Source organism: Zeus faber (assembly GCF_960531495.2).
Source record: "Zeus faber genome assembly, chromosome: 9".
Taxonomy (NCBI): Eukaryota; Metazoa; Chordata; class Actinopteri; order Zeiformes; family Zeidae; genus Zeus; species Zeus faber.
The window spans coordinates 6,824,131-6,965,248 of record NC_137197.1 but is presented as its reverse complement, the minus strand read 5'-3'; the positions used below and the strand labels follow the sequence as shown (position 1 = coordinate 6,965,248).

Sequence of the window (141,118 nt, the reverse complement as noted above, 5' to 3'; positions counted from 1 at the left end):
GCACGGGGAGAACATGCAAATGCCACACAGAAAGGACCCGAATTGGGAGAAAACCCACCAGAGCACGGGGCTAACAGCGCCCCAGGCGGGAATCGAACCCAGGACCTTCTTGCTGTGAGACAGCGGTGCAATGCACTGTGCCCTTGTACCAAAGCAGGAATAACAGCTGGGCTGAAAGGCCATTTCATAGAGTATAAAGAACGTAGCTTACAGCTCATGAGATGTGTTCAGATGCTTGCACTAAGTCTGTTGCTCTGCTTTGGTATATTTTAAGGAATAGGACTACACACAAAAATAAGGAGTCCTTGTAGGAGAAGGATTCTTCAACATGTAATGGACGGTGTCTTTAATGCCATCCATCAAGAAAAGTTGCTTAAATAAACATAGAAAATGAAATATAAAATAGCGGGAAAATAATAAATATACACAACCTACTAACTAACAATTCACTAATATGGACAAAATAACCTTTCCCTAAGGAAGAAACAGCAATAAGTTGTTCCCTTTATGCATAAATCAACACACAAATCCTACAGATCTTTCATGGTCACTGATCAGGATGGTGCTCGGCTATTTGATTTTACGAAGATGTCTGCCACTGTCTGTTTTAATGACCAAATGTTATGGCATTTTTGGAACTTTGCTTTTAAAAAAGTACTGTATAAACAAAGAGTTTCATTGTTGTGAGGCTTGTTGAGGTGCTCAAACAGACGGTGAACTTCTCAGCAGCAGGGTCTGGGTCATGGTCAAGTGAACGACTGCCCGGCTTTGCTTTACTTTACAGGATGTGAGGCAACAACCACATGGGCCTCAATGAAACCTGACTTTTTTTTTTTGTTTGTTTTAAATGGGACTGTGTGAGGGCGGCAACGGACGTACCGTCCACACTTTCCTGGCCCAGCATCGGTGGCTGAGAGTCTTCCGGTCGGAGGCCGGAGGAGTGGGGCGGACTGACGTGCTGCGAGCTGGAGGTGCTGCTGCTGTTGTCCGTTTTGGGCTGGTAAACATCTGACAGGAAGCTCTGGTTGCTGGTCTCATCTGAAGTGCACACAGGTCAGAAAGAAAAAGGGTGAAAAATAATCAAACTTGTTCAGAACTTGTGATCGGGACAGGGCATCTAGTTTGGCCCACACAACATACAAAGTCTGGTATGATATGGACGATATATGATATATGACATGATATATTTGGTTTTAATATGATATGGCATGATATATATGATATGGTATGTTATTATATATATGATTTGGTATGATATAGATGATATGGTTTGACATCATATATATGATATGGTATGATATGCCATAATATGTCTGGTATCATGGTATGTATGGTATCATATTATGATATGCTATGGTATGATAGGATATATGATATGGTATGATATGACACATGATATATGGTATGATATGATATATATGATACATATGCTATAGTATGGTATGATAAGATAAATGATATGACATTTGATATATGGTATGATATATGATGATGTATGATATGGTATATGATATATATGATGATATGGTATGGTGTGACATGTGATATATGATATGATTATATGGTATGGTTTGACGTGATACAGTACATAATATATGGTATGATATGGTATATGATGATATGGTATGATTTGACGTGATATATAATATGATATGATGATATGGTATGAGCTGACATATGATATAAGATGATATGGTATGATATATGGATATGGAATTATATGATATGTGATATGGTATCATATGGTATATGATATGGTATTATATATTGATATGGTATGATATGACAAGGTATGATATATGATATGATATGATATGATATATGATATGCATGAACACACCTATGAAATCAAGCAAGGAGCTGGTGTTTTCCAGGACATCCTTCAGACCTCGAGACTCTCCACCTGTAGATTTGGTTCGATATATCTGGCGACAAAAGGAAACCGAAGTACGTTTGGATTAAAGTGGTGATCAATCAACACGTGGATAAGCACAAGTCATATGGAATGCGTCAGAGCCATACCTGCTTTGTTTCCGTGACGGGCACCCACTTAAATATGCGTAAGGACGTGTCTCCAACTGTAACCCACTTCTTCTCCCTTTTGATAGCAATCGGTTTGAGGAATTTGCAGAACAGAAATTCCGTTTCAAGAGAATCCCGTTTGTGTTTCCAATGACCAACGGGTTAAGTTGCGGCGGAGGCGAAAACACAATAAGCAGTAATACGAATAGAGGCGTGAGGAATTATGCAATAAACCAAACAATTGACAATCAACCTCCGTATGCACAATACAAATCGACACAGCATACGACGCCAAACTGAAGAATCAGGTCAAAGGGCTTTGGGGTTAGCTATTAAAAAAATAAATAAAAAAGGCTGTATTACGTATTAAATAAATAACGGCATGGAAGCCATGTTGATACATGGTGGTGCAGCTACCGTTAGCCCCGCCCACCACTCCTATCGGAGCAGCCGATTGGCGAATATGTCTGTCAATCGCCGCAACTTTACTCCTGAAGTTTGTCAGGCATTGCCCCCCAGATGCTAAAGCGCCGTGGAATAAATGTGCCCATCCCGACACGCTCCCGTTCCGCACGTCGACGTACCATTTGCGCACTTTCTCAATGGCCGCCAGAACCTTTTTAATGTCATCTTTCGCGCGACTCCGCGTCTCGGCGCGGCCCGACCTCGCAGACATCTTCACCGCCGCCCACGACTCATCAACAGCTGCGTCTCAAAACTTCAAACTCGCCCTTCGCCCGCCCGGTCTCGCGAGACCGGGCGGGCCCCTGTGAGCTCGTCCGATTGTGTCGTCCTCGCCGGCACGTCTCGCGCGATTTGGCCGCCGCCCTTGCGCTCAGTTTTGTGGATTCTGGATTTACGTTCGTGTTTCCATTTATTTCTCGTCAATGATTGTGACACCGCCTCCGCTTTCGGCTTTTGTAAATTGTAACCAGCACGAGCACCCTGTGGCGTATTATAGTCTGTATCAGGACACTGCATATGACAAGTACTTTTAGTTGTAATACTTTTAAACAATCCAGGAGCAAATACTTGCACTGGCCTGTACTCGAACTTAAGTAGAAACGACGAGGTGGTACCTACACTTTAAAAAGAGTATTTTTAATTATTTTTTTTGTACAAGAACAATATATAATATTTGTACTCATAATGTACATTGAAACATGTAGTGCACCCACATTGTCCTCGGTGGACATCTACCGCCGCCGCTTACTACATCTGGTTGCATCGCATCGCATCGTATAAAGAAAGACATGTGACATGTTCTACTGACGTCAGTGCCACGCTTGGGCGCTGGGGGGCGTCATCCAGCCGCACAGTGACCACAGCGCTCCCGGTTTTAGTGAGACGACTAGTTTGTCAATCTCCTACTTTTTTTTCTTTTCTGGATTCAATGCGTCCGCACGGGGAGGCGCGCCCGTTTTGGCCGACTATGGCGCGCATCCAAGTCATCGTTTGCAATGGATTCCGTTTTGAACGGCGTGTTGTCCACCGTTGTCTCCATCTACCAGCGGCGACAGAGGTGCAGCCGGTTGCTCATGCCACCGGGAGGAGTCCTGACAGTTGCTGTGGCTTTCTGGCCAAATCTCAGCTCGGTCGTGTTTTGTGTGTGTGTGTGTGTGGGCGTAAAACGCATCTTTTACGCACTCTGTGAGGCGCAGCACCAATAACTACAGCTCATGGGTCAAAGTGACAGAGAGAAAGAAGAAAAAAAAAAAAGACGGATGGAGAAACCTCACATCTGGAATGACACAACATTACCGGAAGTGTCACGGACGGACGTGTGGCCTTCAAATGAAGAGCCCCAAGCTCTGCCGTCAAACCCAAGCGGCGCTTCAAGGGCGACATAACGTGGCCGCACGGTGCATATTATTTATGGATATTGACGTTAACTTGCACAAAATGTCTACTTTTGTCAGAATGGTTGACGTAGAGATGTACTCTCTTTTTTGAAAGTTTAGGGTTCATTGTGTACTGCCATTTTCCCCCTCTTTATTATATATATATATATATATTTTTTTTTTTAGGTTTATCGCATGTTTCCAAAATGCTCTGTTGGGTTTGAAATTACATTTCACTGCATATATGTATGAAAGTACGTGTGTGTACGTGACAAATAAAAAATCTTGAATCTTGAATCTCGAAATGGGAGTGAACGGCGAAGAAAACCGAGTCGCCATGGAAACGCGCGTGTCAACGTTCTCCGCGAAATTTCCCCCGGGAGTTCTCTCGTGTCAAAATAAGACGCTCGCGGTTGGTTCCGAACGTCAATTGACGACGGGGCTCGGGCGTCTCGAGTTTGATGAGCGAACGGAGCTCGCCGACGTCAACAATCACAGTCAGGAGCTTTGTTAGAAATAAGGAAATAAAGCATCACAGTAATACACGTAAACAAATGTGAAATAATATCACAGCGTCCCCTTGGTGAGTGTACTTTAAATTTGAAAACCGGGAAAGCAAGCGGAAGTGTGAAAGCTAGCTGCGTTCGTAGCTTGACGGCAGATGGTGGCTTCACACACTGGGGCGTTGGACCGTCACTAGACCCAGGGAGCGGGTCCAACAGCCCGCGATACGAGCCATGGGCCATTGGCCGCGGTAAGGGAATGCAGGATTTATTATTTTTTATTTTTTTATCAGTATATCTATAGAGACATTTCCCTATTAATCAGCTGAACCAGGCAGCGATGGACCGTGTGAAAAGCTCCATGCAGCAGGTACCGAGCGCTCTGCCCAAAGTGATCCGACGGAGCGGAGGGGCCAACAGCCTGGAGCTGGAGAAGGAGACGTTCGAGAGGGGCCAGGTATGGACCAATATATGTGTGTATGTACATGTTCTAAAGGGCGTGACATGCCCAAGGTGCCTTATTATTTTACAGTGTGTTGGGATTATAAGGGTTTTCAGTGTAAGAAGCAGGGTGCGTGCTGTCATGTCCCACACTGCAGATATGTAGAGGCTGCATAGACAGACACAGATAGATATAAACTTTATTCATACCCAGAGGAAAATTGTAGTTACAGCTGCTCAAATCAACTATGAGAGCTAAAAATATATATAGAAAAATGGCAATATGCAATAAACCTAAATATTAGGTAAACATTGGCAGTTAACAATAACCAATAAACCTCTGTATCAACGATTCACACTCTCGAAAATGGCAAATTGGGCAAGTTTGCATGCAGACAACAATGGCGTGTGTAAACACAAATCTCTGCACAGCATGTACATAGCTTCAAAATCTTTCTGCAGACAGCATTTATTTTTAAAAGCACATTTTCCAGATCCTGGATCGGCGGGGTCCACACGCTTGTTGTTGCAACTGATCAGCCCAGATAGCAGTCAGCCCCCCTGTGCAACAAAAGAGTTGTTGAAATGTAGGTCAATGGCCTTTTGAATTGAGATAACTGGGCTCTTTCGCCTATTAACTGTATGGAGCAGAACACAGCGGGCTCTATGGTCTATGGAGGACCACCATGTTTGAGCTGCTGCCAAAAGCCTTCTAGTTCGGCTGTAGATCTGCAATGCATTGTGATCAGTGGTTTCAGTGATGGCGTGATGGGATTTAGACAAACTGCTGGCAGGTTTATACTTGCATTAGTTTAAAAGGTATTGGGAGAATGGAGGAAGGTATCTCCTGTTTGTCCTGGCCTCTTTAATGTTGGCGATGAATAATAAATGGCAGACGGCTTTAATGGGTGCTTCTGACTTTTTGTGAAGTTATGAAAACTATGTCAGTGAGCATATATAGCACGCTGTTGTTCTGTGGACTCGTCTGCTTCCTGCCCGCCTGTCTGGTGGTCTCCCCTCCCCTCTCCCAGGACCAGGGAATGGGAAGCTGCAAAAGTAGGTCAAATGAATCAAGCCGGGCTAAGTTGCAGGCCATAGTTTGTTTTTTCGCTCTGTGTCCCTTATTTACAGTCGCTGCTAAATGAGTTGCTGCGCACCTCATAGTCAGCGAAAGGTAGACGTGACGTCAGGCTGTTGAGGTGCACACAGGGTTCCCTTCTCCCCCGATCAGGACATTAGCGACATGGATTAAAGGAGATGCACACGTGGCTTTAGGTGTACAGCGACAAGCCTAGTCACTAGGTCACTGTCAGTCTCGACTAAGAACTAATTCTGCTTCTTTGGAAGCATGCCAAGGCAACAACAGTAGAAACACAGCAATGTATGTATGCAGATCCTGAACATGTGTCTCAGTGTGCACATGTTCATCACTGTGTAGGTTGTGTAGGTATTTAAAAAATAAATCAGTTTGACTGGAGGATTATTAGCTGTATTCTGATAACTCAAGATTCAAGATTCAAGATTTTTATTTGTCACATACATATACATACTTCCATACATATATGCAGTGAAATGTAATGCAACGCACCCGGTGATAGCACACAATAAGTCCTAGGAAAAAGTACTAAAATAAAATAAAAAGTAGAAAATTCCTTTCTAATAGACCGACTAACTGACTCCTAAAACGTAATACAGTAAGTGGAATACTTATAGAATAAGATAAAAAATATATAGAATAAAATACAATAAAAAATAAATTGAAATAAATAAATTGAAATAAAATGAATGGTGAATGGTGATCACTATCAAACTGATGTTTCATAAATCAATGTGATCAGTTTGCCTGCTGCCGCCAACATGACAGGAAGAAGTATTCAGACCAAACCAGTGTCGATACAGATATCAGCATTTGGACCCTGACAGTCAGCGATCCTTCTCTGCTTCTACGTCTGTGGTGATACTGAATTCAATCCACCAAGGCTGGATTAGTATATCACCTTGGTATTGTATTAGGAAGAGGATTTGCAGTGTGGTTTTCCTTGCTATTGTTTTTTTGTTGTTGTTGTTGTTGTTTTTAATATATATTTAGTATTGTGCTTGATTTTTGACTGCAGTCATAAAGCTGTCGCAGGCCATTCAGGAATCAATGAAACCGCTCTGTGCTTTAGAGAGATCAGCCTGAGATAATCTCTTCTGATCTGTTGTGCTCCAAAGCTGCCTAAATCTGCTTGGTCGCTGGCTTTCACCTCCACCATAGAAAACCCACTGTCTGTCTGGGTCTGCGTGTGCGTTCACTCCCCCAATCAGACCCAGTTCTGTGTGTCCATCTAACACGTTCTCTCATTTCAATAATTATTTTCCAAATGCAGCTTTTACTAATACATCCAATCATGTAGCCTCATGTTTTATTAATATGATACAGTAGAGGATCTAGGTATGGAAAATATAATACCTTTATGAATCAATTGCATAATGCATAATTTCCTTTTCCTTCTAAATTAAGCACCTAAGACAGATCAACTCTGTCCACTAGTACAGAAGATATTTGTTTTTGTAGCTTACATTGCCGTGGAAACATTGTGTGAACTCACTGGTAATAATACTTATCTTTTTGTGATATATATTTTAATTTGTTTTGGTTTCAGTTTTAAGCAATCAGTGTAATTCAGATTTGTTACGATACAATTAATTTCAATTGTGTCTTAAAAAATGTTATGGTTGGGTTGGGCTCGGACAGGATAGAGCATATCATATACAGGACTGTTACAGGACATCAATAGTCATAAATATGACTGTTGATTCCAAAGTTGAGTTGGGTAAACACCAGGGCGTGTTCGAATCCTCCCTGTCATATTGTACCCACCGAGTTATAAAAAGAACGGAGCAGGCTAGCCAGATAGAACACATCGCTTGGCTGTTAATGACATGTTATGCTCTCATAATAGCAACTGCCTCTTTAATTTAGAGTTTAGGGGGATTTAATCTTTGGCATGCTTTCCTTGTGGGCAGGAAATGTTTTAATTGTGTATGTTCTGTTCTATTTCCAATAGCAGAGCATTCAGCAACAAGTTTTCAATAACAAACACAACATCTAAAATAAACACATTGAGTTGCTGTGAGGCTCCAAAATGTCAAAGATGTCTACTCTTTACTAGATTGCAGAGCAGTGCACGGACCATGTTGTTGTTATTTATTTTTAAATAAAGCCGTAAAGGTAGTAATCTCTTAACCGATTCAATCCATAATAAGTAGCTGTGGCTGAGTTCTGAGGCACTTGTCAATCAGCGGGGACGTGTTGCATACTGAGTGACACCACATCTTGCATAATTAGGGCTTTAAGTGTGTTTCCACCAGCTGCCTCCTTTTCCTCTGCTCTACAACAACACAGTGACTTGCAGGGATGTGCCAAAGTAGTCGACTGGGCGTTTGTCAACATAAGTTTGAATTATTTGTTTTGCATTCTCTATCAATGATCCAGGCGTATCCTAGCATGAAAGCCCTTTCAGCCTTACTGTTTTTAAAGTATATTCATTAGACAGTGATTTTTTTTTTCTTTTTTTATCTGTGCCAAAATGTGTATTTTACAAATGTTTTGTTAAGTGATTCATCCGTTAGTGGCTTTTTTGTATACACAGACTTGTCAACTTGTTGTTCAGAACTTCCACCAGCTTGTCGACTATTTAAAAAAAAGAAAAGAAAATACACTTTGCACTCGTGTGTGTGTGTGTGTGTGTGTGTGTGTGTGTGTGTGTGTGTGTGTGTGTGTGTGTGTGTGTGTGTGTGTGTGTGTGTGTGTGTGTGTGTGTGTGTGTGTGTGTGTGTGTGTGTGTGTGTGTGTGGACTTTTACTCCCCATGCCACCGTGTCTCCTCATGCTGCATGGTGCCCCAGCAGCTGAGGAATGCAGGGGAGGAGCATAGCTGTGGCCCTTGGGCCCAAGCAGGACACAGCAGGGGTAGAGTGAGAGAAGCACTTTAATCTCTTCCTCCCTCTCCCGCCATAGGTCTCTCTGGGTCTGCCTTTTCTCTTTTTATCTCTCTCTTTTTTGTTACTGGTCATGACGTTATATCGGCTATCGTTCCCCTTATCAACCAATGCCTCAAGTTCTTTCTTCTTGTATTTTTGGGCATTTTAAGAAACATTCCCATGGAGTGCATGCACCCAGATAGAAGTGTCCAGTGAAAGCACTGAGGCAGCAGAAACAGCAGGCAGTGATTTGTGGCCCCATTGGACAAACTGTCCCTTGTATAATAGTGCTGGACGTGTGTGACCAGTCAGTGAAGTGGAAGTCCTAATGACATGATGGTTTATATAGGATTATTTTGGCCATAACTCTTATAATGGACAGAAACAAACACCATTCGAGCCAGTTGAAATAAATCTATGTTGCATTTTGAATCACATTAGTGACCACCACTTACTAAAGCAAAACAAAGCCATTACATATTTGCACTACTACAGTGCGATAAAATATTTCTCATGAGGGATTAATGTGGCAATTTATGTTAATGACATATACCGCATTTTACCGCTCACTCAGATTGTTTGGATTACAGTGAGTTATAAAGAAAGTGAAAGTATATCATGGATTGAGTTGACACTCCGCTCCGAGCAGTAATCGAACTGGAAGGCGCTCACCAGACTGGGAGCACGCTAATCCTGCAGACAACCTGAGAGCGGTGCGGAGAATACAGATGCTCTTGGGTGGATTTGTCTCCCCCAAAGATAAAGTAGCATCATCATGACAAGTCTCTCCGGTCGAACACCTCCCACGGCGCCTGTGAGCACAATCCTAATGGAGGTACCTTGATGCTGCTTTATGTGGCACATCTGCCGTGTTTGATTGGTGTGGCCTTGGCCTGCCTACGACCAGGAGAAGCCCCCCTTGTCCGTCAGATGTCACAGTTTGAGTGCAGGATCGGCCGCGGGAGAGGCCAAAGCATGAGAGCAAAATCTCTGTGAACAAGTGAAAAAGCAATCGCTACTTGTCTTGAACTCTGATTTGTAATGTCTCGAGAGTGTGACGAATATCCTAAGCGTGCCCGGAGAAATACTAAACTGTGAGTAAAAGACTATTTTGAAACGGAGAAACTGTCGCTCTGTTGATTTGCCATTCGCCGTACCAGGAAGGGAGTTGACTCTGTGGGAAAAGGGCAAGCATTGTCCTTAAACAGAATGTTTTTTTTGTTTAGCCCCCAACAGTTTAATGAGTAGCAAATTAATGAATGCCACTGGGCCGGCCTTAGTCCACTGGTGTTACTTTCCAGACATTCAGTAAACGTGTTTGAGGGTTTTTTGTTTTTTTTTTGCTTACTTATTACTCCCTGTATAACGGATGGCGTGGAACAAGAATGCGTGGCGATGTCTGGGTTTTCATATGTGTATAGATTCCTCCGTGAAAATGAAAGGTATACAAATTCTGCCCCGTTCGTTTTTTCAGAGCCTGGGACGCTTCTCTCAGACAATGACATCGATCCGCGCTCGTTCTACCATTTCAATAGAAAACATCTGATCGACTCTGCATCTTCTCATTGTAAATTGTGTTCACAACTGCACAGGCAAGGCGTGCGTGACATGCCCCCCCCCCCCTCCTGATTCAAGGAGATGAGGTTGACAATCTCAGAGAAGCCAGACGGGGGCATCAGCCACCCAGTAGTAATAGTGATGATAATAATATCCCTCCCACGGTGCACATCGAGCGTTTTCTCCTTTTTTAGCCATTTTCCACGACAATTCTTCACTGTAGTTGGATGGTAGAAAAGAAAACGGGAAAACAATCCATATTTAAAATGGAACCGATGGCTATCTGGTGCAAACTATCTGCAGCCACATTGAATAAACGCGTTATTACATGTTAGAACAGACTATAATGTCGGCCGCTGCCAAAGCTTTTTATTTTTAAAGATCAAAAAAACAAAACTTCCACAGGTTGAAGTTGTATTACATTAAATCCCACTTGCAGGACGGTGTGTTTATCTACTTGGTGGTTGGGGGTTCCGGCCCCAATGCCATTGTGCGGCAGACAGCGGGGCTGATTTGCAAAATAAAGGCGCCCCACTGGCCCTGGATGCAGCCGCCGAGGAAGGGAAGGAGGCTCCGGGGGGCTGCGTTGACGTGTCCCGGCATCATCACCGGGGGTCGCTCTCGCGTGTCCCCCCCCCCCCCCCCCCCCCCGGCGGTCGGCTCCGGCGCTCGGAACCTCCCTCCGCCGCCCCGTCCAACCCAACCCAACCCAACCCAACCCAACCCATCCCATCCCAAGCCAACTCGACCCGCAGCAGCAGCAGCAGCACCGGGAGGGAAGGGGGACGCGGAAGGACGCGCACGCCGAGTATCCGACACTGAAAACGGGACACACGTTGAGCGGACGCACCGCGCCACCTCTCCGCTCCCAGCGCGCGCGCGTGTGTGTGTATGTGTGTGTGTGTGTGCGTGTGTGTGTGTGTGTGTGTGTGTGTGCGTGTGTGTGTGTGTGTTTTTCTTTCTTCTTCTTTTTTTTTTTTTTTTCCTGCACGGATCGCTTTCCCGTTACCAATCGGAGAAAACCAACGCACCGCACTCCTCGGTCCGTCTCGGGGCCGTCGTTATATTTTGTGAAGTGATCATGGACCTCGGTAAAATGGTAAGTTTTGGCGCAACTACTTGTTTAAAACTGAGCTTTTCGGGGGAACGGACCTCTGCGTGTTTTTCTTTTTGGGGAAGGAAGGGGTGGGTGGGTGGGTGGGGGGGGGGGGGTTGAACTGGAAACTAACTAGCTACCAAGACCCCAATTGTGTCAGTGTGTGTACACTGAATGCACCTTGTGTTTATCGCTGTCGTGTCGGCGGCTTGAAGGCTCATTCAATTTATTTGATCGTATTTATTTCAGTAAATATGCTGGAAACCACGGGATCCACTTTCAAGTAGTCGCACGCAGAGACCACCGCTTGCGCCGAGCGCGGACCACTAGAATGTGACAGGAATGTAAATAAAACATTCCCCTCTCCACGGTAGACGAATATCATATTGAGATAATGTGCCATCTGCTCGAAGGTCGCGTTTGTCTGTAATACAATAGCGACCAACGTGATCGTACCCTTTGTTTTGCAGCCAGATGGGCTGTATCGATCTGAAGCATTGACACCGCGCTCATTCAGTTTACAAGTGGAGTGTTTGTTCCCCACTGAGTGAGAAAGTTTTCTGTTACGGTTGTTTTTGTTTTGACTGTGAAGAATCGTGTATATAGGCCAACAGGCATTACAAGGACTGTTAAGTGAACCTGTAACCCAGCAGGTGCATATAGAGCAGAAGCAACTAGACATTTTACTGCCAACATGGTGTGTGTGTGGGGGGGGGGGGGTTTCCATATGAACATCCCCAGCCCTTCCAATACTCCTTGGCCAAGGAAAGCGATGAGGGGCTGTCTTGAGGCAGACACTAAAAGGGGGGAGGGGGGGGGGGGGGTCCTAATGTAACTGCAAACTGTGACTGGACAGGAAGTAATTGATGGCGGTAAATCTATACCCTTTTAAACCAACGCTTCAGTCGACCCGATGAGTATGTTTGGTCGTTCCTACCTGCGCAGTAGTCAGTCGCAGAGGGCACATTCCACGCGTAGTAATTTGGTCTGAAGGAGAAATTGAGCTTATCTTTATTACGTTGACCATTTCTCTCCGTCAGAGCAAAGCCCCTATTGGAGAAGTTTCTCACTTCAGTGGATTCTACCAAACTACCCAAGGCTCAGTCGATCTTCCAGCGAGAGTCTAGCTCCTTGGCTTGCGTTCTCAGGCCCCATGCTCTGGTTATTTGGCATGCATGGGGGACACGATGGTATGAAAACACAAGCCAGACAGATGCAAGACTCCGGGGCCAGTTGGATTCGGAAGAAGCGAAGCCTCCAAAGCGAGATTCCAAATCAAATATTTCTCGATGGAGTCAGGGGCGAGTTTCCCCCGCTTTTCAAATTTCTAGAACCAGGGAACTCTGAGAGAATGGTGCACTACGCCCTTTGCTGTTCCCATTTTTCACGTTGATTTATTAAAAATCTTGTAGGATTATCTAATTGTTCTTGGACCTTCTCATGGTCCACCCAACTTAAAAAGAAAAAAGAAAAAACTGTGCTGTGACGTTAACCTTATGTTTAAATTTGTGATTAATGAGCTCCCGGGTCAAACACTCTCATTCAGCTGCACAGATGTTCCTTTTATAGTGTGTTGTTATGACCTCACCACTTCTTCAGGAAGCCCGACTGGTTACACAAAGCACAGTGAGCTTCAGAGGTTGAGGCTTCCTCACAGGGGGTTGCAAAAAGGCTGTCTTGTTAGGAGAGGCTAATAAAGCCATGAGGGCTTAAGCCTAAATGTTTAACTGCACAAGAGCGGTCCCTTAGCCTGACCCTCAGGGCACACACACACACACACACACACAAATGTGCGCGCACACAGTGGTATTACACACACGTACAATACTGTATGTGTGTCTCTGGCACCTGCTGGCCTCCACCCCTTCCCCCAGGAACAAAAGCTACCGACTATGAGGTCACAGACTCATAGCTCGCAGCCCCATGTTTTCCTGCTCTTAATGGTCTCTGCGGAGATGACATGATCCCGCAGGACATGTGTCTTCCAAATGCAGTGTTATTGGTGGGTACTGCAAAGCATTATGTGGGAAAATGATCTTTTAGTAACAGCCTGATGTAAACATGATTGATGAGCAATTGGAAGTGATCATTTTTTTTAAATCTCTTCCTGCTCTCCAACGTGGTTAAATTAGACTTTATTTCATTCTTACTGTCCTTATTTCCCACTACTGTTCCCTTATTTCCCACTATATTTACAACGCGGCACGTGTGAGGTAACAGGTAATTAAAATCAATTATTTCTATGGTGCAAGGTAACCCTTGTTTCTTTAAGATGAGTGGTGTCACTGTTCCGGGCCTGTTCCCATGTCTTCAATCACACAGGAAAACGGACGGGTCAAAAACAGTTGGCCTTCATTCTCCCCTTTGATTCTCGGTGCCAGCCAGGCTTTTTAAAGAGGTGCAGAGTGACTGTTCCATGTAGCCCGGATGTTCCTGTCACATGTGCTAATGGTCTTGATGCAATCGGCACAACCTTTTCACAAAAGTGACCAATTGAATGGGGTGGAGAAAACATTACGCATGCCTCAAACCTCCGTCCAGATGCTTTTACGGTTTTCATAGAACCTTTTAAGCTGTAGTGTTGTGTGTAAAATACACTTCAAAACAAAAGCAAGCCTTGAAAGAATGGATCTCTTTGGCCTTTTGTGGGGATTTCTAATTATAACAGGAATTTCACATGTGGACACGTACACCTACGGTAGAAGGAGAAACAAATCTAGTGGGTGTCTTTTTTTTTTTTTTTTTTTTTCCTGTTTGTTTGACCTTTAAGTACAGCTGGAGCAGGCATCCAGAGTGACCGTGAGAGAGGTAGATGCTGGAACTGTGGTCTCCAACTCAAATGACCCGGGGGCCACTGGCCAGGTTGTCTTCTTCTCGGGGGTTCATGATGAACTTCAAAGGAAAAAAGACATGTTTGTTCGTTTTTTTCTTCCCCACATTAGTGAATTGCCTCGTAATCCTGTTAGAAATAGCTCTTGTGATCTATTGAATTATTTTTTTGCGGGCCAGATTTATCAATATATTATCACCATGTGAGCGGGCCACATTAAATCGTCCCGCGGGCCGGATGTGGCCCCCGGGCCCGTCATTTAAGACCCCTGTGATCGTGACCGACTGGCTCTTGTTACAAAATGAAGAGGAGGAGGCCGAAGCCGGGCATTTCTCCGCAGGCAGGAAATGGGCAGAACAGGGTGTGCCAGTACAGGAAGCCTGAGTGAGCGCCTGCCTCCCCCTATCCCCTACTCCTCCTCCACCTCCCTTACCTCCAGCCCCAGGGCCTCAGCCACAATGACCATGCCCCCCTCCACCTCAGCATACGGTGCAGGCCCGTTTACAGCCGACCACAAATGTTTCCTGTTTTCATTCCTCCCTATGTTTACCCGTCACCATAGGTGGGCTAATCTTGATGTGACACAGACATTGACCTCTGATGCATGTGTATTGACACGGACCGGTCTAGTCTCTCCCTCAACCCTCAACACATTTCGCAGAACCAAAAAAAAAATAGATGACACAATGTGAGGCCTTGCGCTTAGTCATAAATGAGCAATCAAACACTGGAAAGACAAAGGCTACAGTGCTTGCCCATTTTGTAATTCATTTTTGGCCTCAAGACTCAAAGCGGGATTGTCAGTTGAATTAGTTTTCCGATTGCATCCGACAGTGATTTCGAGGTGGGATTGTGGGACAAAACCAGAACGGGCGCACGGTTCGCCGGTGCTTAGCAGTACCTGTCGCATGTTCACATCTCATAGATGTTGGAAAGCTTGACCTTTTTGTGAAGTGGGTGGGGTGTACAATTTTGCAGTGGAGCACTACATTTTTTTTTTCTTTCTTTTTTTTTTTTTGCTCAGACGCATGATTCATGCATTTTATCGAAGGCATCTTTCCCAAAGTTCCTTGGGGATCTCCTCCCCCGGTCCTGCTCCCAAAGTGCTTTTATGGAGTTTGGGGAAACAAGACGTGGGGGATGGATTTGAGTGTAGGTCGCACAGTGAATGCTCCATCTGCCAATGCTGGAAGGAAAACCTGGTTTATGGCGTACGGGGCTGAGTACCAGAGACCAAAACAACGGGACCTATTCCAAATATTCAAGGTCAATTACATCTGTCATGTTTTCAGAAGAGGGGTACTAGATGAATCAGGCAAGCGACACTGGTACACGGGAAGCAACCTGCATTTTAAGCCAGGCAGACTTGTACCATAGCCGGGATTGCATTATTCTGAGATTGTTCGGCAACTAAAACCTCTAACTGCCTTCTGTACTGGGGAAGAATTTCCGGGTTGACCGTGGCCACATCCACCTTTTTTGTTTATTTATTTTTTTCATTCATATTTATCATGGTTTAAGAGCGGGAACAATACGTCGTACATCACCTAGTGCCAATAGAATCCTGTGTGCCAAAGCATGCACAAGGCACAATGACACGCATCACGTGGGTCAGCTCTGTCTTCCTTGCAAATCAGATGGAAATCAAATTCCCGAGGAATGCTTTGGTCACAGCAAATAAGTCAGAAAGGCTGGAGGGCGGATTGCGGGGAAATTGGTCAGCAATCAGGTGGGTGGGGGGTGATTTATTTAGCAGGCAGGAGATGTTGCTCTGCCTTGGGTGTGTGGTGGACACAGCCAGGCTACGGTCAGCATATCAATGTCCTGTTTTCTACTGAAGGACCAGATTTAGCCTGCGAGGAGTCTGCTAACTCCACATGTTCTAACCGTAGTCAAGCCAAGGGATTTTTCCGGTAGGCTAGTCTGTCAAGTATTTGTCAAAAATTGTCGTCGCTATTTATTTTTTGTGGTCGGGCAGACTGCTTCCTGGAGCCATAATAACTCAGTGTGAGCTAAACTGTTGTTCTGTCCATCCTCGTAATTGCCAGCGCTCCCCTCTGATTTAATTTCTGTAAGCCGTCATCATTTCGCTTGATAAGGTGGGTTGTGTAGAAGCTGTCCTTCAAGAAGCTAATAGGCCATTGATGCATGTGAGCGACTCCTTCCCAGTGCCAAGAGTCCTGGGGCAGCTGGCAAGGGGTTTCGGAACTGCTTGCACTTGGACTCTTATCAGTTGTCCTTTTTTTTTTTTTGGGTGTCTGTGTATCAGTTTTTCCATGAGGTGGAGCTTTTCTATGTTCAAAATGGCTTTTTGCTTAATGAAATGCAAATATAACACCTAGTGTGGCAGCAAAAGGACATTACATCATACTGGACAACTTGTAACTCAGCAAGAGGGAAGTTCCAGCACTGCTGACTTTTTATAAAGGAAGCTGGACGGTGTCATGCAGTGACTTTGGGAATACTAAATGTACTCAAACCATGAGGAAATTTGCTTTATTTGCAGAAATTAGATAGCATTTCCTAAATCCCTGTGTTGATGTAAAGGGCAATCTGGCATAACTTTGCTTTAGGGAGGAAACTAATAGTTTTATGGAGGCACAGGGTAGCGCACAGTGACTTTTTTTTGTCTTTTATTTGCTTAACATTCTAAAATTGACAGGTTTTCCTGTATCGTTTTTCATCTTCCGTGGGAAAGTTTAATGTTGCCATCGCACACACCAGTGCCAAATTTCGCAGCACACTTTGTCATTAGTGCTCCAAATTTTAGGGTCTGTTTTTAAGATGGTCAATAATTTATGATATGCCTGCTTATTGGGGTGAAAATAACAGTGATTGACCCGTGTGTTCCATTGCGATCAACCTCCTGATCACTGAATAGTTTCACAGCATGATCAAAATATTCCCTCTTGTCAATAAATTGGAGGATCAACAGGTAATGAAAAGGCAGATATGACTGACAATGTCAATACTCAACAATGTGAGAAGTATTTTGATGTTCTAATGAAAAGCAAAATTGAGATTTCAGTAGATATCAGCATCAAACATACACTGCTGTGCTGAATATTTATATTATGCATTAATATTATGCCTGCTAAGTTATTTATTTCTGCTGTGGGTGCGTACACCACGCACCAGCACCCTAACCTGATAGTGAACCACTTCTCTATGAAAGGAATCCAAGCTGGGGCCTCTGCGTTTCTGCAACATTTATATTATTGTTACGACACACAATGCAACAAACATACCAGATTCTGATCTTTGGAATGGAATTGGTTGCAGGAACATGTCTCACTTGTGTAAGATACCTGATGTGACCTACTCACATGGCGACAAACCGTGGCGGGACAAAAACTTCTCTGAAACTCAAGTTTTCTTTTTTTCCCCCAATATAGGGGAGGGGTCACATGAAAATGTTAAGAACACAGGGAGGGCTTGGCTTTTCAAGTTCCTGCCATATTCAGTCTCAACCCCCACAATGATATTCTTACCGTCGCTTATTATTGTAAAAGTTGGAAATGTCATGTCAACTTGTCTATTGACTGGTAAAAGAGACAGACACGCAGCCGGTACGACTGGATATTGAGATGATATTCCTTAACGCTATTGGCTGAATTGTATCGATACTTTCAAGTACTATTTGATACCAATTTCGGATACTTTTTCCTCTTCAGTGTCCGTGAGCCAGAACTTAAAGTTTATGCATTACAACTAAATGTGTTACATTGCTTTTTTAAAGACTATACCATGCAGCGGTATATGACCTTAAACTCTGTATTTCTGGTATTCAGTGATAGGAAATCTGTCTTGAATAAGTTTTGTTTAGGAGCCGGTATCCGTACCAGTCAAGGCATCTGTACCATTATTGAAAAATTGTAATTGATACACGGCCCCCAGAGCAGGACTAGTGTTGTTTGAGTTTGCCGTCTGCTGATGTATTTATAACGGTGTCCTGCCTGTCGCCTCATATATGTTTCATGGCAGCGGTCATCATTTAAACATGCTCTGCTGGTGCCTTGTCATCAGGAGAATCACAATGCAAGTGCAGCGTCATGGATGGTGTGAAATTATAATCCACTGACCAGTATGCGGGTGATACCTTTCCTTCCTTCCTTCCTTCCTTCCTTCCTTCCCTTATCCTGTTGCTTTACCAGTGGCTGCCACTTGTGAAATTTCATTTCGTTAAATCCATTTTAGACTCGGATTGTTGTAAATAATGATACATCAAACAGTTCCGTCCCTCATCATGGGGCTTTTTATATGAAAGGGAAAAAATGAAAAAAGTATCAGTGTGGGGGTTTTCTTTCTTCCCACTGGCATGTTGAGACAGTAAATCTGTGTAATATGCGTGGGTGCGGAGATACTCCCCTAGAGATACAACCAAGCACCTGACCAGGATGCTGCGGCCTCTCGTATCAGTTTGTCATTCCTTACCGTCTTCTTCTCTCACTCTGTTTCCCACCGATGTCCCCTTGCTCGTCACTCCGGTCCAACCCTCCCCATGATTTCACTTGGTGGACACCCAGGCCTGCAGGGAAAGGACATCTGGCCCACTCAGGACATCTGGGGGAAGTGAGACTATGCAAAGCACTTCCTCTGCTCTCCTGACTCCGGGTGCTACAATCATTAATTACAACCGTACACTATGGTCACAATCCGTGACCATAGTGACCACTCAAACAAAGTATTGAGGTGGAAGGTTTTTTTTCTACATGGATGGTGGATTGTCTTTCTCTTCTCATTGCCGCCTGAATTTAAAAATGATTTTGTCCTGAAGTTGGTGTGTGTGTGTGTGTGTGTGTGTGTGTGTGTGTGTGTGTGTGTGTGTGTGTGTGTGTGTGTGTGTGTGTGTGTGTGTGTGTGTGTGTGTGTGTGTGTGTGTGTGTGTGTGTGTGTGTGTGTGTGTGTGTCCTTTTCTGAACCTGCTGTTTGCTCTGTCACACTGGTGCTGTAGCTCCACAACTGAACAGGACACGAGCTCGGGCCTCTGGGTCTGCCTTAAATACTAAGTCTCCAGGCCGCTGCTGAAAGTGGGTCATTCATCCCTCGCTCGAGCTCATTTATTATTATTTTTTTGCTCTTAGAAGTAGGAACGGCAGTTACCTGAGAAGTAACATGGCTTCGAATTTTAAAACAAAGCATTCGGAGCTTTAAACTCAAACTTTTTTTCCTTCCTCTTCTTCACAGGCTGTCAGCATCAATAAAGCCATCAACACACAAGAGGTCGCCGTCAAAGAGAAGCATGCCAGGAATATCCTTTGTGTGTGTGTGTGTGTGTGTGTGTGTGTGTGTGTGTGTGTGTGTGTGTGTGTGTGTGTGTGTGTGTGTGTGTGTGTGTGTGTGTGTGTGTGTGTGTGTGTGTGTGTGTGTGTGTGTGTGTGTGTGTGTCGATGCATGCCCGGGCAAGAAGAGGAGCAGTGTTTGTTTCTCCAAAATTCCCATGTGCTCGTGTAGGCTGTTAAGTGTTTCTCCATGACTGGTTGTGTCTGTGCACAAAGAAAATAATAAACGTTGTGTGACCCCGTTGGCAGAGCGCGGCCATGCTGTGATAAAGAAGACAAGACAGAAAAACATGTGATAGATAAATGATGACTACATAAGAGGTTGAGAGGCTACATAATGCACCAGTCTGACAAATGCCAAAAGTGGCTGATGCTCCTTAACGGAGCTTGTTACCGTGCATTTTGGGAACGCACCATGAGAAAGGCGCCCACACCTTCTGGGCAGCGGTCAACCGCCTGCCCTTATCCAGCAACGCCGTGCTCTGCTGGAAGTTCTGCCACGTCTTCCACAAGCTGCTGCGGGACGGCCATCCCAACGTAAGTACCCGACCGGACAGCTTGGCGGCAGCTTCATCGTAACCAGCGCTGGCAGTTGAAAGAAGTGGGACTTCTTGGGATCCTTTCACCAAAACGCCATCCCTACTTTTTTGGTTGTAGTCCGACCTCAGGTTGCACTCCAACCTGATCTCGCTTTTTTTTATTTTCAATCTGTTCTCTCCACAGGTGATCAAGGATTCCATGAGGAACAAGGCCGATTTGACTGATATGAGCAGGATGTGGGTAAGGATCTAGTCATAAGCCTACGTTCAACTTACTGACACCTTATGAAATGCTGAATACAGGTTCCGGGAAAAGCTCATGTTTTTTTGCACACAGTTTAATTTTAGGGGTGTGTGTGTGTGTGTGTGTGTGTGTGTGTGTGTGTGTGTGTGTGTGTGTGTGTGTGTGTGTGTGTGTGTGTGTGTGTGTGTGTGTGTGTGTGTGTGTGTGTGTGTGTGTGTGTGTGTGTGTCGTGGCCGCAGGGGTTTCTAAGTTTAAAATTGGTTGACGAGGATAGCTGACACTTCCTCCCATAGGGTTGTGGTGGAGGGCATAGCACGAGCTGTCCTCACAGATGTTTTTTAGTTGTTCTACAAGCCTCTATTGTGACAGCTGACTGTGCACTACTCCCAGATCCGAGCATGACTCCGTTGAGCATTTTGGGATCCGTCTGCAGTTCTTGCCAACTTAATCAAAGCTCTACACAAACAGAAGTTTCTACATTTAAAGCTTCTGTGTGTCTTATCCAACGAGCCACTCCTGAGTCACGTATTGAGCAACTGTTGCTTGGGTGGAGGACTCCTGGATTCACCCTCCTCAAGGTTTTTTTTTTGTTTGTTTTTTGTTTTTCTTTCTTTTGTTTTTGCTGGTTTCGCTAGAAAGCGACCTACAGGAAATATGGTGCCTGTGACCAGGGTTGCAACCTTTTCCTTTCTGTTGGGACATCACCACTTTCACATAGTCCGGGAAAGAGGAACCGAGAAGCAATCGTACGCATAGCTTGGGGATTCAACCGTCACCGTCCGCGGTGTTAAACCGCCCCTGTTCTCAGGTCAGCAGAGAAAGGGAAATGTTTCCCACGGGCCCATAGCGTGAGAGTTACCTTGTTTGAGAGTGGTGTAATGTGAAGGTGTGAGGCGTGGGAATCCAAGGCATCACCATAAATCCCCGGCAAATTCCTAATGACTTGCTTCCTCGACGTTCCATAATCCGCCCGGCAAACCTCTCAAGAGAAACCACCATCTTTTTTGATCGTATTTCTGGCCTTTTCTTTGATGTCTCCTGCCCTCTCTCGCTCTCTCCTCCGCCATCTTCTCTGGCTCCGTACCTCCCCCCAGGGTCACCTAAATGAAGGCTACGGGAAGCTGTGCAGCATCTACCTCAAACTGCTCATCACCAAAATGGAGTTCCACATCAAAGTGAGTGAAAGGCAGCCCGAGCCTATCAAAACCCAGCCCCGCTCTCCCTTATCTCTCATTATCTCAGCCTCTTAACGCTCATATTAGTGCCATCACATCTCTCCGGGAGGGGGCCTTCAGAGAAAATGCCCTTTTTTTTTTTTCTTTTACACTAATGGCCTCTCAAGATCGTGTAATGTCGATTTATTTTAAAGGACGGCTGCGCCGGCTGTCACTGTAAGGCCAGACAGCCCCGTTGATGTACTTTACAGGATGTTGTGGTCATTTGTTGATTTACTGATAATCCAAAGTCAATACTCACTCTGTCTTGTCTTTGTCTGTCTGAGCCCACTCGTTCTCCAGTCAACCCCAAAGGATTACTGACAATTTCAGCAACAAAGCCTTCTAATGCATATACCTGTATTTATTCAACACGTGGTGCCGCGGGCTACGTACAGGTTAAATGTTGCAAGGCGGCACGTCAATTACTGTTTTCGTACATTCGAACCAGCGCAAATCTACCCACCGCGCAAATGTAGCTTGCTTTCAAGATTTTTCTGCCTCTAGTGTATGTTCTTTTGGAGACATCCTTTCACCTGACACTGTTTTTCACCCCCAAAAAATTTTTTTTTTTTAAATACCACCTTATTTTTCTTCCAGAACCCCCGTTTTCCAGGCAATCTACAGATGTCAAACAGACAGCTAGACGAGGCGGGAGAGAACGATGTCAACAACTTGTGAGTTGCTGCTGCAGGCATTGTTGTTGAATATCATGTTGCCCACGCCCGTGGCTTGTAATAATGCATTAAATACATGGCGTACATTTGGATGCGGAGCGGTCTTAAAATCAGAGGCGCCGAGATGGGAAAGCAGTTTTGAGACCCAGCACAGTTTGCGGTGGTCGGGTAACTGGCCCCATAAAGGATCCGGAATCAGCGGTTCTATTGTTATGAGCTTGATGAACACAGATGCTGCATATTTCATTGTAAATGACTTGGATTCTCTGTGTATCAAAAAAAACAAAAAAAAAAAAAAAACCTCAGGGAATCCTTAATCACCTCCCTAACCAGGATCTATCTTTAGTCCTTACGATGTCTTGGCAACTCTTCTGTGTTCCACATAATTGCTCTCTCGTCTAATCCCCCCTCCTCTCTGAGACTCATCCCTTTCTCTTTCTCTGCCCTAGCTTCCAGCTGACCGTGGAGATGTTTGACTACCTGGAGTGTGAGCTCAACCTCTTCCTAGGTGGTAAGTTATTCTGGTCTGTGTGCCGCACGCCACTCAACGGGCCAATCTGCATCATGGCGGGATGGAACACAAAAGATCAATACAGTACTCGCATGAAGAGGCGCACTCGGGCCACACTTCCAAAAGCAGACAGAGATGCACTCAAATTAACATTCAGAGCAAGAGACAAACACCGGTAGGAGAAGACTAAGGTGTAAACTTCACCATAAGATGGGGTTCTACATTCCACCAGTATACTCAACACAGCACTGCAGAGCACATTTGTCCTTCAGAATACTGTTGGTTGCATATGGCAGCCCTGTGATGTTTTACATTTATATTTGACTTCCCCCCCAAATCATTTATTTCCCATTGGAATGAAACTAAAGTTGTAACACTACAAAACTTTAACCAAGGGAAATAAACATAGATTATAAATATACCCTGTAGACTTCCAGGAGTAATAAGTGACATAGTTGGTTGGCTATGCCTGACCCAAAGCCACACCCCATCCCTGCCTACAAATGAACTGGTGTATTTTGAAAGAATCACGTCATTGCAGAACTGAGAGGTCTGGCCTGAGGGAGGTGTGTGTGTGTGTGTGTGTGTGTGTGTGTGTGTGTGTGTGTGTGTGTGTGTGTGTGTGTGTGTGTGTGTGTGTGTGTGTGTGTGTGTGTGTGTGTGTGTGTGTGTGTGTGTGTGTGTGTGTGTGTGTGTTTTTGGGGGAAACCACACCTCTGTGTTGTGAACAGTCTCTCAGAGCCTGCACTGTGAATGGAGAGAACAAGTCAAGGGAAAATGAAAGGTGTAATGTTTGGGGTTCAGGGGGTGGTGTTTGGCATGCGTGTCTGGCACTTTTTTTTTTTTTTTTTAATACAATATTGGGCAGTGTGCCCATGTCTATTTTTGTGACTAAGGTTATGACTAAAAGGTAATAAAGAGACAAAGGTGTGTGTGTGTGTGTGTGTGTGTGTGTGTGTGTGTGTGTGTGTGTGTGTGTGTGTGTGTGCGTGTGTGCGTGTGCGTGTGCGCGTGCGTGCGTGCGTGTCACACCTGTTTGTGAGGATCCTTGGTGTCCATGAGCTTTATGTGAATTGGCGTGTGTGTGTATATTGATTGATATACATATGAATATTACAACAGTCCCCGAAATGTTTCTGTGCCCCCCTCACACACAGTGTTCAGCTCTCTGGACATGTCTCGCTCGGTGTCGGTGACGGCAGCGGGCCAGTGTCGCCTGGCCCCGCTCATTCAAGTCATCCTGGACTGTAGCCACCTCTACGACTACACAGTGAAGCTGCTGTTCAAGCTTCACTCCTGTGAGTAGCACAACCCCCTGCTGGTCGACCCCTGGAACTGCAGGTGGAGCCAGCATTCGCAAAAACGCAAACAGCGTCTTGGTTCATCCAACCGGACCACTCGCAAAGTCACACACTTATTACGAAGTTACAGTTTTTGACATTCTCTGATCAGATGCATGAACACTTTTCTTACTGTGTGTGTTTCCAGGCCTTCCAGCAGACACGCTCCAAGGGCACAGAGACCGCTTCCAGGAGCAGTTTAAGAAGTGAGTTCCCCCAGGGGTTGTGCCTGGCACAGAGGATCGTGGATTTTTCTTTCTAACCCTCCTGATGTGATCTCATACTCTCTCTGACTCCCTGTTTCTCTCTGCCTCTTAAGTGCATGACTATAGTGCTGGCACAATTATTTCACAATCGCCCGATGGCAATCACGCTGACTGCAATCGTTTTTGTGAAATCGTTGGGATTCTGAATCATGCATTTCCATCCAAATGTGTGGGGAATAATAAGCCAAAATGAGATATGGTGCAGCAATTAAAATCCTATTCAAGTGCTTTTCTATCAGTCGCTTTGAGGAAAATAAACTATCTACCCAAAGTTTTATGTTTCAGTGGTCAATGTCAATAAATGTCTTATTGAAGTAGGTGCCTTATTAACCTTCTACTATTATAGACTTATGACTGTAGTACTGTGGTAGTGCCATTAAAAACAGTGTTAAACACAATTATTTCCATGACAATTAATCGTCAATTAAAATGTTGTGATCATGACGTCCATATGTAATGATTCTCTCCATACTTTTCTCTTTCATTACAGATTAAAGAGCCTGTTCTATCGCTCCAGCAACTTGCAGTACTTCAAGAGGCTGATTCAGATCCCACAGTTACCAGAGGTGTGAGCTCCTTTCTCTCATTCTGATATTTTCGCCCATCTGTCCATCTCCAGATGCTACCGCCCCAGTCAACCCTCAGAGCTTGTTCAGGAAATTGATTTGAACTTTTAAACGCATGCAGTGATGCTCCAATGGATCAGCCACTGGCCTAAAAGAGCTGAACTTCATACTTATCTAGGATCTCAGTGGTCTTGAAAAGGGTTGATCCATGATGTAAAAAAAATGTCAGCGAAATTTCCCTCACACATTGTCTGGGGGGGGGGGGTAAATAACAATAATACCACAATATTTCATATTTAAAGCGCTGTTTGTCTTTTGTGCCGCCAGAACCCTCCTAACTTCCTGCGGGCGTCGGCACTGTCGGAGCACATCAGCCCGGTGGTGGTTATCCCCGCAGAGTCCTCGTCCCCGGAGTCGGAACACGTGGTGGAGACGGAGGACCTGGTGGACACGGACATCCCCGCGCTGCCGGTAAACGGAGGAGGCTTTTATCACACTAACTGAAAGTCTGCCTCATATCATCTTAATTGTTTAGTTGCCATGGTAACGCTCTGTCTCTGTCCTCTTTGCAATTTGAGGCGGTTTTTGATCCAACAAAAAGTTGAATCAGACTTGTAAAGGGTACGTCAATAAGGAAATTGAGTAATATAAAAAAAAAAATAAAAAACGTCTAAAATAAAAACACAATATTTTTATTTGCTTTATTGAGTAGAACAGGACACACTACGCCCCCACCCTCCCACCCTACGCATGGAGAGGGAACGATCAGGGCGAAAATTGAGAGCACGGAGGACCCGACACCTACTTGCGTTTTTGAGCAATGTTATCATGTAATTTTCGAGGGCTTTAATGCATGATTGGAATGGCAGATTAATAGATTCGGGGCTACTTGTTTTATTAGGGATCCATCCCATAGGAATAAACAAAAAGTTGAATAAATAATAATAAGAGTTTTATCTTAAAAAAGAAAAAATTGAAGATGTCAACTTTAATTCACCTCTCCTCATGCTGTAATCATCCATCCAATGAGTAAGTCCCGCTCCCATGCGCGCGTGAGTAACGTAAAACACCGTGTTGTAAAAATATCGGCTCGAGCAGTTCTGCTGCTGCTGCTGCTGTAAACAAGGATGGCGGAACACGACTCCTCAGGTGAGGGTGAATTGAAGTTTACATCTTCAGTTCTGCAACATAAATGTATTCGGTGGGCACGGCATTACAGGGAAAGGCCTACGGTTCAGAACCGTGGTTGCTTGGTACGGCGTTATACCTTAAAATGGTATACCGTTACATCCCTAGTCCGTGGCGTAGACTCATCGTCGTTACAAGCTGCGTGAGCTGCATTCATTTGAAATTCTTAAAATGTAACTCTGTTTAGACGTCCTGCTGATGTTAAGATGAGCGACAGCACAAACTTATTTTACGTTCCATGAGAACTCTAAAATGTGTAGTTGCAGGCCATAATGGACCCCCAGCCATATTTTTTATTATTTTTGTAAAAGAAAATATATATATATATTATAATTTAAAAACTTGATCAGAGCTATTCATAAAACATCGGGGGTGGGGGGGATCCGATTTTTCCCCTTTTTAAATAGATAAATAATATGTGGCAGTCAATGTTGATATTGTGGCGGACCACCACAAATACATCTTTATATGGGAGACACTGCTTGTTAGTATTATTTTCTTTTCTTTTTTTTTTTTTAATTTTGTTCTTGAATAATAAAATGATTTTCTAATAAATGATCCTCATTCTTTTTTTCATTATTTTATTATAAAGTAATGGTATTATTCATTTAAAATAAATCCGTTTGTGGTTTATGTACAGGCTGCTGTGGAAACCAAGTTTGATGACCTGTTTGGCACCTCAGCTGCTACGGACCCCTTCAACTTCAACAATCAGAACGGCATGCGCAAGGATGACAAGTAGGTCTCTACATAAATCTATGACAGTTAGGTTTTTTTAAATTATGATGGCAACTGAAGTGAAAATGATGCAAAATGCAGATTGCATCATTGCATCAATGCAGGTTTAACATGTAATTTTTCTACTATTTGACTCCATTGTGTCTAATAACTAAAACCAATTGGATGTTTTTAATCAGTGATGATTTGGATGCAAGGGCTTTTTAGTTAAATGTAATATGATTGTGGCGTGCCATCAACAAGAGGAAATGGGTGAAATAATTGTGTGAAAATGTATATCGCACTGATAGAAGCTGGGTAATGCTGGCCCACCCTTGAACGATGAAATGATCCCTTGAATAATCCTGAATTTTGTGTGTAATTCATTATTTTTGTCTGTGTCAGAGACCGTCTGATTGAGCAGCTGACCAGGGAGATCCAGGCCCTCAAGGAAGAGCTAGAGTCTTTTCGACTGGAGGTAAAAACGGAAGGGGAGTCGTGCTGAATTTGGACTGCAGGTTTTCGATGCCCGATTTTTGTTGTGTGTGTATCGGCAAACTATGTGATGTTGACATGGCAACGCAGGCAACAGACGCATGCCGAAGATGAAGCCGAGTGGGATGAAAACGCTTCTCCAGCAATACCCCCGCGCTTCAAAGGCGGACTCAAATCAGACAGTTTGTGATGGAGAGCGGCAGGAAAGGGGTTTCAGATTCTGGGTTTAGTGATTTGTTGCGGCATTTTCCGCCAGCATCTTATTCCCGTCTCTCAGACTACACTAGACTCGCATGCCTTTTTAACGTTGCCGGCACCGTGCAGCTGAATTACAACTATTTCCACCTCCAGGAAAAAAAAGAGCCATGTCTCACCTTTCTCCATTTCCTCGCTCATACTCAATTTTTTTTGCACCCCTGTCGTTTCCGTCGCCGCCGCCAGAGCGGTCGGCTGTGCCAGGCCCTGCGGGGGCGCGTCAACGAGCTGGAGGCGGAGCTCGCCGAGCAGAGCCACCTGAGGATGCAGGCGGTGGGGGAGAGTGAGTTCCTGAAGGCGGAGCTGGACGACCTGCGCAGGGTCAAGGAGGACACGGAGAAGGAGCAGCGGAGCCTCACGGAGATAGAGAGTAAGACAGGACAGTGCCTTCAGGTCCCCTCCAGTACGACGGGTGGCCGTGGCGAGGGCCATCCTCTCTTTAGGGAAGTTATTTTGACCAACCAAGGTCTCTGTTGGAGCAGTGCGCATCTGACTTGCGCAGAATTATGGTTTCTCTGTGCTGTTGATGCAATTATAACTTCTTTCCTCAACACGTGTTTCGTGTGCATAACTATTTTTTTTTTATTTTATTTTTTTTTTGGCTTTGCTTTCGTTCTCTCCTCCTCTCCAGAAAAGGCTCAGGCTAATGAGCAGCGATACACCAAACTCAAGGAGAAATACACAGAGCTGGTCCAGAGTCATGCAGACCTGCTGAGGAAGGTGTGCAAGGGGGGATCTTTTAAAATAGCAACCTTTTGACTTTGCAATGTCATTCCCTACTTTTTGTACCCTTTAGAATGCAGTAGAACCTTTAAACTATTAACGGTCTCAAGTATCTTCTTGACTGTTTTTCTATTTAACTTTTTTTAATCATGACACTGACCTAATTGTGTGTGTGTGTGTGTGTGTGTGTGTGTGTGTGTGTGTGTGTGTGTGTGTGTGTGTGTGTGTGTGTGTGTGTGTGTGTGTGTGTGTGTGTGTGTGTGTGTGTGTGTGTGCGCTTGTGTGTGTGTGTGTGTGTGTGTGTGTGCGCTTGTGTGTGTGTGTGTGCGTGTGTGTGTGTGTGTGTGTGTGTGTGTGTGCGCTTGTGTGTGTGTGTGTGCTGGTGTGCAGAATGCAGAGGTGACCAGGCAAATGACGGTGGCGCGAGCGGCACAGGACGAGGTGGAAGCAGTGCGGAAGGAGATGCAGGAGAGGGTGAGGGCCGCCCAGGACACTTCGGACCGACAGGTGAGCATGCAGGGACCCTCTCTGCCCTAAAACAGGATTACCCGGCGCTCATTTATAGTCAGTTTAAGTTGTTGTTGACATGGCATGCCTTACAGTACATCGGATGCAAAATGATCATTGATTTTTGAAAAAATATAAAAGTCACGAAAAAGTCAAAATTGTCTGTCTGTCTGGTCACATATCTAGGGCCAGGTGATAAATCTGTATTGGCTAAAGCATTTTCCTGTGGTATGGGATCAGTATGAAATTATGATATTATTGTGTCTTAATATGTCATACTGTGATGACTTGGAATTTGTCATATATTTTTTTTATGATACTAAACAAAATCGTCATATAATTCAATGTAATAAATGAGAGTTGGATTCTTTAACTTGGGATTTTGAATTCATGAGTGGTATCACATATACCGATCAGCCACATCATTAAAACCACCACTAATAATGTGTAGCTCCCCCTTGCGCCGCAAAAACAGCTCTGACCCGTGGAGGCATGGACTCCACAAGACCTCTGAAGGTGTCCTGTGGTATCTGGCACCAAGACGTAAGCAGCAGATCCTTTAAGTCCTGTAAGTTACGAGGTGGGGCCCCCGTGGATCGGGTTTGTTGTTCCAGCACATCCCACAGATGCTCCATTGGATCGGACCCTAACCCCAACATGATGGGGTCCACATGATGTAGAAGAAAACGTGATTCATCAGACCAGGCCACCTTCTTCCATTGCTCCATGGTCCAGTTATGACGCTCACATGCTCATTGTAGGTGCTTTCAGCAGTGAACAGGGGTCAGCATGGACACTCCAGTGTCAGTCTGCGGCTACACAGCCCCACACACAGCAAGCTGTGATGCACTTTGTGTTCTGACAGCTTTCTGTCATAGCAGCATTAACTTTTTCCGCAACTTGTGCTACAGTAGCTCTTCTGTGGGATCGGACATGACGAGCTACTCTTCACTCCCCACGCACATCAATAAGCCTTGGGCGCCCATGACCTTGTCACTGGTTTGCTGGTTGTCCTTCCTTGGACCACTTTTGGTAGGTATTAACCACTGCATTCTAGGAACACCCCACAAGACCTGCCGTTTTGGAGATGCTCTGACCCAGTCGTCTAGCCATCACTATTTGGATCTTGTCAAAGTCGCGCAGATCCTTACACTTTCCCATTTTTCCTGTTTCCAACACATCAACTTCAAGAACTAACTATGGACTTTTCTTGTTGCATAATATATCCCACCCCTTGACGTGTGCCATTGGAACGAAATGAGCAATGTTATTCACTTCACCCGTCAGTGGTTTTAATGTTGTGGCTGATGTACATCGACATTGTGCAGAATGCCATGTTATGAGTGTGATAGCAGAGTCTTCCGTATCTGAAGGGACGTGTTTCCCTTCCTTCCCCAGGAGAAGGAGCAGCTGCAGCAGCTCCAGGAGCTCCAGAGGGAGCTGGTCTCGAGCAGGACGGAGCTGGACTCCCTCAAAGTCAACGTGGCGTCTTCGCAACAGGTCCCTTCTGCTCGCCACCTTACTTTACCTTCAGTTATCAGCCAACTCCGGCCGTGTGCTGAAACCACTCCTAAAAGTTCCCAATAATTCATTCTTAGGGCACATTAAAGTTTAATCTTCCTTCAGGTTCTGTCTTACTGGACGGCAACTGTTTTAACATTTCAGATTTGTATTTCACACGTTGAACATGAGACACAGCAGTAAAAGCATTTTGAACGGCCCTCTAGATTTACTAGAACTGTACTTCTTTGTCAATGGTCATTTCCCTTTAAATCATTTATTATTCATTGTTCCTGTAGGTTTTTTTTCCATTATCTTCCCACTATTACCTGACAAATGGCAGCTGCGTAGGTGTATTTGTAAGTGTAGCTCAACAGACCTCAAACCCTCAATGGTTCAGTCAGGCATTGACGGGCAAATTAAAAATTCCACTCCCCTATCACCCTATTTCTGTCGCCTCCATTTGTCAAGCCGGTCTTTTCTTTTTGCACCCCTGCTCCATCGCTCATTTCCATAGCCTTTCATTTTTTTTCCCCCTCCTCTAACGGTGTCTCATGAGCCTCCTGCCTCCAGCTTTCAAAGCGCATGTCGCTCCGGCTGCTTTCGTAGCCTTTACAAGTCTGATTCTTATGCATCTGCTGACATTCTTTTCATCCTCCGACAGACCTGCTGGCTCGCAGTCTGTAACTTTCTTGCTTCTCTGTTCCTTCGCACTAAGCACCTTTGGAGCGGCCTTTTTCTTCTCCGACTCCTACTCAAAACAAGAATATTTTACCCGGGACTTTTGATGTTTAGCGAAGTGGTCTGGCAGCTTGAAGTTTCCAACGCCAAGTTCACAGCGTCTGAGTTAGCCGTCCGCTTGTGCCACGCTTCCTTTTTTTTTTTATACCTCGTTACCAAGCTGCAAAGCCTGGATTTAATAAAATAATCTGGGGGGAACTTTTAAGTAAACTTTTTTTTTTTGCGAGATCAAATGTGTTTTATATGTTGCATATCATTTTACAAGATAAGACCCAAGGCATGACGGTGCATCGGCATCACCGGATACGCACCTCATGATAAAAATGTCAAATGAAAACCTTTTTTTTTTTTTTTTTTTTTTTCCTTTCTCTCTTTCTACAATGTTGACTTGTTTCCATCTTCCTCTCCGTTGTTCTCCTCCAAATCACCGCTTCCCTCCAGTCGAGTGAACTCCTCAGCACGCAGCTGTCGACCCTGGAGGCGGAAAAGGCGGGGCTGGCGGAGTCCTTGACCAGCAAGGAGGCGGAGCTTGCTTGTCTGGGGGAGGAGCTACAGCGAGTCCAGAGCTCACTGGCCGGCGAGAGAGAAAGCGGGGTGAAGGCGGCGGAATCTCTCCAGAACCAACTCAATGAGAAGGTAGAGGAGAAGGACAATTTGGATACGGTTGAGCACACCAGCTTTTGTAATATCTAACATTGAAGCTAGTGCTATTTAGGCCATTACTCCTTAGAACGAGTGACATTTTAATTTCAGATGGATATTATATTCCAAAAATGTCCATGTAGAACTGGCCGTGATATTATATTAACGCAAGATTGCCCAAGATGTCTGAGACCTTTTTTCAACCTGTGCTGTCAGCATGCTGGGCATACAACACAGAGTATTTGTATGCTATTGCATTCAGGACAGAGTTAGTCTGCAAGTGGAGTGAACAACTAATCATCATTACTTCTCCAAGAGAGGAATCACCACAGGTGAGACAAATAAGAATAGAAACAACTACATGAACATGGAACAAGATGAACATAGAAACATCAGACGACAACATGTATCAATCAAACATGATCAATTCCAGGAACATTGGAACGGCAATTTGGCACATGGCTTCTTCCTGTCATAGTTATGGCAGTAAATGAGGGAGAAAAGGAGAGGGATGTAACCGGGGGAGGGGGGTGTGTGTGCGTGCGTGCGTGCGTCCACCAGTGAGTGCACGGAACTAGGCCCGATTAGTTCTGATGTATGAGGTCGAATTATATTTGAGCACCTCCAAGCAGTGGAAAAGGTCCCGCAGCCACCCCTGAGTCCAACAGCCGTATAGAAGACCACAGAAGACCCCCCAACCCCCAGAGAAGCCGGGAACCCGAGGAGTTTAAACCAGTTCCAGAAAGCACGAGGCGACCCTGCACCCCTGAAGCGCACACATACAACCCACCCCCACGTGCAGACATAAGACGCACCCGCAAGTGCAGAACCTGGGCCGCGGAAGCCAGGCACGGACCACAGGCACCACAGGCCAAATTCATTAAATTTGCCCCATGGCTTCCAATCTCGAAAAACCTGTAAGTAAAGGGAGCGAGTCCTCCAAGCATGTCGAACCCAAATCAGTCACGCGCCTCCTGCCCCACAGACCCTGGTCTGGTGGTGTGTTGTTTGGAGTAAGAGTGTGTGTGTGTGTGTGTGTGTGTGTGTGTGTGTGTGTGTGTGTGTGTGTGTGTGTGCGTGTGCGTGCGCGTGTGCGTGCGCGTGTGCGTGCGTTAGTGCGTTCTAAGCTAATATAATCATTACTGCGCATTTCTCTAGTTTCTCAAGTTTATATGTGTATATTGTTCATGGAATTTAAGCAAAATACAGTTGTATCACTAGGCATTCCAATTTCCAACGATATTGTGGTGTAATATTTGATTTAGCCAGTATTGCCCCAGTCTCATTTGTGTGTATTTCTGTGTACTCAGGAGAGCAGGGAGCAGGGGCTGGAGAGCGAGCTGGCAGCCGCTCGCTGGGCCAGCGTGCACAGTGCCGTGGAGGAGGCGGAGAGGATCATCCAGGACGCCCTGGTACAGATAGACGACCCAGCACACATCAGCTGTACCAGCTCCGCCGGTTCGAAATGCCTAAATCCCACTCGTTCAATAAAGCAGAGCTGTTCACGTGTATTTTTGGAATGATGGAGGACCGTTGGTGTGGTGATGGTAAACTATCATTTTTATTGTAAATCAATTTAATGTGTTCTCTCAGTGTATTTCCTTGTCTTTCTCCCCCTGCAGACTACCTGGCGTCTCGTTGTCAGTGCTCCTTAGACTGTATGGACAGACTTCACTCTGCCACAGGAGCCTTCCTGGCCGACAACACAGGTAAGAGCCCACGGCACCCCTAATACCCTAAAGGACTGGGTAAAAACCATGTCAGACACTCCTCCACAAACCTTTATTCTAAATCCGAAGGATAATTAGTACCAGCATCCCACATGTTTCCCTTCTAAACCCTCGTCTTTTCACAGTTGTGTTCCTTCAAACCGCCTCCATTCAAATTCTCTGGACTAAGCAGGAATTTATAGTGTTTTATTTTCTTTCCCCAATCGGCATAATTTCTCATGTATACATGTACATAGTCCAGTCATTTTTGTATTGGTCCAAAGCCTTTGTTGCTGAAAGCAGTCATTAATGTCATCATCATCATCATCATCATCATCATCATCATCATCATCATCATCGCATCGTCTTATGGTGATATATGTGATTCACCAGGAATGTCGGAGTTGGTGCGAGCAGTGACACGGTGCGGCCACCTGCTGGGGGACACCATCGTCCAGGGCAGCGCCACCTCCCACATGGTGCCAGTGGAGCAGGCAGATGGTAATTTGGATGTGTGGGAGGGTGTGTGTTTCTGACTACATGTGTAAGCCTCTTAGAACACCACATCTCTTCTTGGATATGTACCGTAATTTCCGGACTATAAGCCGCTACTTTTTTTCCACGCTTTAAACCTTGCGGCTTAAACAATGACGCAGCTAATTTATGGATTCTTCCCGCTTTCACAAGCTTCATGCCGCCAAAAAACGGAGCAAAAAACGGAGCAAAAAACACATTATGTGACGGTGCTCAGTTTTTTGGCGGCATGAAGCTTTCATTAGACCAATGAGATTGCTGAACGGGTTAAGGTGAAACAATGTAACTGTTTAGTTTACTGTTTAGATTAAATCGAGCGCGCTCAAACTTCCCATCATTTACGGTATTCATTTTGTCACCCTCATCATGGCAAACACACAAAGAAATGCATATGATGCAGCTTTCAAGTTGAAGGCGATCGATCTGGCTGTTGAAATAGAGCTGCTGCACGGGAGCTTGGCCTTAATAAGTCGATGATACGACATTGGAAACAGCAGCGTGAGGAACTGACTCAGTGCAAAAAGACAACAAAAGCTTTCAGAAGGAAGAAAAGCAGATGGCCCGAACTAGAAGATGAGCTCGAAGACTGGGTCAACACACAGAGAGCAGACGGCCGAGGTGTTTCAACTGTGCAGATCTGACTGAAAGCCAAAACAATCGCCACCGCAATGAAATTTGAGGATTTTAGAGGTGGACCATCGTTGGTGTCTGCCTCTGGGTCCCGACAGCGTGGAGCATTGTCAAAAAATCCACTATCATCAAGGGGTTTGGAAAGGCTGAACTGCTGCGTGTTGAAGAGAGCAGCATGAGCTCAGCGGGGAATTTGCCTCCGGATGAAAGTGACGAGAGCGACAATGAAAACGATCCTACATCGGATGAAGCAATTCTGAGGCCATTCAACTGACACCGAAGGAGATGACTTCAGTGGTTTCAGTGCGCAGAAGGAGGAAGATAGTGACCAATGACTTTCTTTGTAGGCTACTGTTTACCGTTAATGTTTTATTTTTGTTACAAACCGTGTTTCGTTAAAGCCTGTGTAAAGTTCATTTGTTTCAATGTACCGGTAGGCACCTGCGACTTATAGACATGTGCAGCTTATTTACAGTATGTTCAAAATAATAATTTTAACTATTAAGGTGCGCTTAATAGTCCGGAAATTACGGTATATTAAAGGTACACATGATGGGATGAATCACATTGTTATTGATGTAATAGTTATTGTGATAACGATATAGCTTTTTTATCTTTAAAAGAAGTTCAGTTTTTATACCTTGTAACCAAGCTGCAAATCCCAAGATTTTATCTAAAGAGTCATGGAGACCTAAAAAAAGACCATTGTGACTAACCCTAAGAAAAACTGTGATCATTGATAATAAAAGATGTGTTTTCTGTACATCAAATGCATTTGTATTATATGTGATTTTTAAAGATTTAATTTTCCTTTAGTTGATGCTAAAAGAAACCACCTGATTATGGAATTCTACTGAATTCCCCACCTTTATTGCCAGGGATGGGGATAGGGATGCACCGGTGGAGGAATTCTGGGCTGAAATTCTGGGCTGATACCGATGTTTCCGAGTTCCCCTGAACATAGCATCACTTACAGTTTTCCAAGTTCCCATGAACGCAGCGTCACTTCCTGCTTGGAGCGCTGCAGAGAGCCGTGTCCTCTCAAATCAATTCCGTCGTTCTCTCGGACGCATAGAACAATAAAACACTAAAATGGGTCGCCAAATATACTTTGGCGGGCGTTAATTTACCTGGGCGGCCTGCCCGAATAAAGTCTTATGTGTGGGGAACGCTGGATAAACATCAGCCACTGCCATCGGTGAACGTCATCTTATTTGCCGATAGGCCGATGGCAGTCAGCAAGGTGAATATCGGACCATACCAATGTACGGTCAATAAATCGGTGCATCCATTAATTCTAAATATCTTGTGGCCCTAATTATATAATATGTTAATCAGCAATTCCAGCACACCATTACCTTGAAAGCTATGTATCAACACCCCTACGCTGGAAGGGGTTTGGTCAAAGGAGCAGAGCTGCTTGGTATCATTCTACACCCACTTCCCGCCCCTCCTGCCCTTCTGAACCCGTGTCTTTCCCCCACAGCTCTGTCGGAGAGCATCAAGGCGTGCGGGGCCGAGGCCTTGGCTCTGCTGGGCTCCATGAAGGACCAGGGGAGCCTCGCCGCCGCCGACAGCTCCAAGCTTCGAGCAGCGCTGGAGGGGATCCTGGCCAGCGCCGAGGTTGTTTTTAAATCCACCGCTCTGTCTGTTCTTAACCTCCAGTCCCGTCAACAGGAAGTCTGCAGTGAGGAATAGGCTCCGGTTTATCGTTGCGTTTTCCTCATGAGAACAGACAGAATGAAGCATTCCAGGTTTTACACTGAACATCCTGCGGGTGACTAAATTTAGAAAATGGAAATGAACATTTTATGGGCGGAGCGGATGCCATCAGACCGTTTCCTCTCAGGAATCACTGCTTGAGTGGTTGGTTTTTTTATTTTATTTATATTTTTTTTTTTTGATCAACTGAATCAACTAGTTTTTTTAAATGAAATAATCCAATAGTCTGAGCATGTTTGTTGTTGTTTTTTGTCTCTTGACCCTTCACGACCCTTCCCCTCGAACCCCATCTTTCTCCCCTTCTTCCTTTCTCTTTATCCCTCTTTCCATTTCTTAGAAATTGCGTCCTCGAGGTTTGGAGCTGCAACAGGGAGAGCTTGGGGATCTAGTGGAGCAGGAAATGGCTGCAACCTCTGCTGCTGTTGAATCAGCTGCTGCCAGGATAGAGGTGTGTGTGTGTGTGTGTGTGTGTGTGTGTGTGTGTGTGTGTGTGTGTGTGTGTGTGTGTGTGTGCCTGTGTGTGTGTGTGTGTGTGTGTGTGTGTGTGTGTGTGTGTGTGTGTGAAAAACACCCTCGTCTCGCTCGGCATGACTTTCAGAAGGTCTGATTTCGCATCTGCGGTTCTGTGCATCTCCACAGGAAATGCTCAACAAGTCGCGTGCTGTCGACACAGGAGTCAAGATGGAGGTCAACGAGAGGTGAGATGCCCTGACGTGGGGCGCTAAGCTTTGATTCAGTGGCTGTGGGTGAACCAGCACAATGACGAACCATTCAAATCAGGCAGCGAGTGGTTGACTGGCTGGTTAACCCTCTAAACCAAGGCAACTAAAGTGCTGACTTAAAATAGGGGATATGAACGAGCTGCATGAATGAACAAAGTGTTTCGTCAAATTTCGTCAAAATGTACGGCCAAACCTGACACATTTAGAACGCTGTGATTGGGCGCGATCAGGTCAGAAGGGTGGCAGAGGACAATGATCTAAATACGTAGATTTGTTTTGATTTTTCCCCTATTTTTGGTCTTTCTTTTTGTGAATTACATCTGCAGCCTGTAAAAATATACTAAGTAGTGTTGATGTTTGTATTTTTTTCCACTCATTATTTTCTGTCCTCCTGTATCACATCTAGCACAGCCAACTCACTGATCACATGTATTTCTGTAATGAATGTGATTCCCCCCCCCCCCCCCCCCCCCCGTGGTGACAAAACAGCCCCAAACTACTGAAAGTATAAATATTTATAGAATCTAGGTCATCGGTCCTCTGCACAACCACAAATAAGAAGCGCAAACAAAACACCTCTGGTAAAAGCTTCTGAGGTCGATATTCTGCCAGGAATGACCAGGTCCATTGTCTTCAGTTTTTGAGCCTTACCTCTGTCAATCCCTCCCGCATGGTTGGACATTTTCCCAGAGCCTGCCTTTATGTCTCAGTATTGTTTTGCGGGGGAGGGGGTAGAATCATACTGGGCACCCTAACAAACTCCTTTTTAGACAAGGCAAGACTTTAATCACGGAAACAAAATATCAAGCACCTTCTCGCTCGTCGGAGCGGTGAGGTGGCTCCCACTTGAAAGGCTCTGTCGCCCCCTGCAGAATCCTGGCCTCCTGCACAGAACTGATGCAGGCGATCAAGGAGCTGGTGCTGTCTTCCAAAGATCTGCAAAGGGACATCGTGGAAAGCGGCAGAGTGAGTGTGTATTCAACTTTTCTCTACTTTAAATGTCTCTGGGATCGTTATTGCGTACGTGTTACATACAGCAGAACCTCTCGAATTCTAACGCCCGACCTCCAAACTTAGAACTTACTTAAGTGCGTACAAGACATCCATTATTAAAGAACTACTGTTCAAAATTAAGGTTATAATATAAACTAGTAAGGCATGTCACAAAATGTACCTTGTATCTTGTATGCATACTTGCAATGGTTTGTCCACTAGGGGGCAGCGTCCATGAAGGAGTTCTACGCTAAGAACTCTCGCTGGACCGAGGGCCTCATCTCCGCCTCCAAAGCAGTGGGCTGGGGAGCCACGGTCATGGTGTAAGTACCCGTCCCCAAATGAATTTTATTTTTCATGGTAACACACTTGTATGATGGTAGATGTAGCAGCTGTAAAGAAAGAGGGTGTTGATATTCATTTTTTAATTGTTCAGGATCCTCAGATGTTCTGTTGTGATGTTCTGCGACACTTGTGTTATATTTGAATAGAAGGAAGGACTTCCATTTGGGCTCAGTGTCAATCCGTCAAGAGTTTTTTATTTTATTTTTTTTTTTTTTATTTAATTTTTTATAAATGCCGTGCCTTGACAGGGACGCGGCAGATCTGGTGGTGCAGGGCAAAGGGAAGTTTGAGGAGCTGATGGTGTGTTCACACGAAATAGCCGCCAGCACCGCACAGCTAGTGGCCGCATCCAAGGTGAGCCCTCTTGTCCTGCAGGCGCTACCCCGTCAAACCGTTGTACAGCGTTCTAGCAGTGCATTGACCGTGAATGGAGATGATTTGAGCGATTTCTCTTGAGACGGGAAAACCGGTTTCCCACCCCGGCTGAATGTCTCGATCGCCCATTTTTCCGTCCGCTCCCCAGGTGAAGGCGGACAAGGACAGCGGCAACCTGCGGCGCCTGCAGCACGCCTCGCGGGGTGTCACCCAGGCCACCGCCGCCGTCGTGGCCTCCACAAAGTCCGGGAAGTCGCAGATCGAGGAGAAAGGTGGGCGGACGGGCAAACCCCTCACGTTTGCAAGAGAGGAGAAAGCGATGGCGGTTGGGCCGCGTGGTGCTTTGGAAAACGGTCACTGCGCCACAAAGTGATGGAGTTTGTTTTCTCCTGTGCGTCTCCCCAGATACAATGGACTTCTCCAGTATGACGCTCACCCAGATCAAACGACAAGAGATGGACTCGCAGGTGAGCAGAATATTTACAGTGCGCTGCAACAGCATTGTACGGTTAAAGTACCTCTCCAACGACTGGAATTACCTCCCAATCGGAGTTGAAAAGTAAAGCTGCACCTAACGCCGAGAATACCTCAGACTAGTCATTGCAGAAGGGAAGGAAAGCAATCACATATCCCGTTGCCCCCTCAATAGAGCCGTGCAGGATCTCAACACGGTGTGAGGAATATGCGGTGGATTCTGTTAATGGAGGCGCGGTAAAATAGCTTTAATGCAAAACAAGAGTCACCCTAATGGAGTCAAATGACTGGATATTAAACAGAGCCTTTCATGGTGTACTAAAGAGGGGTTAAAAGGAGGTGTGCTGCGTATTGAGCGGTTTGCTTCCCCCCACAGGTCCTAGTGCTGGAGCTGGAGACCCGGCTCCAGAAGGAGCGGGAGCGTCTGGGCGAGCTGAGGAAGAAGCATTACGAGTTGGCGGGCGTGGCAGAGGGCTGGGGCCAGGGGGACGAAGGTGAGGTGGTAAATCAATACGGGCCTGGGGCGTAGCGGCTGGTTTGGAAGGAGACTAACTAACTATCTCCCTCTCTCTCGCTCTCTCTCTCTCTCTCTCTCTCATACCCTTCCGCAGGCACAGGTTGAGATTTGAGAGCTAATAGCCGCCCCCTCCCCCTCGCCCCAAAACAGAGGAATGGCCTTTGGTCCGCCCATTTTCCATTTATACACACTCGCTCTTGCGCCTCTTTCTCCGTTTTTTGTTTTTCATTTTCCTTCCTTATTTTTAAATCCAAACCAAATGAGGTGCTTCTTCTCTGTCTCTTGCCCCCCATTTTGCGGAGGGGTGGATGGAGGGACGGAAGGATGGAGGTCTCTCCCGTTCCTCCGCACCGGAAAGTTATCAGCGAGTGTTTGCTTGCCTTTCATCTCGCCGGTTCAAACGTGTTTTACAACAGCGGAGCACTGCGAAGGGAGTCCGAGGGGAGGAGACTCCACGAGCACAAGTTTGTACTCAAGACATCCCAGGATGTGTTGCATAAGGGCCATTTGAGGGCCATACCCTCCACTACCGCTATTACTACAAACCCCTGACGGCATGTGTGGTCTCTCACTTAAAGATGTGTTTTTATTCAACGTAGTAGAGTTGTGAAGTTGTGCGTGGTGCCACAGTGCCGGTCAAGCCTCGTGGTCCCAGTTCCAGCCTCACTCGCCGACCTAACTAACCACTTCCTGTCCCGACCCTCCCGCTCTCTGCTCACTGTGACTTCTTACCCCCGAAACCGCACCTCATCAGAACTTTAACCGCCAGCGGGTTTACTGGACTTTCTGCCTTTTCCACTTCCTTCTCCGTGACTGTTATTTAGAGCTGACTGGTTTTTTTTTGGAAGAAGGATTGGGGTAGCGGGTTCAGAGCGGCCAGCGTAGGACGCGAAGTCAGTTCTTCCCGTGAGCCTTCAGACAGCTGACCATCTTGTGCTGCCGCGGTCGGAGCGCAGAAGTTGTGGTGCATCAGGGGAACCAAAACCCATTGTTCTGAGATGACGATATGGTGTTGTTGCTTGTTTTTTTTTTTGTTTTTTGTTTTTTTTCTTACCCCGTCCCCCAGAAAAACAAACAAACCGCGCGGCCGGACTTAGGCCACCTTTCTTCCGGCTCAAATTCCGGTTTGACCGCCGAGCTAACCGTCTCAACGGGACCGCCAACAAAGAGCGTTGAGACGACCGAACGGACCCTCAGCGGTTGTTTGGCGACGAGCCACGATGAAATTGTCTTCCAACAAACCCCCGCGCTCATCCGGCCATAAATCCACCCTGGTAATAACGACAATCCCTTCGGTGCGTCGAGACAAAGCTCTCCCTATTCCACGTCAACAGGTGTCGTAATTGACCAAAACTCTGTTTGTTTGTTTGTTTGTTTTTATCATTACATTTGAATGTTTGCAAAGGGTATGCGTTAGGTCAACCCTCCTGCACACATAGATGGCCTTTTGTTTACAAAAAAAAACAACAAACCCCGAAGATATTTGATGAAATGACCTGAGGCGTGGCCTCGCTTATTACAATCTTGTTTTTGCGATCTCATATTGGATGTCGCTGATGCAATTATAAATCCTTGACTGATTGTCTGCATTAGTAGGACCATGATGGGGGGGGGGACATATACATATATATATAAATACTGCAGTGTTTCCCATCGCTCCCACACGACCAACTTGCTGTGTAAACACGTCACAATTGTTCACTCCGGTTGTGATCCTCAGCTTTCTGTCAATCTCGACGCCCGCGCCGGCAACATTTAAGCATTGCTTCAAATACATTTCACGCCGAGTTTAATCGGGAGACAAATATTGGCCCCCCCTTTATTGACATTCAGGGCTGCGGGCGCCGTGGTGAGGGATCCCGACCGCCAGAGGGCAGCGTTCCACGGAGTGGGCGCTCGGAGCGGCGGGGCTGAAGTCCGTTCGGCCGCCTGGGTTTCAGGAAAGGCTGACGTTAGACTCCATGCCGAGGCTTTCTGTGAACTGTCAGAGGAGTGAGGTTCTCTTGAGCTCAGGCCGCCACAACCTGTCGCGCGCCGTCCGTGTCACGACCCTGATCAACGCCGTGATAACAACTCGAGTTCGTCCTCTTGTCTTAACATCCTTAACTGCTTTTGATACTCTGCTTCTGTCATTTTCTCTTTTCTGAAAAGTTGTTGACACTGGGTATTTAACAGTTCTTTAAACGTTTTGTTTTTTTTTAATCCAGTAATTGTTTTTAAACTGATCAACATCATTTAGAGTGTCAAATGAGTCGATCGCGGGGAGGGAAAAAAGAAAAGAAAAAAAAAAAAAGACTGAAAGAAAATTCCTGGAGTTGTATTAATTGTTGTCATTATATGATGAGAGTTGGTATCGCGCCTGGCAAACCTCCGCTTCTCCCGGTGCACCCGGGAAGCCGGGGGCCGGGCATTGCGTGAGGAGCACTGCGGCCCGGGCCTGGGCCGCGTGACTCCGCCCGGTCGCAGCTGGGGAGAGATGTTCAAAAGCAAATCCACAAGCAGTTTGAGAAATGCCAAGGGGGTGTGTGCCCGGCTCTGCTGCATGGTCTGCGTCACAAGTAAAGCACACGCCGAGTTCGAATAAGACGTTTGGAATGATGGTCAGCCTTCTGCCCGAGTCTGAGTTGTTTCTTTACTAACTGTATTACTCTCCGTCTACCCCGCTCTCTATCTCTCTCTCTCTCTCTCTCTCTCTCTCTCTCTCTCTCTCTCTCTCTCTCTCTCTCTCCCTGCCCCTTCTCCCCCCTCTCCCTCTGCCTTTCTCCCTCCACCATCTCGCGCCAACCCCCCCTCTCCCCAACCCTCTCTCTTCTCCCCCTACCCCCCCTTCTCACTCTCCCCCAACTCTCTCTCTCTCTCTCTCTCTCTCTCTCTCTCTCTCTCTCTCTCTCCCCCCCCCCCTCACCCCCCTCTCTCTCCCACCTCCCTCGCTCCCCCCATCTCTCTCTCGCTCTCTCTCTCTCTCTCTCTCTTGGATCTGTGTCTCGTCGTACCAGCTCAGCCAGCCTTTAAACTGCCTCACACTGTAGTCAATGAGAAACAAACGCTCAAATAATAACATTGAAATATGTCTTTGTATGATATACTAAAACTATGTTGGTGGTTTTATTTTTTATTTTTCAGGGTTTCAAATAAATATTTCAACTCATTAATACTGAACCACGTGTGTGTTGTTTTATTTGTTTATTTTTATATTCGGTATATTTGAAAGGCTTAATGTTGGAGATAACGGATTAGAATGGGATGTTTTCAGATTAACCTCTGACCCCACTCTAACCTGTTGGGGGTCGGGGTCACATCAAGAAAACCAAACAGCATGATGTAATCATGCTGTTTGGTTCAGCTGCTTATCAGCACACAGAGCCAGAAGAATTGAGCAGATGTTTATTGATTATATAAATATAACACCATGTTTCAGGATCTGATCATCTAAGTTAATATGTAACAGCTCTAGTGTTTGTTACATATTAGTTGATGTATATTAAGTTGTGTGGGAGGTATTGATCTGGTATCGGTCGCTCTACGAGTCTGCTTAGACGAGAGCGAAACGTCCGCGCTTGCCTCAGAGTTCAGCTAAAATACTAATGCATTCGATAGATTTTTTTTTGGGGGGGGGTGGGGGTGGATGTTTTGTTTTTTGTTTTTTTCCCAGCATCAACTCAAGCGGACTACATGTGCTGCAGGTGCCCAAATCTCTGTGGGAGACTTGGCAGATTTTTCTTTTTTAATTCGCCTGTAAGTGCTTGGCTGCTTGGGAGTAGAAAGATTAAAACGTGATAAGAACTCTCACTCAACCCTTGCACAGGTGCAGTGTGTAGAATTTATTGCCGTCTAGCGGTGAGATTGCAGATCGCAAACCAACTCAAATAATTTGCTCCATGGCGGTGCAACATGGTGGCCTCTGTGAAGCGTACCTGCTCCCTATGGAGATAGAAACAGAACTTCTTTCTGGTAAAGCCAGCACGATTCTTATTTTCCTGGGATTATACATTCATTTAAACATACTTATAAACATCATATTCCATTTCTGCCAAGTCCATTCTGTAAATTCTAGACACTGCACCTTCAAATGAACTCTGTGCCTCCCTCTCGCTCCGTCATCCACTAAAGGGAATTAGACACAAACCCACTGACAGGTGAAGTGAATAACATTGCTCATTTCGTTCCAATGGCACCTGTCAAGGGGTGGGATATATTATGCAACCAGTGAACAGTCAGTTCTTGTCGTTGATGTGTTGGAAGCAGGGAAAATGGGCAAGCGTAAGGATCTGAGTGAGTTTGACAAGAGCCAAATTGTGATAACTAGACGACTGGGTCAGAGCATCTCCAAAACGACAGGTCTTGTGGGGTGTTCCTAGTATGTAGTGGTTAGTACCTACCAAAAGTGGTCCAAGGAAGGACAAATGGTGAACCAGCAACAGGGTCATGGGGAGAGTGAAGTCTAGCTGGTCTGGTCCGATCCCACAGATGAGCTACTGTCGCACAAATTCCTGAAAAAGTTAATGCCGCTGTGATAGAAAGGTGTCAGAACACACAGTGCATCACAGCTTGCTGCGTATGGGGCTGTGTAGCTGCAGACTGGTCAGAGTGCCCATGCTGACCCCTGTTCACTGCTGAAAGCACCTACAATGGTCACGTGAGCGTCAAAACTGGACCATGGAGCAATGGAAGAAGGTGGCCTGGTCTGAGGAATCACATTTTCTTCTACATCATGTGGATGGTCGGGGTTAGGGTCCGATCCCATCAAACATCTGTGGGATGTGCTGGAACAACAAGCCCGATCCACGGGGGTCCCACCTCGTAGCTTAAGGGACTTAAAGGATCTGCTGCTAACATTTGGTGCCAGATACCACAGGACACCTTCAGAGGTCTTGTGGAGTCCATGCCTCCACGGGTCAGAGCTGTTTTGGCGGCACGAGGGGGAACGACACAATATTAGGCAGGTGGTTTTAATGTTGTGGCCGATCTGTGTTTTTATATATACGTATATATCAATATATATATATATATATATATCGATATATATCAATATATATATATTGATATATGTGTATATATGTATATATATATATATGTATATATATATATATATATATATATATATATATATATATATATATATATATATATATATGTGTATGTATGTATGTATATATATATATATAAAAGTTATAACTAATGCAGGACTCGTGATCTTAATACCTTGTGCGCAGATTACAGCTATCTTTAACGCTCCGGGATCAACCGCCGCTTTGGATAAGACTCTTATTTTCTCATTTCAAACTCCTCGGCGACACAAGGGGATCCAGTTGACTCACATCAAAATGGCTGCTTCAATTCAGAATGCATTAGAATGCATTCAAGCAGTGCTGTCCACCGTAATATAATTTTGGGAAGCAGAAACATGGGAGGAAAGACACCGCCTTCACCAAACAGCCCAAGGGTAAAACAAGCTTGAGTTAAAGTAGTTGACGAGTGTATGACAGATGCTTGTACCTTTTTGGCCTCCGTGTTTCCAGCTTCTAAGCATCTCTGGAGGATCAATCGGAGAAAGCGCTTACTCTGATCGAATCTGTGTGGCACGGCGGCACAGTTGTGACGCAACGTGGCGGCTTGTTACGCTAAGTGCTGCTGTTTGGTCACATAGGGGGGGAGTGGGTGGCTCCATGGAAAAAAAAAGGGGAGAGGGAGACCGACTCGAGAGAGAGCCTGAGCTATTTATAGTCGCTGCTGTTGTGAGGCCGAGCTGGCTTACAGTGGGTATCATGGCAGCCACAGCCTGTGTGTGTGTGTGTGTGTGTGTGTGTGTGTGTGTGTGTGTGTGTGTGTGTGTGTGTGTGTGTGTGTGTGTGTGTGTGCGTGCGTGCGTGCGTGCGTGCGTGCGTGCGTGCGTGCGTGCGTGCGTGCGTGCGTGCGTGCGTGCGTGCGTGCGTGCGTGCGTGCGTGCGTGCGTGCGTGCGTGCGTGCGTGCGTGCGTGCGTGCGTGTGTGTGTGTGTGTGTGTCCGTGCGCCTCCTCCCTACCCCACGTCCCCCAGTGTGTTCAGTCCAGGGAGAGCAAGGGCTTCCTGGGAGAAAAGGCCGGCAGGGTTCAAGGACCAAAGCAGTGGAACTTCATCTCGCCAGACAGGGTCACATGTCGACTCCCCTCCAGGTCTTTTCCAAACGTGACGCATGTGACAGCGTGGTGTACAGTGTGCAGGCAAAAATAAAATGATTTTTTAACTTTTTTTTTCTATGCTGCAGTAATAGGAAATAGCCTAAGAACCTATTTTTGTCTTGTTATGCTTGGCAGGGCCAGCGTTACAAAGTGGTGTTTTCTGTGGTCACATCTTCCCTCACCCCATCCCTGCAAAAGAATACATTAAGTGACAAGGACATGCTCACCCAAAATGCCATAGCTTCAAAATGCCAGGATTTTTACCACTAATATGCTTTTTGAGAAGGCCATGTGGGACTAATGGAAGGGAGAGAGCCATTACGCTTTGGAGACGGTATAAAACACCTCCGCCCACTAGGTCTCTGGGAGCCTGCATGTCCCTTGTTATTTTACATTTTTATGTTTGGTTTGATCATCCTCCCACGTATTGCAGATATCCAAGAACAGCTTCGATCCCAACAAACCCAAAATCTGTTTAAAAATCTGTTCTTCAATGGTGCTCGGGATATATACACCGATCAGCCACAACATTAAAACCACCACTAATAACCACTAATATTGTGTAGCTCCCCCCCATGTCGCCAAAACAGCTCTGACCTGTGGAGGCATGGATTCCATAAGACCTCTGAAGGTGTCCTGTGGTATCTGGCACCAAAGGCGTAAGCAGCAGAACTTTTAAGTCCTGTATGTTGCAAAGTGGGCCCCTCCTGGATCGGGACTGTTGTTCCAGCACATCCCACAGATGCTCCATCGGACCCTAACCCCGACCATCCACATGATGTAGAAGAAAACGTGATTCATCAGACCAGGCCACCTTCTTCCATTGCTCCATGGTCCAGTTCTGATGCTCACATGACCATTGTCGGTGCTTTCAGCAGTGGACAGGGGTCAGCATGGACACTCTGACCGGTCTGCAGCTACGCAGCCCCACACGCAGCAAGCTGTGATGCACTGTGTGTTCTGACTCCTTTCTATCATAGCGGCATGAACTTTTTCAGCAATTTGTGCGAGAGTAGCTCTTCTGTGGGATCGGACCAAACAGGCTAGACTTCACTCCCCACGTGCATCAATGAGCCCATGGGCGCCCGTGACCCTGTTGCTGGGTCATCAGTTGTCCTTCCTTGGACCACTTTTGGTAGGTACTAACCACTACATACCCGGAACACCCCACAAGACCTGCCGTTGTGGAGATACTCGAACCCAGTCTAGTCATCACAATTTGGCCTCTGTCAAAGTCGCTCAGATCCTTGCCCTTGCTCATTTTTCCTGCTTCCAACATATGAACTTCAAGAACTAACCGTTCACTTGCTGCCTAATATATCCCACCCCTTGATAGGTGCCATTGGAAATAGATTAGCAATGTTATTGACTTCACTATCTCAGTGGTTTTAATGTTGTGGCTTATCAGTGAGGTCTCCTGTAATTGCAGTGAGTGCAAGTAGCTACAGTAATACTGAACAGTGATTTCCACTGAGTATTGCGCCTTGGAACTTCTGCAACATTGCCATGGTTCAGTGGCAGACATCGGTGGTGTGTGCAGGAGATATCATGTGTCCTGTTGCATTCTACCCGGATCACCATGATCATAATCACACACCCAACACAATATAACAAGGTGATCACTTGGGGCACCCCCAGGGAGGAGCGGGAGACGGTTTCTGCCTTTGAAGCTACACCTACATAAGTCTCTGCTCGACCTGCAGCCACTCTGACCCTGAATGGGACTGCAGCAATAAAATGGATGGATGGATGTTTATTGTGCCATGTCATGTGCTCATCTAAATACTAATTTGTCTCCTCATAAAAAAATAAAACAAAAATCTCTCAACCTCTGGATGGGTGGTGGGCCAGTCACGTTTGGAACCAGTGATGAACCGGCATGTGATGGCCAATCCACGTTATGGACTAAAATCTTAAATCTCTGGGGTCAAAGAGTCTAAATGGGGGTCTTTGAAGGAGGGATGCCAGCCATATGAATGGCGTGGAGTCATCCCTCGGGGCCTTTGATTCTATTGTTTTGTGCTCCGTCGCGGTGTCCGTCTCCCGAGTGCCTGACACAGATATGAGGTCACGCGATGAGAAAGGAGCCTCTCTCTGAGTCTCTGCTCTAGGGGCTGTGGGCAGCTCTTCCCAAGTAAACAAACAGCCAGTACTGAGTTTTCCTCAGAGGAAACTGTTTCTTTCTTGACTGGGAGGCAACAGACCTCAAGACCTCAAGATTAAGTGTTTGTGTCGGTTACTGCAGCAGCACAGCTGTAGAAGAAGATTAAAACTTTAACTCATGGGTAAATGTTAACGTGTGTGTGTGTGTGTGTGTGTGTGTGTGTGTGTGTGTGTGTGTGTGTGTGTGTGTGTGTGTGTGTGTGTGAGAGATATCTCAGGATGCCAGTATTTACCGGCCCATCTCTGCTGAGTGGGGTCTGTGCCGGGGCAGTGACCGGCTGTAAAACCAATACCATCCCGATGATGTAGCCCGGTGCTTAAATAGACTGTTTTTGTTTTTTTTCGTAAACCCCTCGTTTCTCCAACATGCCAAGACTACTGGTATGTTTTCATTCGACAAAATAAGGGAGAAAGAGGAAATAATATGAGTTGCGCTATTTACCGAGACATACTGCTTCTGACTGCATGAAGGGAAAACGTTATTGTTTTTAAACCCCGACGGGACCCATATGTGATCTTTCACTGTAGACATAGACATGGGAAGCAGTAGAATCTAGGTCAAACATGGTCAGAATGTGAGAATGGGACGTATTTAATGTGTGTGTGTGTGTGTGTGTGTGTGTGTGTGTGTTGGGGGGGGGGTTAGATGTGATCACATAGTGTTTTAATAAGGCCACACCGCCTGGCCCACTTCTTGCATCAGTGCAGCAAACACAGAGACGTGGACGCAGGGAGACGGGACGAGCGGGAGGAGGCCGCTCAGACCCAGACGGAGCATGACGCCGACTCCTTCGCAGCCGCTCCACTTCGGGAAAGAGAGAGCTGGGGTTGCTAGGAGACCGGGCTCCCAATGCAAACACCGTACCATCTGCTGCTGTGATATTTTGAGTGAGGTGGGGGGTGGAGGGGACATCAAATCATCCAGGGGGACTCCACAGCACAGAGGGACCGCAGGTTGGGGTGGGAGGATTGAAGGGATTTAGTGACGGCACGACTCTGATGTGTGACTTCATTACCACCTACTCATCACTCCTCCGCGCGGAATCTGTTCCACTCCCACAAGGAAACACGGTGCAGCCAGAGCAACACCCACCTGCATTGTTGTTTTTTTTTGGGGGGGGGGGGGTCAGCAGAATAAGTAACAAGCTGCTGGAGTGGGACCAAAGCCACCGCTGCCACCCCCCCAACCCCCACCTGCAGCGTCTGATAACGGGATGATGATGCACCCGTCGCCATGGGGACAATAAAAACAGACCTATAAAAGTCCTGATCTGAGGTCCATGGGTTTGTTGTTAACATAGCAATGTAAACATCAAGCATGTAATCAGTGGTGTTCTCTCTGCGACGTATGCTTCACCAAGTAACACTCCCTGGGTTTACTACAAAGCCTATAGATCTTGGCGTCTCTTTACCCCTAAACCGTATGCAAACAGGGGTAAAATACATCACTCGGCATCCATCTAGCGTACATACTGTAATACCGCTCGTAAGCGGCTGCAAACTGGAAGTGTGAAGGACACGAAACACGAGTTCAGATATCATGATGTGTTTTAATTGATGAAGATCCAATGATATATAGTCAGCATCAGCATCCTCCTTTACAAAAGACATTAGAACGGGTACATTGTCGGTAAAAAAGTATTAAGTATTGTACAGCCAATATGGGGTAACCAAGAGAGAAAGCATGACATGACTTGGAATCATATTCATTCATCATACGGATCATAGATAAAACACAAACCATCGAATCTATTTACAATGAACACAGGTCTATTTCGCATTGTGAATACAGTAAATAGAATATATTCATATATTAATATCTGTCATTTACAAATGCATTGTATGTCATAGAGAAAGGCTATTTACATCCTTTGCTTTCAGCTGAATGCCAGGCCCATGTTTTGTAACACTTTGCCAAAACCAAAGAAACAAAACTTTTAGTTTTTGGTCAATTTATTTGTGATGGGTCAGATTCTTTGGTTTTGCTGGGTTGTGTTCACAGCTTCTAATTGACGGTCGGAGAGTCAGGTGCCGCTACTAAGAAAACCATCTTTCAGCGAGGGTTGAGTCTTGGCATGTTTACGAAAAGCCTGTTTCTTTTTTTTTTTTTTTTTTAAGGGAACAGGAATCTCAACAGGTAACAAAGTGACATGTGACAAAAAAAAAAAAAACTAACATAACAAATCAGAAAATAATGTAGTGGGCTCGATGCCCAGTGCAAATATGTCATTACTGTCCTAAATTACCCAACCATGCTACGGTCTCTCTTGGAGTCTAACAGCGCTGGGTAATCGATAGAATTTGAGTAATATGTAAATGAAAGATTTTTTTTTTTACCGGGGGAAATATGAGGAAAATAATAGATAAAGGAAATTTGGTTTTCATTTATCTACGTTGCCGTAATGTGTTTTCTGTGCATTATTTGGTTTTAACCCGATATGAAGTCGTTTTGTTAGGGTCTGTAGATCCAGGACAGGTCCTCCAATCCGAGAGCCACATTCTGCTCCCACTCACACCCGTAGACCTGATGAGTCACTGTAGTTTCATTGAACTGGGGAGGAGGGGCTGGGTCATAAAGAGCGAATAACAAATCACCTCCATTTTTCAAGTTTTCACCTGGTAGCAGGGGCCAATCCAGAGCACTGGCCGTGCATGGCCGTCCAACCCAGAAAGATTTATCTTTGTCCACTGACCTCCATTGGTGGGGGGGACTCCTATGGTCCTTGCATTACCTTTGGGAAAACCAGCCGAGTATTTAACCTGAGACACGCTTATATAGTGAAATTCTACCAGGCAAAGTTACAAAGGTAGATGCAGAGATGCATCCGAAACAGCAGAAATACACAGAGAATCAGCAGGTCACATTACATGAGTCAGTGTATCGAAGGATGAATAAAATCCAAAGGACCTGCTTCGCTGCTGCGAGGGGTCAAATTCCTCCGAGGTTTTAGTACAAGCTGATGGTTGTTTGTACCCCATTCACTCTCGTCCTGCCCCGGCTCCACTAAGCCCTGTGGCTGGTAAGACCTGGAGTGGACGCCCGCCAGCCGCCTCCCTGCGGTGCGGCGGCACAGCTGGATCGGGATCCTGCCTCCTCCCCCGCCCTCCCTGCATGCCGGGCAGTCTGGCAGGCTCCCTCTCTCCCTCCCTCCCTCCCTCCCTTCCTTGCCACGCCTCATGTGTTTGGGCCTCAGTGCCAAGCCTCCGTGCTAGGCCTCATCACCGGCCCAGCTGGCATGGCCCAGATCAACTGGATTTGTTATAATCATCTTAGATCATCTCATTCACACTGCGGGCAGAGTGAACGTCCACCATCGAACCCTGCCGGCCCGGCCAATCGGCCACTCCGGCTAAACCGCTTTAACGCTCGACCAAACATTCACCACTTTTCCGCCGCCAGCTTTAAAGTCAAGGCTAAATCAGCTGAATGACTCAATATGCCGAAGGATGCTTCCAACAATTTTGTCGTCAAGTTATTTAATCCTGTTACATAGAAAACTGTTTTTTGAGTGGAAAATGAAACGTCTTGTTTCTTCCTCTTTCATTTCTCGCCGTTCACCTGGTCCTGTTAGTTTAATTCAACTTTGAAGTTTAAACCCGTTAAGCTTTCAATTCTATTAACTATTGATCAAACAGGTACTTTTCAGGCTAGAATGTCTGGAATATCTCCCATCACGTGGATGTGTTTGTGTAAGGGTTCACTGTGTGGTTTCCAACATCATTGACAGCCTCCTGGAGACACACTGGCTCCCGGGTTGTTTACTTGGGCGTCTGGACGACCAGATACGGCCGCAACCAGAAGAGTGTGTGGGAGCGTGTTATCTATAAAAAACGGGCTCGAGAAGAAAATAAGATGGGATTTCAGGGGGGTCGGAGTTACAGAGGGTAAAGGTAAAGTCAGCCAAATCGAAGTCACACTCAGCAACCGCACGCACCCCTTTTCCGTCCTCCCTCCAAGCCCCACCCACCCCCACCCCCACCCACCCCCCGCCATCTATTTATCTATCCATCCATCCGGCCACACTGACACTGTGTCCCAGCCGCTCGGGCCGTCAGTCCCAGCCATTGTCCTTGATCATGTGGGCCAGCTCAATGATGAACTTGCCCTCTTTATACTTCTGACTGCTCTCGAAGGCATGCTCCTAGGGGGGTGGGTTGGGGGGGGGAATGGGGGGGGGGCAGAGTGGTAGGAAAAAAGAGAGCGAGAGAGAGAGAGAGAGAGAGAGAGAGAGAGAGAGAGAAAACAGGAAAATAAAGAACTCTCAGTTTGCATTTTTGAATTGATTTGCAGGCACGTGTGTCTCCGCAAGCGCCTGTTATGAGAACAGTGATATCGCTGGACGTTCAGGGAGGTCGGCGGGAACAAAAACATGAGCCGAACCGAAGCATTTTCCTCGCTTTATCTCGATGACCGCAGGGGTCACCGGTCTGATCGTGCGCAATATATCCCGAATCTTTGAATTAGACGCCCATCCGGTATCCAACGCCCTGAAATCTGCGTGAAGCGTCTGCGTAGACTTCTGCCGCGTCTGCCGTGAGTCTCCCATGCCTTGTTTTGTCTTTGGCTATTTTGGTCCATCGCTGCAGCAGCAGAGGTGGATTATCAGATTTCTCCGTGTAGAGGTGCAGTAGGTCAAACCCAAATTTAAAGACTGCAGAATAGCCCTGCCTGCACTTCGTATTCATAGCCGGCCTTCTATTAGTCATATATAGTGCTTGTGCCTGTACGTAACCTATTTTTCCCCGTCCCTTTTCCTGGTTCCATACGTCCCAGTAAGAGCACCGCGCTTCAGTTGGGCCGGATAATTATCAACGTTGAATTTCGACTGTACAGCTGTTACGAGAGAAGTGCAAGTCAATAATACTACCCTGCGTATAATAGGAGGAGTGCGTGTCGGGACGTGTTGGTGCTTCTGAGCTCCACGTGCGCCACACGCTCTCACATCCGTGATGATGTGGGATCCGGCGGTGACAGCTGCACGCGCTCAGCTCGGCTGATATATGGGGCGTTTGGCATGTGAGGACCTTGGTGAAACCACGACAACACCGGCGCTCGGAATACCGACGTGCACATGGAGGTCAACGAGGGATTTAAAAATCCACAGTTGTGATCGCAGCGTATAGGGCTTGCCGTAGAATGTCAGTCAAACGGGTCATTTAAAATAAACTAAGTTAATAGGAGTATAAATATGATCAAACTTGGAACATATAAGAGGAATCAACCCAACACCGTTAGGTCCAAAAACAGATTTCCACTTTAGTACTTGCTTTAACCTCGGGCCAATTCCTGGAAGTCTGTCTACTGACACATCCATCCCACTGTGGTGACATTACATCCACGGTGAACGTGAAGGGCAGATCCAAATAGAATTAGAGTCGAAAATAAAATTAGGATGCGCTATAATAAGTAGCTCGCCACCGTATCTTTGTCTAAACATGCACACGGTCCTGTGCTATGCGCGCGTTATTGGCCACGCCTGGCGCGGCCCGGCAGACTCACATATTTCCAGCCGAGTGTAGTCTTGCAGTTCTCGCAGTAGATATCTGCCACGGCATGCAGGCCTGTGAGCAGAACCCTCTCTTCCGCGGGGCCGCAGCCCACATTCACCCTGAGAGGAGGAGATGGGTTTTGTGGCAGGGTGGAGGGGGCGGGGAGGGGGGACGGGTGCAGAGGAACAGAGAGATGTGACAGTGAGAAAGCGAGACGCGAGAGCGGCTCAGATAAATTGGTTGGATTTGCGTCGATGGTCTCTCCGGAATGAGTCACCCACTCCCACAGTCAATGCTTATGAGCCGAGCCACGGGGACCGGGGCCAAGCGGCAACCATTCCAAATGCCATTTTCACCCTGCGTTCGCCTGATAATGAAACCGCTGCAGGGCACCAACTAGCTCAGGCGTCGCTGGGACTTATCAGCCACGCGGAAAAAAACTCCTCTTAAATACCTTGAAAGGGTAAACTGCTTTACTTAAAGAAGTGGGGTGGGAGGAAACGCCAAAGATAGTTTGGTACTTACACTGAGTTAAACAGGTAAGCTCGGCCCTGGCTCCCCTGGAACGACTGGAGAGAGGGGAGGGGGGGAAAGAGCAGAGAAGGGAACAGGGAGTTGGCATTGAGGCCGTCAACAAACACAAAAAGCCCAATGAAAACCGACTCGGCAGAATTGCCCGTAATAAAGTTACATTTTATTATATTACCCTACGCCTTTCCAACTATAGTTCACGTCGACTTTATTTGAGGCGAATGTTTTCTGGAGACACGTTGTTCTCGTGGAGAGAAGCTTCCAGAATGTCAGAGACGACGATCCTACAACCGAACACTCCCGACAGACCCGACTCTCCGATGCTTGAATATTAAAACAGCAACTTGGAGAGCATGGGGCATGGATTTCTTAATGGAACGGCACATTACGCTCTGCGGTGATCTATCGCTCGCATCACTCAGACCGAAACATTGACCTTGCGTCTTCATTATAACACCGGGATTCGCATGCAATGCAAATGACTTATTTACGATCTTGTAAAATTCTCTGTCCACACGCAAATGACGTGGGCAGACATAATGGAGAAGCACAGCTGTGTCATATTTGCGATGGCCGATGCCTCCTCAAGTCTTTGTTATCATCCCACTCGCTCGCTCACAAACGGCAACATTGCGGGCAGGTCGAAATTACAGGCGACCCCACGGACCTCGCGGGCCGACTGGAAAGCGCACGGCGTCGGCTGGGAGGGTACAACTGCGAGGGAGCTGCATTATCTCCGTGTTTGCACCTTGGGTGGACTCGAGTAGATTCCGTGCGCCTTTAAAGTCGGACGCCCTTCTATTTCCCCGTTGTGTAACGCCCTTCTATTTCCCCGTTGTGTAACAATTAGGTGCCTGAACACGAGCTTTGTTCTGACGGTTTCCAGGGGCAACCGCTTTTTTGTGAGATGAGTCACAGCCTCGCGGGGATGAGAGCGAGCAGGGTTACCTTGGAGATGAGCTCGTCGTGGTTGGCCAGGTGAGCTCGGCAGTGAATGCAGCTGTAGGTTCGGTGGCAGCTGGGCAGGTAGGCCTGGAAGGTCTTGGAGCGCGTCATTCTGACCATGGGCGGAGTTGGCGGGCGGTGCAAGAAGGGACTGCCGGCCCAGGTCGGCTCGCAGGGGAAGCACCGCAGCACACAGGTGAGGGCCGTGGTGGGCGGTGGGGAGGGAGGCACACACCTGGAGGGGGAGGACGGGGAGGAGGAGGAGAAGCGGGAGGAAGATAATGAGGTGTATTGGCCATGTTGTTGCATCACATTTTTTATTTTTCAAGACGGATTTGGAAATAGATACGGGTCCAAGACTTCAGAGTAAACATTCAATTTGCCAATTAGCTGCACTGGCTCCTCCCACACTGGAACCAACCATCTATGGCAAACCCCTCCCGACCAAGAAAGTGGTTGACTGTGAGTGGGCTACTCCGTCAACATTGTAAGGAAATGTATAAATACAATGCCAACTAACTCCACCATATCCAACAACATTCTATATTCAGTAGATTCTATACCTATCACCTCTATAACCATTTTGCACAAACTGTTTAAAAAGTTCAAGTTCAAGTTCAAGTTCAAGATCAAGTTCAAGTTCAAGTTCAAGTTCAAGTAGGCCTTTCCATGGCCATTGGCAGCCAAGCCGGCTCATGATCTGTGTTTAAGTCTATCTGGCCATGGAGGTAATCTGCCAAGCCGAGCACATACACGGGGGTGGTGCCAGGCTCACTGCAGCTAACTAATCCAACTAATAAAGGAAGGAACCTCTGTACATATGTATGTATGTACAGTACTGTATGCATGTATGTACAGTACTGTATGTACAGTATGCATGTACAGTGTGTACATATGTATGCAGGCATGCACAGCCCTGTATGTATGTATGTACGTACAGTATGTACAGTATGTACATATGTATGTATGTATGTATGCAGGCAGGCATGCAGTTCTGCATGTATGTCTCAACAACTGTTCATCCAATCAATTTCACATTTGGCTTGGGTATTGCTGGGGACCCAAGGAAGTGCAGTGTCAAATTTGGACACAGGACACGTGTAATATTAATAAACTTAACAAACAGCGAGCCGCTCCGCTCTGTGCAGCAGCAGCGGGGCGGAGCTTCCGGGCTTTCCGACTGAGTCACTTACGTCCGCAGTGCAGCCGGTTCCGAACAGTGCAGTAGGGGTGGCCAATACCGCCAAATTTCGCTTCGATCCGATGCCAAGTAATACCAGGACCGGAATCGCCCTAAAACATACTGTTGTTATTGGTTTTGTTTGGAGTGACCGGGGACGCGCAGCGGACGGCTTTCACTGATCTCCCGTTCACCGCACGGTGCCGGGCACCGAGCAAGCACAAGTGAGGAAATACATTGAGAGAAATGGATCCCTTCTTGGGTATCGATCTTATCGGCGGTAGAATCGGTCTTCAAAACGAGACGTAGTATCGGTGGTCTCGATACGATTTCAATCTCAGAGGATTTCCAACCTTTAATTTAAAACCATGTAATTAACTTTTTACATTTTTATAATGAACTATGGGGAATTTGGTGAACAGAAAATCTATGTGACAAAAATAAGATAGCTTATCACACTTGTATGCATTAGAACTTAATATTAGAACTAGACAATGAAGTTGTTAAGTCCGCTGGATGTGTGTGGGTGTGTGGGTGTGCGTGTGCGTGTGTGTGTGTGTTTGTGCCTTCTTATTTGTTAGTGTAAATTGACAGCAGCAGCCTGTTCTTCTCTGGTGTGTCAACAGCAGCTCGCATTGTGATGTAGCGTTCTTACTCTTTTGTTGCTAAATTCTATATCCTGTGTGTGTCTGTGTGCGTGCGTGTCTTGCTGGCTGACCGACGGCAGCAGGAGCTGCAGGAGCAGCAGCTAGAGACGCTCATCGTTCAGTTTTATAGGGGGAGAGTGGTACCATCAGGGGCAATGTGGGAAATTCCCCTAATATGTTTACATGTGTTTCCATGACGACTGGATATTTGCCTATTGTGCAATAGGAAACCTCTCGGGCCAAAGCCAATGGGGGCTACTGGTGGCCAACGGGGGCTAGTGGTGGCCAACGGGGGCTACTGGTGGCACACAGGGGCTACTGGTGGCACACAGGGGCTACAGGGAGCTATAACTGTGTATCTGATTTGAAAACTGTTTGGGGGTAGCATGGCGAAATGTGGCTATTAATGATAACAAAAATAATAATAATAAGAAAAAGAATAATGTGCTGTACTTACTATTACTGTACACATAATGACCGTTATAAATATCTTAATATCCCCTTGATGGTAATATTTGTTGAATTGCTTTTAATTCATTTTCTTGCAAACTTTAACTTCTTTGTTCAATTGTTTCATAGAAGAAATGACAGTTCAGCGACCGCAGGACACACAACAAGCAGTGAACTTTTGCTGTGCTGAATACAACTGTTTGCAGAGTCAGATAAAGGCTCCAGTCCCGATGGGAAGAAGCGTGGGATATAAATTAGGCCGTGGGACGTGCCCTTGTTTTCTCTCTGCTGTGCCAGGACTGTGGGATCGACTTGCTCGGAGAAGTTATCAGTGTAGACGCTGCGCACACACAGACGAACGTACTCACATAATAATAACTTAGATTAGTTGTTGGACAGTCAGTTGTCAACGTTTGTTTCGGTCAATGCTTTTAAAAATAGCAGGACATAGAATTCCAACCCCAGTCTTTTATGTGGGGCCGCCAGTCCCATTGGAGGTTGATCACAACATACCTGTAGTTTTTTTTTTATTATTTTGTTAATTCTATTATTGTATTGATCGTGTTTCTCACACGGGAAAATAGATGAACATTCAACGACGAGAATGAGATTATGTGACTTCTTGAATAGATTTTGAGTGATAACGTGATTTTATAAATCCTCAAAATGTGTATGTGTATCCATCATTTTTAATGAGTTCATGAGAGCGGCAGGTCTTTCCAAAAGTGGCCTTTGCATTCAGTGGCTTGAGTTGGGAACATCCCATCTTGAAGATATACACAAATCGAAGTTCCAAAATACACGGTTCCGAGTGCGTGCAGAATCATAGAACCGTTTCCTGCAGGGCAGAATTGTTGTTGCAAACAAAATGACGACATGGTATGAAATGTTTGCGTGAAGAGACCATTTGAGCTGCTTTTAGCTGCGGAACGTCCTTAGACAAGCCTCACAGATCAAATAACCGATCCGACAGGAGGCACAGCTATCAACCGGACTGCAGCAAGCTTTCCATTCTTCAAACAAATGATCCTCTCGCACGTAATCTACATGGTCGTACTGTTTGATTTCCATTCTTTTTCGGTTCATCTCCCCGTCCTCCCTTCATTCAGCTGCCTGCCTCCATTTCGCACGTTATTCCCTCATGTTCTTTGCCTGTTTCCCTTCTTCTCTGCATGCCCTGTCTGTCTGTCCGTCCGCCTCTGCTTCTCTTATCCTGTCTTCCTATTGTCCTTTCAGACCGTGCGTCCCCCTGTCTGTCTGCGGGGCGCGGGGCTGTCCGCCGTGCTGTGAGACGGCACAATGCGCTACGTGCCAAAACGCTCACCGGCCAAAGGGCCCATGTATCCCCGCAACCTTTGTTACATAACGTGGTGGTGGTGATGATGATGCGGATGCTGCTGTTTCGGCTGCGGCTGACAATGACCGAGTGCGGGAGCGAGGAGGAGGAAGATGAAAACGAAGAAGGGAATAAGTGTGAGAGAGATAAAAAGGAACAGGGGAATCAGAGAGAGAGAGAGAGAGAGAGAGAGAGAGAGAGAGAGAGAGAGAGAGAGAGAGAGAGAGCGCTGATGGGGTGATGTCAGGTGAGCAGACCACAGAGTCGGGCGAAAGCGGCGAGAGAGATGGGACGACAGGGAAGAGCGAGAGAGTGAAGGAGTGCGTGAACACTTTTGTGTACTTCCACCCTTCTCCCCCCGAGTGTTCCCATCAGGTCCCTCTGCACAGTGTGGAGCGGTATGACTGACTGGAGGAGAGGAAGACACTCCCTCCTCCACCGTCTCTCCTCCTCACAGATTGTGCTGATGACGTGATGGACCGGCCTGGCGGTGTCGTCCTTCAACACAATCACTTTTCTTCCCTATTTGTATTATTTGATCTGATACCGGTAATAATATCCCATTGATTCTCTGCTCACGTTCCTGTTACTATTTTGGATTTGATTTTGCACAGCAAAGCAGTTTTTCACCAAATGTTGGTTGACTGAGGAATATTGCTCAGTATACTGTCGGAATATAAACACAGGAGAGCATCTTCTCGACCGGCCCTGTGTTGCATGTACTAAAGTCACTGACACTTTCAACTGATTGTGTCTTTTCAATATTTTTATGATAATTGAGATTGGTATATGATCACTTCACGCGCTTATTTACAGTTGAATGATGAATGGACCAGATTAGTGCCTACTGCCGTGCAAGTCCAAACAATGCACCTCACTGAATCACCAGGACAAAGTGGCAGATTCTGTTGATGTCAGTGCTGTGGTATGGACCTGAGGGAGGATCATCTTTCAAGCACCACAACACTCTGACCCCAATTAGATCTCTCATTATTGACCCCACACATTATCAATAACTCACTGGAGTTAATGTCAAAAGAATGGAGTGAGACGGTTCTTCTAAATAAATATCACCATTACCATTATGCTTTGGAAGGTTAATGCATCCACAACTGTCTTTGGGGCAGATTGGCCTCTAGATTATACACACATATATACAAAAAGAAAAAGTAAAAAAGTATCAATAAAATCATGTGTTCTAAACTACTTACTGACCAACCAACATACAAAAAAATAGAAAATACATACAAATGTAATAAAAGTAAAATGTGCACAACGTGAAAAAGGTGTCGTTCCAGTGGTGGGTTCGAATCAGGTCAGAGGCATTAGCTCACTTTATCTGGGGCATAACTTCAGCCACCACAACACGGATGACTCGGACCTGCCTCCTCTCTGCCCATGTTCTGCACGGGCCTGCACGGGGCTGACTTGGACAAAAAGAAAAAAAAAATGGCCATGAATCGACGATGAGTTTGAAAAGTCCACCCAAACCCCGTGGCGCGGTGGCATTGTTTACGTGATCATATGACAGGTCTGCATTGACTTTCTGCTGACGTGCGCGCACCGCGCCACGCACGCACTGCGCCCGCAGAGCTGATGGCGCATCCAGGACGGCTTCAACGCCAGACAGCCCCACTGCACAACTCCCCGTGCAACCAGAACAACAACCACCATGCGCCATCCTAGGAAGTCCACTGATGTCATTTAAGAACCTCACTCAGACGCACCAGGCGGCTCAAATGCAGGGCTCTCCATGCAACTACAACAACAACAACAACAACAACAACAACCAGCAGCACCACCACCACCACCACGCAGCGTCCTATGACACATCCTCATTCCATGAACATCTTTGCTCAGAAGTTGACATGTATAAAAAAAACAAAAAAAAACACGATCCCCCGTCTTATACACTGCAGATGACACTAATTCCATCACGACGAAGGAAAGACAACGGGGGGACAACATTACCTTTGGAAGGAAGAAATAAACGTTCGCTACGTGGGAAAAGTGGCGGCTCCGGAGGCTCCTCTCGCTGCAGACGCAATGTTTTGAGGCGCCGCGGCGCAGCGGTACCCGGGAGCCAGCGCCGGCGCAGAATCACGCCGGAGCCAGACGCGGCGGGATGACTGACAGACGCGACCCGCCAACCGGCGGAGCGGAAAGGCCTAGCAACACGGCGCGCATTGGCCGCGCGGAGACCCGCCCCACCAACGGGGGCTGGAGTTTGGCTTCGAGTCGGGACTTAAATTCGCTGCGCGTCCGTCACTTCTCGTTTGAGGGAAACGCATGAGGCCATCCTCGCCAAGTTATATGGCCCATTCCGCGGCGGTTTTTGTGGTGCCTCCGCAAAAAATGAAACCCTGACATCCGCGTCAATCACTTCTATCAAGTAGAAACACGTCTGGGAAAATGTGTGGAACCGCTGTATTAGCGCCATCTCCTGTCACTACGGATACTCGGAACCCCTGCCCATTGACGAAAACTGCCGGAAAGAAGCGTCATCATCTCTTTCTGCGTCTATCCAGGTGTGGCATCTATACATTTTGCAAATCATTATGTCCAACGCATATATAATTTATATTTAAAAAAAAAAAAAAAAAAAAAGTCCAATCATAACTGATGTCGTAAAGTAATAAATTGTCGTTATATTATGGTCTTTCAGCAAATCAACATACACATACTATACAAAGTCGATCTCATATCTCAAATGGGATCCCACAGATGTGTTCCAAAAATCTAAATCACAACTTTACATCAAATTACAAACAAAATACCTTGACAACTGTGAAAAAGTCAAGCACAATGAGGGGGGAAAAAAATAAATCATAATAATAATTCTGAGTAAACAATCTCTCAGATAATATCGATGATTGCAACAGATTGATATGCTTCCACAGAAGCTGCATGAAAGACAGCAAAAATGACAACAATATTTTGAAATACCCAACCATTGTACAGTACATTTAATTAATACATTATCCCGTCCATCAAGTTTATCAAGCTGTATTTGGCAGCATTTGTTTTACAGTGATTTTAGTGCTTTAAATATTCAGTGATCCACATCCAGACAAAGGCATTTTCAATACTATAATCTATGAGGGCATTTCGTTCAATATTTCTTTCATTAAATATCACATTTTATATTAAAAAAATATTATACATCCATTACTATTTCTATTACACACTCACAAACATTCATGATCCACAACCCAAAGTGCATAAAAACAAATCCGATCTATTTGATTAATTACAATTATATACAATTTACCAGCAGCACATAACTTAAGTGTCATTACATAAATCAAACAAAAGAAAATAAGAATCCAATAAACCAGTAAGACAGAGAAATTAAAGACATTATTTTAAAAACAAAGTGGTTGTCCAACAAATCTTGGTCAATGGCACATTAATCCATAAACAGCAGACTGAACTGTTCCAATACTCAATGTCCAGGGGGGTATCAATACAAGTGCATCACCGCATTCAACTTCAACTTGTGGTAAACCTTTCTAAATGCTATCCAAGTGCTTGATACACAAAAAAATAAGGCCTTCACATCAACTTTTAAAATAAGAGTGATTCAACACAGATTCTAAATACAACAGTTAAACCTTTTTCTTGGCTGCAGATCTATCAATTATTGCTGCCCCTCTTGGTATTTTATTATTACATGTGGACATTGAGAGAGATCTTCCAATGAATAATATCGCTCTGCCAATTTGGGCCCCTTAATGTGCAGTACCGTGCTGCATCCATGTTATGCACGCAGCACGGTATCATCACCCCATAAACACCTCAGAGGGCACATTTTAATAAGCCACTAAGGACACAGGAACGACAACTGGAAAATAATAACAAAATACAAAAAAACAAAGTAGTAGTTCTTCACAGGTGATTCACGGGACTCAAAATGTCAAAATGTCTTGTTGGCACTGCAAAGAAGCGCTCTGTGTTTATGGTTTCCACGAGGATCTACCGCTGCAGAGTTTGGAGCTTGAGCAATTGCAAAAGTCTGAAAATACCCCTGCTGGAATGCCCGTGGTACAGTGAACACGTGGTGGTGCTTTGGCAGGTCAGTCAGATCGAAGGATAAGCAGAGAGGGAACGTTTGGCAGGTCACTGGGGCTTAGTAATGCCATTCTTATCTATGAAGTCTTTAAGCTTGGTGGGAAAATCTGTCATAACCCCCGTGGCTCCCAGATCAAATGCCCTCTGGAAGTCCTCCTCATCATTTAGCACCCAAACGTACACCTGGAAGCATATGCAGAGCAGACACGGTGAGCCCAAACATCTCCACACCAAATTATACACAGGGTCCTACACAACACGTTCTTTTTGCGGTAGAGTTGAGACGACTGTCACATAAGATAACAGTCATCTCAAAATGTGGGAAAACAAACTGCTCACCTGCTCGTGTCTTCTTGGGCCTACATTGTGTACAATGCTGGAATTTTCGGAATAATATTAGCTGCATGTTGAGCAAAAAGGCATTTAGGCCCTCTACTGACATACGTAAAGTGCAGTTTCAGTATCCAAACAGCACCAATAATCATGCAGGTCAATCTGCACCAATGTCATGTCCAAGTCTTAAAGGAATGCAAAGTAAAGTTTGTCATGGTGATTGATGGATGTTCAACTTGCTTATTGGTGAGAATTGTTATCAACATTTCAGATGAAATAATTAAAATCCAGACTTTGGCCTTGATTAACTTTGAAAAATTCCCACCCCAATAAACCATAAAATTTGGTTTTGACACGGGCTGAATACCCAACAATTATTATGTAATATTTATTAACAATTATTTTTCTTTATTTATTAATGGGTCAAAGTAGAAACAGTGTTTTTGCAAAGTTGTAGGTTTGAGCACAAATTCCAACCTCCTATCACTGTATACATTTTGTCTCACTCTAGTGTATGCTCACTCCAATTAAGCAGCAATGCCATCAGCATTTAAATTACCCTTTTAGACATTATTCAGCACTTTTTAGCTGTATGAAGACATCATTTTATTTTGTAGGTTTCAAGCAACCACAAACCATTCAAACACTCTTGATTCAACACTAGAATATTAATCTGTCTATTAATCAAAGAAACGTCTCATTACCAAAATGAAGAACACGCTGGCATCAAGTGTCTTCAAATATTATTGTTAGTTACACTAGTTATACTATACCATACTATGTGCCGTGAGCTGGCATAGAAAAAAATCATCTTGCCTGTATTCCCCTCGCAGTCAGGTGGTCAAACAGAGCTTTCCTCATCAGCAACCTGCGAAGCGGAACAAAACAACGCAAAATAAACAACCCAAAAGAAATAACCCCAGATTCAAATTCTGATACGCAAAAACCACAAACACACCTTTACATATGAAATGTTATTTCAAGGACCTTGTGCTGGAGTGAGTACGACTTGTTATGGCACGTTCAGTTCGACAGGTCCAGTACACAGAGTTTGAATTGCAGTTGTAGAATTTATACACACACACACACACATATACATATATATATATATGCACGCACCGCGTGCGCACACACACACACACACACACACACACACACACACACACACACACACACACACACACACACACACACACACACACACACACATATATGATATTCATGAATTTCCCCCCGTGGATTAATAAAGTGCGATACTATCTTACTTTATAAAGTCATCCGGTCGTCTATGTTCTATGCGATCCAAGCAGCTTATTGTAAGAGAATGTTGAGATGAAGAAGGAACTATCATGCTGTTATCTTGGACTGTTTGTGTACTTACCTATCTGCCAGCCAGGTGATGAGACGCTGGGATCTGCTTATCCTGCTAGGATCCCTCAGTCTATTAAAAAAATAAAAAAAAATAAAGAGAATTGTGTACTCGCTTGTTTGGAAATTGCACACTTGTTATTTGTGGAGAGATTACAAGGTCACGACAAATTACAAAGCATCATTTGTCAAAGCATCATTGGGTTTCCTTCATTGTAATGGATCCTGGTCAACATTGTACATGGGCTGTCCTGGCCAGTTCTACTTTTGCACTGCCAGGGTTAATTCTGGCATTACAACATGAAATTCAAGGACTTTTCTGAGGACTGTTTTTTTCAACTTCAAGGACGCAAAAACATAATCGTAGTGTCAGTGTATTAATTATATTAGTATATCAGTTATAGATTTTTCTATATATCTATTATTAATCCCATTGTCATCGACTATTCTAAGTCTCTATTTCCAACCATACTGGATTAAAAGTAAAATATGTAACTTTTCCGCATTCAAATGTCTAAAATTGACGAGACCTATGTTATATATTTGTTGAATTGTGTACTTACTTTATCGCAAATGTTTTCAACAATTTTCAAACCCAGAGAAATCTGTAATTTTATTATAGGCAACGGTCCGTTTGAGTAGGTCGCCTGTCAATGGCGTCATATCCCCTTTACCCTCCTCCACTTGGTACTGTATCAGTTATGGGGAAACACGGGGAACACCGGGTGATACCTCAGAAAGTGAGGAGGGGAATCGACCAAGTAGCTTACGTTATCTAGCCACTGTATTGTACTATTGTTTATATTGCTCTACTAACAATTGTTTGATGGAGCATGGTTATTTATTGCGGTTTGCTGTCTGCTGCCGAAGCTGTCTGCATAAAGCTCAAATGCACGGGTGAAGACAACAACTCCCATGATCCCATGCTACTACATGAAAGAAGAAACTACATATTGTACCTTACAATATGTAACCTATCACAGGTTTTCAATGATCACGCTTTTTTTTTTTTTACAAGGACTTTTTAAGCACTTCAGCACAAAAGGGGCAATACGCGCAGACGAAATACACGCATTTCAAGCATCTCAAGGACCTGGTAAGGATCGTGTACTATTGTTCTCTGGAAAGATAAGAACCAATGGACCTTTAATGACAGACTTTTCCCACTTGACTTTAAATATCAGCTCGGTTACCGTTACAATTTTCCCTCCGCTTGCCATTACGTTTCAAATAAAAATAAATGCTCCAGATCATACAACCAATAACGTCGAGCTTGAAAGCCACACAGAAGGCTACGTGCAATTTATTATAATTTATTATAATTTATATTTTATATTATTTTATTTGGAATTAATTGAGGTAGGTATTAGCTGGTAGATTATTGGTTCTGAGCAGCTATTTCCAACAACACAAACACTAAGAGAGCTGTAACAGAAGTGAATGGGTTAATCCTTAATGAACGTGTGTAACAAGCTTTGAGACCTTGATCTACCAGCTAAAAACTCTCCAGAGGACCTGCAAGCCTGTTTCCTTCAATGACTTAATGACACACTGGAAAAAAAAGGGAAGAAATTGTAGGTAGAAGCCAGGGTTGGGATGGATCTTTACATCCTAGAGAAACAATCGCAGCGAAGGATCTATTTTTGTTGAGGTCATTATTTTGTTTGCAATTCACTCTCTTTACACTGGTGGCACTAGAGAGCACAAAAAGGTTTACAGAGAGACAGGTGACGATCAGCTAGGAGGGAACACGGTTTTTACCAAAGCAGAACAGGACAAAACACAGAATAAAGACAAGCAGCTCCTCCAGTTCATAGTAAGCGGAAAGTAGTTTTGCATGTGGGCATAGTCTTTCTGGTATTAACATAGTGCAGTGATTCAACCGTCAAGCCCACCAGTGTGGATGCCCTGCGTAGGGACCGATACCAACAGGCGCAGCAGTGGCTGTTTGATTTATTCTAATCTGACCAACTTTTATCTTGACAAATAGCCACGACATGCAGTATTGGAAAGATTTCCGAGGCCAAAGGAGCACTAATCAGATAATTTAGTTTTGAGTGTGACTGGTCTTCGCAGAGTACTTGTAAGTCCCTGACCTTTGACCCACTGCTATCAAACGTTATTTACTCGTATCTTAATCTCCTGATTAGCTTGGGGGGAGTGTTGTTTTACCACTGTATCTCACGGCCATACTACGTCAGCTGTAGAGGGCTTGTATGTTTACTATGCTTGTTCCTACCTCACTTTAAAAAGCATTATGAAGGATGAACGCATACATTTAAATAATGAGTTTTGATTAATTCTAACAAATAAAGTGAGATTAAATAATGCTGTCCTTCAAAACATTTTGAGATCTTTGCCACGTTTAAGCACTCAATTTTCAGTCCAAAAATGGAAGAAATTGAGGGAGGAGGTAACATTTATATTGTTTTTTCTCCAAAGTCACAGCTGCCAGAAAAAAAACAACTTTGTGGATTAATAAATTATACATTAGTAGTTGATGTGTCACACAAAAGACGAGACAACTGACAACAGTTGTTTAGTTGTGTATAAATGTCCACATATGTGTCTGTGTTTGAGGATACCGTAGTTTTGTGTGTGTGCACGTGTTCCTACTTTGTGATAATGGACGGCATGGGGATCTCCAGAAACTGCTCCTTGAGGGGGATGAAGGGCAGGAGGCCAGTGTAGAAGAGACCCAACAGCTGCAAAACCCGAGGCAAGCTGAACAACACAGGGATGCGAGGGTTCTAACACACACACACACACACACACACACACACACACACACACACACACACACACACACACACACACACACACACACACACACACACACACACACACACACACACACACACACACACAATAAGGGTCTGCAGTCAGTTTCCTTTCCTTTTTTCCCCCCTCAATCAAAAAATAATGCCATGTTGATGACCCCTGTACCACATAAAAAAAATAGAATAAAATACTCCATTACCCCTTTTGATGTAAAAAGGCAAAACTCATAAAATCTCTCAGTTAATATTACCAAAATATGAATATTAACCTTGCAATAATTTACCTCTTTGTAGCACTTCTTGACAATCTGGTTGCTGGCGTTGCCCCACACAGTCAGATGCTCTCTGTTGTACTTGACGACCAGCTCAGAGACCTGGAAACATACACAATGTAGTCATCACGGCAGAAACGTCCGGAAAGCGGTAGAGACAGAGGACAGTGATACAACTGTCTCAAACAATAATATCTGCATTCTGCAATATCAACTTCATAATTTTTTTCAATGGGCTATTTCATAATTATTGTGGCAACAGGACTCTAAATCTAACGCATAGTAAGAAATAATAAATATGTCCTTGCTTTTGATAACTGTAATATGTACTGTAACTGTAACTGTAATAATGCTTTCCAAGTATAACCTGAATGAATGCTGATACTTTAATCATAGTAGAACATAATAAAAACGTTGCCTAGTCAGGACGCTGTGTTGGACCAAAGCAAGAAACCCTTAAATCAGCCTAATACCATCCCTACACCTTTCAAAAGTTATATTTTTACACAATTAAGTGAAAACAGCCAGAACAGAGAGGGAGAGGGAGTGTGGACAGAAAGGGGGAAAAAAAAAACAAAAAAAAAACACAGTACAAACAGAGTTAATAAACACGCACCTTCTTGATGAGTGTGTCGTTGTTAACCTTGATGTCGATATTGATGGGGGTGTTGGGGAAGGCCTCAAAGACATCCTTGAGAAGAGGGATATATTGATCCTCCCCCGCTTCACAAAAACACTCTGTACAAACAAGAGGAAGATAAGGACAAATGTATTACCGTCACACAGAATGTACAGGGGTTCTTTTTGGGTTTGGTCCCCTTAATAATAAAGCAAAATAATTACAGGCATATATGTTTTAAAAGTTATTTTTGTCACATAGTTTTCCTCATTCTGGAATATATGAATAATAATAACAACAACAACAACCTTTATTTATATAGAACCTATACAACATGCAACTCAAGGTGCTTTACAGTAAAACAAGGCCATCAAATAGCAACAATAAAAGCAAAGAACACAAGCAAAATGCATTTACAAAGTTGAATAATAAAATAATCAAAGCAATTAAATAAATTGCATAAAACGAAAAATAAATCATACAAGCAAGCAAAATGCATTTCATAAAGAAGGTAAATATTATACTCATCAATTTAGACCATGAGGCGAATATCTATCTGTTGGAAATAAGATCAGGACAGACACACTGCTCCTGAACCACGGTGGGTTCATTTCCAAGGATTTTACGACAGGGTGATTTTGGTTTTATTGCCTTGAATATAAAAAAATAAAATCAACTTCTTCCTCTTCACGAGGCAGTTGTCAGACATGTTTTAGTGCCGTGCTGCACTTTTTTACTGACAGCACTAAAAAGCTTGTTTATCAAGGAGATAACACTTGCACTACTCGCATGCCATGATCTCATTTGTGGTAATCCACTGTAACATTTGCGGATTTTGGTTCTAATTACGATTAATTTGTCATTTCTCACAACTCGAAAAAAAATGTGTCTTCTGCATTTCACCAATCCCACACAACCTCGGAGCAGTGGGCAGCCACAGTGCGGCGCCCAAGGAACAACTCCAGCTGTTTCAGCCAAATCCTTTAGAGCTGATCTCAGAGAACAGCCTTGGATGCCGAATTCTATAAGTTGATTTGACTACTATCACGCTAATCCCCATGTGCGCCTGCCAGCTGCCACCCATGATCCCTTGCTTCAGCTCCTAAATATCTAAACCTCTCCTCAACCTGAGAGGTTAACTCTATTAAATACACAATTCTCTCTGAATGCAGCACGGTGTCGTGTCTCACACGGTCACTGAACCTGCACATAACTGACCCGACTTGCACCTTCCCATTGATAGAGGCTTTGCAAATCATAGGTTACTCCAAGGAGAGACCTTATACGACTGGTCTCCATGCTCCACAAATCTCCCAAGCTAATCTTTCTGCTCACCACACTTTCCCAATTGATCCACTGACCTTGTTTCGCTGGTGAAACTGCCTTTGCACTCCTATCAGCGTACTCCTTTTTTATAGGCTTCCATCATGGCACAGGACGCTAAAGAAGACATTCCTGTCTACATTAGGAAGACAGATCAGTCTAAATTGTCTGATCCTGACTGCATCTTTCTGCTTTGGTATGAAAACTCTCCCGCTCTCCATCAAGCCCTTGGAAAAACTCAGATTTTCCATTCTACTGCCATTAAGGTCCATATATACTTCAGCACATCATGTAAACACTTGTAAAGTCGATACATCCCATGCATTGCGTGCCTTTCTCCACCTAAGCAGACTGACATCGACCTGACATTCTATTTCTCCAATGGGTGGGATATCTGCCGGCATTCAATTTACTTTGTTATGCATGTGTATAAACGATCGTTGGTTTGTATTGAAAACACAGAATGTATAATATGCTCACCCCTCTGGAACGTAACACCCAGCTTACAAAGGTAGGGGGGGAGCTCCTGCAGAGGGAACACAGCAAATAAGGCCTACAGGTTTATGAGATGAATTCTTTCAATTAGCTAAAACGTCTGCATTTGCGATTTAGTGCCCATAATATGAAGAGCAACTGGTTTCCAAGTGTGAAATTGAGAACATGTGAAACGTTAATTGTTTCATTGTCTCCTCATGTCAATCACTATTCAAATATTCTACTCATAACAGAGTATGAAAAAGGCCAAGATAAAATGTTTGGAGCTGTGTCTTTCCTATTTAAGACACAGCTATGATAAGGGGACAGTTGGGAGCAGGGACTCACAGCGTAGACCACGTCAGAGACGTAGGTGTTGATCCCAGTGGACCTCCGTAGGTGAGCATCATGTGACACCACCACTTGTTCATCTTTCGTCATGTGACAGTCCAACTCCAGCATGTCTGTGCCAAGATCCACAGCACTGTATGAACACACACACACACACACACACACACACACACACACACACACACACACACACACACACACACACACACACACACACACACACACTTTAATTGTCTAGTTCTAATATAAAAAAAAAAACAAAACCTACATTTTCTGTTCACCAAATTCCACATGGTAAATGTATTTAAAAGTGTAAAAGTTAGATACATTAAATTTGTTTTAAATTGAAGGTTGGATACACATACATTATTCCTAATTTATTACATTTATCAATTGTTCACCCCTGACTGAGAAAATGAAAATCCTCTGAGACACACACAGACGCAAAGTTTTCTCAATCCAAGACAACCTTCCTTGTCATTTTAAAACAAGAGTACAAATGTGATTGACTTACTGCTTGAACGCTGCCATGGTGTTTTCCAGATTTTCACCTGCCCCTGCAATAATAAGACTGTCAATATTTGATCTCAAATTGGAGTAAATAGCTATGAACTCATAAGCCATGGGGATAGGAGTAGAACAGCATGCACTTTCTTGTGCATTCCCGCCGGGAAACAATTAAGGAGATACAGTGAATGTTTCTTCTAGCCATCACATATTAATCCGTACCAGAATTATTGTCAATTTTATTTGTAAAGCTGAAGAGAATCACCTCCACGATGGGAAATGTGTCTGCTGCGGAACGTCTCCCGCTTCTTCCGATGCAGAAGCGATGGACACTTCATCAGTAGAGCAGAAGACAGCACATAGCCTGTCACCGTGGACAGGACATACACCGCAGCACACATCTCTTACTCCTTGGCGCACTGAAAAAAAAAAAAACAATCACACAGATAAATAAATGAATGAATGAATGAATGAATGAATGAATGAAGAGCAGATCCAAATAACTGTTTAACAGAATCCAGGATGGAAGGGAAACTTCTCACAGAACCAGGATCATTCCTCCAATATATTCCCATGAAGTGTAACAAACTCAGAAGTGATTATTTTAGGATTCTAACATGATAAACCAAGCCACTTATAATTTAAGTAGTATATGTTTTTGTGCAGGGCAGGGGTTCTGTAAGCATGAGGTACAACTGGGGGAGGGGTGGTTAGGGGAGGTTAGGAACTACAATGACCCTATGAACTGTGACTATAAAAGTTTCCTTTAGGTCAGATGGCAATGCCCGAATTTAAGACTTTTTAAAGGGCCTACAGTGCAGACACCCTGATAACACACAATTATCCAGTAACGGTAACAAGAATTATATTTAATGCTTGGGATTTTACGACAGTTTAAGATACTTTACGCGACACAATACGGAGAAGGCGAGATTAGATTTCTGTCCTGACTAGCGAGCTAACTATGGTAGTGAGTGAGGTTAGCTAAGCCGTTCGTACAAAGTGCAAATAACATACTATTAATCGTGGGATCATTTATATATATTTTTTTACCTAGTTTCAATGCAGAGGATGATCCATATATAGGTAAATTGTGACGGAGCTGAATGCGGCGCGACTCCCTGACAGGTCCGTGCTACGCTTGTACGCACAGCAGTTGGCGCGACACAAACTGGATTCTGCGCATGCGCCATGTTGGCTCGTGCTGCATTGCGTTAAACTAGTAAATCGGTATTTCCGAGTCGGTAGTTATTTTTGCGTATGCTACGAAACGTATGGTGACATAACATTCATATTGCAGAGTAGTAATTAAAAAGAGAACCTTTTTGACCCTTAATTGTGTGTGCGTGTGTGTGTGTGTGTGTGTGTGTTCCCCTTGTTTCTGGCCCCACAAGTCTGTTATCGAGCGATCTGCCCTGGACCTCCAATTTCCAAGTCGCAGGGACGATTTTTTCCGAGTCCTGACTTTATTGGAATGCATCATCGGTAACGTTGAAATCTACGGAACGCCATTGGAGTCTATATTAATTAAATGAATAAATATGTCGACGAAATAAATAAATGAGGCAATAGATATATAAATAAATGTAAATTATAAATATATAAATGAGTAAATATAGTTAAATACATCGTTTTTTACTAAAAACAAAATGACGTTTTTCAAAAGACAATTTTTATTAATTTCAGTACACTTTTATCTCATAATGGCAGTTTCATTGATGTCATGGCACTTTTATTTGCTAATGCCAAATTTCCAATCCTTAAAGGCAAATGAATGTGCGTGGTTATCTCAGATTCAGAGCCAGCGGCGCCGCAACGGTGGTAGTGCTACCTCCTCGGTTGGAGTCAGTAGGGAGTGAGCCTTACACCACGTCCGACAGCTGCTCCAGCACAGTGCAAGGTCCAGCCCAGCCCTGTGTGTTACGTCTTGCTGTTTGTGTGACAAATGGCTCCTGGTTGCTTACTTTTTTAACATAATGTCGACAGGCAAGGTCATTTCTTGTCCAAACAATACCGTATAGATTCAAGACTTCAAGATTCAAGATATGGGGGTGAAGGTGGAGCTAGGGGGTGATATGGGGGTGAAGGAGGAGCTAGCATGAACACTGCTGCCGTAGGCCAACATGACATAAGGCAAAAGTGTATCTCAGTTCAACTGATTATCCTCCACAAAAAAGAGACAGAATAGTAAAAAGGGTACGATTGAAACGCTCAATCAGCCCCTCTGACGGGGGTGGTAAGGGGATGTCTGAGATTTTTGAATAATGGAGTAGTCTCCATGATTCTTCAAACAGAGTTGACTCAAAGTTGTGGTCTTGGTCGGAGTGGATACTGCGTGGCGCCCCAAATCGACACACCCATTCCTCAGCCAGACCTTTTAGCAATAGCGTGTACTTCCTGAGTGGAAAAACCTTTAGCCTCCCCTTGCAACCGAAAATGGCCTCCAGTAGAAACACTTTGCAGTTGTTCTTGATCTTTAGGCATCATTGACTGAGGCAATACCACCTGTAGCTGAGATGCAGTGTAAGAATGGGCCGGAGGAATCCTCACTGGCCCTGCTCGCTGCACCTGAAGCTGATTCCAAACAGGGGCGTATTTCTACGGTCAGGATCTTCTGACATTAAACTATGATCAGGCCGGTTTTTACAGTCGATTATCTGCCGCAACTTATTGTTGGCCATCTGCTTGAGATAGCTCATCCATCTGCCCTTCTTCACTGGACACTTTACAAGGCAAAACCTCTTGTACTGCATACACCTTTGGGGATGTCCTGTCTGTCGTTCCTTGGGATGGATTCTAATCAGACATCCAATTTGATTCAAGATCAAGATCCAAGATTCAAGAGGTTATTTGTCACATACATATACATATGGTCATACATACAGGTATGTACAGTGAAATGTCATGACACCCGGTGATTACGCACAATAAGCTCCAGAAATACTAAAATGTGCGTAAATATACATTTAAATCCTCCGAAATGAACCTTAACTTAGCTTACCTCCAGTACTTAACTCACTACAGGGTGAAAGGTACTGGGTGCATTGCAAAGGCCAAAACTTGAGACATAGAACTCAAATAGTCCCTGACGTGTGGTAAAAGCAGTCTTATGGCGATCTCTCTCCACCTGCCAATAGCCACTGGCTAAATCAATAGTGGAAAACCAGCAAGCATGACTAAGGATATCCAGAGCATTGTCAATTCTAGGGAGGGGATATGCATCCTTTCTAGTGACCATATTGATTTCCTATAGTCGACACAGAACCGGAGCCCTTTTCTACAAGCACAATCGGAGCCGGCCACGAACTACAGGGAGGAAAAATTGTCCCACTGGCAAGTATTTCCTTTAAATGGTCCGTCACCTCTAGCTGTAGGTGAAGAAGGACCCTTCAGGGTGCATCTTAACTTGTTTAGCATTCGTTTAGCATTGTTTAGCATTGTGTCAATTTCACGTCTGGTCAAATGAATCCTGCCTCAGTCAGTCACGCCCTGACTAAACACAGCGATGTTCTTGTGCAGTCACTGTCCAACTGTTTTTATCTACTCTGGGATAAAGTCCTTCTCCTCCACTCCAAACTGTGTAAACTGTGTCAACGGTCTAAGACTGCAAGCTTTTTCCTTCTTCACTGTCCTCACATTACTCTGCCACCTCAGCCTCCACTTCAAAGCCAGTAAATAGTGTGCCTACTTTCATGCCACTCTTTAGTTTTAGACCATCATTAGTTATATTAATGACTCATGCGGCCAATATGCCCTGCTGAACTCTACAAACCACTCAAGCTACCAAAATGGCACAGTGTTTGGAGATAGCAGTAGAGGGTTCCAGCATCTCTTCTACATAATCACCCCACCTGTTCTGGACTTGACCCCAAATGATGGCCTCACGGCGTGGGGGCACCACCTCAAGCGCGAGGGAATGAAATTAGCTGCTGTAGCTCTGCCAACATAATCTACCAAGTCACATCCCCCCATAAATCTCACAGAAAGGCACAGTTGTTTAGCAATAACAGAGCGTGAGGCTCCGGGGTCTTCAAGTACATGACAGGTACATGACAGTCAAACCCACATACTTGTTAAGATAGCCAGAACCACCCTTTAAGCTGTCAGGGGCCACAGGGGATGAAGAAGCGTGGATGAGGATCTGGCCCTCTGTGCATGCCCCTCACGTCGTATCACACTTACACTTCCAGCATCCCCCACTTCTTTCAGCATCACGTATGCTGGAGGAAACATGGAGGAAGGCAGGCTTAACTTAGTGTATTATGGAGCTGACACTGTGGGTGTGGGCATAGCCGCAGATTTAAATGGGTTGGCTACCGCCTGTACGGTTGTTTGCAGAGATTTAACTTCCAGCAGGGTTAATGGCATCCACTAGTGTAGCACAGCGAAGGCTGACACACAAATACCCATTATCAACATTTACAATAGAATGGTCTTTAGCTCACAAATCTTGGGTATTAAGATCTGAGGGATGAGCTTTAGTGACTAGTCGTCGAAGTCTGATGCCAAATTCTCTGTCTCATTATGTGGTTTCAGAGGCGGAGCTTCCTATAGGCGACCGCCTAGGGCACCATCTCAAAGAGGGCGCCCAGAAAAGAAAAATCATCAGCGAGTGATCGTCACAGGCTGGATTCTAATCTGAGTCGCTGCAAGCGCTTTGGCTCTATGGCATGCACGCTTATTTGGTGGAGCCATCAGGATACTGTTGGTACCCCTCCGCCAATGGCGCACTGGCGATGGGGCACTCTCGCTCCGAGGATACCAACCCAGGCGCGATCGGCATGCCAGAAGAGTGTGTTTTTAGTTTAGATGTAGGATTTTTTTTTTTATCTTACTCTGTTTCCTTATGGAACGAAACAAGCAACAAGCCCCAAGCAAGCAACACATAATTAGCTTTAGTTGTTGCAGATAACCACTATATACCTCACAAGCTCGACCTGACAAGAGAAAGCCCATGAATTTTAAACTCAATGGTTCATCCCAATTATTAACATCAGCTGCCATTTCAAACTGTTCTGCCATATCTGACCATTCTTGTCCCATACCAGTAAAAGTTTCAGGCATAAAAATTGTTCCTGGAGTTATAGCCTGACCACAAGATGAGATGAAAATATTTGCCTGACTTGAACCTGCTTCTGCGGGTTGAGATGAATTATTTTCAGGCTCTGAGATTTTTCATGGATCCCAATGCTGCCACCAGTGTAATTAAAGCGGGTTTTATACTTATTTAGCAGGAAAGCATTGCTATTAGTGTCGGCCAGTGAATAAAGCCAAACCCAATGGTGTTGCTGGTGGTGACGGCTACTAGACTCTTCTTCAGTCCTGGCCCTGGCTTTCTACAGGAGGCAGCAGTAGCAGAACCCCCTAACACAGGATGAGTCCTCCTACCCTAACCCCTACTATGTCTGTCTTCATCGCACTCTTAAATAACTGCGAATGACACCCTCCCTCCCAAAAGAGTGTTGAGCCGCAACAGCAAGATGCTCCCCCCCAAATGCAGCGTCTGCCCAGTCTTTAGTCTGCTTCTCCCGTGCTCGCAATTAGTCACACATGTATTCATTTCAATCACTTAAGTCAACCGGTGAGTCCACGCTCATTACGTCACTGGTCAATGAGTCCCACAGCCCATTCACTTACAATATTACTGTTTTGTAATCAATGACTTTGAATTCAGCTTTTCGGTTTGCGTATGTTTTCCCCTTCCAATGAACACATAAATAACTAATTGAAGGTGATAATCCAGCAGATCAGAAGGTGAACACTTCTTTGCTTAATCGCTTCACAAATTTGACACAAACTTGGATTCAATATCGTCGATGGTGTGGTGTGCTTTCCTAAAGCGTCTTTATTACAAAGCTCACTTTAAAAAAAGTTGTAATTAAAAAAAAAAAAAAAGGACGTCCATATCACCTCCCGGGCTCCGTACATGTTTGGTTGCTTTTGGAAGAAAATAAAAGGGCGTGTGAGAAATCAGCTGTAGACACGCAGTTTGTGTGAGCCCCAGGTAAATGCGATAACAATGTCCACGTCAACGTCGCGCGAAGGGAGTCAAAGTTCACACTCCGTCGTAAAAGCTCAGATGTCACGCACGGCCTGAAAAGTAATGTTCGGCCCGCGTGTGCTGAACCTCGTTGCGAAGCTTTCAAATTGAACTTCTAACATTCAGAAAAAAAACGTCGATTGTGCCGATGCCTCAAGGTTTATCCCAGCTCCTGGAGGAGTGGGAAAGTGTGGAAGAAGAGTACCACCACCTCCAGGTAGGAATGGGGGTCATAGCTGACATTATCAGATTGCATTAATTATTATAGCATGCTTGCATGGCAATAGCTGTGTGTGACAGGTTTGTTTGTTTGTGTGCATGTCTGCGAGTGTGTGTGCCCATGCATTTGCGTGTGTATGTGTGTGTGTGTGAGAGGTGCTGCAGTAAAATATGAATTACTTTCCTTTCCTTACTATTGTCAGAATGCACACAAGGACTACCTGCTGAAACTGGATGAGATTTCCAAGATGCAGAAGAGTTGCTCTTCTTTGATTTCCAATCAGCGCCAAAGATTCAAGGAAATGTCACAATTGGCGAAGAGGTGTGTGTTTTTGAGTCCACACACCTTCCCATAGAGTGGAGACATATGCAGTACACATGTATACTGTATTTACCGGGGTGTTGTATCCAATACTGAAGTCTTATCTTATCTATACTTGTGTATCATCAAGCACACACACACACACACACACACACACACACACACACACACACACACACACACACACACACACACACACACACACACACACACACACACACACACACACACTAGAAATTGTATGAAAAGATTAATGAATAATTAACAACATTTGTATAAGCTGAGATTCAGTTAAATGAGATCACTTAACATTGTGTCGTCAATTAGATGCAGTAAAGGACCAACTGAGGAGGAAGAAGCCAAAACCATGGACTCAATAAAGGCAAAAATCAAGACAAGAGCAAATATGATCTTTGAAATGGAAGCTTTTCTTCCCAAGAGAAACGGGTGAAAATGTGAATGTATTCAAAAGGGGGACCATAAAGAGTTTTTGGACGTCATTCAGAAACAGTTCTCCCAGTGATGGTGACAGAGTTTCTTTTTAATCTCTCCACTGACAGGCTTTATCTAAATCTGGTGCTAGGAAACGTGAACGTGACTCTTCTCAGCAGACACGAAAAGTAAGCGCTGATACACAAAGATTTGCTCCCCATAATAGTGAAGTATATTCATCTGTCGACGTGGTTCACCACCCGTGTTGAACGTGGATTCATTTCTATTCAGATGACGGTGATTATTTCCTTTATAATTTTCGTTCCACGACGGTGATGTTTCCCAGAATGGCATCTACACTATCGGTTTACAAATAACCCTGAAACATAAAAACAAATTATTATTTGCTCAATCTGGGGCATTTCAAAGAGACAATGTGTTTCTTCGAGTGCTGTAGCTGTTTAATCTTTAAGTTGTTTTGTTTTTTTTCCTGGTCAGATTTGCCTACAAAGACGAATATGAAAAGTTCAAGCTGTGCCTCACAGTTATACTGCTCATCTTCTCCTTCATATGCTATTTCTTTACGAGCTACAGGTAGGCATGATATATGCAAAGTTTGACTTGTCAAAACGTAAGAAATTTTTAAAATTTTGGTCAACGGCAGTTTTTTAAGGAGACCCTGTTTTGCATATCTAAGTCACAAACTCTGTGTGTGTGTGTGTGTGTGTGTGTGTGTGTGTGTGTGTGTGTGTGTGTGTGTGTATCTGTGTGTGTGTGTCCAACGGTAGATTTGTTGATGCGATCCTCCATTTTCTATTGGTGTGGTACTATTGTACATTAACCATCAGGGAGAGCATCCTCATCAGCAACGGTTCCAGGTAAACCCCTATTCTCTCTTTGACTTCTTCTTCAATGAATTGATGACATCGGTTATGTTTCTTTGGATGATTGCGTCAAAGCGCCAGTGATCGCGTCTTTCCTGGAATTTCCTTAGATCCAGATAACAATTCATGGCCCTAATAATTGCCTCTAATCTTTTCTGCCCATGTTCATCCCTCTAACGCAGCGATCCTCAACCTGTTTTCATATCCACGACACTCAATTTGTTACGCAGTAGGCCAGAGACTTTGCTCTCTGGGATCCCAATCTGAGAGGATTTTTTAATTCTTAGATATGACCAAACTTCAATACCTGCCTACATCATAGATGGGGAGATAACTGTGACACTAGGATCAAAACAGTCATTATAAATGAAATAATGGTGAAATGTAACTGTTAATTGAAAACCACTGCTCTAATGCATGCGTATACTGATTTCAGAATCAAAGGTTGGTGGGTTTCCCATCACTATGTCTCAGCTTTTTTGTCTGGAGTAATGCTGACATGGTAAGACCATAAACAAGCATTATGGATTATGGAAAATAATTCCAAATTGTTCTTGAATCTCTGTTACAATGTATGGTGTTCTTTCTTTCTGTCGTTAAAAAGGCCAGACGGGAATTTGTACCAGATCTTCAGGAACCAGTTCCTTGCCTACTCTTTGTATCAAAGTAAGAAAGGCCAATGCAACGGCATCACACTCGTGGTTCAATTACTAAATTGCTAAGTCGCCGTTGTCACCTTGTGTGGTTGTCGAGTCCGCCTGCACTTGAAAGTCTTTCTGTGTATGTGCACGGACATAGGTTTTGTCCAGTGTCTGCAGTGCTACTATCAGAGTGGCTGTCTGTATAGGCTACGAGCCCTGGGAGAAAGACACAACATGGACCTGACTGTGGGTAAGACGGCTGACACCCTGGAAGCTCAGGGAACCCAGACAGATATAGTCAATAGAGAACAAGCCAATTCAACTGTTTGAAAAAATACATGTTCAGTCATGATGACATCATCTTTTATCTCACTATCTGGCCTCCTTTTTCCGAACAAAATGTGAATTTAGCATTCAATGCATCGGAACCCTGCTCTCAATACCCGTTGATATGAACCGCATTAGAAATATCTCTAAACGGGTCTCAGCGATAGCGATTCTCTCTCTGTGAGTTTCTCACAATAAAAGAGCATGTATTCAGAGCGTTTCAATCTTGTTTTAGAGGGATTTCAGTCCTGGATGTGGCGAGGGCTGACGTTTCTTTTGCCCTTCCTGTTTTTCGGTCATGTGAGTATTTTATTGGTGTTCCTCAGTTGCGCTTACTGTGATAAATCTTTTTCCTTTTTCTCATCTCTGACTAAAGAGTCATGCTGAATCATGACTGAGCTGAGCTGCATTTACTGCTTAGCTCCTTAAAAAAAAAAGCATAATCATTGTTTCTGACCAGAGGACATAGAATACCCTCTAAGCTTTTTTCCATTTACCGAAAGAAAAATGCAAATCCAAATGAAAGAAATGTTAGGCATGTTTACAATCCAATTTTGTTGTTGGATTGTGGTTTCAACAGCCGTTTGATCATCTCAACATTGTGAAATTGTCAACACTATTCATGCATCCTAAACGTCTTCTTGTGTGTGTGCCCCAGTTCTGGCAGCTCTTCAATAGTCTCTCTCTCTTCAGGATGGCTCAGCTCCCAGACTGTAAAGAGTGGCAGGTCAGTGTGACCAATTCTGCCTCTTGTGACTCCTGGGTTTCCCCATTCATTCAGCAGGAGTAAAAAAAAAAAGAAGAAATTCCAGCAACAAGCGTCAGCTCTTCTGGAGAATTTTTTGCTGTCTCCCGAAACCTGGAGATGATTTTCACATCATGCAACAGCCATCGTGAACAAGCCAAGTCATGGCCACGTCACGGATGACGATGAGAGATGATGGGAAATAATGCAATTTCATGTTTTCATCCATTTGTTCTAGGTCTTGGTGTGTGGGCTCTGCTTCCTTATTCTCTTCATGGGAAATTTCGTCACCACCATTGCAGTCGTGAGACAGAAGCTCAAGAGCAGGAATCAGGCCAAGCCCAAGCAGAGCTGATGCAGTGAAGACATTGCTAATAACAATGTCAATCTGCTCCAGAAGGCCAAAAATATATTGATCAAAAAGTATCTTTGCAAATGACAATAAAAGCATATGGCATCTCCAAACAGCAGAATCCGGATCCACTCTTTTAAACAGCCTGCCTGCTTTGCAAATATTGTTGCATAGCGATTATGGAAACCATTTTTCATGACAAAATACATACAAAGCATTATTTGCGGCATTTACAGTATTTGAACTGCATGTACCGTACAAACAAGAAAATGGGCAAAACTTTGAGACAGACATTGAGATGAGCGACACTGGAACCAGAGTAGAGTCACTTACATCTCCAATTCATAATATAATGGTCTTTGCGTCAAAAGCTGTCAAAGCAGAGGTAGAGAATGAGATGAATAGCCCCGTGTCCCCAGCTCCATCTGCGCCGAATTGGCATGTTCATAATAGTATTGTTCTTTTATTGTATTTTTTTTTTTTTATGAAATACTTCATTGTAAATAGCCGTTGGCTTTTCTATGGGATACTCAGAAAGCGTGTTCTGTTAGTTGGATTACGTAACCCTGAACCATGCTCCGCTGAACTTTACCACTTCTCGTTACCAGGGCACGTAGTCATTAGGTAATGCCTCCTCGGGCCGGTCCATTCCCGTAGACTGGGGGGGGGGGGGGAGGCGTGTAGCCGCGCACGGAAAGCTAACGGTGCGTGACAATATCGACGTCGGAGTAAAACCCGCTCCTGTTATTCTGCAGAACGCGCGACGGTCTGTAGTGCAAAAAAGATTGCGTACGAGAGGACGCCCCTCCCCCCTCCCCGCAAAGACGCGGGTGGTACGGTCCCGCATGGCGTACAGTTTCCTTCCGCATTGCGAGGACCAGCCTGGCGGAGGAGCATCCGAGGTAAGACCGACTCTGCCGCCGACGTTTCGTTTAGTGTGCCCCGCCGCCGTCCGTGTCAGCGTCTCGGAATGAAAGAGGGGTGGCGGACGTATTTACAGCCGGTGTTTATCCCGGGGGGGGGGGGGGGGGTTGTGTGTCGAAAGGGAAGCAGCTGTAGTCCGCCCGCAAGTAGTGATGTGAGGGGGCTGGGTGTCTGTTACTGGTTAGCGCGCTACCTCCTCCACATGTGCTGCTAAGTAAGTTCACGTTGTCACCGATTCAATGCACTGACCCATGCGCAACACCCGCCGGGGGGAGAGCGACGTGCGTAATGCCAAGTTGACCGGGCGTTGAGCGTTTCGGCCGGTGCTGCAGCCGTCCGGCGCCCCGATTGAGTCGTGTACTTGCGCTGTAGTATCGCTCTGAATCCAAACAAATGCACCTGGAACATGGCGAGAAAATGACTGGGTTCCCCTCCTCTACTCATATGACCATTAAATGAAATGACTTAGGGAATTACTTAACCCCGCAATATCTATCTATCTATCTATCTATCTGTCTATCTATCATACGAATAGTTGATGCTGCATTCCAAGGACTTAAAATGATAAAATGAGGTGTGTGTGTGTATATATATATATATACATATATATATATACTTTTTTTTTTTTAACACACATTTGATCTGAAATGAACTGTGTGCAACTGCAGCTGTCTGAGACATAGCAGTTGAATGACCTTTGGTAACCCATTGACTTGACCAAACAAGACTTAGATAAATCAGTGACCGCCGCCAAATGGTCTTTCGCGTCCAACCCGGCGTTCGACCGATAGGTTGACGAGCGTGTGCCGCATTCGTCCCTGGAGGGAAATGAATTGGGGGATTATTTCAGCCTCAAAATACGCTGTGGATGTGAGGCACACGTGTTGCCCGATTCCCATTGTAACGCCTTTGAGTCAAACAACGTGATCGCCAAGGCCTTGTATTGAAATGCTTTGCTCTTTTGGGCCGCGGGGAGATCACTCAGCCACGTTGGCATGGCTACCCTTTTGAAACAACAGGTTCGTGGTAGAACTCATTGGCAAATTAAACTACAATCTGCACATAAACACAAAATAATGAATGTATGGTAGTTAAATATATGCCTGGGTTATCAATCAAATTGCATTGTTAATCGCAAAGGATCTTTGATCCTGAAGTAAGGCATCCCTTTTATATGTCTGAGCCACAAATAAAAAAAAGATTTGGATAGGAAGTAAATGTGTCATGTGTTTTTCTTTTTGTCAAAACTTTTTATTTGAGAGGTATGCCTAGATGTTTTTTTTTTTTTTAAAGAAACATACGGTGCGAGGTATTTAATACTAAATTTGAGACCAAAAAAAAGATTTAATTGCAGATTATTTTTAATTAAGCCACGGACCGCCAACAGTTCATTCGACCACGAGCCCCTGAATCTGAAAGTTTTTGTGAAAAGTTATGAAATTGCTGCATCTCAGCATTCCCCTTTGTATTATAGATGAATGGTTATGTTGGAAATGTGATACCTGATATTCAAAATAAAAAAATTAAAATTACAATTAAATGAGGGGGAAAAAGGCCTGTAGAGTTAGCTGTTGTTGATCCGTTCATGTAATGTTAGTTTATACTGGATCTATTACCTGAACTATGCTGGGGGATATTTGTAGCATCTCTTAATGGTGTTTGCTTATAAACTGGATAGGGCTGTACTGACTCCTTATTCAGTCTGTCAATCGGATTTGGCACGGAGGAACGGAATTACACGGGCTGCAGGGCTAAATTATTCAGTAATAGTTTCCATAATCTCCGATGTTACCGGCACTGTTAACGGTATTGGAGATAAATTAGCAAAATAGATTTTCTATTTATTTAGGTTATACAACCCGTTTCTAACTTGCAATACGATTAAGATATTCGTCTAAGAAGCATTTTCACAAGTATCAGAAGAGGCATCTCTTTCTCCTACTCCATCACCAGAGATATGCACGAGGGGGGCGGGGCTGGCTCCCTCTGCGTGGCTCTCACACGCACGGGGAGGCGACAGCGCAGATTACGCCTCAATCGCCCCCCCGCCATGCAGAATGCGCAGAGAATAAAGAAGTGTTCATTCTGCTCCTAATTTACTTTATCTTTTTCTCTTAAAAAATGAAAAAGAACTGTGAAGAGTACCTTTAAACTACCGGATTGATAAGCAGTGTCGGTAAGAGTGATAGTACCATTAAAATCGTAATGATTACACATGCCCCGTTCCTCCATGCCCCATAGATGACGTTCGGTAGATGACGGGGATCGTGGCGCACAGAGAGTCGTGTTCGCGCCTGTGTCTGGATGCAGACGTTTCATGCATACAAAAATGTATGTATAAATCCTCATTGATATGTTAACCCTGTGCATTATCTTGTCATTGTAATGCACACTGGCTGACAAAATAGAAAAAACGCTGCTCGACTTAAAGAATCTTGGTTGACTGACGCGCTTTCGACTGATTATTCGACTTGTGGACTTTCAGCGGGCAGCCCTAAAATTGGATATGATGTTGTGCTTTCCTTATGTCATGTTTATCGAGAAAAGTGACTAAATAATCTCGTTGCAGAGCATCTTCAATGTCTACACGGCACAAATCAGTCAAATCAACAAAGCCTTGTCTTTTACTTATTTGTCTATTTCCCCTCCAGAGTGCAAACATGGCAGATGTGGACGGTGATGTCTCCACCCACCCAGAGCCAGCGGTGGAGGACGCGCACCCCCTTCTGAGCAATCTGGACCTCTTTCTCTTCTCCCTCATCGCTGGCCTCCTCATTTACTGGTTCATGTCCCGCAAGAAAATTGAACCCATCCCTGAATTTAAGACGCTTGACGCTCCGTGAGTTTCCGATTTTATCTTGTTCTTAAAATAGGGTGTAGTTGGCAATACTGGCACACGTGTTTCTTGTCATTAATCAAAAAATCTGGGTTGAAGGCTGGAGAATTGACTCTTTATCAAAGAAAAGGCAAAGTCTGTTCATTTGTGTTTCCATACTTTGAGACATTTAAATGCTGTATGAAAGGCCACATGTAGTATCAGTATATTTATCAATTTTCCATCAATACATTTCTCCAGTTTTTAAGAAATCTGAGAGAAATTAACAATACAATACAGTATACAAGACCACTTAAAGGGGACCTATTATGCTCCCTTTCACACAAGGTAATATAAGTCTCCGAGGTCCCCAAAACATGTGTTTGAAGCTTTTGAGATTATGCATTCTAGCCATTCTAACATGCCTCTCAACGATCCTGTTCCAAAACGGGCTGTGAGCACACGTTACAGGTTCTGTGAACCAATTGGGTTTGAGCTTTACTCCGGGTTCCGTTGTATGAAGTACGTAAACTTTCACTGATTTCACATTATCAGTCCACCAAAATAAGTTTCTGAACAAGTTTGAGGCGAGTAATAAGCAATCCAGTTTCTGAATGTTGACTTTTATTAGATCTACATGGCCTCTTGTAGATCTTTCTTCGCTGACACTTCACCGGGAGACCGCATCTGGGGATACGTGGCGATTTTTTTGTTTAATGGAAATGTCATAAAATAAATACATCTACAATATATGTATTTAATGGTTTTGTTTGGAGAAACAGACAGCGGATCACGCAGTGCAGCCTATAGTCCATGTACCGTATCATTTTCATTTATTTATTTTTTTGACAGAAACGCACAGCAGAATTATTTTTTTTAATTCTTATATTTCTATCGTCTGCAGTTTTGTCACGGACAGTTGGTATTAATTCCTCTTTTAAAAGACTTGTGCTGGTCTCTGCAGCCAACAGAGCACTTCCCACGCTTAGCTCTTAGCCACCGGACCCGCTAGCGGCGGCGCTCAAGCCCTGGGTGGAGCTACTCAGATGGGGGGCAGTTCTAATTCCAAAGTGGGCCCAGTGACATAGGAAGGGATCAAAAATCGTGTCGGCTTGTTTCAGGACAGGTTTTTTGACAAAGGCTGCCCACAAAAAACTGACTGAATTGTCTTATTCTACAGTTTGAGTGTTAGTAAGCCCATCAGAGACCCAAATGTATGTGCACAAGCTAGGGATGCTAATTTAGAATTTTTATTTTTATTTTCTGACTGACTGACCAACCCTTATTAACTGATCATTAACCGTTATCAGACAAGATTAAAATGTAGTATTTAGAATTGTGCTAATGACAATATTCCAACTTGTTGACAACGTTATGGATGGGCATGTGTGCTCGATTTGGACGTCAGTAGTCGTTCAACGTATAGAGTAACTGCATTTTTACTAGAGGGTGCACACAAATGTTGGTGACAAACGTTCCCTTTACTTTGAATAATATATAATCGAGTCATACACCGTCAATTCAGTTTTACACTGTTTATCGTAAATATTGCATTTTCATATACAGTGGCTTAGCTTTCCGCAACCGGCACTTCTGGGTTTGGGGACCTCACCCGGGGCCTGTGTAAGCTGTCCTGATTGCACATGTTGCCCCCATGAGTTGTATTTAAGAAATATATTGTATATCCTATTTTTCTTTTACCATGCAACAAAGTTTTTTTAATAACATTTTTTTTTATAATATGTAACTGTTTAACTGATACTATTAATCGTTCAAAATTCTTATTGTCGGTTAACGGTTAAACAGTCAATTCTGCTCATGAGATGAAATGACATTTGTAAACTGAACCACTGCCCTTAATTTCATGTGCGCTTTGTTAGCTCGAAAGAACATCTGCACGTGCACATACCGAACTCCAACCATGGTTTAATAAAATGTAATTTGGCATTTATCAAGTCTGATTTTTACCAGACCGCACCCTTGGAATACTTTTACACCTCCACTGACATTCTTTTGTTTAAAGTTCTTTACCCTATAAGCTGAGTCATACTTAAAACGACGTAAGAACAAAAAGCGTAAGAACCACCGGAAAACATGTCCCAGAACACCGTTGTCAGAACGTTCAATAAGAACCCTGTTTACATCATTCTATGCCACCTAGGTGCCCAGAGTGATTCTGTGGCACCTTTTTCCAGCGCAAGTTGCCGGGAAAAAAAAACAACAAAAAAAACAATAGCAGCGGCGAAAGAAGCACGAATTCGACAGCGAGAGGAGTCGGCTGTGGCTTTGGTGTATTCAAAGATGGGGGGGGTTGTAGTCCATCCCCTGCCATGACGCAAGGGCGTTTGGGCCAATCGCTACAGGGGGAGCGCTCAGAGCGAGAGGAAAAAGACAAAGTTCGCCTCAGTGGCTTGCTCTGAATACCCAGAAACCATGTTAATTTGTTCTGAACGCGCCTTTTTGGTCTAAAAAGTTCTACTTCTTTTTAATTATATATACTAACCCTTAACGTTGCGATATGGTTCAGTGTAAACTGTGGCGGTGTTCCCTACGGCAGTGGGGAACTATTCATAGTTGTGCCGTGCTGACTGCAGAAGCCGGCTTGCTCTTATATTACTATTGCACATGTTATTACTAGTATTGTGTGCGTATCTTATTGTTTTACCCAAATTTCAACGCATCCCAGTTCGTGCAAAATATTTCTAAAAATAAAAAAGCAGGACCTGCTTGAGGCTGATGAATGTGCTATAAGTAATGTTATGAAATGTCCAACCCAATCTCCACGCCATGAGTTCTCACTCTTGGTATTTTTAATAGTAATGTTTGTGTTTATTAAAAAAAAGTTTAACTTTTTGATTTTGCTACCAAGTCGAATGCGGGGGGATTACGTGGTGGAAATGCGCACGGGGCCCAAAACAAGCGGGCCAATCAGCGTCGCCCGACGTGTAGCTTGATTTTTGGAGAGGTGCACGTGAGCTCCGGCGGTGGTCTCTACGCAAGGACTGGAAGTAGCTCCTGCAGTGTTTTGATGTACCGCCATAAATCTGCCTTTTATGGCTTTGTTACTGTTTGTTACTTTGTTACTGTTTTTTATATATATATATATATATATTTCCTTTTTTTCCCTCAACCACTGAATTCCTCTTGGTTTTTGAAGGTTTTTGAAAATGTTCTCTCTCATTATCATGATTTATCTTATCAGTAGAGCAATGGAGTCTTGGTTTGCCTTCAATGGACTGTGGCCTCACCAACCACAATGCAAGGACTACTCATTTGATTTGTGTGTTGAGTCAAACCACTGATAAGAAATTGTCACAACTGTCACAGACACCAAAAGCCTGGCTACTAGTGTGAAAAAGGAAGTGGGAGGACTCTAGGGGAGCATGTTCAGCTCTGGAAAGAGTATTCCCCTATGGGAGGCAGTAGTAGAGAAATGGAATGTATAATGAAACGACTCCCCTCCCTTTTAATGGAAGCATTGGTTTGGTTACCTAACTGTTATGACGGGGGCGTGGACTGCCATGCCTTTCCTGTGCAGGCTTTTGTTTTTTGGCCCCAAACCCATTTTGAAAGCTCCCCGGGGAGTGAGTGGAGAGGGCTGGCCAAGCTTCTTTTGTCAGGCCCTTCCAAAGGTGGAAAGTTGAGGCAAAAGACAAGCAGCCCTTTATTTTCCCTCAGTTACTTTGTTTATTTTTTTTCCTAGACATTTCATTGCTCCACTCCTCCCCGTTTTTCTGTGGGGAGCTAAGCTGCTCCGCCATTGGTGTAGGGCACTGTCACAAAAACGGAATCCTTTTATGATAAATGAGGTTGCCATAGTAATGACATTCCCCCTCTCTCCTCCGGTGGGATGGGGGTGGGGACATGAAGTAGAAAAAAAAAAAACAACAACCCCAAAACACACTATTCACAGCTCTTTCCTCCTCAATGGTCCACGGAGGAGTTGCTCTGGTAACTTGCCAAGCACCAAGAATGGATTTTGTGGACTTTCTTGTGTTAACACCTTTCATATTGGAGAGGAAAAGGGGCGGGGACCAGGAGGAAGGCATTTTTAGCCCTTGAGTGTTTCAGTGTGTGTGTGTGTGTGTGTGTGTGTGTGTGTGTGTGTGTGTGTGTGTGTGTGTGTGTGTGTGTGTGTGTGTGTGTGTGTGTGTGTGTGTGTGTGTGTGTGTGTGTGTGTGTGTGTGTGAAAAGTACGGGTCCGCAGCTTGGCTGGATTTTATGGGGAAGTCGGTTTCCCACCATTGTGTCCACGGCAGTTGCCAGACATTGACAGGGCTTGTAGACTGGTGTGTGTGAGTGGTGGAGTTTGTGTGAAGAACAGACGCTGCTGGCTCTAGAGAAAGAGAGAGACCAGCAAGAGTCCAGATCGCGCTGAAGCCTCTCAGGTGACAGTGGACTGCAGTTGGAGATCTGCGAATGTCGGGTGCCTTACTGGACCGGTTAACATTTAATACAATACTTGTGTCGTCGTCCTGCTTTTGGAGTTTGAGCGTGGCGGGTTCTGGTTGTAGCCTAGCCAGTGGTGCTAGCAGAGAGTGAGTACTACAGGGCTGCATGCCATGGGCTGCGTCTTCTCCCTGCCGGAAGACAGGAGAGATGCTACTGGGAGGTTAGTAGAAAACTCTTGGTGGTTTTTAACTTTCAATGCTTTATTCCATCCTGAATTGTTTTATTATTCTGTGTTTTTTAAAACGGCCAAACAAAAATATGACCTAGGCAGAACAATCACAGTTGTGCTCACTTTTAATTTAATCATTTATTTGCTCTCAACCACAAACCTTTTTTTTAATTCCGGTACTTTCTTTTTAAGAACTTGCACTGTTTGGGAACCTGTTAATAATGCTGTAACTGTTAGTCATTGGTAGTCAGTAGTTTAAATAAACATAGAATGTTGCCACCAGCATGTATGAATGAATTAGTATTAATCCACTTTGTCACCATCTGGACACGTTGGGCTGCCAATGTTGTTTGCTTTGCCTGTGTATATTTATGAAGCCAATAGCTCAGGAGGTAGAGGAGGTGCATGCTGTAGTGTCGTTGAGCAAGACACTTAAGCCTTAACTGCTCCTGATGGCTGCGTCCATCGGTGAATGAAAAATTGTAAGTTGCTTTGGACAAAAGCATCGTGATGTAATTTTATTATTTAACATTTGGTTGTCAAGGCATAAGCTTGTATTTTTATTTATTGGGCTCTTCAGACCAAGAGGGCTCACATTTATGGAATCCCATTTTCGTTGGAAATATTTTTATGTTTATTTAGTGACACACAATTGTCATATGTCAACAAAGATTTCCCAAAGTAGGTTTGCAGTTCTCAGAGTTGTCTGTGTGACGGAAAGGCAACTGTAATTCAAATTGGCACCTTGTTTTGTTATGTGCAAGGGTGGGACATGTTACCTACATGGTCTCGGGACACCGGCTGGTGATCGGGTGAAATTGCCTTCTCCATAGAAATAGCCTTATGTTTAAATAGACTTAAGTTGTTTAAGAAATGGACTAAGCTATAAATGAGGCTTTCAGACATGTTATAAAAACAGTTATCTGATTAATATTGTTTTTCCTAAATGTACAATTGAAATGGTTTGCATCTTCTAAATGAGACTGCAGATACAGAAAAATATATAAAAATCAATGTACGTCAGCATTGTAGTGCTGCTACTTCTTAAACTTAAATGGTCAGCTAAAACCAATGGTATTTTTATTGGGGGGGTAAATGGGTAGGTTTACCATGAGGAGGCCACATTCATGTCCAAATTAGCTTATTTCCCCAAGGACTTTAATGTCATTGCAAAATCAATTTTAGCAACTTTTATAAACAAACCTTTTGAGGTCTTGCTGTTCATTATGATGCAGAATACTGATTTATTTGTAGCTGCGTGAGAGAGACTGCATGCGATATACTTCAGATGGTGCCTGATTTAGTTTTTATGGAATGGGGACTGGGGGGGTCTACAAACCTTTTGAGTAATTCAAATTAAACCGCAGGGCCCCTTTTGTATGGTATGTTCAGCGTGGATCCCACATGTTTGCCATTTGTGCTTACCAATGTACAAGTTCCCTGTAATGAGTCTTTGAGCTCTGAACTATTTGACTAAAGAGACCCGAGAGACACAGAAGAATTGATAAAGATAATGGATAATACCAGATATCGTGTGGGATTTCAGTTATCCTAACATTTTGACATGAAAGTCATCCCCAAAATAATGTCAGACGGACACAGTATGCAGTCATTATCTAACCACTGTATCTATCTGAATTGGAGTTTAAAGCTCATAATGCAGTTCAATCTATGAAATGCTTATTGTTATTATTTGATAGTAGTGAGAAATTATGTATTACTCACTACCTTAAAGCCTCACACGTTTTTAAAAAACTGATCTAAAAACACGTGTTTTCGTTTCTCTTTACAAACAAACGGTATCTGCTAGGTTGAGGCCGATTTGTCACCCTTTTTTTTTTTTTGTTCTTTTTCTTTGCTTTTTCAGTGCAAATAGGAATTGCAGCTGTCCACTCACGACTGTTTGATAGTGAATGCAATGCAGCGGCATTGCCTTTTATTCTGTGTAATCATAGGTGGCCTGTCCTGCAGCTCCGTTTCCTGATGGTTTGCATTTGCTGTTTGATCTGTTTCCATCCATAAATTACTTCCTGGTTTAAACTAAAGTAGAACATATGATCTGAGGTGTAAGCCACAAGGAGAAGACTTTCAGCATGTACTCAATCCAGCATGTATCCTATCCTCTACTTGCATGTTATGTATATTAAATGTGTCCTCTTTACTTTTGTTATTTGTTGGTCTTTTGTTTTGGTTATTCCGTTTTTTTTGTTGTGAGTTTTTCATTCACTATATGTATGAAAAGGTTGTATTTGATATGTATATCCTTTCCCCTCAAGTGTGTTCCTTAATCTAATATTTAGGGGTCCAGCCTGTCTGGTGGAAAGTCCTCAGAATTCTGAAGTCTAAAACTATCTTGAACACCAACTTCGGCATAACACACGAACACGGTCGATGTCTTGTTTGAACCTGTTGTCGCAAACACCTCGTGCTTGAAGTTTCATCTAAATCGATCCATATACGGAGCAGATGTTAGTGAAAAACCGACCAAATTTAGATCGATATTACAGAGACGAGCCAATGCATTTCACGCCAAAATATGTCCAACCCGGCTAAAACCCTCTGGAAGATCTACTTCGCTAGAACTTACAAACACAGTTGAGGTGTCGTTTAAACCGCTGTCACAAGGATCTTGGGGTTTAAATTTCATCCAAATCTGTTCCCCATACGAAGCAGATATTAGTGAAGAAATGTCACTGAAATTTACAGTAAGACGCTTTATGACGTCATCATATTATTTACTTTAAATGTACAGATTCCGATTGAGAATGCCCAGTTGGACCGTGTCCAGTGTGCGGCGTGGACTCGGTCACTCTGTAGTGTTTCGACGTTACCAAACTATCAATTTACGTGTATATTTACCAGGTAGATGTCAGTAGATCTGTTCGGTTGATATTTGAAGTCTGTGGTTCACATTACTTTGCCAGATAAATTAAAAATAGAATAAAAAGTAATAAAACTTGTCAGTGCGCCCACTCAAACACTGAAATGTGCGACTGAGTGATGCAGTCAAGATCCAGCGAGGTGCTGGAAAAATAAAATCTGTGCAATGGTAATTATTCACAGAACAACATTTTTTGTATTTTATTGAAACAAAACTTACTGAAAATGTAATCCAAGTAAAAAAACTCAACAAATAAATGACGCGCCCGACACAACACCAAACGGCCACCCGTCACTGAGAGTCCAGCTCTATTTCCACAGACGTGGAATAGTTCTTGTTCACAGTAAAACATGGGCGGTCGTTTTAAAGACAGGAGGGTTGCGCTGTGTAGACCACATAGTGGTTGTGCCATGAGACAAACAACCAGAAGACGAAAGACCAGGGGGAGCCCATGCTGCGTTCAATGTAAACTCGGAAAATTGTGCTGCGTTTCAGAGAACCCGGGAAATTGTAAAACAGGACTGGACTGGACCCCGTGTATAGTGCCTGCCGCCAAATTTTTTCATGTTCTACTGTAAATACCCTGAAGATGGAAAAACTTTCTTGTTCTTTGACTTTTTGTCTACGATTTGTTGACTTCACTTTTGAAATATCATCTTAGCCTTGAGTTCTCTTAAATGGCTCTTTTTAGAATGGTATATAGAAGCAGAAACTTCACCATTGCCTTTGGAATTTGGAATTCTGAGATATTTCAGTGTTCGATATTATAATTTGCTATTGAAACAGAGTATAAGTTGTATTTCTCCCCCCCACCCAGGCCACCCACTACGAGAGACACGAGTTTCATTGAGAAAATGAAGAAAACAGTGAGTAATTTATGAAAGTTTATTTTGCTTTCCTTGAAAGGCATGTTCCGAGCCATTTCAACAGACTGGCATTTCCCACTTGAGTATATCGAAAACAAACACACCGACAAACAACAAAGCCTTTTTTTATTTTTTTTATTCTATTAACAAACCATTTAAATTGATAGATTCTTGATGATTATTATTGAGAGATTAAGAGTGGAAATTTAGGAGATGTCTTTCTGCAGATTTCACCACATTATGAAAGGTTTGCTTTTGCTTAAGGGAACTTCTGTTTTCAAGCCTGTCTTGTTGAATGACTGAGTGGGAAAGGGCTCTGGTGGTTTTTCCACAGATATTTGGAGAAGTATGGCCAATTATCATGGGGATAAAGTAGGCAAGTGTAGTGGCTTTTTGTCAATACCAAAGTCTGTCACATTGGAAAAAAATCAAAGAGCCACTGCTGCACCTGTTCATATCGGTCCGTACGCAGAACATCCACACAGATGTTAATTTGTCGGCTTGATAGTTGAATCACTGCACAATGTTAATACCAGAAATACTATGCCTACATGCAGCATGCCCTCTTGCCGGCTACGAGCTAATACTCTCTGCACTGACTGGTGAATAGCACAGGAATTTAAACAAATGGATAACATTTATCTACATGATCTCCCTTGCAATTTTATTGCAAAAAATGCTGCACCTAAATTTTTGAGAAAAGCCTCAAATTATTTTGTTTTGTCTTGGGCAGCAGTAATCACAATAAAACACGGGAGAGCCTGTCAGAACTAACCACCAACCTTTTAGGCTAGTACAAGTAGTAGTCAACGCATGCCTAATCTAATTATAAAGGAATGAATCTCTGTCTGTATGTATGTCCTTCGATTATCATGTGCTTGGATTATCTCTACAACCGTTCATCCGATCTACTTCCCACTTAGCAGAGCACAGTGACGAATTTTGGTGCAATTTGGACATGCGTCATGTGTAATATTAATAAAAAATAAAATACAAGCGGAACAGCTTCTGCTGCACAGAGCAGAAAAACGAATGTACGGGGTTGGGGGATTTTGTGACATCCTCCATTCTACTAAGTGGAGAGATTTGTGACATCATTATCCAATATGTGAAGCGCAACATGCATGCCTGGCAAGCATTGCTGCGCACATTGCTAACATGAGGGCAGAGGAAGCGCTGGAGATGCGAGCTGAGCACCCAGGCCCCCCCGCCTGTGGCCTTCAATGTAACATGTACATGAGAGCAGGACACTCCTGTGCAGTGAGCTTAGCGCCCGTCAGTCGGCATAAACGCATCTAAATCGTTGACTGAAGAAACCTAGACTCAACTGATCCTCCTGAAGTTCCAATATGCCTATATTTTCACATTTGGTGTTCATTTTCTATTGCAAAGTTGTCCTTACATTTTGTTAAACTATGCCATTTTGAACAGGCATGAGCTAGTTAAATGAATTATTTATCATTACATTTCCACATTTGAACGTTGTATGATAAGAAAAGCATCAAATTAGAAGCTTAAGACAATTTAAAAGATTGGTTATACAAACACACACAAGTAGCCATCCAGGTTTAATGTGTTACAACCAAGTTGAGAATTGCAGCAATCTTAACAGGACCCTGTTAATGTGTTTTTTTATTTTTATTTTTCCAGGGCAAAAACATCATTGTGTTCTATGGCTCACAGACGGGTACTGGAGAAGAATTTGCCAATAGACTTTCCAAAGACGCTCAGCGTTACGGCATGAAGGGAATGGCTGCCGACCCAGAGGAATATGACATGGTAATTTACATCTGTGGAACAACACAGAAACCACAGAATCGGAGGGGAGCGAGGGGACCTCGTTCAACTAAACATTCTTAGAGGGTCATTTGGCTGGTACTCTGTGAGATGGCTGCCAGAGAATGTTGTCATGGTAAAAAAAGCTTGGCTTAAGAGCTTGAGACTCTGAAACTTACTGTCTCACTTTTGCAAAGTAAACACCATGGTTTCACTTGTGTTCAGTATTCCAACGCTTGAAACGGCATGCACTGTGAAAACACGACAACGATCATTTCTAAAAAAGAAACGGGAAATAATGTGTTTCTAGAAATGAGTAATGAAATACAATAAAATAGAAAATATTGAAATTGTACTTCCTCTTTTCTTAATTGTTAGATATTCTATTGGTTTAGGGGATTCGAATTTCTTGAAATTTCGATTGAATGCTCCTGATTTTAAACGACACATTCTGCACTGCTGTCTTCAAAATGAACTGTGTGCCATATTTTCTGTAAAGTAAAATGATCATTTTACTTCATCGTCAAGGCATGTGCTATTGGTTGTGAACAAATTCATAAATCTGACACCAACCGGTTTTTCAGAGCTTGTGGTGGATAAAATATATCTTTACATCAGTAAGCACTGTAATCTTCATTGTTTCTTCTCCATAAATGTTTCCCGCTCTAGGGAGAGTTGTCCCGCCTGTCTGAGATTGAGAACTCCCTGGCCATATTCTGCTTGGCCACCTATGGTGAAGGTGACCCCACTGACAACGCCCAGGACTTCTACGACTGGCTCCAGGAGAACGATGACGAGGACCTTTCCGGGGTCAACTACACAGTGGGTGTTTTCCAATTTCCAAGGGCTTAATTGAATTCCTCTGTCAAATTATCACGAGCTCCCATCTGACTGTGTTGCGCTTAAATAGGCATCACTTCGGCCATAAAGTGCCGTTTAAGGAATTATCGCAGTCTTGTTGGCATTGTTCTGATATGAACATATTGACAATATAGTGTTGCGTCATATACCCTTTTAAGGGAACAGCAACAGTCTGTGCATGGAGTTATTCTGCAAAGCTACTACTCACCTGGCATGCTGTCATGGGAACACAGTATATAAAGCTCCTTTCAGAACTATTGCCCTTCTGTTCTATACTCTAGTTTATTATGTTGAGCGAAGCTTTAAAAGCTGAGGGCTGTGCAGTTACTGTATCGAGTTTATTCATATAGCGAGAATGTGTCACTTGATGTGCTAAATGTAATTGCACAAGATAGTAAGTTGTCTAAACTGGATAACTTTTATTATGAGCAATGCACACACAGCTATGAGGCTAATTTGTATTCACATAGCACAAAATGATTGAAAACCTTTATTCTTGTTTTTCTTGTACGTACAGACTATTCATCTAATGCAACTTTGTGAAGACTTTACATTGGGGGGATGGGAAGGTCTTCTGTAGTTTGTCTAAAACGTGTTTTTGGAAATGTAAAGCTATAGCTGCTTTCACACATGCAACCCTGAAATTATCCTGACATTACCCAGAGGAGGTGTATGTGTGAACGCAAATGTCCGAATCAGTTTGACCGGGCATTAACTGGACTTTTCCCAGCCAGCACCCTAGTACAAAGTCTCCTTAATGTCCGATTGAGTGATATGTGTGAACAGAGAGGGTAATTGTCAGGAATAAGCTCTTGAACTTGAGAATTCCCAGTGAGCGAGTGCGCAGGTCGCGTGTTGATGACGTCTCCATCACGCGACTGGTGACGTCATCAACACGCCCACTCGCCGAGGGTGCACAGTAAGTGTAAACGTGTTTACAATCTCCAGTTGTGTGCTACATGTGTTAAAGGGCAACTCCGGACAATGTCTGAACCAGATCATCCGGACATTGTCTGGAGTTCACGTGTGAAAGCAACTTAATTTAAGAAGCTGACTGAATTTTTCCATGCCTGCAGATCTTTGCGTTGGGCAATAAGACTTACGAACACTACAATGCAATGGGAAAGTATGTGGACAAAAGACTAGAGGAGCTTGGAGGCAAACGCATTTTTGACCTGGGCATGGGTGATGACGATGCCAAGTAAGTGACCATTCTTCTTGTACAAACACAGTAATATAATTACTTCTTTGCTTTCCATTGGCCATTAATGTGACAATTAATAAACCAATAAGTTAGACAAATCAGAAATCTGTCCTTTTTTTGTTGTTGTTTTGTTTTTATCTACCATTCTATGCTATTTTAATTGTTATTGTTTTTAATTTGAAATGTACTGTACCGCTTGTTTCAGTCTAGAAGATGACTTTGTCTCATGGAGGGAACAGTTCTGGCCGGCTGTCTGTGAGCACTTTGGAGTGGAGGCTCTTGGAGATGAATCCAGGTTTTTAGCAATTTCACATTTACAATTTGTATTACCAATATTTCTTTACTTTCCAGAAATAATTAGTATTAAATCTCGTAGCTTTTTTGAAACTCTTAAACTCACTTTCAAAGCTTACACGTACATGCTTGCTGTTCGATGCTGGATTCATTTGTATTTACATCAGCTAATTAATGAAAGGATGAGATAAAAACAATTTACAGTGAGGTGTTAGGTATTACGAGCTTTTGTTTCAATTCCATGTGGTTACTCTGCCTAGTGTGTCATATAGTGATCATCTAACTAACTATAAAGGAAGGAATGTCTGTCAGTCTGCAAGTATGTCCCTTGATTATCTAGACAAGTCGACAACCGTTCATCTGATCTACTTCACACTTGGTGGGTGTATTGCTGGGGACCCAAGGACGTGCAGTGTCAGATTTGGTGCAATTTGCACTCGTGGGACGTGTAATATAAAAAACTTTGAATAAACAAGCAAACAGCATGCCAGCGGTGGGTGGGGCTTCATGGCTCTGCCAATGAGTCACAAAAAGTGTATTTCCCCAGTGTGTGACTTTAGCCGGCAGTTTCCTCTTCTATTGTGGAACACAGGACGGAATCATTGATAGTTTGTGAAACTGTGCCATTAAAATGTCTTAAGTCTTGAATTTTGAACAGGCATGCACCAGCACAATTAAAAATGTTCACAAACAGTCCTAAAATTGCTGAGATTAACTTGTATATATCCAATGAATGATTATAACATTTTGACAAAACAAATTGCTGTAGATTCCTCTAATATCTGCTGGAGTTTACTTTAAAACTGCGCATGACAAACTGTTTTAGGATACTGACTGCATGGTCTGCTGCCTTCACAGCATCCGCCAGTACGAGTTGGTGGTACACACCGACCTCAACATGAACAAAGTTTATTCGGGAGAGATCGGTCGCCTGAATAGTTTTGAAATCCAGAAACCGTAAGAACCATTTCATCACTGAATATTATCATACATTTGTATTTATTTTACATCGCATTTGGTCTGTGTAGTTTCTTACTTGTCCAATCAGGCCTATGCAAAATGTTGCTCTTAGAAAGTCTTTTCACTGTCCTTAATATATTAGAAATACTTATTTGCTTTTTTTTAAATCAGACAAACTCAATAGAGCATATCAAAAACTGTTTACCGGATAAAAGGTTGTTGCACATGTTCAGGTATTTTTTTTTTTTTGTTTTTTTTAATGTATCATTTTACTCTAATTTACAGACCTTTTGATGCAAAGAATCCTTTCTTGGCTGCAGTAACTATCAACCGCAAACTCAATAAAGGTGGTGAAAGGCATCTCATGCATCTGGAATTGGACATAACGGGCTCAAAGATCAGGTAAGGTTTGGCAGATAGAGGAGCACTCGTCATTGTTTCATCTCAAACATATCAACATGCATTCAAGGAATTTATTAAGAGGGGATACATGCAGTGACAAAGCTGTTTTCTTAGTGCTTCTTTAATGTGATCACATTTGCAAGCATGCCATATAAAGAACATTTGTGTTAGTTTTACTGTTTGAGTTACTTTTATAAATGTGCAACCTATTATAGTTAACCTAATATTTGCCCCCCCTTAAGTATAATCCATATAATACAATTTGAACAGTACTGTGGAACACATTATGTAACATAAGCTAATATGCAACCTGCAAATGAAGCTCTCCATAAAAACAATTTTTTTCAGTTTAGATGATCACAATGCTTTGACTTTACAGAATGTATGATGTTCAACATCCTGCACATTTCTAGGAAGCGTGGCCGTTAATAATTGATCGGTAGCCCTGATCTCAGCAGCTTTGTCAATGTTCTTCAAATCCTTCCCAACGGCAGGTATGAGTCAGGAGACCACGTCGCCGTTTTCCCCACAAACGATGCAGTGTTGGTGAACAAACTCGGGCAGATCCTTGGAGTGAACCTTGATACCGTTATCTCCCTGAACAACCTTGATGGTACGGCATTGGCTGCCCACAGCACCTTGACTTCACTCGTCTGTCCTTCAACCCACTTCACGTCATGTGCACACATATCCTTCCTCCTACTCTCTGCCGAGTCGTGAATCTCAGTCAATCTGATTAGTCGGTCTGTTACCGCTATAAGGACGGCTATTATTTTTAATGACCTCTGTCACAGCCGTGACGTTGTCCTTTGGCCATGAAACGAGGTTGTTTCCTTCTTATGCAATGGGGGTTTTGTTCTTATCGTATCCTCGCAGCAGTGATGTCTAATATTTGTCACACACATACATCACGTTTTTATATGGTTACTAATTGATGACCTTAAAAAAAACATGCTTTTGTTTTTCAGAGGAGTCAAACAAGAAGCATCCTTTCCCATGTCCCACCACCTACCGCACAGCTCTGACCCATTACCTGGACATCACTCACCCTCCACGCACCAACGTTCTATATGAGCTGGCCCAATACGCCTCCGACCCTAAAGACCAGGAGAACATGCGCAAGATGGCTGCCTCCTCCCCTGACGGCAAGGTCTGTGTCAGGCTTTAAGTTGTTGTGTATTTCGGGGCCTGGTGTTATTTCCTTTGTGTCACAATCTTTACCTACCCAACAAAAAATGGATGTCCCAAAAAAAACCATTACAATGCAAACATACACGACGAAGACATAGCTGATCGCCACAAAATGATTCTAATGATGCTTGCGTTGTTTGATTAAGGGGCAGAGGTGCTCATCTGCTCCGAGTGCATGTTTTGTGGCAGTAACTGTGATGACTACTTGACCTTACTGACGTGGCGTGCCGTCTTTCCTCAGGCGCTGTACCAGAGCTGGGTGTTGGATGCCAGCAGAAACATCCTGGCCTTACTGGAGGATCTGCCCTCGCTCAAGCCTCCCATCGATCACCTGTGTGAGCTTCTGCCTCGGCTCCAAGCTCGTTATTATTCCATTGCCTCCTCTTCCAAGGTTAGCGTCTCTACCTCACTAGCTGTGAATGAATGGCTCTGTTTGAGCAATTGTTAAGAGGCTTTTGATTTCACTCATTTTATTTTCTTGTCTGTATTTCACTCCTTTGTATCCCAGTTTGATATTTTGACTTCTACTTTGGGTCGCTATAGGCTGTGTAGGTATGTACAGTGACTTCAGAAAGTATTCAGACCACTTCGCTTTTTGCAGACTTTGTTGTGTTTTAGATCTCATTTTGAATGGATAAAATTGCCATTTCGCCCATCAAACTACACTCAATAACCCATTAGGACAAAGTCAAAACATGTTTTTATAAATTTTTGCAGAGTTATTACAAAATCAAAAACTGAAATCTCTCATTTACATACGTATTCAGACCCTTTGCTGTGGCACTTTAAATTGTGGTCAGGTGCATCCTGTTTTCTTTAAGTTATCCTTTAGATGTGTCTAGAACTTGACTGGACTGTGGCAAATTGAATTGATTGGACATAGTTTAGAAAGGCACACACCTATGTATATAAGGTCCCACATATCACCGATGTCAGGACAAAAACCAAGCCATGAAGTCCAATGAACTGTCTGTAGACCTCTATGATGAAATTGTGGTGAGGCATAGATCAGGGGAAGGGTAAAAAAAACATTTCTAAAGCTTTGAGTGTTCCCAGGATTGGCCTCAATAATTGTGAAATGGAAGAAGTTTGAAACCCCTCTTCCTACTGTAGAGTTGGCCGTCCGGCCAAACAGAGTAAGTTAATGAGGAAAAAGATTCTCTGGTCTGATGAGAAAATAAATTGACTTTCTTTGGGCAGAACTCCAAGCTATGTGGCTCCTGAGCTGGGAAAGGTTGAGTACCGCTGCTACAGAATGATTTATTGTGTTTAGTGAATAATAGGGAAGATAAGAAACTTAACAAAAAAAAATGCATAGTAAATCTAAATGTCAATATTGGTTGAGAAAATTGATATTTAATTATTTTCCCTAATTGTACATCCCTGCCAATCTGACGGCACTTTAGAGGATCCACCAGTAAGAATGGGATAAACTTTCCAAATCCAGGTGTGCAAAGCTTGAAGAGACTCACCAAAAAAGACTTGAAGCTGTAATTGCCACCAAAGGGGCTTCTACAAAGTACTGAATGAAGGGTCTGAATACCATGTAAATGAGTCATTTCAGTTTTTGATTTATTTTTTTAACTGCAAAAACATGGTTTCACTTTGTCATTATGGGTTATTGGGTGTAGATCTATGGGCAAAAATGGCAATTTTATCCTTTCAAAATTACATCTACAACTTTGGAAAAAATAATATTGAATACTTTCTGAAGCCACTGTATCTTACACACTTAGATATAGTTTTGAAGTGTGCCATAGAGCAAAGAGCTATTTCCTTACCGGAAGGTTCTGAGAAGACTCTGCACCCTGGATACGATTTTCATTTATATATATATTTTTTTTATTATTTTTTTTTTAAAGAAGTACTGATGTCATGGCCTTAACAGTTTTATCAAGTACTGAGTACAGAGTGCTGCAGGAATGGGCCCTAAAACCCAGAAATGAGTGAGGATTTCTGCAGTTCCGGTTCCCTTGTCCCAAAGTCAATGGGGTTTTTGTTTTTTTGACTCGATGACTGAAATATGGTCTTTACACAAGCGCAAGAGATTTTCATGTTTTGTTCTATGACATAAAACACATCAGTACATTTTCGTGAATTTTGAAGCTGTTACTTGTCTTAAAAAAGCTTGTTGCTCACAAGTGGCTAAATGAGACTACAGAGGTTGTCAGGGACATTAAACATCATCACGGCGAACACGGCAAGTCACCTACTCACTCGTCCTTACAGTCTCTAGTTGTGTTTATACTTGCGCTCTTACAAACTATTCTAACTCAAACTTTCCAGGCTTTTCTAGAAGAGGTCAGCGCGTGAAATCAAATGAAAAGTTGGAAGCTTAGTGGTGGTGACGTTGAAGTCATGGGACCATGGTTGGTGTAGTTGGTTTGTAGCCTGACGTTAGTATTTCACTTCTGGCGATTGCATTTACGCTTCAAAAATCTTAAGTGTGTTGATTTGTGAAGATGATCTTGCTAAACAAAACATTTAAGTATCATACACTTTTTGCCACAGAGCTTATCATCTGCAAGAATCCAAAATCCAATGGAATAATCCCATTGGCTCTTGGTTGCGGGAACCAGGTCGGTGATAACTTCTGGGTTGGCTACAAAAATACCTCATCCCTGCACCACTCTATAGAGGGGGAAATTAGCAGAGCAAGGAAAGGAATGACGGAATATATGAAAAGACCATTATATGTAAGAAGTAGCCTACTGTGTCCCTGGTATTACAAATTCAGTTGTCTTTTCCAGGTGCACCCCAACAGCATCCATATCTGTGCTGTGGTCGTGGAGTATGAGACCAAGACTGGCCGCCTCAACAAGGGAGTCGCCACCACCTGGCTGAAGAACAAACTGGTGAATGACAACGGCCACAAGTCCACGGTTCCCATGTATATCCGCAAGTCGCAGTTCCGCCTGCCCTTCAAGTCCACAAACTCAGTCATCATGGTTGGCCCCGGCACCGGCATTGCACCCTTCATGGGCTTTGTCCAGGAGAGAGGCTGGCTCAAAGAGCAAGGTACGCAGGGACATGTGATGACCAGGTTTTTGTGGATTTGGGATTTATTTATTTATTCTTTCATTTTTTAACTGTTTTATGTTGCATTTTTTTAATATTTTGCTTATGAGTTAAGTTCTTGTAAAGATATTGATTAAATAATTTGTCGGTATAATGTCTGCAATCAGTGGGGAATAATGAGAAAAGGTTTGGCTTGGAGTAATTATATGAGCTGAAACTGTGTAATTGATGATTTGGTGCATTTGTGGTTCCATATTGACCTTTTTTTTTTGCATCATGTGTTCTAAAATGAGTTATGAAACCCCCACTGGGCAACTATCCATACACAATAGGCATGTTGTGCATTTGCGGTTCTCTTTGTAGGCAAGGCGGTGGGGAGGACGGTGCTGTATTTTGGCTGCAGACATGAGAAGGAGGATTACATTTACCAGGAGGAGCTGGAAGAGGCGGAGAAGAAAGGAGTTTTATCTAAGCTCAACGTAGCCTTCTCCAGAGACCAGGAGCAGAAGGTATAAGGAAAGTGGGATATCTAACCCTTTATCATTCCTTCCGTTTTATCTCCATAATGGTATCGTATCCAGCTCAAGCCACATAAAGGGGATACTCATTTATGTCTTCACATGATTCTGTTAGAACATGGAATTGAGGAACAGAATCTGTTGCTAATGGATACTTGATACTCCCATGCCCCATGACTTTGTATGTATAGATCACTATACCTCCTCTAATGAATTCTCAAACCCTTGTTAATAATGTTTACTTGGGATCATTACATCAAACTGTGGTGATGTATAATATCTATTATTATAATAAATCTAGCGTTTTAAATGAAATCCACTCTAATATTTGGAAGATATCTTATCATGAATAATGCATGTTCAACCCAAAAATGATGCATTATGATATGACCATATCTTAATTATATTACACTATTCCACTGAAATATGATGGAAGATGTAGAATATTCCAGCACTACAAGAACACAACTTAGTTTGATTGTTTAGTTTAGATCTAGATGGTATCGCTGTCCACTCATGGTTAACAGCTTCACCATTGATAGAAAGAGTGGCCTTCAAACACACGTACTTGTTTCCATTTATTTAGTTCTTTACTTGTTTGCGCGGTTGGAACAAATCCCACTTCCTTATTCAGGAGGACATGTCCTTAACACAAGTTGCATATTGATAAACTATGAAATGATGCATTTTTTCCTTTTGCAAAAAATAAAGGTGTATGTGCAGCATCTGCTGAGGGCGAACAAGGAGGAGCTCTGGCAGCTGATCCACACGGACAACGCTCACATCTACATCTGCGGGTAACAAATAGAAAATCAAATTAACTGAGTTGATTTAGTCTAATTTACTTATAAAGTCTACAAGGCAAAAGGGGGGTTTCCCACACTCATTTGGGTATTTTCCTGGCAAACGTTTGAAATGGAAACAAAGCATGGAAGCCTGAATTACAAATAGTGACTAATACCCCTTTTGTCCTGTTGCAGAGATGCAAGGAACATGGCCAAAGACGTGCAGGCGGCCTTCTGTGAGATTACAGAGGAACAGGGGGGTATGACGCGCAGCCAGGCCACAGATTACATCAAGAAACTGATGACCAAGGGACGGTACTCGCAAGATGTCTGGAGTTAAAAACCTTAAATCTAACCTCACCAAGTCAGCATTTATGCTTACCTTGCTTTTCTTTATTTTTATCTGGACTGAGCTGGTCATTCAACAGATGTCACTAAGCATTTACCCAACATGAGCTCCATGATGTAGAAATAAAGGTGGATTTGGTTGAGCCCTACCTCAGCTGCGTCTGTGAATACTCCAAACTCCAACAAATACTGTTTGTGAAATTGTGCATCATAACCTTGAATAAATGATGGGCTTGGTATTTAAGAATGCACATAACAACAAGCCTTGGTCCTTGAGCCAAACCCAGGTCTAGAATTTTTATTTATATATATATATATATATATATATATATATATATATATATATATATATATGCCTTGACATTCTCTTGGAGTAGCAGAAGTTTATTTAGTATACATTATCTGATCCAATTTCCTTAGCATAACAAAGCAACATGAATGGTTAGGGTGCATCAAACTGGTGACATGGGTATGTTTATTTAACTTTGTATTTTTACAAGGCTATTTGCCTTAAATGCATAAATTGCTCTCTATTTTTATTATTTACCTTTAAAAGAGCACAAAACGTTGTGATGCAATTATATGTAACTAATGATTCTTGTGGGGGTATAGTGGAACTATAGTGATGACCAATGACTACAGACAATTTTGTGATTAACACTGATTAAAACAAATATGATTAGGTGCCTTTTTGAAATGTTTATAAAATATTGATATTTGACTATTAAAAGAAATATGATTGGGTGCCTTTTTTAAATGTTTATAAAATATTGATCCGTGACTGTAAGTCTTATGGTTTGGATATATTTCAACAAGATAATAAAATGGGTTTATTGTATGAACTCAATACTCAGATGTCAAGTTGCTACTTCTGTCTACCAATCTCCTTTTTGTGTATAATAACGACGTGTGTTTAACTATGTAAAGAGAATATCATCACTGCCCAACCACATCCAACTCACTTCTGTTGGTCTGCTAATATCCCCCTCTGCCCCAGAGTACCAATGTTTGTATCAGTGATGCCATGTGAATATGAAACCATATGGAGAGTGCAGCAATGATGTCATCGTTAATCAACCATCAAGCGATCCTGTCTTTTTTATTTTTATTTTTTGGTGGTTTTTTTTTTTTTGTTTGTTTGCTTCATTCCGATTGATTATGCAATTATTTTAATATATCTAGGCATGCCTTTTTGATTAATAAAATGTGAACGATGTCCGTCGTCAATCATCTTTTCACAAATGCAAAAATCGGTTTATTTTCTTCAAGGGGCCTCTGACGTCACAATGACGTCATTCGCCCCGAGACCCGCTCTTTTGACGCCGCGCGGTGAAAACGCGTCAGTTTTTCAAGAGTCAAACCTCAAGACTGAACTTTATGCACCTGCCTGTTGTCGTTTGGACTTTGTTATCTCTAACTATGGACTTCATTCGTCTTCGTGGACAATTTAGACCCGATGGTGAGCAGTACACAGGCGTTGTTTATATATATTAAAAAAAAAAAAAAAGTGCGTTCCCGACGTTGTCCGACGAATGTTTAACAATTATATACACACACAAAACGTATCCATATGATGGTGCAACGGGGAAACTGCGGGCGGTGGATAAACACCTGATAGGGGGGGGGGGATCCACGGTGTTTGTACAGACAAGGCTGGTACAGTCATTGACACGTGGCCCTTTTATCAAACCGTTTACCGTGTCGTCGGAACTCTCGGCCGTTACCGGCTGGCCGCTAACCCGGGAACAAAGTTCACTCAAGGTGAGACTTTGTTGACTCAGTCTGACTGGTCACATGTACAGCCCGCGTAGCCTGCAGCCGCTCTCCGGCTGATCAGGTTGTCAAAAACGTTGGCGACTGCTTTGTTTTTGTGACGCAGCCGCCGCGCCGTCTGTAACGTGCGCGCCTCGTTTTTTTGTTTTTCTTTTAGTTTTTTTTTTTCCCGGTGCCGTCCGCGTTTCCCGAACGAAACACCCGCCCCGCTCTCCCGTTGGTCCGCGGCGGGGGCGTAACCCGGACGCGGGACGTCGGCGACGCTACAAGAGATGGAGAGGGCGGCGATCGCCCGATAGGGAAATACACGAGTGGTGTTATTTAATCATTTATTTGTTTTGTTTCAAAAGCAAGACTTACTCACCACGCGTCAAATCATATTCAAATGATGTCACAGAACCATCGACCAAACCATAAACCACCACCGGCACCCGAGGGAAGCGCGAGTGTCGTCCTAATCTCCCTGTCTGCCCTGTTCCTTCCTTACCCTGCTAAGCACGACTCCTGCCCTCGCCCATACCGCCTCCGCAAATGGACATTCGCACCTGAAAGAGGAGCCCCATCATGATCCAAGAAAAAGACAAGGGGCATCCGCCCAGACGACGCCCAAAGACCTCAAACGGAAAAAAGAATCCAGCCTCCTCGCGACCCCCCCCCCTGGGGCGTTACGTCACGTGGGGGAAACCAACCACGGAACCGACCGGTGCCCACCCTTGACACATTCTCCACTAGTGTCTGCCCCCCTCCCCAGGTCAACATTTTTTGCACCTCTTGCACCAAACAAATTGTGCAACCCAAACCCTCAACAAAATCAGAAACTGCCCTCCTCTTGACAGCGTACCTCATCCCCCATGCATTAATCGTGACGACACACAAAGAATTCATGTGACATGTAAAAAAAAGCTGACAAAACAATCCAGGCAAAGAAAAAAAACAACAACCCAAACCACTTACTGCAACCAGAAAACAACGAAACAATAAAAACAAAAAGTGATCATACCAGGTCGGCCTAAGAATAGGTCATGGTGTTGGGGGAAGCAGGGGGCCTCAGCGTCCGCTCGTACCCGTCACTTGCCAAGGGGGGTGAAGGAGTCCCCCAGGGAGACGCTCTCCTCCCCCCTTCCACCTGTACCCCCTCCATGAGGTCCCCTCCCCCAGCCACATCCCCAGTACTTACAGTACTTACAACATGTAATATCACTTGATATGTTGTGCTCGCTTGGCCCATTCAGTTAGATACTTCTTAAGCCACGAGGGACATTTTGGTGCAAGACAACAAAACAATGATGACGACAATCACAGCATTCACCACAACATACATTAATAATCCATTAACCAATAAAATTGTCCATAACAATCAAGAAGGCCATCAGGCAGGACCGATCAGAATGGGACTGTATGCAGATGAACGATCGTGTCAGTCCGATCAATGCACAACACATCTGATCCGCCAAGCTCCAGACGATCAATTCACTTCACTCTACTCCTGCAGACGTTTTTGCTTGTCTGTCTTGTTGTGAGCAGTTCATACTGGGGGAGGTTTCGTCACAACTCTATCCTGCCTGGTCAGTTTGGCCTCCAGCCACCTCAAAGCTCGGAACTCGGTGAAGGTGCACTAAAGTGTACCTAAAAAAAAAAAAAAAAGGTCACATGTCCACCTCTGCCCTGATAACGCCTCAGTTGGCTCCCTTATAAATGTAATAATACCAAACCAGCTCTCTAACATAAAGGCTCAGGCTGAGAAGTCAAAAGCTGAATATCGGGGGAAACTCACCAGCACGGAATCAGAATCCAACGGCGGTGTGGTGTATTTAAAACACTATGGAGATCTCTGGCACCTTGATCTTAGCAGGGTTGATCCTGGCTCTGCTCTGGGTGTATACCACGAGGAACAGGGGTAGGGTCTCCCTGCCCCCAGGGCCTGCCGCTCTCCCTCTAATTGGAAACCTGTTGCAGCTGGACTCCAACGCTCATTTCAAAAGCTTCTGCAAGGTGAGTTATGCAATGAAATGACTCAACAAAACACAAAGGGTTTTTTATGGTGTATTTCTTTTTACGTGTTTTGTCTGCAGCTCAGTGAGCGGTATGGCCCAGTGTTCACAGTGTACCTGGGTATGCAGCGGACTGTGGTTTTGGTGGGGTATGACACTTTGAAGGAGGCACTGGTGGGCCAGGCAGACGACTTCACAGGCAGAGCGCCTTTCCCCATCCTATTCAAAGCTACCAGGGGCTATGGTACGCAAATTAATTCCATTAAGTCACAAAACATCTCTTTACATCCAGACTAATCATATTTTTGCCTTGCATTCATTCTAATTATACCATTCCTATAATAACACAAAAACGTACACACATATCCCTTTCCAGTCACTTCATATCATTTCCAGGAACCTTTTTTAAAATATTGTTTAAAGTAATACTTAAACACTCCCCAGAGAAGGTATTTTCATCAAAATATCAGCTTATAAATAAAAACATTTGAGCGAACAATGAGGTTATTTGTTTTACATTCCATTCCCAGTTTACAGGGAGTGGTTGTAGTATGGAGATGGGATGGGATGGTTTGAGCGGCCACACCTGACCTAGATCTAGGTGATCGGGTCAGGGTGGCTGCATGCCTTTTGCTCATTAGGTGGGCTAACAAGCAACAGGTTCCTGACTGGCAGCAGCAGCACCTAGGGGTGCGGCGGAGGATCTGGGCAGAAGCAGCTGCAGTAATCACGACGGGTAACCGTCTGCGGCTAGCTCCTCTGCCCAGCAGCCAACGCCGAGACCATCCGGCAGACCAGCAACCAGGCCACCCCTCCAAGCAGCCCCTGCAACAGCCAAGTCCCGCCACGTCTTCTTTTTTAAAATTAATTAATTTTTTTATAAATATATTTTTTAACCTGTGCTGTCAGCATGCTGGACATACACCACAGAGTATTTGTATGCCATTGCATCCAGGACAGAGTTAGTCTGCAAGTGGAGTTCAAGTTCTCAACCTGCAATGCAACTCATTATTAATTCTTAAATCACCAAGAACTGCTGCAATAACTCTATAGAGAACCACCACCAAGGCACGGCCCCACGGCGACAGACCGACACCCCGCCTGAGCCGCCCGCCCCGGTGAGCCGGCAGGACCCCCATGCCCGCCCCGCACAAGGGGGAAGCCCGCAGAGAAGTCGCGCCGCAGAAGCAAAAGGCCGACAGCCGCCCCCCACACCACAACCCACAACAGCAAGCAGTCCCCCCAGGCGCCCTGGAAGGCACCCGGCACGCTCTCCGCAGCCCCACCAGGTCGCAGCACAAACCCAAGCCACCAGGCGCAAGCCGTCAGGACTCCAGCAAGGCCGGGAGGGGGGACCCACCCAACCACTCCCCAGCCAACCACGCCCCCACACCGACCCCCGAAAAAAAAAACCCCAGTGCTCAATGTGTGCTGTTGGTAGTTGCAGTTAAAATTGCGGGGTTGGGGGTGCGAGTCCTTCAGGCAAGTCGAACCCGAATCACTCGCACCCCTCCTGTCCCGCAGACCCTGCTCCGATGGAGTGTTGTTTGGGGTAGGATTGGTGTGCGAATGTTTGTGTTCTAAGCTAATGTGAGTGGGATTAAAATTTTGGGACGGACGAGAAGCATGCTTGGGCAGGAGCGTGACAGGCAAGATGGCAGCTGCCCGCCGCATCCCCACCCACATAGCCTGCACCCCGCCCATCCCGCAAAGCCCTCGGTCTATTGTGTAGTGTATGTGCTGAGTATGAGTTTTGGCACTGGGAGAGATAGGCGAGTCACGACCGGATCGATCCAGGGGCGCATCAAGCCGGGGAGCAACCACGCAGACCTCACCTCCTGGACCTGGTGGCAGCCAACCAACAGCGATCTGCCAAGGGCGCAGAGTGGTCCGCCATGCGCCTCCACTATGTCCGGCTGCTCCGCGCCCCCATCAGGCCCCTGGTCAGCCCCCAGCCGCCCAGCATGCGGACTACAGAACAGAGGGCGGCAGACGGCACCGAAACCCGAACCAGCCAGGGCTGAAACCCAAACCAGCGACCCACACCCCCCACCCCCAACCCGAGCCCCAGAACCCACAACCACACCCCGAACCAACACACGGACGCCAGCTCCAGGTACTCCCGGGAGCACGTCCCCCACCCCCACCCCCGGAAACAGGCCAGCTCAACTCAGGTAAAGGAGCGGGCGCCACCACCCAGACCACCAGTCCGGCCACATCTTCACCAACCAGTGCAGATAGAACATGTCATGACAGGGCTCTTATCCTGGATGAGTGTGAAGATGAGGGGTTTTAACCTGTTGCTTGTAAGCCCAACGAATGAGCAATAGGTATACAGCCACCCTGACCCAATCACCTAGATCTAGGTCAGATGTGGCTCCTCAAACCCTCCCATCTCCGCACCTGTGGTCAATTTCATTTTTGTCAAGATTTTATAAGGAGATGTCTTTTTTTAATATTTGGCTGCTCTTCCTAATTCTTCCAAACTCTTGCCCCGTCAGGTTTGGGCATCAGTAATGGGGAGCGCTGGCGGCAGCTGCGTCACTTCACCCTGACTTCGCTCAAAGACTTTGGGATGGGACGCAAGGGGATGGAGCAGTGGATCCAGGAGGAGAGCAGGCACCTGGTGGCCCGCATAGAAACATTCAAAGGTGTGCATCTCTTTCAGCTTTTTCGATCCAAGCCCAAACCTTGAGTTCATAATCTTGTGCCAGCCTAAATACTGTCAGAGAATGAAAATCATGCATGATCTCAGTGTTTTTAGTTGTTTGCCATTTTAAAACATCAGTGTGACGTAATGTAAATACACACACTGATCCTCCGTTCCTCCAGGCACGCCCTTCGACCCAACTTTCTACCTGAGCTGCACCGTCTCCAACGTGATCTGCTGCCTGGTGTTCGGCCAGCGCTTCAGCTATGACGACGACCAATTCCTCCACCTACTCCAAGCCATTAATGGAATTGCACGGTTCATCAGCAGTTCTTTGGGCCAGGTAAGACCTGGTGGTGCTGAGGAATTAAAAGAAAGAGATAACGATGAAACAGACTCTGATTCACTTAGTTTTATCACAGTGAGGTATTCTTTCTTTCATGCTGGCTAGTCTACTGTTCCAACTTGTAGGGTCAATATTTTGGGAATATTCAATGCACTGAACAAAAATACCTTTCTATAAGGTATTGTTCATCAGGACAATCAGCTATAAAGAGGGCTTTATTCCATTCCAGGGATAAACTTAAGAGACATTACCACATGCTTGCTGTGTAAAATGGTCATTGGTATTGGCACCATCCTTCATGCACTGCTTTCTAAATTAAAGAAGATTAAATATTCCTTTAAAAAGTAAAACATTTGTTTTGAATGCCTTGAATTATACTGAAGTACATTACATGTGTGAAAGCACTCCCCAAGTCACTTTAACACCTTTTTACCGTAGTTGTACAACAGCCTCCCCTGGCTAATCGAGTATTTCCCGGGCAAACACCGCACTGTTTTCGCCCAAGTGGAAGAGATCAGAGAATTCATTAAGGCCAAGATCCAGGAGCACCGTGAGACGTTGAACCCCGGCTCCCAGAGAGACTACATTGACTGCTTTCTCACCAGACTCATTCAGGTCAGATGGCATTTCCACGCTGCACTAAATACATTCTGACATCGGGAACTGTAGTCAAGCTGTTTCTGGAGTATCAGTGTGTCAACAGAAATGGTCCTTTCAATGTGTGTTTTAGCATTAAAAAAATAAAAAATAAAATTGTACACATTTGTTGCCTAACCTGTGTCTCACATGTTCAAAAACAGTTGTTAGGAATATTTTTATAAATTGGTTAAATTCAAATGATCAATACTGAACACTTATATTTCAGGAGGAGGACAACCCCAGCACTGAGTTTAACCAGGAAAACTTGGTGTCAACGGTACTGAATCTGTACCTGGCAGGCACAGAGACCACCAGTTCAACCATCAGATATGCCCTGAGCGTGCTCATTAAATACCCTAAAATCCAGGGTACGTATCCTGAAGAACTGCCAATAATTATGTGGTGTGGCGGCGGTGACCCCGGGATCAGGGGTGGCTGTCCACCTGTTGCAAATCAGAGCAATCGATGCAAAAGATACTCATGACTGGCTGCTGTAATCTACTTTGTAGTTAAAAATATATATATTTCATCTTTCACCCACAGAGCAAATGCAGCATGAGATCAACACTCAGATTGGACACGAGCGCTGTCCCAACATGGAGGACAGGAAGTCCCTCCCATACACAGATGCCGTCATCCACGAGGTTCAGCGTTTCCTGGACATCATCCCCCTCGCTGTTCCTCACTATGCCACAAAAGACATTGCCTTCAAGGGCTATACGATTCCTAAGGTAACTGTGAAAATGGGTCAGGACAGACAAGACTTGCTTATATTACATTGAAGTACAACTAGCTTAAAAAGATTATTGATTGACGTGTTATCTCAACAGGGCACGGTGATCATCCTCATGCTGCACTCGGCTCTGAAAGGGGAGAAGCACTGGGACACGCCCTGGTCCTTCAATCCCCAGCACTTCCTGGACCACAACGGCAACTTCAAGAAAAACCCTGCTTTTCTGCCCTTCTCAGCAGGTATTTCCTTTTAAACGATAGGCCTTATCAAAATGTGCTTGATCCGTGCTTTGAGAAACATACCACTCTGCTGGAGCTTCTTGCTGTGCTTGGATGCAGTCCAGCAGGGCAACCGTTAAAAAAAATATACATATATGTTGAATCTCCTTTTCGAAAATGGGTCGTTGTGAAAGGCCCCCATGAACACTGAGCAAAAAAAAAAAAAACCCACTTTATTACAATAAAAGGCCTCAACCTTAGCCATAGAGTTGAGAAATGAATAGACAAGACTCCACCCCTAGTGGTGGTAAATTGCAACTCAGCGGAATACAGTAACATTACTATAGTACTGCAGAAAAATAGGCTCATGAACGATCCACAGACCAACTAAGTTATGTGGGCGTGTCTCCTCAGGGAAGAGGGAGTGTGTCGGACAGTCCCTGGCTCGGATGGAGCTGTTCCTCTTCCTGGTTTCTCTGCTGCAGCGTTTCTCCTTCTCCTGTCCCGGAGGCCCCGACTCCATGGACCTGAGTCCGGAGTACAGCGGCTTCACCAACCTGCCCCGCAGTTGCCAGATCATCGCCACGCCGCGCTGAACGCACAACGTGCTGAGGGGGGGCTCCATTGATCGGTGGTTTAATACCGAGGTGATCAGCGATGCCGTTTGAATGCTGTCTTTTCGGAAATATTTTGTATACTCATCTAGATTGTTGGATAAAATTTCTTACCCTTAATGCTTAAAACGACTCCAATGGAATAGGCCGATGGAGGAAAATTGTTTTGCTTTGACTTGCGTCACTTTCCTTCTTCTGTAGTCTTTTCAGATACTGACTTGGGCTTGAAAAGGATTATGGGCAGTGAAGTGTGCTTAAGAATGCAAAGAAAAGTGAAATTCCTGTGATTTACATACCTATACCGTGTTTTTGTCGCCCCGTGTACCAGGTATGAAAGACTTTTTATATAATGCTAATTCACAAGACTACGGAAGTCTTTGGTCAATGTTACCCACGAGTCATGACAAAGTATGAACACAAACAGTAGCCACAGCTTTCATGATACAGTGGATCAACGCAGTCAGGACACAGACTGGAAGAGACGGAAAAAATATATTCATCCATGTGTCTGTCCTACTGGTCCAAAATGTGGAAGTAATCTTTATTTTATTTTTATCAGTCAATTATCTTAGTCTGGTTATTCACCTGGGCTTTAATTAATAATCTCACTCCCTTTGATTCTATGAGGGGATGGCCACGGCCGATCTGTTTTTTTGTTCATGTGCTTAAAAAATAAAAACATCTGAACCCTTGGTGGATATGGTGGCAAAAATGTTTTATCCACTTCAGATTTTTATGTTTTCCACGCACGCCACCTTCAGGGTGAACATCACCAACGCTCTTAAGCTGTATAACATGTTACACAATGTGCCTCTCTGACAACAAAGCTGTTTGCACGGCCGCAAGAAATCAGACGCTCCACTGAACAAACCGGGTTTCCCGCAGGGGACCAACAAAGTGTTATCTTATCTGAAAGTGAAAAGTCAACAGTGGAAAGAAGGTGAACCGCACAAAGCTGGATCCACTTCCGGAAACGGGCAAACCGCCGTACGAGTGGATTCTCGGCTTTGCGCGTGCAATCTCGACAACCAAAATGTGCGACATTCACGGCCGTTTTGATCTTTCATTTACGCAGCGTTTAAAACGAAAATCGAGATTGTGCACATACTGTACGCGGTGCGGTGGGTGTGGCTCCGGCTATACGTCAAACCTACACTGTGGAACGGATTCCCTTTCCTTTGTGGCGTGTTTGCATTTTGCAAAAGAAGGAGCGAACAGACTTTGCCCTCCCCATTCAAGGACAGTTAGTGTCGTCATTAGACCCAGCTGGTGGAACAACGCACCTCTCCTCTCTTTCTGAGCTTATTTGCCACGGGGAGGACCGTAGCTCCCTCCGGCAGCGAGGGTTCACGCGCTTCACCTCTCTCCCAGCTGCATTCCAGGTGAACGCCGTGAGCAGAGCGGGGGCGGCGGCACGTGTCCCGTTTGGCCCAGCGCAAAGGGGGCAGAGTTGGGTATTCGCGCTCGGCGGGTGTTATGGAAGTCCTCGGCACGGCGGCCTTGGCGGGGCTGGTCCTGGCGCTGCTGTGGATTTACCATGTGAGGAACCGTAGAAAGGTCAATTTAGCGCCAGGACCGGCCGGCCTTCCCCTTCTAGGGAACCTCCTGCAGCTGGACAAACGAGCTCCGTTCAAAACTATGCTGAAGGTAAGAAGTTTTGAGGACAAATTAAAGATTTGTGCCAGTCTTTCACGATGTCTCAGTATGTTGCATAACGTGCTTGCATAACACTAGTGGCTCATCTCTCGTGTTGCCAAAGCAGTACATGCGTTTGCATTGCAGTCCTATACTCCAAAATACATGAAATCTCCTGTATGTCAGTCCTTATCCTGGACACCTCTTTGCAGCATTTTGACACTTTAACCCTTTCATCAAGCTGTATTTCTACGGCACCTTATTATAATTCATTAAATTATGAGTAGAAAGATAATTTTGCAGGCCAGCCGCTGTAGGCTCATCAGCGCTTAAAGCGAGCGCTTGGTTGATTCAGTGCTCTGTTTGCTCATAGCCAACAGAACATCACTGACGGGAGCTTTCTCTCTTCTCCTTCCAGCTCAGTGAGCGCTATGGCCCGGTGATGACGGTGTACCTGGGTCGCCAACGGACGCTGGTGCTCGTTGGGTACGATGCCGTGAAGGAGGCGCTGGTGGAGCAGGCCGATGACTTCACCGGCAGAGGACCAATTCCATTCCTGGTCAAAGTGACCAGGGGCTATGGTACCGCAGCGCGAGGCTCTTCACCGCACAACGAGATGGGTTGGGCCATAGAGAGCAGTTTCTGCTCCTGTGTTTGGCGCCGTATTTTTAACGTCCTGTGGCCTGTACAGCTTCTGGTGCAAAATTTAGTTTTACTAGGCAGAGCAGTGATTCTCAACATTTTTTTTTTATTTCATAAGATTCTGTCTCTGGGACCCAAATCTGAGAACATTTTTAATTGTTGGATATAAATTGGTCCATACTTGTATACCTATACTAGTAAGGGTGATGAACACATGATCAAAACAATTACTATACAGTAAGTTTAACTATTAATCATTTTGCTGGGGGCCCCCTGGAACCTCTTTAAGGATCTCGGACCGCATATTGAGAACCAGTGGTGTAGAGGATCTACACTGTATACCCGCATTACTCTCTGGCCGAGTGTCGTCTTTAAATATAGTATAACCTCCTCAGTGATCCAGCCCCTTCATAACTCCACCTACCTCAGGTTATGGGCGGGGCTCTGCTGCGACTGAGAGGAATTTGAGCAACATTTTAAATGCAGTCATTACAGTTTTCTATCATGGCGTGTTGGGGGGGGACCTGTCAAAATGGAAGCGCTTACACCGCGACGTTGTCTTCATGTTGTTTCCAGGTTGGCTTTCACTGACATCCCCTCGCCCCAACAGGTTTGGCCATCAGTAATGGGGAGCGCTGGCGGCAGCTGCGTCGCTTCACCCTGACTTCACTCAGGGACTTTGGGATGGGACGCAAGGGGATGGAGCAGTGGATCCAGGAGGAGAGCAGGCACCTGGTGGCCCGCATGGAGGGCACTAAATGTAGGTGTGATCGTTTAGTGGCAGTCCACTGATTATTTCTAATGCACACCACGTAATGGGCTATAAATATGCCAGCTACGAAAGAGGCCTGGCGATTGGTATTTTTTTTAATTTATTTTTTTCGGTTTTTAGAGACTGTCTGATGCCCAGATGCCCCCCCCCCATATTAATGTGTCAAAGGGAACTCTCAAAATATTAGTTTGCCGAGATGACGGCTGTAAACGGCAAGAAAAGCTGCCTTTGCGTAGCACATTTTATATGAAAACACGTCTAACTTGGATTTGAGCTACTTGAGCTACGCTGTTTTTATGGAATGTGAACATATGTTTAACTTTTAGAGTTGACAAGCTGCCAGCCAAGCACAAATTTGCTGCTTTTTTTTTGAGGCGTCCATGTTTTCATGAACGATGCAAGGCCCTAGTCCTTATTCTGACCTGTTTTGCTTTTTATATATATATATATATATATATATATATATATATATATATATATATATATATATATACTGTATATATTGCTTGCTCGGAGGTCCCATTACTTTGTAGTTTATATCTACAGCATTTGGAACAAGGTTATGAGTCCCCGTGATGCCTCTTATTTTGACCTCCATAAAGACCCAATTTGGAAATAAATGTGGCCTCTTGGTGTTTTTGACCAGGCCTTCCTCTTAAATGAGTTTTCTGTCTTCCCTCCAGCCAGGCCCTTTGACCCCACTTTCTACGTGAGCTGCGCCGTGTCCAACGTGATCTGCTGCCTAGTGTTCGGCCAGCGCTTCACCTACGACGACGCCTACTTCCTCGGCCTCCTGAAGATAATCTCCAACGCGTTGGCATTCATGAGCAGCCCCTGGGGCCAGGTACAAGAGGGGATCCGGACAAGTTGCCGGGGGCGGGGGTCCCAAACGCACGGCTAACTGTGTGACGTCAGTGTGGCCTGATGTCCCGCCCACAGGATGCCCACATACCTTTTTATTCTGTTTTGTGCTCTCACAGCTTTATAACGTCTTCCCCTGGCTGATGGAGAGGCTGCCCGGCGCACAGCACGCCACCTTCGCCAGCATCGACAGACTGAGAGATTTCATCACGGGCAAGATCGACGAGCACCGGGAGACGATGGACCCGGGCTCCCCCAGGGACTACATCGACAGCTTCCTCAACCGACTCGATCAGGTACCACTTGAAACGGGTCGGGAACACCTCCCGACGTGCGAGCCGTGTGAACTGGCTAACGGCGTCGGTGTCGCCCACTCAGGACAAGGACAGCGCCGGCACGGAGTTCCACTACGATAACCTGGTGTCCACCGTGCTGAACCTCTTCCTGGCGGGCACCGAAACCACCAGCTCAACCATCAGATTTGCGCTGAGTGTGTTCATTAAACACCCCGACGTGCAGGGTACGTCGCCACCCGTCGGCCGCCGTCCAAATAAGTCGCTTTGCGTCGCGAGACGGGCGATCAACCCGGCGGAGACTTGGCACCTTATCGACGGTCCTGCCGGTTTGCACCCTCGCTTCCTTCCTTTTCGTTTTTTTTATTTTATTTTTATATCTTGCTGCCTTAATGAACACAATTTAAGGTTGCAAGTCACAAAAAAACAAAAAACAAACACCATCTATTGTCAGGGTTGGTTTCTGAGCACTCCGACCCTTGTATTCATTAGGGGTTTGACCTGGAAATCCCGGCTTTCCCTACAATTATTATTATCATTGTAAACCGCACGGGATGGGAGTGTCAGCACGTCGGTGCATAAACACGAAGGCCAGGTTCAGACGGCACAAGTTTTGGAATTGTGTCGCTGACGTTACACAAACTTTTTTTTGTTTTGTTTTCGTTTGTTGTCTTGAGGACACAGTGGCGCGGCCGACGCACGATGGGTCTCGGAGGACGCATCATGCGATACTCCCATTACGGTGTATATAACTTGGGAATTGGATGTAAATGATAAGCCTTGTTGGAGAACTTGTCCTGCATGGTCGGTGAGGTTAATCTGCCCGCTGCAAGAAAACAAAACCAAGAGTATTAAAGGTGTTTATGCGATGTTGTGCCATCGGATGTCATTTACAAGACTGCCCCTCAATTGTCTCCCTGGGTGTTACCCTCAAACAGTGTTTTCACAGGTACAATCAAAACCCTGGTCACAGTTACAATCCTGCTATCCCTTACAATGCTCTTTCAAGCCCCCCTGGGGTTATCCTCATCTCCATACAAGGTGGAATGAGGATGAAATGTGATCTGATTCTTCAGTACTACAATTGACATTGTAGAGAAAGCACAGTCTCTTTATATGAACTCTAGGAGTCTCCTTTAAAAACCCAGAGGCAATGTTTTAAACCCACGTAACATACGAAAGGCTATTGTCCTCATTCAAAGAGTTGATTTTCTCTGTCTTAAATGGTGAAGTGCGACAAATACCCAGAACTGCATACATCCAGCATCACACATCTACTTTTCCTGGGTTCCTCTCACACTCATTGGTAATTATTGCTCGTCGGCTCCGACGAGGACCGAGCCCGGCTTCAAGTGTCCCGATTTTAATTCTTCTCTCTCCTCCAAATCTCAAGGGCATATGCAGGAGGAGATTGACTCGGTCATCGGACGCGACCGTTGCCCAAACATGGAGGACAGGAAGTCCCTCCCCTTCACCGACGCCGCGGTCCACGAGGTTCAGCGGTTGTTGGATATTGTTCCGATGGGCATCCCGCACTACGCCAACGAGGACATCTCTTTCCGGGGTTACACGGTGCCCAAGGTACACCGCCTCCATCATTTCCTCAGTGTGCGTTCAGTCGGACAAGAAGGTCCGTCCCGCTTTTAACGCTGGTGCGGTGTCACGTTACAGGGCACGCTGATCCTGCCCCTGCTGCACTCGGTGCTGAAGGAGGAGAGGAACTGGGAAACGCCCTGGGCCTTCAATCCCCAGCACTTCCTGGACAACGGCAACTTTAAGAAAAACCCTGCTTTCATGCCCTTCTCAGCGGGTAATGCAAACAGTGTAGGGTTGAAAAAGGGCTTCGGTATAAATACGGTTCCTCTGAAAGCAAAGTACTTGCCATCCGCCTTCGATGCTGCTCAGTCACACCGGTGTCAGTGACGGCATCATTTTGCACCATATTGAAAACATTTCATTTCAATGTGACCGCTATGATTCTCATCACTTTTTTCAAATACCACTTTTTTTTTTTTGCTTCTTTATCGCTGCTCCCACGTAACCTTTTTCTCCACTTTTGACTTCTTTTGTTTTCAGTTTTCTCTGCTCGCTCAGTCAGTTTTATGTGTGGTCTTGTTTGTTTAATTTAAGCTCGTTAAAGTCATGTACGAAATAAAGAATCCTTCACCGCCAATTGTGGTGTGACGCGGGCCTAAAGCCGTAAATGAGGCGTAACTTGCGGAGCGGTTTCTGTCAGACAAACTCGACGGCGCCGTGCGCTTCCACGCCCCTATGGGCCGGTCTGTTTAAGCAGCCAGTCCCTCTTACCCCTCCTGCTTTGCTGCGCTCCCTCCACCTCCCCTGCATCCAATCACTCCGATATTTCTCGCTCACTAAGCATGCCTATGTATTCTGTACACTGCTCCCTAACATGAAACCCTGCATGTGTACTCATTAGTGGGAGTCTTTTATTTGAAGAAGAAATTGCAATCCCTTGAAATTGAAATACTGTAAATCGTTGAAAGGCTTTTTAAATTTATTTATTTTTTTATTGACCCACTGTGGGCGTGTCTCCTCAGGGAAGAGGGCGTGTGTGGGAGAGTCTCTGGCTCGGATGGAGCTGTTCCTCTTCCTGGTTTCTCTGCTGCAGCGTTTCTCCTTCTCCTGTCCCGGAGGCCCCGACTCCATCAACCTCAGCCCAGAGTACAGCAGCTTCGCCAACCTGCCCCGAAACTACCAGATCATCGCCACGCCGCGCTGAACGAAGCGTTGCATGATGGGTGTAACCTCACCGTGCAATTGTCCACTTACCAATACAGAACGATGAATTTGGAGAAGGGTGTGTTTTTTTGTTTGTTTTTTGTTTTTTTTTTTGGGGGGGGGGGGGGTGTATTCCAGTCTATTCATGGCTTATATAAGTGGATGTTTGCAAACATTTACAGAAAAAAACGTCACAAGCAGCAACGGTGACAAAGGGCCGTGCACGTCGGCCACGCTGTGCATGCCGTTGACATGCAACTTGGACCCGTGCCTGTGATTTGATGAGGGTTTCTGGTCGGGCGTTCGATCAAGCCATGTGTCAGGATGTTCTGGTGTTGTACTGTGTATGTGTTTCAGTTTCCGTCCCCCATAGAATTACGTGGGCCGTTTGTATCAGCTTTCATTGTAGTTTAATTGAATAAATGCTAAGCATGTATCAGTGACAGTCTGTACTGGTATAGTAAAAGAGAGATGAATCACTTAAGATAAATGACGGAAAATGTTTTTTCTACAGTACAAGTGTTAATGGCACAATAGTGAGTTTTACAATTAATGAACACAATTATTTATGTTATCCAAAGCGTTCCCATATTTTTCTGAATAAAATAAGTTTTTTATTGCCCGATGGGCGCTGCGGTAACTAGTTTAGCCTAGTCAACCAGGGATTCCGTTTACTCTGAATTACTGAACTACCTGAAGAGTACGGGCCAGTGGTTAACGACCCAAGAAATGTTCACATAATCAACTTTTTTTTTTTCTTTCTTCCATTCACAACGGTATCCACAAAGTTGGTATGTAAATATACAGTTCACAAAGCACGCCCATAACTGTGTTATGTCCATTTCGACACTTCCACCTCATAGCGTTGACCAGGCTGTCTCGCCACCGTCGCTGCTCTTCCAGACCGGGGATGGGGCTAAATGTTGGGCAGATGGTGGTCATACTTGTGTCTGACCTGTTTCTTGACGTCTGGCGCCGGCGAGATGTTATTGCTGGGAAGCTGCGGCAGGTACTGAGGCTGGAGGGCGAGAGAGAGGGAGCAAGGCTGAGCCGCAGGGGCGACCAAAACCACGAATGGGAGTCGGTCGCACCAGCATGCGTAGTGGCCGAATTCAGTTCATTCCGGTGCAGGCGTTGCAATGAGTGTATTAGTTTGCCGTCGCTAAGTAAAGTCACTGTGACGCACTGAGGCCTTAGGCGGGTGCGGATGGTGTATTTTCAGGCTGCACTTTAGGCTGCGTTCACGCGTGCCACAATTATCCTGTACAATTCCTCTGACCCCTTCATGCTTTCCTTGTTTAGTTTGGTTTATCTGGACGGGTACAATTGCTGCCTTCCCAAAATAGAGAGCACACCGAAGAATTTCGGTGGAACTTGGGTGTAGTTTGTGTGTCGAGAAAATTTGAATGGACTGAACACATGACAACAATATGATTTAATGCACTCTGTGATTGATTTTAAATGGTTTCAATCATATATGATCATGCAGCTGAAAATGGATGATGATGAAAGAAAGTTTAGTCACTAAAACGGTCTAATTAGTCTATCTGGCTTTAGTTTACCAGCTGTTGGTTTGCTGATAATAAAGCAGCATGTCCCCCAAAATAACTAAATGGAAAGTGCAGCAGTGTGGGCTGTCGGTGTGATTGCGCCCATATCCAGGGCTGGTCCGAATTCCTTGTATGTATGTGAACGTTCTGACAAATGTGTTTTGGCGCCGATATCTGAGGGAGGCCTCGTGGCAACAGCCTTCACCTGTTTTATCTTGATTTACTGCCCCACGTTGGCAAGCAGTGAACTGGCTCTGAACAGCCCCCAAATTCATCTCAGACTCCAGCTGGGCTGTCCTGTTCTGACCCTGCTCTCTCTCAGATCTCCAGGGAAGCGAGGCAAATGGAAGAGGACCATGAGGTAATTCAGCATTTAGGTATAATATCCTCTAAACTAGCTGGTGGCATGGGAACAGCAGTTTCAAATACGCTGACAGGGTAAAAACCGTGATTTTGGGGATAATGTCTACGACCCCGACACCGCGCGGGCTCATGCGTACCACTGCTTGTCTGCGTCTGGGGCCCTTGTCGTGTCTCTTCCCCGGGCGCTCGCCCTCGCGCCCCCAGCCAGACCCGGCTTCTTCCTGGAAGTACGGCAGCTCCAGGAGCTCCTCGCAGGACAGCCTGAGCGAGGGGTCCATCACCAGGCACGACTGCTCACACAGACAGGCCCACAAAGGAAAGCACCGCAAAATATTTATTATATGAACATAAATACATACAAATCTCATAAAATTCCATAAATAACACATTTTCGTGAGAACATAGTATTTCTCCATTCATTTGTTGACATTTGCAATGGAAAAAAAGTAAAAAGTCAGTTTTGACCACTGAGTTACATTCATGTTTTGGAACTGTTAATAATAAAACCCACTTTTAGAGTTCACTAAATCCATCCCGAATAAAACTCATCCCCTTTAATTCCTTGATTCAAGCAGCGCACATGCACCAGGGCTTCCTCTTGGTTTGTCGCCTCCTCTTATTAAGGGATAGAGGGCTCGTACCTTCATAACATGGAGGGCAGGAGGAGACGCCCCGTGGAAACGCTTCTCCAGCGGCTCCTGGGGACGGACAAAACAATCTGAATCATATTTAGACAAATAACACGATGACACAGAGGACATTTTACATTTTGCTGGTCATTTTTAAACACTTGACCGGTCTCCCTGGCAGCAGGATCCTTACCGTCGTGTCTGGCTCCGGGATGCTGACTCCGCTGAAGAAGACATTGGAGCGGAAGACCTGCTGGTGTCGAGGTATCAGGTCCCCTGAGGTCACAACGAGGGTGATCAGAACGGGACGAGAGGCCCTTCAGACAATGTGTGCGAGTTAAAGAAAGACGTAAAGCGGCAACGTGAGGCAGGGAGCTACTTCTGTTACTCCGTTCCAATGCCAATCATCAATCTTTAATTGCTCTGTACGTAGCGATCCTTGTCCTTTCGTTAGACGTCTTGAAGATAGTTGTACTGAGGCTCATATGGCTTTACCCCTTCAATTCCCCCCCCCCCCCCCCCCCCATACTCCTCCCCCCATCCCTCCCTCCGTTTCCCGGGATACCCAGTGTTTTCCTGATGAGGTAGAGCTGGTCCACGTCCGACCGCCCGGGCCACAGCGGGTTCCCGTGGAGCAGCTCCGCAAACACGCATCCCAGCGCCCACACGTCCACGGGGGGCCCGTACTGCGTGTCCCCCACCAGCAGCTCGGGGGCCCGGTACCAGCGGGTCGCCACGTAGTCGGTGTAGTCGTCGCCCGGGCCCGCTGGGCGGCGACGCAGGACGCACATGAACGGGGACGGAGACGGAGAGAAAACCGGATAAATAAGTAGCAGGGCAAGCAAGAGAGACAAAGGTTAAGAAAAACACCCACACACACACACACACACACACACACACACACACACTCATATACAACAACGTGCATGAACAATATAAAAAATTGAGTAGCATTTACATTGCGTAGGAGAGGGATTACAAGGCATGCTGAGTGACATCATGTTACTGTATGGTAACAGAACACCCGAAACCAAAGGCAGTCTGGGTAAACAGAGACAGCGACAGGCTTGACCGGACGGCCGGGCCAACCCTATACAACGCAGTTCAGGTAAGACCGAAAGTGCGGAGGTCCGCAGATGTAGGTGTCTCGTTGAATAAGTCATTAGAGGCGCCTTGACGCTAAAACGTGGGTAAACGCTCCCCGGGCGACCTACTCAGGATGCGGGCGAAGCCGAAGTCGCACAGCTTGATGACGCCGGTCTTGGTGAGGAGGATGTTCTCCGGCTTCACGTCGCGGTGGATGCACTGCAACACACACAACGGAACGGAACGGGGACCAGCGGGGCCCGTGGAAAACCTTCAACGGGGCCGGATACAGAGGCAGTTCACTGAACTGAGATGAAATGCTCATTACAATCCCAGATCTGCAGCGTCAAAGATACAGTTTCGCTGTGTTGGGCCAGTGAACTATTGCCCACAGAGAGTTTAGTTTTTGTGTGTGTGTGTGTGTGTGTGTGTGGGTGGGTGGGGGCTGGGGGGAGTGCATGCATGGAGAGCCTCTGCCAGGGACAAATTTTCCTCGCCCCAGTGAAATGGCAAAAGCAGGAGTCAGGCCAGGCAAAGCTTATTTGTGAAGCCACGTACGTTTAACGTCTCAACGGAGTTTAAAGGCCTTCGTTTAGAGGATGGCTGGGATAGTTTGTGTGTAAAGAGAAATAATTAGTGTATGGTAAAACCAGATGTGCCTAAGTCCGCCGAGATCCATTTTTTTTTTTTGCATAAATGAAGTTGCACTATATCACGCAGAGATGACAAGCCGCAGGCTGTACTGACGTTGTGTTTGTGGCAGAAGTTCACGGCCTGGAGGGTCTGCCACACAATGCTCTTCAGCTGAGCCTCGGGAACTCTACGGGGGGGAACAGGAAACAATGGAAAACCGGTTGTTGCGAGAAGGAACAAAACACAAACCGTTCAACGGACACGTTGTTCACATCCCCTACCGACAATCTTTTAAAAACAAGGGAATTGGAGCCTTACGCAGCCCCCTTGTCCCCCGGGCAACTGCATGCGAGTCTCCAAAGGCAACGGCAGCCTTTGTTCCCGGGAGCAGCTAGAGTTTCTGCCGCACGGCCCATGTGGGGAAGGAAAATGCGGTCGTCGGTCAAGGCGGCAAGCGGCCGCCGCGGCCGAGGCGAGACCTACGGTTTTTCTCGCGGAACAATCCAAGCCTCGGCTCCTGTGGCCGCCGGCCGCCCGAGGGGGTGTGCGAGGCCTGCAATGAGGAGGCTGTCATCGTGCCTCTCAGGCCCGGTTTTCCGTTGAGATATGGCTGTTCCGCTCTCGCAATAAAGTTCCCACCATTCCCTTTTATGTTTCCTGGCAACGGCCTCGCTTCCTTCCATGTAACTGAACCTTCTGCCCTCGGCTGACCAGATGTCGTCACGTCCGTGTTGTATGTACATAGAACGCTGAAGTGTAACTTGACTGATTTTGTAATTATTTTTTTTGTTTGAGGTTGAGGGGTGACTTTTTTTTTTTTTTTTTAATAACTTTATGACATAAATAACATTATATTTGAGCTCTGAAATGAATTCCTGCTGTTTTTGTATAAGCTTCTAAAGAATCAACTAAGAGACTAAAATGCAGTAAAATGCAGTTTTCACCAAAACAGTTATAGTGGTCTTTTTGTTTTGCAGACATGCATGCAGGGGCAAACTGGTGGTTTTGATGCTAGAAGATGGCCTCCTTGGCGGCCGCTTACCCACCCTCTGGGGTGCTTGTCCAGTTCGTTGAGGACGGTCTGCTCGCAAAACTCAAACACCAGGTGGAGCCTCCTCTTCCTCCTGAACACCTCCAGCAGGTTGACCAGGTTCACGTGCTTCAGCTGCTGCAGGAAGCAGGGAGCGTAGTGCGTTGAGCTGCTGTGCTTTCATGCTGCTACTACTACTACCACTACTATTGCTACCACTGCTACTACTACTACTACTGCACGTATACAAAAAAGTACCTGCTTCATCCTGGTCAGGGTCACAGGGAGCTGACTATGGGTGTAAAACAGGGAGGAACCCTGAATGGGACCAGTCAACCAGAGCACCACACACCTTCACTTGCACACCATTTACACCTACAGGCAATTTAGAGTCATCAATGTCTTTAAAAAGTGGAAGGAAACTGGAGCATCCCATGCAAACACATGGAGAACCTGCAAACAACCTCTATCATCCCAGTGTCCATGACCAGGGAAAATGCAAGAATAGAAAATTGATGATAATAATAATAATAATAATAACAAAAAAAATCAATTATCATCATAAACATCATCCTCCTCCTCCTCCTCATCATCATCATCATCATCATCATCATCATCATCATCATTTAAATGGTCCGCCTGTACACAAACCTACAAAGTTGTGATGTTGTAATGTTTCACCCATGTACTACTAGCACACTGAGGCGTTCTCCCCTTACCTTCAGCATGCGTATTTCTCTCAGTGCAATCTTCTTAATGACTGGGTCGTCCTCAGATTCCACAAACTTCTTGATTGCAACTATCTGTCCAGTGTCCCTGTGTCTGCACTTGAACACCACGCCGTAGGAGCCCTCGCCGATCTTGGACAGTTTTTCATATTTCTCCATTGGACAGGTACCGGTTGCCACCTGACAGTAAGCAGTTTGAGTTACAGTGTAGACATTGCAAGAAGGAAAATTATTTTGTAACAATGCTGAAATTAACAATGTAACAATACTGAAAATAACAATGTAACAATGTTGAAATTAACAATGGTAATGTTACAATTATGAAATTAACAATGTAAAAATACTGATATTAACAATAACAATGTAACAATGATTACATGAATTATGGGCAACACAGAACATATGAGAAAATGTACTGTTATTCGCTGACATATAAGTAAGCGACCTGTTTGTCTGTAATTAAATGCTTTCTTTCTTTCTTTCTTTCTTTCTTTCTTTCTTTCTTTCTTTCTTTCTTTCTTTCTTTCTCTCTCTCCACTTTCTACCTACCTTGATCACCTGTTCAGCTCATTCCCAGTTCAGCACTGTTCACGAATGCATTCCATTTCCATGCTTCAGTGTAGAATCCTGGACACCGACACGGAGCGTGGGTCCTGCTGCTCTCTGCGTCTCCATGGGAACGGCGCACAAACACCAACAATACGGCACGGCAGAGCGTTCACTGAGATACAGTGCGGCTGCGCAAAGCCAGTCAGAAAGGTTTTGATAACCTGTCGTCTATCTATCTATCTATCTATCTATCTATCTATCTATCTATCTGTCTGTCTGTCTGTCTGTCTGTCTGTCTATCTGTCTATCTGTCTGTCTGTCTGCCTATCTATCTATCTGTCTGTCTGTCTGTCTGTCTGTCTGTCTATCTATCAAACATGAATGAATGAGCTTCTTGCAACATCAAAACAATTCAAGTGCAATTTGCAACTTGTCCACTAGATGGCGGTATGCAACAATCCCGTTTCTTTCAGCAGTTTGGGGTCATGGGGAGTGTAAGTACTTTCTATAAGTTTATGTATAAATAGACAACTTGCAATAACCACGTAGGCTGCAAGCAAAAAATGAAGTGTCAAAAAGGGTCGTAGAGCTCTGTCAAATGCTTCAGTGAAAATAAGTAACGACACATATATTTCAGTCTGAATAGTGACCAACAGCAGAGCCAACGGATGAAGCGTAGTCTCTGGATGAACAGCGGCCCTGACAGAAAAGAAACAAAAAAATAAAAAATAAAAACACAAAATGAAGTAACTGAGAAATCAGCACCTTTAGAGGATGTTGGCCTACAATAATCATTGTCTTCATCCTAGTTTCACGGATATCTTCAGAAGTATTAGAATAGACAGGTGTGGGTGTGTGTTGTGTTGCGAGGCCCTTTGAATGAAAAGGGAAGAATCACTGGTTCAATCCATGTAAGACTTGAACCCTGCTGATTCTAAACCGGTTTTTTTTACCCTCTTCACAAGCACAACATTACAGCAAAGTGCTCGCTCATCATCACAGAGAAGACAGACTTGAAACAACACAAGTGCAGACGTTTCCCCAACGTCGTGAAGAATCTGTTCTGTTGGACCAGAGGGAGAATGCGTCGCGGTGCTGTTCCTCTCTCCCCCGCCAGGGGGCACTGCGTGGCTAAAAAGAAAAAAAAAAACAGGTGTCGAGGGGCGCTCAACAGGACATAAACAGTTATTTAATAACACGCTCATTAAATTGCACCCCACTTATCATTTACAGATTTAGCTGCACCCAGCACTGTGTGTCATTCTGTAATTGTTTGACAGGTTTTTTTTGTTTGTTTGTTTTAATTATCTTTCATTTCTATATATATATATATACATATATATATTTTAATATAGCCACAGTGGTTTGGTATTTTAGGGAATTTTGCCACTTGACACCGCGTCTCACTGCTTTTACTTTCTGTTTTTCCCGAAGAGGTTCGTCAACGCTCGGCCTCCGCGCAGTTCCTTTTCCGACACAATTTTTTCCGAGCGAATTGCAGACTGATGATGTATCTATGTTGAGGTTTTGGCAGCCGGCATAAAGCGGTCAGATGCCTTGAAAATAAACCCCCGACGCGCTATATTTAGCCGCCTCGCAGAAAGTCCTGCTTTTTCGCCGTAGACTCAATAACGGAAGCCGTCATCGGTGCGTGTTTGTATTCTTTCATGCCGGGTGAAAAACACACAATCCCGCCTCTGAGGGCCCCAGACATGTGACGGCGCGGGGGAGACACGGTCCAGCCTGTGGGCCTTTCCACCCCGAGAGCGGCACCGTCCGGCTTTCATACCAGAGCGTCTCGCTCCTCCACCTGGCAGCCGCTCGCCGCTCGCTGGCACCGGGTGAATGCTGCGGTCGCTTGGCGCAGACACTGGTGCCATGCAAAGGCTTGTTGACATGTCACTCATCCCGGGTGCCGGAGAGCCGCACAGGCCCGGGAGTGTTTTTTTTCTTTTCGGGAGCCCGGGGGCCCATTCAGCTCGCAGCGCTCTTGGCTTTCCCGGCGTGGACGGAGCAGCACAGAGCTCTGTTAAGCAGCAGATGTTTCACACTGAGGCCGTTACCCTCATTTCCTGGGCGGAGAGCTCCTCGCTCTATTAGACGAGTAACAGGAACCAGACAAAAAAGAAGAGAGAGAGAGAGCGAGAGCGAGAGAGGGGGGGACGAGGGAGGGGGTTAGAGCGAGAAAGAGAGAGAGAGAGAGAGAGAGAAGGAAAAGTTAGAGCTCCCACAAATCACTTTGTCACGAGCAAGCTCTGACAAGCAGCAGGAGAGAGGGAGAGAGAGAGAGAGAGAGAGAGAGAGAGAGAGAGAGAGAGAGAGAGAGAGAGAGAGAGAGAGCTGGTGGAGAGGGAAGGAGGGGGCGGCAAAAAAGACGAGAGAGAGAGAGAGAGAGAGAGAGAGAGAGGGAGAGAGAGGAGAAGACAGTCAAACGGAGGGGAGAAAGAGAGTGCGTGTAGCGGACGTATAGGAGGGCAGAGGAGGTGGAGGTGTGAAGGAACCACACCGGGGTATATAGGAGGCGAGTGCTGCGGATGAAGGGTGGAGAAGAGAAGAGAAGAGAAGAGAAGAGAAGAGAAGAGAAGAGAAGAGAAGAGAAGAGAAGAGAGGAGAAGAGAGGAAGACAAGACTCTGAGAGGGATTGTTGCTCCTGTCGCTGTTGACATTTGACTGCTGCTGTTGCTGCTGCTGCTGCTGCTGTTGCTGCTGCTGCTGCTGCTGCTGCTGCTGCTGCTGCTGCTGCTGCTGCCAGGGAAGTCCAGGCTCTGGTTGATTCTCTTATTTAAAAAAAAAAAAAAAATCGAATTATTATTATTTAATTTGTTCTTCATTGAGCCGCTGCTTCACTTTTTTTGACCTGGCAGCGTCTGGCTTTGAACGATTCTAACCTCCACGGGGAGTCGCCGATAGTTCATAGTTCATCGTGTGTGTCAGAATGAAGAATTAGATGTTGAAGGATATTTTCATCGGTCTTTGTGTGACGTAGGCACTCGCACTTTGGGGGTTTTTTTCGGAAGAGCGTTCTAGTGAAGTGCTGCTTTGTACCGATCACGTGGTGAGAGAGGAAAAAAAAAAGAAGAAGAAAAAAAAAGAGGTAGTGAGAGCAGGGTTATCGTAGATTCCTGTCCTGGCTTCCTCGCTCGCGGCTTCAGAGTGCATGTTTCTGGGCCGCTCGCTGTTTGGGGCCTGCGAGCGCTGCCGGATAGGTTAAAGTCAGGAGTCAGGAGTGCGGCGCTCACTTCCTCACCCCTCCACCCCCGCCTCCACCTCAGATATCGGATCGACACGCGGCCGACTCAAACACCCTTGGGGGATTTATCTGGCCGGCGTGAAGAAACGCCGGCGGGCGTCGTCCGACCGCGGCGCAGAGCGAGGTTTCCCCCGTCGCCCATTTCTGTCGGGCCGGGTCGGAGGCAGCCGTAACTCCCGGCTGATCTAGTGGGTCAAAGAGCGGAGGAAGTGTGTGTGTGTGTGTGTGTGTGTGTGTGTGTGTGTGTGTGTGTGTGTGTGTGTGTGTGTGTGTGTGTGTGTGTGTGTGTGTGCGTGTGTGCGTGTGTGCGTGCGTGTGTGTGTGTGGAGGGGAGAGGGCTTCAGAGCCCGGCGTTGCGCCGCGCCAGCTCCGCTCTTTATTTTTTTTAATTTTGTGTTGTGTTTCGCGGGCGGCTCCACCAACCCCCGCTCCGCTGCTCTGTGGGGCCATGTGAAGCGAAGCTGCCTGCTTGGATACACATAGGGCCGGAGCTGACGAGCAGAATTTTCGGTAGAACCAGGTGGGGCCGAGGGTAGCGTCGGCTCGCCGGGGCTTGGCTCAGGGTTGTTTTTGGACTCTGTGACGCTGGGACGGTTTTTCACAGCTCCTCACGGGCGCCGTCCTCCCGGCCCCTGTTTGCACTTGACAGCTCCGTTCGGGTCTCGGGGCCCCCGGCGTCTGAGACATCAGTGTGTTACCTGGGTCTGAGTCAGAGGCTGGCTCCCGCCAGGGTAACCCCCTCCCGCTCCGTCCCACAGAGCTGCGGGTGGCGCCGGACGCTTTCCGCGGCGGCGACAGCGGCGGCGGCTCCAGAGGCCTCTCCGAGGGGCTGAACCTCCTGCGCTCACCACACTGCCGCGACTGTTCTGCCACCTGGAAGCACCTCGCGTGGGTTACACCTCCGCACGCCGTGAATCACCGCTCCCTCCAAAAAACATTACAGGCCCGGCGGGAGAACCCAGACCGAGAGCGAGACAGGGAGAGGACGAGGGCTGAGCGGGTGAGGGAGAGGGGGAGGGAGAGTGCTTAAGGACCGAAGTGGTCACAGGGCAGTCAGTTTGGCACCATGAGGCTGGCTTGCTTGGCGCTGGTGGCCCTGTGCGTGGTGAGCAGCGTGGGCTGCATGTCCACCTGTAAGACCATCGACCTGGAGCTGGTGAAGAAGAGGCGCATCGACGCCATCCGGGGCCAGATCCTCAGCAAGCTGCGGATGCCCAAGGAGCCCGAGGCGGAGCAGGCCGGGGAGGGAGAGGAGATCCCGGCCGCTCTGCTGTCCCTGTACAACAGCACGGAGGAGATTCTGAGGGAGCAGGAGGAGCAGCCCCACTCGGTCTCCGTGCAGCAGGAGGAGGAGGAGTACTTCGCCAAGGAGCTGCACAAGTTCACCATGAAGTCGGGTGAGTAGGAAGCAGCATCGCTTACAACACTGCACCGCTGGGATGATGTTACTACTCTGAATTGGCAGGTAATCAATATGGGTTCCTCATACGTAGCAAGTCAAGGCCTCTCTCTCTCTCTCTCTCTCTCTCTCTCTCTCTCTCTCTCTCTCTCTTTCTCTCTCTCACACACTCTTTCCCGCTTTCCCAAACACACACACACACACACACACACACATTGACACGTAGAAAACACTTGAGACACATTTATTGGTACGTTGAAGAATGTGGTCATGGTTCAGTTATTGTATTAACTGCTGCTTGACTTATTGTTCAAACTCTGTGTAAGTTGCAAAACATCCCCATGGACGTTTTTGTTTTTTTACTCCTTCGCTGGTAAATCCAAGATGGGAAAATTACTTCCTTGTTTATTGGCAACAGTTGTTACTAAAACAGACAGACAGACAGACAGACAGACAGACAGATAGACAGATAGATAGATAGATAGATAGATAGATAGACAGATAGATAGATAGATAGATAGATAGATAGATAGATAGATAGATAGATAGATAGATAGATAGATAGATAGATAGATAGATAGATAGACAGATAGATAGATAGATAGATAGATAGACAGATAGATAGATAGATAGATAGATAGATAGATAGATAGATAGATAGATAGCGCTTGTCTGTTGGCTGGTGTTTGAAATCCCCATAAATTCCCTGGACATGTGCACCCCCTTTTGTTCTCTGCCCAACATGGCCCGGTGGCTCGTTGGGGTCGGAGGTCACACACGTTCTCAGTTATCCGGACCCTGCGTTGCATCTGTTTCAGGACGCGGAGCGATGCTCTCATGGTATCCAATGCAGTTTTACTGCTTTATTGTTTGTTTGGAGAGTCCTTAATGTTATCGTCATGTTCCGCCAAGTCTCCTTGGATGACTCATAAACATATTCTTTCAACGCTCTTTGGGTCCGTCCAGGCCTGTAGCACCTGATTATTCTCAGCGCACGGGCTCTCGTCCCCGTTCCCTCGACGGGTTCAAAGGGAATCCTTTATCGGGGGCTCGGACCACGATGGCGGGTCGTAGCGGGGCGGGGGGGGGGACCTGCGGAGCATCGGACACCAAACACCAACCGAGCGCCCGGCGTGGGAGGGATCCAAACGCCAAGGACGCCAGAGCTCACAGGAACCCGCGAGGGGCCCCCGGAGCGTGAGACACGTGCACCAGGGGAAACCAAACAACCTTCAGGCTCGGATGCATCTTAACAAACCGGGGGCGGCTTTGGAACGAGGGGAGACTTGTCCTGGCACCGTCTCACTCTCATCCTCCTCTTTTTTTCTCCACGTTCTGGGGGTTTTGGGGGTTTTCCCGTAACCCGAGCGTCGCACTTCTCCGCGCTTCACCCCGACACTTCTGATCACCCTGCGATCCGCCATTCCAATCATCTCCCTTTTTCCTGCCTCCCTCCGCCCGCCCCCCTCCACCCCCCCTCTCTTTTTTTGGGCCGCCACCAGAACTGCCGTCGCTGCTCTGCATCCTGAGCACAGCCGCCTCCTCCTTGGCCGGGGTTGCATAAAGGGGCTTCCAATTTGGGGGGGGGGGGGGGGAGAACGGACCCCCCCCGCTCGCCCTCTATCTCTCCGTCTTTCTCTCCGTCTCCCGTCACGCACTTCCTGCGCTCATTATCAGTGTGTTTGCGACGGGCAGCTTGGCAGGAAGGAAGGCAGGCCGATAGCCACAGAGTCGGTGCGTGACTCAGGTCCGGTGGCTCGCTGTGCCCGTGGGGAGCCCGGGCTTCCTACCTCTGGAACGCTGCAAAACATCCATCCATTCTCCTCGCGCTCCGCCCGGCCCCCCAAATGCCGCACTTCACAGACTCCAAGCGCGTCAATGTCAGGTGTGTTAGTGGCTCTGCGTGTGCGTGTGCGTGTGCGTGTGCGTGTGCGCGTGCGCGTGCACGTGTGCGCGTGCGCGTGTGCGCCCACGCGTCTGCTTGTGTGTGTGTGTATGTGTTTCTACAAGTTTAGGCCCTACATGCTGGCGAGGCGGTAACTGTAGATAAAAGGAAGACAAGCAGCAGACCCTTTACTCCACTTCGGCTCGCTCCTTCCTGACAAAGTCATTCAAAAGGAATCCAGCGGCGGGACCCCCGTTTCTTTAAACTCCCCCCTTATCGTTCCTGTTCGTCATCTCGACCTCGCCGTTGTTGTTGTTGTTGGACGGCTCGCTCCTTCCCTGATAGCCCTGCAGGGAAGCGTGCGTATTTGTGCGCGCAACACTTTTAATAACTTAATGCTTAGCCTCTATTTAATCTGCATTTTTGCAATTGTGCGGTGGATTAGGCCAAACCCCCGCAGTCATTTAACAGCCATATCCTCCCCTCGAGGCCCACACCGACTGCAACCAAAGGCAATTAAGTGTGCATACGGGAAAGATTATTCTTTCGTCTTGTTTAGTCTTGTTTGGTGTCTTTTTGTTTTTGTTTTTTTTGTTATTTTTTTCCATAAAACAGGGGGAAATAAAACCGCACAAGCCATAGGATTTAGTTAGTCCTGATGAACTGAAATTGGTAACGACTCTATTTTTCAGGGATTAGGCCTCCTCCACCGCCACTGTTACGGCACCCTCAAAGGGACGAGGGGTGGGGGTTAGCGAGATGGCGAGGGAGGTGGGGATCAGGACGAGCTGGCTGTGGAAGGGTGGAGCTCGGCGTAGGGCAGAGAGGCAGGTATTTAGCCTGTTGCTGGAATTTGGTTCCTCCTGCCAGTAATTACAGAGCTGTCTCCATACCTGTCACAACAGCTGTCCTCGACTTACCTGCGGATAGTCCCCGATTCAGCACATAAAATCCCCCTCCGCACGCCCGCGCCTGCATGCGGGCGGCGGCCATCTTCCCAACTCCGCGTCCGGCACGCAGAGCCCCCGTCCCTCGGGGCGAAGGCCCCTGCGTCCCGCGGGCTCTCCGAGGGACAGACCCCGGTGAGGCGTCGCCTCCGGAAGAGAAGCAATCGGAGCCGCGCTAATTGGAAAGGAGAAGTGATGGCAAAGCGGCACGGTAATTATGGCACTAAAACCAATATAGTTCCCAAGGAAGTGACTCCATTTCCTGTTTCGCAAACACATCCCCAGCCTCTAATGTTTTAACCTCATATTTATTTACCCTTGGGAGCAGCCAGGGATGACATATTTTCCCTTTGCCGTCGTTTATTTTTGTATGAACAAAAGCGGCAGTTTTGCGTCGCTCATCTCATCTCGGCCGGAACGCTTCTGCGATACTTTCTTATTTCCGCGTCCAGTCGGCTCCTTTCGCTTTTGCTTTGGTTGTCACAAGCAGGAAAAATAAAAAGCCCAACTCGGGATGGCGGAGTGTGATACTCGTAGGAGATACAGTCAGACGAGGTGAGGTGGATCCTGGTACGAGCGGGAACGGTTCCATCCCATAATCCGACCCGCTGATCAGTGACTGGAGCTGGCGGCGGGGGATCCGGGAGGGCTGGTCCGGGGCCAGACCGCTGCCTCCGTGGATCCCCCCTCACACCGTAAATCTCGGCCCCTCCCCCGTCCCTCGCAGCCTCGCCACTGTTTCGCCGCGGCCGCCGTTTTTTCCCCGTGCACCCGAGCGGGTTTCGCTTTCTGTCTTTTTTTTTCGGTTCCGTTCACCGTTTTTCCACCGCGCTCCTCCTCCCTCTCGCCCTTATCTCCCTTCCTGCACTTATCTCTCTGGTGTCTCCACGCGGCCTGATCCAGTGCTGATGCAAGGGCTCGGGGGAATTTATCGCGGTAAAAAAACGTAGATGGCCAGACTCTGTTTCCCATCAGTTCCCGCAGAAAGAATGTTCCCCCCGTCACGACGTGGATGTTTTAACGCCGGAGCGTAAAACGCGCGGGCTCCGGTCCAAGGGGCCCTTCTTTTGCGAAAGGTCAAATTTACAGCGATTGCGGAGGTTTGTCTGGCCGCAGTTCAGGTAATTGGGTCACGCTCCACGTTGCGATGGACTTATATCACCGTCTTATGGCCCATGAATCTAACAGGAAGGACTTGGACGTGCACAGGGATGTGGAATGTGGAGCGTATCAGGTTGCAGAAACATCACTCATACAACAGGCGTAGGAATGTAATTCACTTATAATAAATATGAATAATGAATAATTACGTAAAACAGGCACAGGACCCTGAGACAGCGAAGGATTTTGGGCGACTGTTTATCGGAAGCCTCGCCGAGTCTGGCGGGATGGATCGGGCGAATGAAAGTTGATGTGGGCGCTGCGCATCTCAAGGGTTGCGTTGCATCCTGGGTGCGCGGTGCTCCAGAGGTGGTTTAATTACAAGCTCGACGAGGTAAGTAAAGTGTTGCGGGCTCCCAGCGCTATTAACGATGACAGAGAAGATCACAGGCCAAGCCGGGATGTTCGAATAATGCCACTCGATTCACTTCGGTGTAGCATCTCAAATTGGCATCCAGGGAAAGCGAGGATATGAAAGACGGGAAACGGCGCTCGTTGCCTTTATGGCACAGTCACCGCATATAGACGTATCATTATTGCCGTAAAGGATCCGTTTGGCCGTGAGACAGTTGAGTGTGGGCCAAACGACGGCCGACATCCATTTTCAAAGTTTATGCCCCCGGGCTGTACAGTTTCTCTGGGATGGCATTTGACTCGCATGTGCACGCAGCTCCACCAAAACTTCGGTTATTTTGCCATCTGGAGAGGATGCATCCGAAATATCCTTGGCCGGCGCGTGCGAATCGCTAGGCAACCGGTGTTGACTTTCTCAGAGTTCAACGGGAGTCTTTGCGGCCTCGGCGTCGGGCCGAGTCACAGGGGAAAAACGGAGGAAAAAGATGCTTGTGGCTCTTCAGGGACAAATTCCAGCTTTTCCTAATTGAATTAGAAAAAGACGGCTGGAGTCTGGTTTTACCATGTCTTTAGCACGGCATCACGGCGTCGTCGGCGACTTTCCGACCGTAGCGTGCGGGGCGCAGACATCAGAGGAAATGTCCCACTTTGAATGTTCTCGCATCTTGATAAAGGAGAAAACGGTCTCGACAAACACGATCGTGCCATTTTTCCACATCATGTTCGCTTATTCATTGCTTTTCCTGCTTTAATTATCGTGTTTGGTTGGTTTAAACGTACCCTGGAAGGAGATACATGGCATTGCATGGGCCAATTTGAAAATGTGAACGTTTTTTCTTTGTTTGGAAGTTCTGAAACCATTTTTCGCTGAAATGAAGTACCACCATAGTCTCAAATTCATTTACAAATATTAACATCTGCTGTTCCTTTTGCAACGCACATCAGATGATACACTGTGAAGTCAATGTCGACATACGGGCATCGAGTCATATCATCATATGAGCCGTCTCATCAGTATGGCGCTGATATAGATTCGAATCGGCCCCCAAAATCAAAATCAAATCGAATCATTTTATTCCCACCGATGAATTCATTTATTTTTCATTTAATCTGTTCCATTTGAAAAAAAAAATGAAATAAAATAAAAAACCTCACCCAGGCGCCGTCCCTCTCCCCTCACCGCGCAGGTCACAACAGCACCGACCAGAGCCACCCGATTCCGTTCAACGTCGGCGAGATGCGTCTGAGCGTGGGTGACTACCACCTGCTGACCAGCGCCGAGCTGCGGCTGCTCATCAAGAGCCCCACCATCGCCTCGGAGCAGCGGGTGGAGCTGTACGAGGGTCTGAGCGGCTCGGCGCGCTACCTGGCCTCCCGCTACGTCTCCAACCAGTGGAGGGACAAGTGGCTGACCTTTGACATCACTGAGACCCTGCAGAAGTGGCTCCAGGGCACAGGTGAGTGTCTATCTATCTATCTATCTATCTATCTATCTATCTATCTATCTGTCTGTCTGTCTGTCTGTCTGTCTGTCTGTCTGTCTGGCTGTCTGTCTGTCTGTCTGTCTGTAGAAGTGTGTTCAGGGGATTGAGAGAGAGGAGGCAGGCGGAGGCAACACAGCGCCGGTTGGCGCGTATTTATTTAATGTTCAAACAAAAGGTGGCACGTGGGCCATAATGAGGCTCGCAGGCGAATAACGAAAATGTCCGTTAGGTCGGCACTCAGGTGCCCCCCTGCCGTGACGTGTCCGGCGGCTCGGGTGGCGTGCTCGTCTCGCCCGGTTCGCCCCATGTCCCGCACGCGATGTTACTTCCTGGGTTCGGGATCGGACGGATCAGCACATTCCCTCCGTCGATTCGCCCGATCCGCAGCAGCCGAGCAGCCCCCGGGACGGGAGCCTGCACCGCCTGTCTGCAGCGGCGCTTAACCACGCCCCCTTGGCCCGCCACACTATCTATCTATCTATCCATCTATCTACGGTATATATCGTACAGGGAAGCCATGCTACCCATATATCCGACTAGCTGTCAATCTCTCTCTCTCTCTCTCTCTCTCTCTCTGTTTATCTATCGGTCTGATTTTGAGATTTGAACATCTTTTGCATAGAAGGTGGAATGTTTCAAACCTGTGTACAACCCCCTCCCACTATTTCTCACGCTCTGCATCTCCCCTCGCTGTGTCTCGCAGAGGAGGAGCAGGGCTTCCAGCTGAAGCTGTTCTGCGAGTGCAGCCAGGCGTCCACGCACAGCACCTTCGGCTTCCGGGTCTCCGGGATGGTGACCGGCCGGGGGGACACCGGCGGCCTGTACGGGCAGATGCAGAGGCCCTACATCCTGGCCATGTCCATCCCCAAGAACAGCAGCACGCAGCTCAGCTCCCGCAATAGGAGGTCCACGGGCGGAGAGGAGGCCTGCACCGAGTAAGGACTCCTGCTTGTCGGAGAAATGGCTTTTTGCAGCTGTGAGCCCACGGTTCTTGATGCGTAGAGAATTCAGCGGAAAGATGGGTATTAGCTGGGGATGGTAGCTCAGGAGGTAGAGCTGGTGGTCTAGTGATCCAAAGGTTGCTGGTTTGATCCCAGGCTCCTCCTGCTAGCATGCTGTAGTGTCCTTGAGCAAGACACTTAACCCCTAATTGCTCCTGATGGCTGCGTCCGTCGGTCTTTGAACAATTGTAAGTCGCTTTGGATAAAAGCGTCTGCTAAATGTAATGTAATGTAATTAAATATTTGCAGTCGATTCTCAATTTTGCAGAATTTCCTCTTACTTCAAACACTAAAACATTTTTTTTGCTCGGTTGTATTGCAAAACAACGCATCAACTTTTACAAAGCGCATGGGAATTGCAAACCGAGATTTGAGAAAAGCTGCCGGGAAATCAAAGCATTTTTGGTTCAGGCTTAGTCGTATAAAGCTAAGAACGTTGCCCGCTCAGCATGCATTGGTCCTGGCACTTTGATCCAGTCGTCCTGGGAGTGGGATCCCTCCCTTTTTGGCCCCTCCTCAAGATTTTTCCTCGCCATGGTGGAGGTGAAGATGAGGGGATGCCTGATACCCGTGTGAAATGTGACGTGTGAAGCCCTCTGAGACCGTCCCGTGATGAAAAAATGCGTGCCTTGATTTCTTTAAACCCCCTTCGCAGCCGCACGGAGAGCTGCTGCGTGCGGAAGCTGTACATCGACTTCCGGAAAGATCTCGGGTGGAAGTGGATACACAAGCCCAAGGGTTACCATGCCAACTACTGCATGGGCTCATGCACCTACATCTGGAGCGCCGAGAACAAATACTCCCAGGTACGATGTAAAAACGGTGATTTGGGCTTGCATGGCGAATGAGATGGTTTGGCCGTCAGGTCGGAGGCCGCATCGTCAATTTGCTCCTCTCCCGCCGTGTGTGGCCTTGACCGGAGCACCGCACTCCTTTTCCAGCCCCTTTCGGGTCAAGTTTAAAATGCACTGTTGCAGACCGGTGTGAACCAACAAGCCTCTTACTGTGGAACTTCTATCCATCGCTCGCTCTCTCTCTCTCTCTCTCTCTCTCACCCTATCTCTATCGCTCGTACAGGCAGAAATGTTAGCCCTTTGCGATTTAGCCCTTGTCTGCTATGATTGCTTTGGCGCGGGGTCATGCTGATGATGAAGTTCTAAACTGGGCCCCGTGTGTCCTCACCTCACCCCCCCCCCCCCCCCCCCCCGCCCACCACCCCACCCCCACCCCCGCATAATCACTCCCAGATCCTGGCGCTGTACAAGCACCACAACCCAGGGGCCTCGGTGCAGCCCTGCTGCGCCCCCCAAGTCCTGGACCCGCTGCCAATCATCTACTACGTGGGAAGGCAGCACAAGGTACTTACAGCGAGCGCACTGAAGTCACATTCATGCTCAGAGGCAGTGTTTGCAGAGCACCATGGGTTAAAAAAAAAGAGGTCTCTGGGTAATGTTGATTGCGTCGTTTCTTTGTCACTTTTATTTACCAAGTCAGTCCCTCCAGGAAATCACGATTTTTGCAATTAACGTAATGGATGGAAATTGAACCAATTTCCACAGTATTTGCGAGAGTTTGCAATTTCGCAAAAATTCGCAAAAGTCTTCCCCATTGAAAGGTCAAATCCAACGTTTTACCCCTTCCCCCGGAGATCACCATGCAGTACTGATTTAATTTGGTGCTTGTTGTATTTTGAATTGAAAGTTAATTTTATCGATTTTATCACTGGGAGAAAAAGCAATTGCCGCAATGTTGATCATTTCACTGCAAAAAAACCCACTTTGCAAATTGCGTCGCAGGTTTTCGAGAATGGTCGCTGCAAAATCAATCCAAAGTCAATCGTTTCAGGCAGTGCTTGTGGCTTACATCAAATAACATCGCTGGTTCATCGATTATTCTGGTTATGTGATGGCTTCATACTATGTGAGTTTAGAGCTGCTTGTAAACGCGTTGCAGCCTCTGAGTTCAACTTGGTTGTGTGTTTTCTTTTCTTTTGCTTCTTTTAGGTGGAACAGTTGTCCAATATGATCGTGAAGTCCTGCAGGTGCAGCTAAGAGAGGAAAGCCTCTTCGTCTCCTTGACTCAAGCCCATAAAGGATCTAAACGACACGGACGAACCTCACAGACTCGGAGCCTGAGATGGTTGAACGACAGAGTTTTGCTGGAGTGAGGAAGTGTGGAAATGTCTCTTGACGGTCCCGGCTCAACACCTCCGACATCAAGCCCCGTCTTGACCTGCGACCAGTGACTGATGGACTTATTCTCATAGATGTATTTTTTATGTGACTATATACCATTTCTGATAATAATTGAAAGAAAATCATTCTTAAATTGCATTTATTATTTATTTTTTTTGACGGACATCTTTTTTTTTTTTTTTAAGAAAAATGATGTGGCTGTATGCATGTGTGGGTCAGATATGGAAATAGCATGAAGCTGCAAACCATTCTCAAAACAGAAACATGGTTAAGCGCGACCAACATGGCTCGGATGAAGGGAGCACGTAATCTTCGTCTTCGAAGAGCATCGCCTTCGAAAGAAAACCAAAAAAAAAACAGGAAACGTGCCGAATCCCTGGACTTGGAACTGGAGGGAATTTTATTTTTTTATTTTATTTTTTTATTTTTTTCGAGTGGACCAGGTGTTCCAGGATGGAGCTCCTCCATTAAGGACTCAGTCAGCAATCAGCCTTCGGATTCGCTCTGCGACCTCTGGGAAACTCCCCGTCCCTGATCCGACAGGTGTCCGCCTGCCCTACCCGGCTCCCACATCTCGCGTCTTACACCTTTTTATCTCCCCCCGCCATTCACATATTCGACGAACAAACAGAAAAATATACTCTGGTGTGATTGTACAAAGGCCTTTTGTCCATGTGTTTGTGTTTGCGTTGTGTCCGTGAGGAGCGACCCAGGCCGTCGAAGCCTCGAGTAACAACAGCGGTTTACACCAGTGGCGACACCATGTTTTTTCTGCCAGCCCCGGTTTCAGCGGCTTGTTGTCTTTAGAGGGCTCGGCTTTTGGGGATGTGGTTGTGGTGTTGGTTTTTCGGGGAGCACCGT

At 45.4% G+C, this 141,118-nt stretch overlaps 10 protein-coding genes across 15 annotated transcripts in view; 6 read left to right on the top strand and 4 right to left on the bottom strand.

Moving 5' to 3' along the window:
• The window catches only part of bcl7bb (BAF chromatin remodeling complex subunit BCL7B b), a 4,092-nt gene extending 1,350 nt beyond the window's left edge, over positions 1–2,742 (bottom strand). Inside the window, exons 1-4 of the mRNA XM_080006406.1 lie at positions 2,607–2,742; positions 2,023–2,098; positions 1,841–1,925; positions 880–1,038 (exon numbers count right to left, since the gene is read on the bottom strand). Coding sequence (XP_079862532.1) covers positions 880–1,038; positions 1,841–1,925; positions 2,023–2,098; positions 2,607–2,698 — 412 coding nt within the window. The 5' untranslated portion in view covers positions 2,699–2,742. The remainder of the gene's footprint in view (positions 1–879; positions 1,039–1,840; positions 1,926–2,022; positions 2,099–2,606) is intronic.
• Positions 2,743–4,527: 1,785 nt separating this feature from the next.
• hip1 (huntingtin interacting protein 1) lies at positions 4,528–42,836 on the top strand. 3 transcript variants are annotated; one of them, XM_080006386.1, is made up of 32 exons: positions 4,528–4,617; positions 4,692–4,823; positions 19,443–19,506; positions 19,932–20,074; positions 20,261–20,317; positions 21,415–21,495; positions 22,135–22,211; positions 22,661–22,722; positions 23,880–24,020; positions 24,211–24,268; positions 24,819–24,894; positions 25,222–25,365; positions 26,723–26,820; positions 27,205–27,277; positions 27,736–27,919; positions 28,181–28,269; positions 28,663–28,779; positions 30,181–30,279; positions 31,462–31,656; positions 32,973–33,120; positions 33,285–33,371; positions 33,765–33,872; positions 36,022–36,158; positions 36,595–36,705; positions 36,897–36,955; positions 37,852–37,945; positions 38,195–38,295; positions 38,566–38,671; positions 38,841–38,964; positions 39,098–39,159; positions 39,543–39,660; positions 39,778–42,836. In XM_080006386.1, exons 2-32 carry the CDS (start codon positions 4,707–4,709, stop codon positions 39,786–39,788), a joined length of 3,141 nt encoding a protein of 1,046 aa, XP_079862512.1. In that variant the 5' UTR covers positions 4,528–4,617; positions 4,692–4,706; the 3' UTR covers positions 39,789–42,836. The 3 variants fall into 3 exon arrangements, with proteins under 3 accessions (XP_079862512.1, XP_079862511.1, XP_079862513.1); XM_080006385.1 differs by having other exon boundaries at positions 30,178–30,279; XM_080006387.1 differs by lacking the exons at positions 4,528–4,617; positions 4,692–4,823 and adding an exon at positions 11,132–11,428 and having other exon boundaries at positions 30,178–30,279.
• Positions 42,837–52,011: 9,175 nt separating this feature from the next.
• On the bottom strand, positions 52,012–60,655 carry ypel2b (yippee-like 2b). Its single transcript, XM_080006405.1, has 5 exons — positions 60,555–60,655; positions 54,974–55,205; positions 54,020–54,063; positions 53,505–53,613; positions 52,012–52,146 (listed from the first exon to the last, which is right to left on the bottom strand). Exons 2-5 carry the CDS (start codon positions 55,088–55,090, stop codon positions 52,057–52,059), a joined length of 360 nt encoding a protein of 119 aa, XP_079862531.1. The 5' UTR covers positions 55,091–55,205; positions 60,555–60,655; the 3' UTR covers positions 52,012–52,056.
• A 710-nt stretch (positions 60,656–61,365) lies between these two features.
• gdpd1 (glycerophosphodiester phosphodiesterase domain containing 1) lies at positions 61,366–71,814 on the bottom strand. The gene is made up of 11 exons (XM_080006351.1): positions 71,735–71,814; positions 70,947–71,100; positions 70,689–70,731; positions 70,172–70,307; positions 69,830–69,875; positions 68,024–68,145; positions 67,420–67,509; positions 66,972–67,105; positions 64,369–64,428; positions 63,804–63,855; positions 61,366–62,837 (listed from the first exon to the last, which is right to left on the bottom strand). The coding sequence occupies exons 2-11, from the start codon at positions 71,080–71,082 to the stop codon at positions 62,703–62,705; spliced, it is 954 nt and encodes a 317-aa protein (XP_079862477.1). The 5' UTR covers positions 71,083–71,100; positions 71,735–71,814; the 3' UTR covers positions 61,366–62,702.
• A 5,055-nt stretch (positions 71,815–76,869) lies between these two features.
• LOC307235305 (transmembrane protein 120A-A-like) lies at positions 76,870–80,646 on the top strand (the record flags this gene model as incomplete). Its single annotated transcript, XM_080007340.1, has 12 exons — positions 76,870–76,938; positions 77,144–77,262; positions 77,590–77,709; positions 77,823–77,882; positions 78,193–78,288; positions 78,483–78,572; positions 79,015–79,080; positions 79,183–79,244; positions 79,377–79,469; positions 79,782–79,846; positions 80,205–80,273; positions 80,530–80,646. 12 exons carry the CDS (start codon positions 76,870–76,872, stop codon positions 80,644–80,646), a joined length of 1,026 nt encoding a protein of 341 aa, XP_079863466.1.
• Positions 80,647–81,452: 806 nt separating this feature from the next.
• On the top strand, positions 81,453–105,323 carry LOC307234541 (NADPH--cytochrome P450 reductase-like). 2 transcript variants are annotated; one of them, XM_080006297.1, is made up of 16 exons: positions 81,453–81,545; positions 84,219–84,406; positions 92,702–92,750; positions 94,401–94,529; positions 95,196–95,348; positions 96,464–96,588; positions 96,797–96,886; positions 97,744–97,842; positions 98,131–98,247; positions 98,742–98,860; positions 99,216–99,397; positions 99,680–99,829; positions 102,189–102,456; positions 102,820–102,965; positions 103,686–103,771; positions 103,955–105,323. In XM_080006297.1, the coding sequence occupies exons 1-16, from the start codon at positions 81,489–81,491 to the stop codon at positions 104,097–104,099; spliced, it is 2,103 nt and encodes a 700-aa protein (XP_079862423.1). In that variant the 5' UTR covers positions 81,453–81,488; the 3' UTR covers positions 104,100–105,323. The 2 variants fall into 2 exon arrangements, with proteins under 2 accessions (XP_079862423.1, XP_079862424.1); XM_080006298.1 differs by lacking the exons at positions 81,453–81,545; positions 84,219–84,406 and adding an exon at positions 88,704–88,994.
• Positions 105,324–107,701: 2,378 nt separating this feature from the next.
• Positions 107,702–113,079, top strand: LOC307234708 (cytochrome P450 2F3-like; the record flags this gene model as incomplete). The annotated part of the gene is made up of 9 exons (XM_080006568.1): positions 107,702–107,872; positions 107,953–108,115; positions 110,373–110,522; positions 110,704–110,864; positions 111,306–111,482; positions 111,733–111,874; positions 112,050–112,237; positions 112,337–112,478; positions 112,872–113,079. 9 exons carry the CDS (start codon positions 107,702–107,704, stop codon positions 113,051–113,053), a joined length of 1,476 nt encoding a protein of 491 aa, XP_079862694.1. The 3' UTR covers positions 113,054–113,079.
• A 717-nt stretch (positions 113,080–113,796) lies between these two features.
• Positions 113,797–120,080, top strand: LOC307234706 (cytochrome P450 2G1-like). Its single transcript, XM_080006565.1, has 9 exons — positions 113,797–114,718; positions 115,125–115,287; positions 115,959–116,108; positions 116,804–116,964; positions 117,101–117,277; positions 117,360–117,501; positions 118,668–118,855; positions 118,946–119,084; positions 119,833–120,080. The coding sequence occupies exons 1-9, from the start codon at positions 114,548–114,550 to the stop codon at positions 120,012–120,014; spliced, it is 1,473 nt and encodes a 490-aa protein (XP_079862691.1). The 5' UTR covers positions 113,797–114,547; the 3' UTR covers positions 120,015–120,080.
• Positions 120,081–120,145: 65 nt separating this feature from the next.
• Positions 120,146–126,191, bottom strand: LOC307235028 (cyclin-dependent kinase-like 1; the record flags this gene model as incomplete). 2 transcript variants are annotated; one of them, XM_080006965.1, is made up of 9 exons in its annotated part: positions 120,146–121,031; positions 122,064–122,219; positions 122,568–122,624; positions 122,749–122,831; positions 123,121–123,321; positions 123,770–123,860; positions 124,389–124,461; positions 125,321–125,442; positions 126,024–126,191. In XM_080006965.1, the coding sequence occupies 9 exons, from the start codon at positions 126,189–126,191 to the stop codon at positions 120,930–120,932; spliced, it is 1,053 nt and encodes a 350-aa protein (XP_079863091.1). In that variant the 3' UTR covers positions 120,146–120,929. The 2 variants fall into 2 exon arrangements, with proteins under 2 accessions (XP_079863091.1, XP_079863092.1); XM_080006966.1 differs by having other exon boundaries at positions 122,064–122,216.
• Positions 126,192–130,870: 4,679 nt separating this feature from the next.
• tgfb1a (transforming growth factor, beta 1a) overlaps positions 130,871–141,118 on the top strand; it is a 10,583-nt gene continuing 335 nt past the window's right edge. Inside the window, exons 1-6 of one of the 2 annotated variants that reach the window (XM_080006912.1) lie at positions 130,871–131,228; positions 136,765–137,034; positions 137,765–137,996; positions 138,718–138,868; positions 139,310–139,420; positions 140,066–141,118. The exon at positions 140,066–141,118 is cut by the window's right edge and continues 335 nt beyond it. In XM_080006912.1, the coding sequence (XP_079863038.1) occupies positions 130,898–131,228; positions 136,765–137,034; positions 137,765–137,996; positions 138,718–138,868; positions 139,310–139,420; positions 140,066–140,113 (1,143 nt within the window). In that variant the 5' untranslated portion in view covers positions 130,871–130,897 and the 3' untranslated portion in view covers positions 140,114–141,118. The remainder of the gene's footprint in view (positions 131,229–136,764; positions 137,035–137,764; positions 137,997–138,717; positions 138,869–139,309; positions 139,421–140,065) is intronic. The other variant, XM_080006913.1, reaches the window with a different exon arrangement.

Coding starts and splice junctions, on each gene's coding strand:
- hip1 (XM_080006385.1), top strand. CDS start 4,707: ATGGACCGTGTGAAAAGCTCCATGCAGCAGGTACCGAGCGCTCTGCCC. Junction 24,021..24,210: donor GCTGTTCAAGCTTCACTCCT/GTGAGTAGCACA, acceptor GTGTGTTTCCAG/GCCTTCCAGCAGACACGCTC. Junction 30,280..31,461: donor ACGTGGCGTCTTCGCAACAG/GTCCCTTCTGCT, acceptor GCTTCCCTCCAG/TCGAGTGAACTCCTCAGCAC.
- ypel2b (XM_080006405.1), bottom strand. CDS start 55,090: ATGGTCAGAATGACGCGCTCCAAGACCTTCCAGGCCTACCTGCCCAGC. Junction 53,614..54,019: donor GCTTACCTGTTTAACTCAGT/GTAAGTACCAAA, acceptor TCCTCCTCTCAG/GGTGAATGTGGGCTGCGGCC. Junction 52,147..53,504: donor CTACACTCGGCTGGAAATAT/GTGAGTCTGCCG, acceptor CCACCCCCCTAG/GAGCATGCCTTCGAGAGCAG.
- gdpd1 (XM_080006351.1), bottom strand. CDS start 71,082: ATGTGTGCTGCGGTGTATGTCCTGTCCACGGTGACAGGCTATGTGCTG. Junction 68,146..69,829: donor GGGTGTTACGTTCCAGAGGG/GTGAGCATATTA, acceptor TTGTTTGTACAG/AGTGTTTTTGTGAAGCGGGG. Junction 67,510..68,023: donor ACGACACACTCATCAAGAAG/GTGCGTGTTTAT, acceptor GTATGTTTCCAG/GTCTCTGAGCTGGTCGTCAA.
- LOC307234541 (XM_080006297.1), top strand. CDS start 81,489: ATGGCGTACAGTTTCCTTCCGCATTGCGAGGACCAGCCTGGCGGAGGA. Junction 92,751..94,400: donor TTGAGAAAATGAAGAAAACA/GTGAGTAATTTA, acceptor TTATTTTTCCAG/GGCAAAAACATCATTGTGTT. Junction 102,457..102,819: donor AGGCTGGCTCAAAGAGCAAG/GTACGCAGGGAC, acceptor TTCTCTTTGTAG/GCAAGGCGGTGGGGAGGACG.
- LOC307234706 (XM_080006565.1), top strand. CDS start 114,548: ATGGAAGTCCTCGGCACGGCGGCCTTGGCGGGGCTGGTCCTGGCGCTG. Junction 114,719..115,124: donor CGTTCAAAACTATGCTGAAG/GTAAGAAGTTTT, acceptor TTCTCCTTCCAG/CTCAGTGAGCGCTATGGCCC. Junction 116,965..117,100: donor TGAGCAGCCCCTGGGGCCAG/GTACAAGAGGGG, acceptor GTGCTCTCACAG/CTTTATAACGTCTTCCCCTG.